This window comes from Staurois parvus, unplaced genomic scaffold, assembly GCF_062004578.1.
Source record: "Staurois parvus isolate SC_StPar_1 unplaced genomic scaffold, SC_StPar_1.0 ptg000059l, whole genome shotgun sequence".
NCBI classification, from domain to species: domain Eukaryota; kingdom Metazoa; phylum Chordata; class Amphibia; order Anura; family Ranidae; genus Staurois; species Staurois parvus.
In genome coordinates this window covers 7,141,780-7,285,958 of record NW_028317855.1, presented here as the reverse complement: position 1 = coordinate 7,285,958, position 144,179 = coordinate 7,141,780, and the positions used below count along the sequence as shown (strand labels likewise).

The 144,179-nt window shown below is 41.5% G+C and overlaps 1 protein-coding gene and 1 pseudogene across 1 annotated transcript; one reads left to right on the top strand and one right to left on the bottom strand.

Annotated features, from left to right (window-relative positions):
* Positions 1-40,989: 40,989 nt before the first annotated feature.
* LOC149469802 (uncharacterized) lies at positions 40,990-46,466 on the bottom strand (annotated as a pseudogene).
* Positions 46,467-46,565: 99 nt separating this feature from the next.
* Positions 46,566-140,638, top strand: LOC149469801 (scavenger receptor cysteine-rich domain-containing protein DMBT1-like). The gene is made up of 20 exons (XM_089668524.1): positions 46,566-46,698; positions 49,590-49,627; positions 52,061-52,118; positions 56,842-56,992; positions 62,828-63,039; positions 70,184-70,498; positions 97,220-97,252; positions 98,991-99,020; positions 99,253-99,282; positions 99,376-99,529; positions 100,642-100,844; positions 118,042-118,062; positions 121,874-121,891; positions 121,979-122,132; positions 125,057-125,271; positions 126,205-126,343; positions 127,491-127,711; positions 129,593-129,768; positions 134,352-134,740; positions 139,309-140,638. Exons 1-20 carry the CDS (start codon positions 46,566-46,568, stop codon positions 139,559-139,561), a joined length of 2,943 nt encoding a protein of 980 aa, XP_089524650.1. The 3' UTR covers positions 139,562-140,638.
* Positions 140,639-144,179: the final 3,541 nt, after the last annotated feature.

Here is a 144,179-nt window from a genome sequence, read left to right as displayed (position 1 = left end):
GCCCATCATTGGTGTCAGTGGAAGGAAAAATGCCCCATAGTTGCTGCAAGTGAAATAAATGGTGCCTCCTTGTTGGTGTAAATGGGAGGAATAGTACCTTGAGTGCCGACTAGAGGCAAGCAAAGAGCCGCATTCGGCCCACAGGCCACAGATTGGAGACCACTGTTCTAGAGCAAGCTTCATCGATGAGGAGTTGGACGTAGCTGCTTAAATACTTAAAATTTATGTTAGTGGTGGTGAGAAGCCATTCTCAGTTAGGAATTATTAGCAAGAGACCAAAGGGCAGGGTTTCATATTCACATTCAATAGCACAACCGTATTAAGCAGGTGGTTGAAAGTAGGTGTCATTTTACAGGAATACATGCCTTAGTGCTTGGACAACATCACTGATTGTGCTCTAATTTTCACTTTGCTCCAAGCAAAATATTATATACAGTATATGTATATATTTTTTTTTTACAAGTGCACACTTGCATTTCAAAGTGCACATTTACTAATCTAGTAACTTTACAGTAAAAAAAGAAGATTGTACATGGTTAGGTCCTTTGAACTGAAAAAAATATTTACAGATCTGTATGATTCTTTTTAGGAACGACCACTGCTACAACAGAACATTCATCTATACAAGGTACCCATACCATATTATATCATATCATATCAAATCAAAATTAAATTTCGTCAGTGTTTATTCTTATGTGTTTTAGAACTCCTTAGTTTTTGGAGTCATTACAGGAGAAGTGCTAATTCCTTCTGCATCAATATGGTCTCTTCTCAGTGTTTTCACAACTAGTTATTCTGCTTGGGGCTGGAGTAGTGTTTTTTCAACTCTGCACCTTTGAGTGGTAACCAGTCACAAAATATAATGGCTCATCCTTGTCTTTGTGCAGGCCAAAATAAGGTTGGGCGGAGTTAACAAAGGATCTTTGTTCATCTCAGACTTTTTATACATTCTTTTATTTAAAGCTTATAATATTTTACAATGCAAGGAAGACATATTTAAGCACATTCAATAAAAACAATAATATATAAATAGAGATGAGCGAATCAAACTTGGCGAAGTGGAATTAGTTTCGAAGATTAGGAAAAATTCGATTCGCTCCGAATCCGAAAATTAGCAGAATTCGGATGCGCGAATCGAAATTTTCCAAAAATGGCGGCGACATGTGTGGCGACGGAGCGGGGATCTCTGGGAAGGCGTGCAGACAAGGCGCGCTGACCCATAATGCATTCATTCATGACATGTGATCGCATTAGCCAATCAGCAGCCAGCCAGCACTGTGTAATTGTCGAGCTATAAATTGCGGCCATCTTAGAATTCTCCATTAGCCTCCGGTCATTCAAGAGAGACAGACCTCTCTGTATTAGGGACAGAGTTAGGGCCAAAGAGACTTTAGGGCCACAGAATCGTTACTTAGGGACACAGAATTGTTACTCAGGGACACAGAATTCTTACTCAGGGACACAGAACTGTTACTCAGGGACACAGAATTGTTACTCAGGGACAGACACAGAATTGTTACTGAGGGACACAGAATTTTTACTGAGAGACACAGAATTGTTACTGAGGGACACAGAACTGTTACTCAAAGACACAGAACTGTTACTCAGGGACACAGAATTGTTACTCAGGGACAGACACAGAATTGTTACTGAGGGACACAGAATTGTTACTCAGGGACAGACACAGAATTGTTACTGAGGGACACAGAATTGTTACTCAGGGACACAGAATTGTTACTCAGGGACACAGAATTTTTACTCAGGGACACAGAACTGTTACTCAGGGACACAGAATTGTTATTCAGGGACACAGAACTGTTACTCAGGGACACAGAATTGTTACTCAGGGACACAGAACTGTTACTCAGGGACACAGAATTGTTACTCAGGGACAGACACAGAATTGTTACTGAGGGACACAGAATTGTTACTGTGGGACACAGAATTGTTACTGAGGGACACAGAATTGTTACTCAGGGACAGACACAGAATTGTTACTGAGGGACACAGATTTGTTACTGAGGGACACAGAAGTGTTACTGAGGGACACAGAATTGTTACTCAGGGACACAGAATTGTTACTCAGGGACACAGAACTGTTACTCAGGGACACAGAATTGTTACTCAGGGACACAGAACTGTTACTCAGGGACACAGAATTGTTACTCAGGGACAGACACAGAATTGTTACTAAGGGACACAGAATTGTTACTGAGGGACACAGAATTGTTACTGAGGGACACAGAATTGTTACTCAGGGACAGACACAGAATTGTTACTGAGGGACACAGAATTGTTACTGAGGGACACAGAATTGTTACTGAGGGACACAGAATTGTTACTCAGGGACACAGAATTGTTACTCAGGGACACAGAATTGTTACTCAGGGACAGACACAGAATTGTTACTGAGGGACACAGAATTGTTACTGAGGGACACAGAATTGTTACTCAGGGACAGACACAGAATTGTTACTGAGGGACACAGAATTGTTACTGAGGGACACAGAATTGTTACTGAGGGACACAGAATTTTTACTCAGGGACACAGAATTGTTACTCAGGGACACAGAATTGTTACTCAGGGACACAGAACTGTTACTCAGGGACACAGAATTGTTACTCATGGACAGACACAGAATTGTTACTGAGGGACACAGAATTGTTACTGAGGGACACAGAATTGTTACTCAGGGACAGACACAGAATTGTTACTGAGGGACACAGAATTGTTACTGAGGGACACAGAATTGTTACTCAGGGACACAGATTTGTTACTCAGGGACACAGAATTGTTACTCAGGGACACAGAACTGTTACTCAGGGACACAGAACTGTTACTCAGGGACACAGAATTGTTACTCAGGGACAGACACAGAATTGTTACTGAAAGAAACAGAATTGTTACTGAGGGACACAGAATTGTTACTGAGAGACACAGAATTGTTACTGAGGGACACAGAATTGTTACTCAGGGACACAGAATTGTTACTCAGGGACACAGAACTGTTACTCAGGGACACAGAATTGTTACTCAGGGACAGACACAGAATTGTTACTGAGGGACACAGAATTGTTACTGAGGGACACAGAATTGTTACTCAGACACCGACACAGAATTGTTACTGAGGGACACAGAATTGTTACTGAGGGACACAGAATTGTTACTCAGGGACACAGAATTGTTACTGAGGGACACAGAATTGTTACTCAGGGACACAGAATTGTTACTCAGGGACACAGAATCGTTACTCAGGGACACAGAACTGTTACTCAGGGACACAGAATTGTTACTCAGGGACAGACACAGAATTGTTACTGAGGGACACAGAATTGTTACTGAGGGACACAAAATTGTTACTGAGGGACACAGAATTGTTACTGAGGGACACAGAATTGTTACTCAGGGACACAGAATTGTTACTCAGAGACACAGAACTGTTACTCAGGGACACAGAATTGTTACTCAGGGACACAGAACTGTTACTCAGGGACACAGAATTGTTACTCAGGGACAGACACAGAATTGTTACTGAGGGACACAGAATTGTTACTCAGGGACACAGAATTGTTACTCAGACACCGACACAGAATTGTTACTGAGGGACACAGAATTGTTACTGAGGGACACAGAATTGTTACTCAGGGACACAGAATTGTTACTGAGGGACACAGAATTGTTACTCAGGGACACAGAATTGTTACTCAGGGACACAGAATTGTTACTCAGGGACACAGAACTATTACTCAGGGACACAGAACTGTTACTCAGGAACACAGAATTGTTACTCAGGGACAGACACAGAATTGTCACTGAGGGACACAGAATTGTTACTGAGGGACACAGAATTGTTACTGAGGGACACAGAATTGTTACTCAGGGACAGACACAGAATAGTTACTCAGGGACAGACACAGAATTGTTACTGAGGGACACAGAATTGTTACTGAGGGACACAGAATTGTTACTCAGGGACAGACACAGAATTGTTACTGAGGGACACAGAATTGTTACTGAGGGACACAGAATTGTTACTCAGGGACACAGAATTGTTACTCAGGGACACAGAATTGTTACTCAGGGACACAGAACTGTTACTCAGGGACACAGAATTGTTACTCAGGGACAGACACAGAATTGTTACTGAGGGACACAGAATTGTTACTGAGGGACACAGAATTGTTACTCAGGGACACAGAACTGTTACTCAGGGACACAGAATTGTTACTCAGGGACACAGAATTGTTACTCAGGGACAGACACAGAATTGTTACTGAGGAACACAGAATTGTTACTGAGGGACACAGAATTGTTACTCAGGGACAGACACAGAATTGTTACTGAGGGACACAGAATTGTTACTGAGGGACACAGAATTGTTACTCAGGGACACAGAATTGTTACTCAGGGACACAGAACTGTTACTCAGGGACACAGAATTGTTACTCAGGGACACAGAACTGTTACTCAGGGACACAGAATTGTTACTCAGGGACAGACACAGAATTGTTACTGAGGGACACAGAATTGTTACTGAGGGACACAGAATTGTTACTCAGGGACAGACACAGAATTGTTACTGAGGGACACAGAATTGTTACTGAGGGACACAGAATTGTTACTGAGGGACACAGAATTGTTACTCAGGGACACAGATTTGTTACTCAGGGACACAGAATTGTTACTCAGGGACACAGAACTGTTACTCAGGGACACAGAACTGTTACTCAGGGACACAGAATTGTTACTCAGGGACAGACACAGAATTGTTACTGAGGGAAACAGAATTGTTACTGAGGGACACAGAATTGTTACTGAGGGACACAGAATTGTTACTGAGGGACACAGAATTGTTACTCAGGGACACAGAATTGTTACTCAGGGACACAGAACTGTTACTCAGGGACACAGAATTGTTACTCAGGGACAGACACAGAATTGTTACTGAGGGACACAGAATTGTTACTGAGGAACACAGAATTGTTACTCAGACACCGACACAGAATTGTTACTGAGGGACACAGAATTGTTACTGAGGGACACAGAATTGTTACTCAGGGACACAGAATTGTTACTCAGGGACACAGAACTATTACTCAGGGACACAGAACTGTTACTCAGGGACACAGAATTGTTACTCAGGGACAGACACAGAATTGTTACTGAGGGACACAGAATTGTTACTGAGGGACACAAAATTGTTACTGAGGGACACAGAATTGTTACTGAGGGACACAGAATTGTTACTCAGGGACACAGAATTGTTACTCAGGGACACAGAACTGTTACTCAGGGACACAGAATTGTTACTCAGGGACACAGAACTGTTACTCAGGGACACAGAATTGTTACTCAGGGACAGACACAGAATTGTTACTGAGGGACACAGAATTGTTACTGAGGGACACAGAATTGTTACTCAGGGACACAGAATTGTTACTCAGACACCGACACAGAATTGTTACTGAGGGACACAAAATTGTTACTGAGGGACACAGAATTGTTACTGAGGGACACAGAATTGTTACTCAGGGACACAGAACTGTTACTCAGGGACACAGAATTGTTACTCAGGGACACAGAACTGTTACTCAGGGACACAGAATTGTTACTCAGGGACAGACACAGAATTGTTACTGAGGGACACAGAATTGTTACTGAGGGACACAGAATTGTTACTCAGGGACACAGAATTGTTACTCAGACACCGACACAGAATTGTTACTGAGGGACACAGAATTGTTACTCAGGGACACAGAATTGTTACTGAGGGACACAGAATTGTTACTCAGGGACACAGAATTGTTACTCAGGGACACAGAATTGTTACTCAGGGAAACAGAACTATTACTCTGGGACACAGAACTGTTACTCAGGGACACAGAATTGTTACTTAGGGACAGACACAGAATTGTTACTGAGGGACACAGAATTGTTACTGAGGGACACAAAATTGTTACTGAGGGACACAGAATTGTTACTCAGGGACAGACACAGAATTGTTACTCAGGGACAGACACAGAATTGTTACTGAGGGACACAGAATTGTTACTGAGGGACACAGAATTGTTACTCAGGGACAGACACAGAATTGTTACTGAGGGACACAGAATTGTTACTCAGGGACACAGAATTGTTACTCAGGGACACAGAATTGTTACTCAGGGACAGACACAGAATTGTTACTCAGGGACAGACACAGAATTGTTACTGAGGGACACAGAATTGTTACTGAGGGACACAGAATTGTTACTGAGGGACACAGAATTGTTACTCAGGGACACAGAACTGTTACTCAGGGACACAGAATTGTTACTCAGGGACACAGAACTGTTACTCAGGGACACAGAATTGTTACTCAGGGACAGACACAGAATTGTTACTGAGGGACACAGAATTGTTACTGAGGGACACAGAATTGTTACTGAGGGACACAGAATTGTTACTCAGGGACAGACACAGAATTGTTACTGAGGGACACAGAATTGTTACTGAGGGACACAGAATTGTTACTCAGGGACAGACACAGAATTGTTACTCAGGGACACAGAATCGTTACTCAGGGACACAGAATCATTGAATTAAAGAGTATGTCAGACAACACGCAGAGGAGTGGCAGAGGAGGCAATGATTCAGGAGCGAGCAGACGTGGCAGCAGAGGAAGGGGTCGAGGCAGCACTAGTTGCAGCCAGAGTCCAGTGCTCCCGGTGTCATCCAGCGGTCGTGTCTCCACCGACAACCCTGCCGTCATCGATTGGTTGGCTCGGTCGTCTTCCTCTTCCCAGGTCACCTCTGACACCTACAGCCAACGGTCGGTGGGTACGTCAGACACAACCGTTAGTTGGCATGGCCCGGGAGCAAGCCCACTGAAATCACGTGTCCTCTACCTGCCCCTGTCCTTTGGTGTTCCCTCACCAAGCGAAGTATCGCATGCTGTGGGCTCAGCCCCACTGTACAGTGAGGAAGAGCTAACAGGGCGGTCAGGAACGGGGGGAGACATCCGCCTCTTCAGCAGCCAGGCGAAGAAGTACTGGCGAGGAGAGTGGCTCGGTAGCCGGTCTAGAGACAGGTCTGTCTCCTGACCCACACACAGCCGAGGGGGCTAGTAGTGAGGCGGAGACCCTAATTGATGATGATGAGGCTGATCGCACTTGGCAGCCTCGTCGTCATCAGGCTATTGCTTCTGCATCATCAGGAGAAGAGGGTGCCAGCTTGGCAGCGAGCAAAACAGTCGGTGGGTTGCCCAGGAGGCAGCAGGGTCGCAGCAGTGTCAGTGGAGGCAAACGGCCACGGAGTAGAGCACCAGCTCCACTGCAGCCTACCACCACGGCCAGTAGTGGTGCCGGTGTGCACGGAGGAAATAGCAGTCAGCCAGTGAGGAGTAGCGGGGGCAAAGTTTCCTACTCGGTGGTGTGGCAATATTTCGTCAAGCCGCCCGAGGAAGTAAACGTAGCCGTATGTCAACTATGTGGCCAGAAAGTCAAGCGTGGCCAGGGGGCCCATGTCTCCATCGCCACACTCTGCCATGTGCCACTTTCAGGTCTCCTCACACTGCTGGTGGGTTCCATTTTGTCATAGGGTGCTGGCAGATTACGGGCCTCCCATTGCTGCTGCCAGGCCCGTAATCTGCCATGGGCCCCCGTACCGACTCCTCATGCTGCTGCCAGGTCCAGAGTGTGTCATGGGTCCCTGTACGGCCTCCCATTGCTGCTGTCTCCATCGCCACACTCTGCCATGTGCCACTTTCAGGTCTCCTCACACTGCTGGTGGGTTCCATTTTGTAATAGGGTGCTGGCAGATTACGGGCCTCCCATTGCTGCTGCCAGGCCCGTAATCTGCCATGGGCCCCTGTACCGCCTCCTCATGCTGCTGCCAGGTCCAGAGTGTGTCATGGGTCCCTGTACGGCCTCCCATTGCTGCTGTCTCCATCGCCACACTCTGCCATGTGCCACTTTCAGGTCTCCTCACACTGCTGGTGGGTTCCATTTTGTCATAGGGTGCTGGCAGATTATGGGCCTCCCATTGCTGCTGCCAGGCCCGTAATCTGTCATGGGCCCCTGTACCGCCTCCTCATGCTGCTGCCAGGCCCGTAATCTGTCATGGGTCCCTGTACGGCCTCCCATTGCTGCTGTCTCCATCGCCACACTCTGCAATGTGCCACTTTCAGGTCTCCTCACACTGCTGGTGGGTTCCATTTTGTCATAGGGCGCTGGCAGATTACGGGCCTCCCATTGCTGCTGCCAGGCCCGTAATCTGCCATGGGCCCCCGTACCGACTCCTCATGCTGCTGCCAGGTCCAGAGTGTCTCATGGGTCCCTGTACGGCCTCCCATTGCTGCTGTCTCCATCGCCACACTCTGCCATGTGCCACTTTCAGGTCTCCTCACACTGCTGGTGGGTTCCATTTTGTCATAGGGTGCTGGCAGATTACGGGCCTCCCATTGCTGCTGCCAGGCCCGTAATCTGCCATGGGCCCCTGTACCGCCTCCTCATGCTGCTGCCAGTTCCAGAGTGTGGCATGGGTCCCTCTACAGCCTCCCATTGCTGCTGTCTCCATCGCCACACTCTGCCATGTGCCACTTTCAGGTCTCCTCACACTGCTGGTGGGTTCCATTTTGTCATAGGGTGCTGGCAGATTACGGGCCTCCCATTACTGCTGCCAGGCCCGTAATCTGTCATGGGCCCCTGTACCGCCTCCTCATGCTTGCTGCCAGGCCCGTAATCTGTCATGGGTCCCTGTACGGCCTCCCATTGCTGCTGTCTCCATCGCCACACTCTGCCATGTGCCACTTTCAGGTCTCCTCACACTGCTGGTGGGTTCCATTTTGTCATAGGGTGCTGGCAGATTATGGGCCTCCCATTGCTGCTGCCAGGCCCGTAATCTGCCATGGGCCCCCGTACCGCCTCCTCATGCTGCTGCCAGGTCCAGAGTGTCTCATGGGTCCCTGTACGGCCTCCCATTGCTGCTGTCTCCATCGCCACACTCTGCCATGTGCCACTTTCAGGTCTCCTCACACTGCTGGTGGGTTCCATTTTGTCATAGGGTGCTGGCAGATTATGGGCCTCCCATTGCTGCTGCCAGGCCCGTAATCTGTCATGGGCCCCTGTACCGCCTGCTCATGCTGCTGCCAGGCCCGTAATCTGTCATGGGTCCCTGTACGGCCTCCCATTGCTGCTGTCTCCATCGCCACACTCTGCCATGTGCCACTTTCAGGTCTCCTCACACTGCTGGTGGGTTCCATTTTGTCATAGGGTGCTGGCAGATTACGGGCCTCCCATTGCTGCTGCCAGGCCCGTAATCTGCCATGGGCCCCCGTACCGACTCCTCATGCTGCTGCCAGGTCCAGAGTGTCTCATGGGTCCCTGTACGGCCTCCCATTGCTGCTGTCTCCATCGCCACACTCTGCCATGTGCCACTTTCAGGTCTCCTCACACTGCTGGTGGGTTCCATTTTGTCATAGGGTGCTGGCAGATTATGGGCCTCCCATTGCTGCTGCCAGGCCCGTAATCTGCCATGGGCCCCTGTACCGCCTTCTCATGCTGCTGCCAGGTCCAGAGTGTGTCATGGGTCCCTGTACGGCCTCCCATTGCTGCTGTCTCCTTCGCCACACTCTGCCATGTGCCACTTTCAGGTCTCCTCACACTGCTGGTGGGTTCCATTTTGTCATAGGGTGCTGGCAGATTACGGGCCTCCCATTGCTGCTGCCAGGCCCGTAATCTGCCATGGGCCCCCGTACCGACTCCTCATGCTGCTGCCAGGTCCACAGTGTCTCATGGGTCCCTGTACGGCCTCCCATTGCTGCTGTCTCCATCGCCACACTCTGCCATGTGCCACTTTCAGGTCTCCTCACACTGCTGGTGGGTTCCATTTTGTCATAGGGTGCTGGCAGATTACGGGCCTCCCATTGCTGCTGCCAGGCCCGTAATCTGCCATGGGCCCCTGTACCGCCTCCTCATGCTGCTGCCAGGCCCGTAATCTGTCATGGGTCCCTGTACGGCCTCCCATTGCTGCTGTCTCCATCGCCACACTCTGCAATGTGCCACTTTCAGGTCTCCTCACACTGCTGGTGGGTTCCATTTTGTCATAGGGCGCTGGCAGATTACGGGCCTCCCATTGCTGCTGCCAGGCCCGTAATCTGTCATGGGCCCCTGTACCGCCTCCTCATGCTGCTGCCAGGCCCGTAATCTGTCATGGGTCCCTGTACGGCCTCCCATTGCTGCTGTCTCCATCGCCACACTCTGCCATGTGCCACTTTCAGGTCTCCTCACACTGCTGGTGGGTTCCATTTTGTCATAGGGTGCTGGCAGATTATGGGCCTCCCATTGCTGCTGCCAGGCCCGTAATCTGCCATGGGCCCCCGTACCGCCTCCTCATGCTGCTGCCAGGTCCAGAGTGTCTCATGGGTCCCTGTACGGCCTCCCATTGCTGCTGTCTCCATCGCCACACTCTGCCATGTGCCACTTTCAGGTCTCCTCACACTGCTGCTGGGTTCCATTTTGTCATAGGGTGCTGGCAGATTACGGGCCTCCCATTGCTGCTGCCAGGCCCGTAATCTGCCATGGGCCCCTGTACCGCCTCCTCATGCTGCTGCCAGGCCCGTAATCTGTCATGGGTCCCTGTACGGCCTCCCATTGCTGCTGTCTCCATCGCCACACTCTGCAATGTGCCACTTTCAGGTCTCCTCACACTGCTGGTGGGTTCCATTTTGTCATAGGGTGCTGGCAGATTACGGGCCTCCCATTGCTGCTGCCAGGCCCGTAATCTGTCATGGGCCCCTGTACCGCCTCCTCATGCTGCTGCCAGGCCCGTAATCTGTCATGGGTCCCTGTACGGCCTCCCATTGCTGCTGTCTCCATCGCCACACTCTGCCATGTGCCACTTTCAGGTCTCCTCACACTGCTGGTGGGTTCCATTTTGTCATAGGGTGCTGGCAGATTACGGGCCTCCCATTGCTGCTGCCAGGCCCGTAATCTGCCATGGGCCCCTGTACCGCCTCCTCATGCTGCTGCCAGGTCCAGAGTGTGTCATGGGTCCCTGTACGGCCTCCCATTGCTGCTGTCTCCATCGCCACACTCTGCCATGTGCCACTTTCAGGTCTCCTCACACTGCTGGTGGGTTCCATTTTGTCATAGGGTGCTGGCAGATTACGGGCCTCCCATTGCTGCTGCCAGGCCCGTAATCTGCCATGGGCCCCCGTACCGACTCCTCATGCTGCTGCCAGGTCCAGAGTGCCTCATGGGTCCCTGTATGGCCTCCCATTGCTGCTGTCTCCATCGCCACACTCTGCAATGTGCCACTTTCAGGTCTCCTCACACTGCTGGTGGGTTCCATTTTGTCATAGGGTGCTGGCAGATTACGGGCCTCCCATTGCTGCTGCCAGGCCCGTAATCTGCCATGGGCCCCCGTACCGCCTCCTCATGCTGCTGCCAGGTCCAGAGTGTCTCATGGGTCCCTGTACGGCCTCCCATTGCTGCTGTCTCCATCGCCACACTCTGCCATGTGCCACTTTCAGGTCTCCACACACTGCTGGTGGGTTCCATTTTGTCATAGGGTGCTGTATGGCCTCCCATTGCTGCTGCCTCCACCGCCACACTGTGGCTCCACACTCTGGTTTTGGCCCCGTGACTGCCCAAATGAGTGAAATGTGCGGTGATTCTAAGATCGACGGCACTCATCTGCATGTCATACTGACTGACAGTATTATTTCTCTTCCCCAGCAGACTCCAAGGGCATTTTAATTAAAGGTACAGTGTTCTGCACTAATATAAAGGCTCTCTGAAGCCTAGAAACATCCTTTTTTATAAGTTAAATTCGCAGCGAATATATTCGACTCGAATCGAATTTATTCCTCGAATTCGCCGAATCAGCCGAATCGAATTTTTGAATACTTCGCTCATCTCTATATATAAATAATAAACACTATAAACACAATTCATTTAAAATGGGGTAAAAATCTTTGCCAAGTAATTATAGACATGTTAGTTTAACTTCTGTAGTTGGGAAGATACTGGAGAGTTTAATAAAAAACCACATGAGTAGTTCTTGCTGGAAAAAAATATTTTAAGCAACAGACAGCATGGATTCAGTAAAGACAGAATTTATCAAACAAATATTATTTCTTTTTATGAGGAGGCGTCAAAACCTTGGACAGAGGGGTGGCGGTGGATGAGTTATACTTGGATTTTGCAAAAGCGTTTGACACAGTTCCCCACACACGACTAATGTGTAAGATAAAGTCTACATGCTTGGAAAAATCGTATTCAGAGAGTAGTGGTTAATGATTCATACTCTGAATGGTCTAGGGTTGTCAGTGGTGTACAAGGTTCAGTGTTGGGACCCTTTTATTTTTTTAATATAGTTATAAACGATATAGGGTCTGGGATTAAAAATCCCATTTCAGTCTTTTCAGATAACACCAAGCTGTGCAGTGGAATAACGTCTTTACAGGATGTCTCCAACTTAAAAACTGACCTGAATGCACTGTTTAATTGGACAACTATGTGGCAAATGAGGTTTATTGTTGATAAATGTAACTTTAGGCACTTGGGTGCTAAGAATATGCATGCATCATACATACTAGGGGGAGTAAAACTGGGGCAATCAATGGTGGAGAAGGATCTGGGAGTTCTGGTAGATTGCAAGGTTAATAATGGCATGCAATGCAAAGCTGCGGTTTCTAAACTGAGCAAAATCCTCTCTCGTATGAAAAGTGGTTTAGACTCCAGAGAGAGAGATATCATTTTACCACTGCACAAATCATTAGTAAATCCTCATCTGAAATATGCAGTTCAGTTTTGGGCACCAATTCACAAAAAGAACATTGGGGAACTGGAGAAAGCACAGAGAAGGCCAACCAAACTGATAAGAGGCATGGAGGAGCTCAGCTATGAGGAAAGATTAGAGGAACTGAATTGATTCTCTCTTGAGAAGAGGAGATTAAGGGGAGATGTGAAAATGTGGAATAGACTCCCTCAAGAGTTGGTTCTGGCCAGCTCAGTGGATTGCTTTAAAAAAGACCTGGATTCTTTCTTCGATACACAGAATATAACAGGTTACTATTTATAGGTAAAGTTGATCCAGGGAATATCCGATTGCCTCTCGGGTGATCAGGAAGGAATATTTTCCCCTGCAGCAGCAAATTAGGTCATGCTTTGATGGGTTCTTGGCCTTCCTCTGGATCAACTGGGGGTGTAGGATTATAACTTTTTTTTTTATGGTTGAAATGGATGGACTGTTGTCTTTTTTCAGCCAGACTAACTATGTAACTATGAGTAAGAAAGAAAAAAAGAAATATCCTAATTTATCTGTGTCATGAAAATAAGCATCACTAGCATCCCTTTTTTATATTAAAAAATATATATATTTGTGTTCTATTACTGCTGTATTTAGTAGCAGGAACTGTAAACTGAATTTAAAGTGGTTCTAAACCCTTAAGGTTCTTTAACCTTTAGGTCCTTTACACTACAAAAAATATTTATAGATCTTTATATTTCCTTTTAGGAAGGACTATGGCTACAACAGAACATCCATCTGTACAAGGTACACATATCATATCATATCATATCAAAATTACATTTTATCAGTGTTTATTCTTATATGTTTATGAATCAGAAAGAATTAATTAGTTTTTGGAGTCATTACAGGAGAAATGCTAATTCCTTCTGAATAAAAATGGTCTCTTCTCAGTGTTTTCACAACTAGTTATTCTGCTTGGGGCCAGAGTAGTGTTTTTTCAGCTCTGCACTTTTGAGTGGTAACCAGTCACAAAATATAATGGCCCATCCTTGTCTTTGTGCAGGTCAAAATATGGTTGAGCAGTGTTAAAAAAGGATCTCTGTTCATCTCAGACTTTTTATAAATTCTTTTATTTAAAGCTTATAACATTTTACAACGCAAGGAAGAGATATACACTATATTGCCAAACGTTTTGGGACACCCTTCCAAATCATTGGATTCAGGTGTTCAAATCACCTCCATGGCCACAGGTGTAAAACAATCAAGCCCCTAGGCATGCAGACTGCTTCTACAAACATTTGTGAAAGAATGGGTCGCTCTCAGGAGCTCAGTGAATTCAAGGTTGCCATCTGTGCAATAAGTCCATCCATTAAATTTCCTTGCTACTAAATATTCCACAGTTAACTGTTAGTGGTATTATAACAAAGTGGAAGTAACTGGGAACAACAACAACTCAGCCACCAAGTGGTAGGCCACTTGACAGAGCAGAGTCAATAGGTAAAGACCTCCAAACTTTGTGTGGCCTTCAGATTAGCAGAACAACAGTGTGTAGAGAGCTTCATGGAATAAGTTTCCATGGCCGAGCAGCTACATCCAAGCCTTGCATCACCAAATGCAATGCAAAGTGTTGGATGCAGTGGTGTAAAGCACGCCACCACTGGACTCTAGAGCAGTGGAGATGTGTTCTCTGGAGTGAAGAATCACGCTTCTCTGTCTGGCAATCCAATGGATGTGTCTGGGTTTGGTGGTTGCCAGGAAAACAGTACTTGTGCCATAATGTTTGGTGGAAGGGTGATTATGGTGTGGGGTTGTTATTCAGGGGTTGGGCTTGGCACCTTAGTTCCAGTGAAAAGAAAACTCTTAAGGCATCAGCATACCAAGACATTTTGGATAATTTCACTTTGTGGGAACAGTTTGAAAATGGCTCCTTCCTGTTCCACCATGAGTGCGCGCCAGTGCACAAAGCAAGATCCATAAAGACATGGATTAGCGAGTTTGGGGTGGAAGAACTTGACTGGCCTGTACAGAGTTCTGACCTCAACCCGAAAGAATGCCTTTGGGATGAATTAGAGCGTAGACTGTGAACCAGGCCTTCTTGTCTGACATTAGAGCCTGACCTCACAAATGCAATTCTGGAAGATGGTCAAACTTTCTCTTAGACACACTCCTAAACCTTGTAGACAGCCTTCCCAGAAGAGTTGAAGCTGTTATAGCTGCAAAGGGTGGGCCAACTCAATATTGAAACCTACGGACTAAGACTGGGATGCCATTAAAGTTCATGTGCGTGTAAAGGCAGGCATCCCAATACTTTTGACAATATAGTGTATGAGCATGTTCAATAAAAACAAGAACATATGAATAATTGAGTAAGAAAAAAAAAGAAATATCCTAATTTATCTGTGCCATGAAAATGAGCATCACTAGCATCCCTTTTCTTTAACCATAAAGAGAAGCTTCAGTCTCCCCTCAAAAAATTAAAAGTCAGCAGCAACAAATACTGTCCAGTAGTCCAGCGCTGTACTCACCTGAGCCAGTTCTTCACTGGACTTCAGAGCATTTTATGTCATGTTAACTAAGGGGAACCTGTTCTGACTCTCTGTCTCATGCCTGGAACAATGCAGTCAGTCTGAGCAGGTTTCCCGTAGTCATATTAACTAAGGGTAACCTGTTCTAAAGACTTGTGGCTTCATAGCTGGCTCTCACTCTCACGGCTCTCATGTGTGAACCATGCTGTGGTTTATGAATGGTAAAGCAGACTTCTGGGACCTGTGATGTGCCCCAGAAGGCTGTGGGTAAAGGGGGATCTGGGTGAAGTGGGAACTGGTCCCTGTCAAAACCAGTCACCCGTCCCCCCCCCCCAAAAAAAAACAAAAACAAACTAAGAGCCAAATGTTAAAGAAGATTGAGGAGCAGGCAAATAAGGTTAAGTTAAATTAAAGCTGATCTCTGAGTTTTATGTGACTTTAAATACTTTGTTTTGACCAAGCTGGTTCAAACAAACGTTTTCCTTCACTAAAGGCTGCACTGGCTCTAAGCACTGTATGAACCATATGTAGCTTTAGCTACATACAGTACTCAATGCTGAGTTCCATCTGTGAGACAGAGACTCTCTGTCTCATGCCTGGAACAATGCAGTCAGTCTGAGCAGGGCTCAGCCATTCATAGAAAGCTTTGTATTTTGTGAATGAATACAAAGCTTCCTCCGATTGGAGTTGAAGAACATGATGTCATCAGCCTGCTTCTCCACCACAGCCAATCAGAGGAAGCTTTGTATTCATTCACAGAATACAAAGCTGCCTATGACTGGCTGAGCGTCACCCAGACCTACTCCGCATTGTTCTGGGTGTGAAAGGAAGTCTCTATCTCACAGCTGGAACCCAGCACTGTGTATTGTATGTAGATATATACAGTACATGCAGTGCTTAGAGCCAGTGCAACACTTTGTGAGGAAAATAGTTCATTTGGACCAGCTTGGTCCAAACAAACTATTTAAAGTCACAGAAAACCTGGAGTTCAGCAGTAAAAACCTTTTGTGCTACTGGAACCCACCTCCACCCCCTTTATACTTATGTGAGTCCAATCTCAATCCAGTGCTGTGCACGAGAGCAGTGTCTCTCTGCTCTCTTCCTCCTCATAGGGCAGTTTGATTGCAGTGGGAGCCATTGGCAATCTAATTTTGTGAAGAGGGAGTGGGGGGCAGAGCTGAGCCATGTTGTCAGTGTCCATAGAACCAGACACAGGGGGCTTAGGATCAAGGCCACATGGGTGCCCCCTAGAAATCAGCTTTCTAGGGGGCCATTACCCAAAGAGAAGGAGCCAGGAGCACCAGCAGAAGAGGATCAAGGCTGCTCTGTGCAAAACCTTTGCACACAGCAGGTGAGTATTATGCCTATTTTTGTATTAAAAAAAAAACACTAAAGCTTTACAATCACTTTAAACCATGTCTCTCTTATTTGTTTATTTAAGACTCAACTTTCCCTCATTTTTCGGGACTTTCCCTCTCTTGAAAGCTTTGCATCATTAGTAAACACTGGGATTGATTATAATCTCTATATCCTTTATGAACACATTAAAAAAATTGGCCCAAGAAAAGAACCCTAAAGCTCACCACTCATAGCTCTACACCCTTCAGAAAATATACCATTAATCACCACTAGTGATGAGACAAACAGCTCTGTGTTCAGTTTGACAGGGGTTCTGCAAATTTCTAAAAAGTTCTGATGCTGAACCCAAACCCTATTGAAATCAATGGGAGCCAAATCTTTCAAATTATAACTGCCCATTTTCTGGGCCAATAGACAAGAGGATGTCAAAAAATAGCATGGGGGGAGAACATGTACCAATGCAAAAATCCATTTAGCCAGGTGCAGTGGTTTTGTTTTTTTTAGCACTGGCACAAAGGGAACATTTTAAAATTTCCGGCGAATTACTTTTACAGCTGACATTGCCAGCTTCTTTTTTTTAAGGAAGCTGGCATTTGCAGGCAAATTATACTGCAAATATTGTGTCCACCCAAAATACATACCAGACCCTTTGGGGCTGAGTTACTAAGAATAAGGTGAAGCAACAGATGTTAGACAGCAAATTACACCTAACTGAAGCAATTAAGACCTTGCCGTGGTGAGCGGAAAAGTGACTTCAAAAAGGTAAAGGACTTTTAGTAAATGTCGAACTAGTATAGTCATGGTTAAATAAGAGGCAATGCTAAACTTGGACCCTAGAGGGCAAAGGAGCACAGGATTAAGCCAAGATCACTTTTATAGTGTGTTTGTGTGTGTAAAAAGAAACAATTGGCAGGTGTGATTTGTTGTTTGTCTTCTTTTGATGCTAATCCTATTATTAATTCTCTTTCCTGTTTTGTAGTGTATTTTACATGTTCTGCAAACAAATGCATGTTTTAATGAATGTTACCATTTTGAATGCATACTATTTTCTAATCTGAAATATATACTGTATCCAATAATGACAGTTGTCCTCCAATTTTGAAGCCTTTGCAGCTGTTCCTTCTGGGGCCTTTCAAGTATAGATGGTATCCACCCTTTCCTTATTCCTTCCCGTGTTACCCCCCCACTCCCATAATTTTGATTTATTATTTTCTTTCTCCTTTAACTGATTCCTGTCTGCCCTATAGCAGTAATACTGCTAGAGAGCAGCAAGGGTGCGCAAAATCATGAATATATATACGTGATTTGTGCTCCCACTGTGATCACAAGCCAGGGGGCACACATGCGCACCCGCTGACCCGCAAATGCCATGATTCGGTCCCCAAGGGATCAATCATCAGATTTAGGACAGTGATGTTCAGCCTAAATCGATGACCGATCCCTGGCCTATCAGGGATCTTACTGTACCTGTGTTTACACTTACACAGGTACAGGAAATTATGATATTTTCTCTCTCTGGGCACATTCCATCCCAGAGAGAGAAGAAAGAAGACACGGTGAGTAAAATCAGCACACTCTTACAGTTAAAACACTCCCCCCCCCCAGTTAACCCCTTCACTGCCCTGTCACCAGTGTCATTAGTACAGTGTACAGATTTATTTACTGATTACTGTATTAGTGTCACCGGCAATTTCAGATAGCATTAGCATCAGTTAGCGTCAGTTAGCATCCCTCCCAGATAGGGTCAGATTGCCCGTCATTACACCAAGTCCTTACATTTAACCCCTTGATTGCCAGGAACACACTCACATACACAATAAACCTCCATTGCTAGTATAGTGTCTGAACAGATCAATATATTTGATCAGCTCTGCACTATACCAGCGTTCACATTAGTATAGTGTCGCCAAAAATGCAGCATAAGTGGAATCAGCCCCGACACCTGCCAGCACCTGCATTTAGCCCCTATGCTTACCCCCCTCTCCCCCAGCAAGTGCAGTGTCAGCAGATCACTGTCACTTGGTACATTGCAAACAAAACTACAGTGTTCGCAGAATCAGGCCTAATCTTTCTTAGCACTTGCAGGTACATTTTTTTGCAGCAGTTCAAGCAGTCCCTGACAGCCAGGTGCTCTTTTTTCGTGAGTTGCACTAGATACCTATAAATTTAGTGGCGAAAATGTCCAACGAAAGATACTCTAGTGAAGAGGCCTACAGTATTCTGAGCATGTTAGGTGAGAGTGAAGGGGAAGCCTCACTGACAGAATCTGCCTCAGAATACAAACCTGTAGACAGCAGCGGCACCCTGACAGATAGCGCAGACAATAGCGCAGACAATGGAGAAGAGGTCCCTGCTATTGTCAGGTGTACCTGACCCCATTCCCTGGTTGCTGAGATTTTACAATTGCATGATGATTCTCATATGCAGCAGAGTGCCAGTACTAGTGCCGCTCTACCTTTTGGTGAACTGGCGAGCACCAGCAGCCTAGTACATCCTGGTCTTTTACATAACAGCACTGCAGTATCACTTGGTGACCTGGCAGTCCCATAACTGCAGTACAAGCTGGTTCAGTGGCTAGCACAAGTAGTGTCCCTCAGCCACCAAAAATTCGAACACAGGCCCATAGACCTCTAGTGTCCTTCCTGCTATGCTTGCAAATCCTGATTGGCAGCCCACAAATTCGGAAGCACCCGTACTTTCCCCATTCACTGTCCAACAATTCAGGTGGAAACAGCAAATGTAACTACTCACCTTGATTTTTTGGAGCGGTTTTTCACGGAAGATCTGTATGCATTGATTGTGGATCAAAACAATTTATATGCACAATACTTTTTATCACCGCCAACCTTGCTAGACCATTTGCATGGAAACGTATTACAGTTTCCGACTTTAAAGTTTTTTTGGGCCTAATACTCAACATGGGTATTACTAAAAAAAATTAATTGTGGTTGTATTGGTCCACAGACCCGATGCATCATATGCCCATGTTCTCTGCTGCCATGGCCAGGCATAGATATCAGAATATAATGCGTTTTATGCATTTCAATGATAATACACTCTGTCATCCTCGGGGTGACCCTGAATTTGACTGGCTCCACAAAATCTGATCCCTCATAAATCACCTTAACCAAAAATTTGAAGTCTATACTCCCCAGCAAAACATCTGTGTTGATGAGTCCCTCATTCGTTTTTCTGGCCATCTTGCATCCACATTCTCTCCAGCAAGCATGCCAGTAATTAGGTCAAGATCTGAAAGACCTGTGAGAGGGCAACAGGCTATACATATAAGTTTCAGATTTACAAGGGAAAAGATAGTCACGTGGAGCCCCCCGGATGCCCAGGAAACATGGGGAACAGTGGCAAGATAGTTTGGGACTTGGTGTTATCCTTTTTCCATATGGGGTACCACTTATACATTGACAATTTTTATTCAAACGTGCCACTATTTATACATTTGTAGAATCTTGGAATTGGCACATTTGGCACCGTGCGACCTTATCGCCGGGGCTTCCTCCACTGGCTTGTAAATATCCATCTTAGAAAGGGGGGAATTTCTCGTAGTGAAGTGGAAGGACAAACGGGATGTTTTCATCCTATCTTCCATTCACACAGGCACGAGCATACAAATTGCCACAGCAGCTGGTGTTGTTGAGAAGCCCCTCTGTGTCCACGACTATAACCTTAACATGGGAGGGGTGGACTTCAATGACCAGATGATGAAGCTGTACTTAGTTTCACAAAAAGAAGTGGATCCTTCCTAAAATTCCAGGAAGAGATCATCATGGCCCTTTTGTATCAATAAGGTGCTATGGCCCAAACCCCCAACCCAGTGTCAAGGTCCTACCTTTCCTCAGGGCTTGTGCTGCTCCATGTGCTGGCATCCATCTTAGGTGTCTGCAAAGCATTGTGGGATCCTTTATGCTTTCAGCCCTCTGCGGCTCCTCCCCCAGGAGGTGGCGGCTTATCACATATAAGTCTGCTTTTTGTAGCTGTCCATGGCATTCGTGTCCTGTCTGTTGCACAGCAGCAAGCTCCTGTTTAGTTTCTCATTGCTCTCCTGGATACCGACTCGGCTTTGGCAAGACTCCTTCCTGGCTTCTGACCCCGGCTCTGGCGACCATCCTTCCTGGCTTCTGACCCCGGCTCTGGCGACCATCCTTCCTGGCTTCTGACCCCGGCTCTGGCGATCATCCTTCCTGGCTTCTGACCCCGGCTCTGGCGGCCATCCTTCCTGGCTACTGTCCTATCAAGTCATCTGCTGTTGCTGTTGGACTTGCATAGACTCTGTCTTGTTTTTGTATAATAAACCTACCTTTAATTGCACCTCCTTGTGTGTCTGGCTCCCCGCTCCCTGACACTACACGAATGCCATGAATCCTGACGGTGCAGGTACGCCCTCGCTCCCTATGTTGGTTGCCAGACTTGATCAGCAGGATCTCTTGCTGGATCAGTTCACTCAGGCGTTGCAGACGCTGCTTGCATGCACAGCGCACCTTACTCCTGGTGCTAATAGGCCGGTTGTCACTCCTGTGGTCACTCCCACTGTTGCTCCGGTTGTTGCGCCTACCTCCACATCTGCTGCCGCACCTGCGGTGCCCAGAGGTATGACTGGTTCAGCCCCCCTTCCACAGCGCTTTGGGGGTAAGCAGAGTCAGTGTTGGGGTTTCCTTAACCAAGTGGGCATATATTTTGAATTGATACCCCACGCTTTTCCTACTGAGAGGTCAAAGGTGGGCTTCCTGATCTCGCTGCTCTCAAACAAGGCCTTGGCCTGGGCAAATCCCTTATGGGAGAACGATAACCCCATGATTCACGAGTTTGCCGGTTTTGTTGCCTCCTTCCATACGGTATTTGATGTGCCTGCTCGCTCCGCCTCTGCTGCAAAGCTGCTCATGTCCATGCATCAGGGTTCACAAACCGTTGCCGAGTACGCCATAGAATTTCGTACCCTGGCGGCAGAGGTGGGTTGGAACAATGAAACTCTGGTGGCTGCTTTCTCTCATGGTCTCTCAGATGCATTGAAGGACGAGATTGCAGCCAAACAACTGCCTGTGGAGCTCAAAGCACTCTTTTTCTTCCTAATCCTGATTGACACCAGGCTCAGGGAGAGGCCTTCACTTAAGGAGCATCTGCGGAGGCCTCCTAACCAATTGGCGCCATTTTTTGTCCCACCCATTCCTCCCTCTCCTCCCACACCTCCTGGGGATGGCTTGTCTGGTGGTGAGCCCATGCAGCTGGGGTTTGCTCGCCTTTCCGAGGGGGAGCGGGCCTCTCGGCGTCGGGAGGGTCGCTGCCTGTACTGTGGTCTCGGTGGGCATTTTCGGCAGTCCGGTCCGTCCGGGAAATGCTCGCACCTGAGATCCTGTCGGGGGCAGATCTTGGGTGGAGTTTCCTCGTCCCCGGTGTCCCGCAAAGATAAACCGCGATAGATGGCAGGCCCCTGCAACCGCCGCAGGTTACCCACGAGACCTTGCCGGTTGAAGTAGCTATTGGGGCTGTTCACAGGGAGTTGGCCTGTTTCCAGGTAATTTCTTCCCCGCAGTACTCCGTGGTTTTGGGATATCCCTGGCTTCAGAAGCACAATCCGATCTTTGATTGGCGGTCGGCCGAGATTCTCTCATGGTCTCCACAGTGTGGGGCCGGTTGCATCCATGGACCTGTTAAGGTGTTGTGTGCCTCATCGGACTCTGTGTTGCCCACTGACTATGGGGAGTACCTGGGCGTGTGTGACAAGGTGCGCGCCGGTGCTCTGCCTCCTCATCGTCCATACGATTGTGCCATAACCTTACAACCCGGTGCCACTCCTCCACGTGGCAGGGTGTATCCTCTTTTGGTTGCGGAGAATCAGGCCATGGAGGAGTACGTTGCGGATGCACTTTCCCGGGGGCACATTCGCAAGTCTACTTCTCCAGCAGGAGCTGGCTTTTTCTTCGTGAAAATTGGATTGAAGCCTTGCATTGATTTTAGGGGTCTCAATCGAATCACGATTAAGAATGCTTACCCAATTCCGTTGATTACCGAGTTGTTCGACCGTCTCAAGGGAGCAACAGTCTTTACTAAACTCGACCTTAGGGCTGCGTACAACCTCGTACGGATCAAGGAGGGCGACAAGTGGAAGACTGCGTTCAACACCAGAACCGGCCACTATGAATCCCTGGTTATGCCCTTCGGGTTGTGTAACGTGCCCGCGGTCTTTCAGGAGTTCAATAATGATGTCTTTCATGACTTGTTGCAGCAGTGCGTGGTGGTTTACTTGGACGACATCCTGGTTTACTCTGCATCTATGGAGTCTCATATCCAGGATGTTAAGCGGGTGCTGCAACGGTTACATGAGAACAAGCTTTTCTGTAAGCTCAAGAAGTGTGAATTTCATCGACCCCAGGTTGCCTTTTTGGGCTACATCATTTCCGCTGTGAGATTTTCCATGGACCCTCAGAAGGTTTCGGCGGTTCTGCAGTGGCCTCGTCCCAGTGGTCTTCGGTCCATTCAGCGCCTTTTGGGATTCGCCAACTATTATCAGACGTTTATCAGGAACTTCTCCATGCTGGCCAAGCCTCTCTCAGATCTAACAAAGAAGGGCAGTAATCCCCACGAGTGGTCACCTGAGGCCATCTTAGCCTTCGAAGCTCTGAAATCCGCCTTCGCTTTGGCTCTGATACTGTCTCATCCCAATCCTGGGTTGCCTTTTGTCCACGAGGTTAAAGCATCTGAGACGTGAGTAGGCGCCCTCCTGTCTCAGCGTCGGTCGCCCGATGGACCCCTGCTTCCCTGTGGGTTCTACTCCAGGAAGTTTTCCTCTGCAGAATGCAACTACCAGATTGGAGACAGGGAGTTGTTGGTCATTATTCAGGCTCTCAAGGAATGGAGGCACCTGCTCGAGGGTTCTGCGGTTCCGGTTCTCATTCTCACTGACCACAAGAACCTGACGTATCTCGGAAGCTAAGAGGTTGACGCCCCATCAGGCCAGATGGGCTCTGTTCTTGTCGCGTTTTAACTATGTGGTCTCCTATTTGCCTGGCTCCAAGAATGTCAGGGCTGATGCCTTGTCGCGGCAATACTCTGAGCTGTCCAGGGAGGACTCTGAGCCGACCTCGGTCATACCTCCGGATCAGATCCTGGCTGCCATTCGTACCAGCCTGACTTCTCCCCTTGGGGAGCAGATTTTGGCGGCTCAAACTGATGCTCTCTCTGAGAGACCAGCTGGTAGACGTTTCGTACCTGAGGGATTGCGCACCTGCTTGCTGCGTACCTACCATAACTCCAAGACTGCCGGTCATCCAGGGAGATACCAGTTGTCCTGGGACGTTTCTCGTCTATTCTGGTGGCCATCTCTCCGTTCCGACATCGCCTCATATGTAGCAGCATGTTCTGTTTGTGCCCAGAATAAATCTCCTCAGCATCTTCCATTGGGCCTTCTGCAACCCATTCCCAATGGGGAGCGTCCCTGGTCACACCTGGGCATGGATTTTATTGTAGACCTCCCTGCGTCTTGAGGCCATACGGTCATTCTTATGGTCATTGATTGTTTCTCCAAGATGTGCCATTGTGTTCCGTTCAAGAAATTGCCGACTGCGCAAGAACTGGCTTCGGTTTTCGCCAGGGAGATCTTTCGCTTACATGGGTTATCTAAGGTGATTGTCTCGGACCGTGGGAGCCAGTTTGTGTCCAGGTTCTGGCGCGCCTTCTGCTCCCAGTTGGGTATCAAGCTCTCCTTCTCTTCGGCCTACCACCCGCAGTCCAATGGGGCTGCAGAGCGTTCCAGCCAGGCCCTGGAACAATTCCTTCACTGCTATATCTCAGACCATCAAGACAATTGGGTCAATCTCCTGCGATGGGCAGAATTTGTGAGGAACTCGGCTGTCAACTCCTCCTCCGGGATGTCTCCCTTCATGGCCAACTATGGGTTCCAACCCGCTGTATTGCCTGAGTTGTTCTCGCCACAGGACATTCCGGCTGTGGATAACCATCTTGCTGCCCTGCGTTCGTCATGGGGGCAGATCCAAAAGTCCTTGAAGGACTCAGCTCAGCGCCAAAAGCTCCAGGCTGATCATAGATGGTTGCCTGCTCCTTCATACCAGGTCGGTGATCGGGTGTGGTTGTCCACTCGTAACCTCAATCTTCGGGTGCCCACACCGAAACTGTCTCCCCATTTTGTTGGTCCTTTCCGCATCCTCCGCAGGGTAAACCCGGTTGCCTATGCCCTTGCTCTTCCTCCTGGGATGCGTATCTCCAATGTCTTCCACGTATCCCTGTTAAAGCCTCTGGTCTGTAATCGCTTTACTGCCTCTCCGCCTCGTCCTTGTCCTATCCGGGTTGACGGTCATGAAGAGTATGAGGTAAGCCGCATCCTGGACTCTTGGTTGGTCCGCGGTCAGGTGCAGTTCCTAGTTCATTGGCGTGGTTATGGTCCCGAGGAGCGTTCCTGGGTTCCTTCCGTGGATGTTCATGCTCCTGTCCTCCTTTGCGCTTTTCACGCCAGCTTTTCCTAGAAGCCTTATGTTTAGCTGCCGAGGGGGAGGGGCCCTTGAGGAGGATGTACTGTCAAGGTCCTACCTTTCCTCAGGGCTTGTGCTGCTCCATGTGCTGGCATCCATCTTAGGTGTCTGCAAAGCATTGTGGGATCCTTTATGCTTTCAGCCCTCTGCGGCTCCTCCCCCAGGAGGTGGCGGCTTATCACATATAAGTCTGCTGTTTGTAGCTGTCCATGGCATTCGTGTCCTGTCTGTTGCACAGCAGCAAGCTCCTGTTTAGATTCTCATTGCTCTCCTGGATACCGACTCGGCTTTGGCAAGACTCCTTCCTGGCTTTTGACCCCGACTCTGGCGACCATCCTTCCTGGCTTCTGACCCCCAGCTCTGACGATCATCCTTCCTGGCTTCTGACCCCGGCTCTGGCGACCATCCTTCCTGGCTACTGTCCTATCAAGTCATCTGCTGCTGCTGTTGGACTTGCATAGACTCTGTCTTGTTTTTGTATAATAAACCTACCTTTAATTGCACCTCCTTGTGTGTCTGGCTCATCGCTCCCTGACACCCAGATGCAGTTAGCAGGCTGCATGAGAAACATTTTCCCAATGCCATTCCTGGTACCCCAACCAAAAAAATGTCATGTCTGTAGCAGACATGGAATTAGGCGTGACACCCGCTTTTTTTGTTCCTCCTGTCCTGGCCAACCTGGTCTCTGTCTCAAGCACTGCTTCCATCGCTACCACACACTAGTGGAGTATTAGTATAGGGTACAGCACGGCACAGTACAGGGCACATATTGGCACAGGGTCTTAAAAGATGTTAGGTAGTCAGGAAACTGGCTATTGCATTTTGAGAGATCCTACAATCTTTTTTTTTAACTTGAATTATAACAAAGTAAAAAAAAAAACATAAATAAAGTACAAAAAAAAAATAAAAAAAAAACAAAAATAGTTGTATTTTTGTTGTTGTTGTCGAGTTACTGGTCTACTGTTACAATTTTACTGTTTTATTCTTATTGTTTCATTGTTAGCCATTGCTGTTTTCTTTGCAGGAATGTCATTCAGCTGCAGCACTGCCCTGTTTATTCTGACAGCAACAGGGTCTTGCTCTCAGAATATACATAAGTAAGTGTGTGCAGCTCTGTTGGATGAGATTTTTCATCCGCAGTTAAGATAGAGAATATATGCAGAAGCATGGGGGCCTGGGGTGGCCAGTGGGTGGATGGGCTCTATGCTTCGGCATATATATTTTATAATATTTTTGGCACATATTTCAATGAAAAAGTTGTTTTATTGAGTTACTGTTTTATTGTTACTGTTTTATTGTTAACCATTGCTGTTTTCTTTGCAGGAATTCCATTCAGCTGCAGCTCCAACTTGTGTATTCTGACAGCGACAGGGTCTTGCTTTTAGAATATACATAAGTGTGTAGCGCTGTTGGATGAGATTTTTCATCCAGAGCATATATGCCAAAGCATGGGGGCCTGGGGTGGCCAGTGGGTGGATGGCCCCTATGCTTCGGTATATATTTAAAAAAAAATGTTGGCAGAGATTTCTTCATCCACATCGACCAATGTGAATAAAGGAATCTGGTAGGTTCTTTTTTTTTCATTCAGCCCATGGGATGAATGACAAAAAAAGAGCATTTCATGTGTACCCACCATTAGACGTAGGTGGATGCAGGGCGGTATATTCTAATGGTGAGCATACCACACACTTTTTCTGGCAGAGATTTCTTTTCTTTTTTTCATTCAGCCCACAGGCTGCATACAAAAAAAAGAACATAGCATATATACCCAACAAGGACCAGTGATGTACTGGTACATCACTGGACTTTGTGTGGTTATACCAGGATGATGCCTGCAGCCGCAGGCATCATCCTGGTATAATTTGTTTCAGATGGCGATCGGCTTTCATGTAAAATCAATCCTAGTGGTTAATTAGCTGCAGGATTGCTTTTACAAGCAGCAGGAGAAGATGCCCCCCATCCACTACTGCCTTCCACGGCCTTCTCGGGCAATCCTGTGCCATCAGGGGAACCTGAGAATGCAGCCGCTGTTTCTGCCAATTGACCATAGAGCTGATGGAGACCAGAATGGTGCCAATCATCTCTATAGTCTAAGAAACCGGAAGCTACGAGCATTTCATCACTTTAGTTTTGCAGGATATAAACAGCGCCATTTGTAAATTGAGAAAGCATCTGATCACACCAATCTTGGTGAGATTAAATTATGTAAGGGCAGAGGAGATATCTAGAGTCTAATGGACCCCAGATTTCACAAAAAAGAATACCTGTCAATGCCCAATGCAGTCACAGCGGGTATTTACATTCCCTGTGATAGCATTAAAAGTGAGCAAAAAAAAAGAAAAGGGACAGTGTAAAAATAATTAAAGAAATCAAAATAATAATAAAAACAAAAAGCACCTTCGCCCCCCCGCTACGCACAAGCGCACCTGTGTGCGCAAGCAATGACCCTGTGCCAGTATGTAAATAGCGGTTTCACCAGGCATGTGAGGTATCGCTGCAAACGTCAGATCAAGGGCAGTAATTCTAGCAAAAGACCTCCTCTGTCGATCTAAAATGGTAGCTTGTAAAGGCTTTTAAAATGCCGCCTATGGATATTAAAAATTTATGCAGTTTGTCGCCATTGCACAGGGTGTGCGCAGTTTTAAAGCATGTCATGTTTGGTATCTATTTACTCGACATACCAACATCCCCAAATGACCCCTTTTTGGAAATTAGACACACCAAGGAATTTGATCAGAAGCATGGTGAGTATTTTGTAAATCTCATTTGTTGCCACAAGTTTTTGGAAAATTAAGAAAGAAAACAAAAACATGAGATCTGCAACATACTCACCATGCTTCTTTTTAAATTCCTTGGGGTATCTACTTTCCAAAAAGGGGTCATGGGGGGGGGAGTCGGTGCTATCCTGGCATTCAGGGCCTCCAAAACTGTGATAGGTAGTGAGGAAGTGAAATGAGGAAGTTACACACCTTCAGGCTTTTAAAATGTGCATTGGAGTTTAGGCTCCTGTATGTGACTAGTCTCCCAAACATTCTCACACATGTGGTATCTCCATACTCAATAGAAGTAGCACAGTGTATTTTGGGGTGTAATTCCACATATATTCATGGCATGTGTGAGCAATATATCATTTAACTGACAACTTTGTGTAAAAAAAATTAAAATGTTTTTGCCATTTTCCAAAAACCTGTGTAAAAAAATAAATCTTCCATGGACTCAATTAGCCTCTCAGCAGATAGCTTAGGATGCCTACTGTTTTAAAAGGGGTAATTTGGGGGAGTTTGCACTGTCCTGTATTTTAACATCTCAAGAAATGTGATAGGCAGTCAGAAAGTAAAAGCTGTGTAAATTCCGTTATCTATACCATAGTTTATACTGTGGATGTTATAACTTTCACACAAACTCATTAATATGCAGTTATTGGGGGGGGGGGGGGTTGCCAAAGACATGTAGTAAAATACATCTTGGTCTAAATTTAGGACAAAACTTTAGTTTTTTGGATACTTTTTTATGACAAAAATGAAACAACACCCTTTTTTTTCAAAATTTTCAGTCTTCTTTTGTTTATAGCGCAAAAAATAAAAAGTGCACAGGTGATCAAATAACACCGAAAGAAAGCTCTATTTTTAGTGAAAAAAGGACATAAATTTTGTTTAGGTACAGCATTGCGCAATTGTCAATTAAACTAGTGCAGCGCTATATAGCAAAAACTGGCATAAATTGCAATATCTATACCATAGTTTGTAGACGCTATAACTTTCACACAAAGCAATCAATATACACTTATTGGGATTTTTTTTACCAAAGACATGTATCAGAATACATTTTGGCCTAAATTTATGACTAACTTTGAGTTTACAATATATTTTTTATAGCCGGAAGTAACAAATAATGCTTTTTTCAAAATGTTCGGTCTTTTTTTGTTTATAGTGCAAAAAAACCCCAGAGGTGATCAAATACCACTGAAAGAAAGCTCTATTTGTATGAAAAAAAGGACAAATTTCATTCAGCATTACATGACCCTGCAATTACAAGTTGGAATAGCGCAGTGCAGAACAGCAAAAAAAGGCCTTGTCAGGCGGGGGGGGGGGGGGTAAATCCTCTGGAGGGCAAATGGTTATTTTGTTCTTTTCATTTCTCTCTGGACTTGATATTGTTCATTTATTTACTGTATTCATGGTGTTCTGGATCGTACTGTTATGTCTACTTTTTTTTAAATGTGATTTTTCACATTCAGGTGTTAGATGGTTATGGAGTTAACAGTACCTACCAATGTTTTGCTAGTTTTACTTTGCCTTAATGACCTTTCCTATATCATGACTTTGTGATGATTCCTTTTACGTCATCTTGACCTGATATATATTTCTGCATACTTCATGGCAATTAACATGTACTCTTGCTGTTATACTCTGTACTGTTCGAAAACTGAATAAAACAGTTTAAACATAAACTGACAGTTATAACTCTGTTATATGGCAAAAAAATTTTAATGTCTAATTCAAATTTTCTTATAATGTCTACTCATATATATTAATTCTTGAATTATGGCACTACTATGTACTCTAGATAACTCTATGGTCAGCATCGTGACTAGCATTTCTGCCTATTAGCACTAGGGTTGCTGATAAAACATCCCAACCATGGTACTAAAGGCATGGAGTTTTTATGTTCTGCCTGTGTGGGTTTGCTCCCACCCTTCAAAGACATGATGGTAATTTTTGCTCCTGTCTAAATTGTCCCTAGTTTATGAACGCATGGACTCCTGCTATTTCTGGGTAATGCTGCTATCTCCTCTCCACGCCACTCTTAACTACAACGCATAGACTCCTGCTATTTCTGGGTAATGCTGCTATCTCCTCTCCACTCCACTCATAACTACAACGCATAGACTCCTGTTAATTTCAGAACAAATAGTGTATATATATTTTTGTCTGTTGATTAGTTCTCACCTCTAGCTGCACCCTTTTTTATGACTGTAGCCTGTGTCTGGTGTGTGTTTGAGAAACATCACCCCCTATTCATGTGATCTTTAACGGTTTCTAATTGGGGCGGAGATGAGTGCTCATTTGACCATCTCTCTATAAATTTAGATCAGCTCATGGGGGGTGGTCACAGATCGGGGCGACAGTCACAGATGGGGTGCTGCATTGAAGGAGTGCTAAGATGCAGTTAAACACAGCAGTTTAACTAAAGCAGGATAACTCAAGCAGCAGGAAGATACAACAACAACAAGAAACTCTACTGCATGCTGAACAGACTGCAAGCAAACACCCTGGGAAACATCTCTTACAAGTCTGAGTCCCACTCCGTGTACCTTTTTAATATGTCCCCTCTACTCCTCCTTTTTATATTACTTTCCTGCGTTCCAAAAATCTCACTTCTTTACCCCTCTGCTCCACCCCAAAAATTGTACATCTCACCCTCACTGCTACCATCTCCCAACTACTGCCCTCATTACCTCCTGCCGATACTTCACTCTTCTGCTGACCCAAACACCAGGACTGGAAGGTATTTGCGCTCGTGTACATCCCGCTCCCATGTTACTTTCCTCACCCTTCTTCTTCTCCTAACCTCTGGGGATATCTCCCCAAACCCTGGTCCTCCACTATTTCATCCCCACACCAGGCATCCTCTTTCTTCCGGGAATAGCTGTAATCCCCTCAATTTAATATTGGTCCCTGTGCTCCCAAAAACCACCCTGCCTTTTTCATGTGCGCTCTGGAATGCCCGCTCTGTCTGTAATAAGCTCACCTCTGTCATTGACCTTTTTGTCTCCCGCTCCCTTAACCTACTAGCAATTACAGAAACCTGGCTTCAAGCAGCAGATTCTGCTTCTCTCGCAGCACTTTCCTATGGAGGCCTTCTCTGGACCCACTCACCCAGATCCAGTGGTCGGAAAGGAGGTGGAGTTGGTTTGCTTCTATCCCCACTGAGCACCTTTCAAGTCCTCCCTAACCCTCCCTCTCTATCATTCTCTTCTTTCGAGGCTCACTGCATTCGGCTGTTTTCTCCCATTTCTCTGAGGATTGCAGTGATCTATCGGCCTCCTGGACCCGTGTTCCACTTTCTTGATGATTTCTCCACCTGGCTAGCCTACCTTCTCACCTCTGAACTACCCACTATCATTCTCGGAGATTTTAACATCCCTATGAATGTCAACAACCTGGCTACATCCCAACTCTTCAACCTAACCTCATCTTTTGCATTAGCACAAAGTATACAGTCCTCCACTCACTCTGATGGGAATACATTAGACCTTGTTTTCTCCCGTCTTTGCACCCCCTACAACCTCACAAACACCCCCTTTCCTCTCTCTGATCACAATCTCATCACCTTCACAGTCTCCTCGTCTTCAAACACCCTCCAAGCGGCAACCTTCACAACTTGAACCCTGCTCCTTTCCACTCTGCAACTGACCAACTCTATGACAGAATCTCTCCCCTGTCCTGCCCTCACCTGGCCTCTGCTGTCTATAACAGTTCGCTTTCATCCGCATTAGACTTGCTTGCTCTTCTAACAACACGAAGCATCAGGCCCCGACCGTTACAACCTTGGCAGACCGACGACACCAGAAATCTTAAACGACATTGTTGTGTGCTGGAGCGATTGTGGCGTAAAACCAAATCTCAACAAGCATTCACCCTATATAAATCTACTCTCTTAACATACAAGTCCTCCCTTCATGCTGCCAAACAAGCCTACTTTGTAACTCTTATTAATACCATGTCATCCAGTCCTCGTCGTCTCTTCTCTACTTTTAATTCTCTACTTTCTCCACCTCCATCCCCACCCAGTACCTCACTCACTGCTCACGAGATTACAAATCATTTCAAAAACACGATTGACGCAATTCGTAGGGGCATCGCCACTGCACAGACATCCATCCCACTTAGCATACCTTATACTAAACCTCCCTCAACACTTTCCTCTTTTGACCTTGCCACTACCAAAGAGGTCACTAAGGTTTTCTCAGAAGCCCGTCTCACCACCTGCCCCCTGGATCTTGTCCCTTCACAACTACTACGGTCACCCTCTTCTCCCATCCTATGCTCCCTCACTCACATCTTCAATTTTTCCCTCTCTACTGGTGCCTTCCCCTCCCCTCTAAAGCATGCGCACATCACTCCCATACTTAAAAAGCACTCCCTGGACCCCACCAACCTCAACAAATTAAGACCCATCTCCCTGCTGCCATTTACCTCTAAACTCCTAGAATGCTTAGTCTACAATCTCCTGAGCTCCCACCTCACCGACAACAACCTTCTTGACCCTTTACAGTCTGGCTTTCGCTCACTACACTCCACTGAAACTGCCCTACTAAAACTCACTAATGATCTACTAACTGCTAAAACCAATGGCCACTACTCCGTACTCTTACTACTTCTGCGGCTTTTGATATGGTTGACCATCCCCTCCTCCTCAAAAAACTCCACTCTCTTGGCCTCAGAGACTCTGCTCTCTCCTGGTTCTCCTCCTACCTATCGCAGCGCTCCTTCAGTGTTACCTATAATGCTGCCTCCTCCTCTTCACTACCTCTTTCTGTAGGGGTCCCTCAATGTTCTGTCCTTGGAACCCTTCTCTTCTCCATCTACACCTCCTCCCTTGGTCACTTGATAAACTCCCATGGCTTTAAGTACCATCTCTATGCTGATGACACACAAATCTATCTTTCTTTAGATTGTAAGCTTCTTGAAGGCAGGGCCTGATATGAATGTACAATATATATGTTAAGCGCTGTGTAAATTGACAGCGCTATATAAGCAAATTAACTAATTGTGTGTGTGTTGGGGGCTCACTCTTCTACCCCTCTTTCCTGGCCTGCAGGACTCTGTATGCTCAGATAAGGGTGTGCTAGCAGGGCAGCTGTTAGAAATCACGGGCCCCTTACAGCCTACCTGACAGGGCTCCCCCCCCCCAAAAAATAATAACAATATTTTTACTACAAATACAATAAACTCATTATTAGCTGACACAAACCTAACATGACTTACAAAATTCCTGAAAGAGCTAAGAGATAAAACAGCATTGAGTTAACAAAGTTCTGTTTGTTAATGGGGGGTAATTCCCATAGGTGCTGTGGCCTGTACAGTGTGAATTCAGTGGATTTTTTTTAACCACATCCCGACCGCCCTATAGCAGATATACTGCTACAAGGTGGCATCGGTATGCAAAATCACGTATATATACGTGACTTTGTTTTTCCGGGTAGGGGCATTTACAGCCGTGGCTGTCAATCACTGGCTTCCCCCCAAAATCACTAACATGCCCTTATCTGAGCATACAGTCCTGCAGACCAGGAAAGGGGAAGGGCGTGTTGGTGCAAGAGCGAGACACACACACTTTTGATTAGTGGGGGTGAGCAGCCATTCTCAATAAGGAATTATGAGCAAGAGGCCAAAGAGCCGAGTTATATATTCACATTCAGTGTATATTCACATTCAATAGCACAACAATATTAAGTGGGAATACATGCCTCAGTGCTTGGAAAATATCACTGATCGTGGTCTAATTTTCACTATGCTCCAAGAAAAATGTTTTTTATATATATATATATATATACACTGTATATACAGCATATATAGTATATGTTTTTTTTCTTTGCACATTTACTAATCAGTGACTTTACAGTAAAAAAGAAGATTACATATTGGTTAGGTCCTTTGAACTGCAAAAAATATTTACAGATCTGTATATTTCGTTTTAGGAAGGACTGCTACTACAACAGAACATTCATCTATACAAGGTACCCATATCATATAACATCAAAATTAAATTTTATCAGTGTTTATTCTTATATGTTTATAATGCAACCATGTTTATGACAAAACCAAGCTCTTAGAAAGAGACGGAACGAAGAATTTATCCTAGCAGAAAAAAAAAATTCAGACCAGACAGTATGCAAGCAGGTTAGTTAGGCTGCAATATAAGCGGCAGAGGAAAAGCTTTAGTTTGAAACAAAGGGGTTGATTTACTAAAATTGGAGAGTGCAACATCTGGTGCAGCTTTGCACAGATACCAATCATCCTCCAGGTGTTCTTGTCAAATGTGAACAAGCTGAATTTCGAAGCAGATTGGCTACTGTGCACAACTGCACCTGATTTTGCACAATCCAGTTTTAGTAACTCAACCTCAGAGTGTTTTTGAGAGACAATAACCATAAATATTGTGCAGTGGTTGGACAGTATTTAAACAGCTTGGTAAGGCTAAAATGTAAGAGGGAGAGGTTTTATATTGAAATAAACAATATAGTATATTATATGAGACACAACAGCCACAAATATTGTTCAGCGGCTGGACAATATGCAACCAGATTGGTAAGGCCACAATATAGGAAGGACAGACAGGGAGAGTTTTACCTTGAAATAGAAATTAGAAGGAATTATATGAGAGACAATACCCACAAGCATTATTCAGTGACTGGACAGTATGCAAGCAGCTTGGTAAGGCTGCAATATAAGAGGGAGAGATGTGGCAGGTTTTATCTTGAAATAGAAATTAGAGTGTAATATTTGAGAGACAATAGCCACAAATATTGTGCAGTGGCTGGACAGTATATGTGAGCAGTATTTCTAAAAGTAGGCAACTCACATGTTAATGTAGAATTAAGGCACATCAAAGTATAAGCACTGGTGGGAAGATCAGCTCTGTGTTAGGCATGCAATTGGTCATCGCCACCGCTCAAACACAAATTAGGTAGCCAGCCGGTGAATATCCAGAGTCCATTCCCCGTCTGGTTCCCTAGTTCGTGTTTGAGTTGTGGAGGTGATCAGTGGCGTGCCTAACACAGCTTTAATCTTTTCACCGGTGCTTATACTTTGATGTGTCTTCATTCTCTATTAACATGTGAGTTGCCTACTTTTGGAAAAAAAAAAAACAGTTTTTAGAGTGTCTACACTTAGAGGTGCTTCTCTCTTTCCCTGCTTTGTCTCTGATATCTATTATAAGTTATAGTTTCTAGTGAGTAATTCTTTATTTAGATTCTAACTAGCCTGCCATGGGTAATTATGTGCACACCTTTTGTGTAGCTTAATATAAAAGTGATGTTCTGCATGTGAAAAACACAGCTGAGTGTGAGTGAGTATGACGAGTAATACTCTGACATTGTTGAATGTTATGGCAGGCAATGCTCTGGATTTTCTATATACGGTAGCTTTTTCTTAAGAGATGTTATATTTCACCCCCTCCCACTGGCCATATGCATATATGTGTCAGTGCAGCGGTCTTCCATATATATGCATACAACTGGGGTGTGCTGTTTTGGGTTGGGAGCAGCTATCAATTGCACACCCCCAACACTGTCACTAACAGCTCCCAGTCCTGTTGATGATCATGTTCCAAATCATGTGATTATTTTGACAGTTAATCACAATGATCAAATGACTGGGACACTCATGTAATACCTTTAGTGTTGTCCTGAAAGGGCAGAGGGGGAAGGCTGAAAGAGCTATGTGGACTATGTGGAAGAATGATGCTAAACAAATTTTTCAGAGCAAGCAATATGAGTGACACTGTACAGGTATTGCATAGAATAGAGTAATATATTCCAGACATAAGCCTGTGCTGAAAGATGATCTCAGTAGCAGAGTAGATTCTACTCTATGATAAGAGATCACCTGCTATATCACAATACTCTGTTTTCAAAGTTTTAGGGAAGACCTAGGACAGTGAATGGTTAAAAAAGCTATGTGTAACTTCCTGTGTATCAATGAATTATGCAGTATGGGCTGTGTGACTGTAAGCATATTTAATTAACGCTCAATATTTTTATTTATATATATATTGAATTATGTGGAAGCTGCATTATCACTGACAAGAAATACTTACAAATGTATGAAACTGAGCAAGAACCATCAAGGGCCTATTCACCCTATGTGTAGGGGCTGAGGTCTTCTGCTTTGATCAACTCCAGTCACCATAAGGGAACATAAACAACAATTGTTGACTTGATGTTGCAATGCTGCATTTTCTCATTTAAGTCCCACATCAGGCACTAGCCCGCACACTAAAATGAATGTTGTTAGTATTTGGATAGTTTGAATGTGACCTAAACCCTACATGAAGGCCATTTAATGGCTTAAGGCAGTTCAGCAGGGATGGCCAAATTTTTACCCAGGTATGGGCAGCCTGGATGTAAAGAAGTCGATCTACTGATCGACTTCTGTACAACCAGCATGTTGGGTTTTTCTCTATCAATCAGTGCCATCGTCTATAGCGTCTATAGCTAGCAGCACTGTCTAATGTATTTTGATGTCGGGGAAGTCTCCATGCTGTCAGAATACAATGACTCAGAGAGAAGAATTTCCCCATCTACATGGAGTGTGTGGATGGGGAGAATCGGGTCATTTGTTTTCTTTTGTTCAACCTACTTGTTGAACGAAAAAAAATGCATAATGTGTGGCCTACTTAAAGCACTGTATATCCTAAACAATTTAATTCATTAAATACTTGTATTGTACTTGTTACTTGTAGTCACTTCTTGTGTACATGCATGTACTGCAGCAAGGAATTTCTAGTGGTTCTGTTGACAGTGACAACAGTGAACCAGGACTTTGTATTGTGAGTTGAAACAACCATTTATAGTCCCCATCAAAAGCCCACATGATGAGTGACAACACAAAAGCACAATTGTGATACAGGGACATGGCATTGTCACCCTACAGCAGGAAGCTCCTGAACAAAGACCTTTAGGCAGGATGATCAGGTACCATATGAATGAAAGCTGCAGATAAAAAATATATTTTTTTAGGTGTTTTTCGCTATATTTTCTACAAGAGCTGTTGGGTTGATGTATTTTAGCCACCTGAGTAGCAGTCTGTATATCCCTTTATTACCAGTCCATTTTCAGTGCTTTGATAGTTTGACTTATATTACTTGGTCTTGCAACACTGTACCCAATACATTTTTATAATATCTTTAGACAGAGAGAGCTTTTGTTTGGTGATATTTATTAACCACCTTTATGCTTTAAAATATATAATAAAAAATACAGAAAATTAAAAAAAAACTGTATTGCATCTCTTGAGGTTCAAAAATTGTTTAGTTTTAGGCTTCACACTGTTGTACTGTTGTAATAAACATGCGTTGATGTGAATTTTTCTGTGTGTTTTTCCCTGTGTTGAGTTTTTTGAAACAGAAAATGTGGCACGTGTAATAATAAGTATATTACTACAGTATTGGGAATGCAATAGACATTGGTAACAATCATCCACTGATAGTACCAAATATCAAAATTATGAAACATAAAATAAACATAGGATACAATGGAAAAGCGAGCGCTCTCTAATAAGCAGTTAGAGCACCAAAGGCAGCCAATATAAAACCTTCAAAGAATCGTAATATTTATTATAGGTGCAGTGCTTAAAATATTAATAATGTCCGTAAATACTTAAGTTAAAATTATATGCCAAAAAAGTGACAGTCTGTGCAGGTCAAGGTGCGAATAAGCAGTAGAATCCAGTGATAGTGCTCCAAATCGTGTGGTAAAATTACGCATTCACCAGATGCGTAATGTATATATGCATTAAATGAATCTGTAGAGGTCCCCTTTAGGAGTTGATAAGATCCTAATCCAGGATAATTGTCCCTCTAGGTAAGGTGGTGCTGTTAGGAGCTCACGGGTAGATACAGGATCCAGCTGGCCAGAGATCCCTTTAAGGGATGGACGGGTGTAGATGCCTGCTTTAAGGGACTCCCTTCTCTGGGTACTTAAGGATGGCTAGATCAGATGGGCTCTACAAATAAATTGCTCCGCACTGGAATACAGCTTGCTTAGTGCACCACCTGAGCTCCTGACTTTTCTGGCATATAATTTTAACTTATTTAAGTATTTATGGACATTATTAATATTTTTAGCGCTGCACCTATTTATAAAATAAACATACAAATATACAGTAAGAACATCCACAGATATCAGACTCAAGCGACCATCTGGTCAGGGTCATTACTTGGGTCTAGATAGAGGTAGGAAGAATGAGCCAAGTCAGTGCCATTTCAGGCTCTAAGTAAGCTGTCACAATATTTATGGACCTGACTGTAAATTGCTGTAGGGTTGGGGTTATATGGCCTGCCACCACATGGTACAATGTGAGGTGACAGACATTTTACTGCACTGCAAACCATTTGTCACCACAAGGACACAAAAGAAACAATTGTTTCCTAACCCCCATTCACACTAATGTGATTTCAAGCAATTTGACAGTTCAAAATTTCATGACAAGTCGCACCCTATTTGTGTCTATGGAACTGTTCAAATTGGTGTGACTCCGACTTGCAACAATTTTGAAAAAAATTCCTGCACTATTTTTGGCAATTTCATGCGTGACTTGCATTGACATCTGTACATGAAATCACACAGATTTCGGCAAGCTGCACATGAAATCGCACTGACCAGCTGCTTTGAAATCACGTCAGTTGAAGTCAGGAGCAGACTGACCATTCAGGCACTCGGGCACTGCCCGAGGGCCCGGGGTCAGTAGGGGGCCCCAAGAGATGCCCCTGATACCTTTTTGCATAGGCTTTTTTGAGTGTGGGCGAGGACACAGGGGCCCCATGATCCCCTATTGCCCGGGGGCCCCATGAGTTGTCAGTCCGCCCCTGGTTGAAGTAGCACAATTTCAAAGTCACATTCAGTGTGAACCAGGCCTAGTGTCCCAATTACACTGCAATACAGCCTATGGCTGTGTGGTGATAAGATGCAGACATGCTGTATTTTATCACAGTGCACCATGCCAAGTCACATGGCAATGTACAGCAGCGTAGCACATCATGATGCTGTATATTGTCATGAATGATGTGTACGTTTTGTTCACTTCAAATAGAGTTTGTACAAAATGAAAACATTTTTTAAAAGGGAGACGTGTGATAAGCTGAATTGCACACCACACTGCCCCTTACCGCACCTGGGAAAGGAGAGCTGCCAGAGCAGTAAAGCACTCTGGCAGCTCTCCATACCCATGTGATATCTATAAAGCCTCCTGCTTTGTGGCCCAGCTCCTAAAAGGCCATTGCATAGTACCAGCTATAGAAAACTCAATCAAAACATGCAATGTTACATTAAAGTATAACTAAAGGCAACATTTATATTTTGGTTTTGGACAGTGTGGAGAGGGCTTCTTATTGCTGTCCGTTCCCTCATTATTTGTCCTGTTCACCATTATCATTGAAACTTAACATAAAAGAAAATCTCAAATTTTGGGTTGTCCCTAGAAAAGTAATAGAGAGGAATTCTTCCACTGGAGACACTAGTTCTGATGATCTGGGAGCCCCAATGGATTCCTTTAAATTTCAGGGATTTTCTCTCACTTACTGTTTTGACTATGGGACAGGATGTGAGGGTAAATCTCTCTAATGGGACACAGATGACGAACAAAAAAAAAAAACTGATGAGGATTGTAACCCTCTTTTACTCTATCCAAAATGAAAAAAAAACAGAAAATTGTAACATATTTACCGTAATTTTCTTTTCCTGGTGCCTATCCATGGCAGCATACCGGTGATAAGCTCTGCCTTAGACTCCTCCCTCAGAACCAGGGAATATATAAAATGAAAGGAATAAGGTACCCCCAGCATTCTCTGTAGTATAGAATACAGAGGGCGGGATTGTATGCTGCCATGGATAGGCACCAGGAAAGGAAAATTACGCCAATGTTCTGGTTTCCTGGTGCCTCCAGGGCAGCATACCTGTGATAAATAACTAGCTGAAATGGATAGGATCATGCTAAGAAAAAGTTTTATTCAAAAAGTAGGAGGATTATCATTTTGAACATGCAATGGCCACCCTGATAGCTTGTCTGCCAAACTCCACAGATGAGGGAGCCCCTGGGTCCACTCTGTAGTGCCTCGTAAATGTGTGTTAGGATGACCACGTAGCTGCTCTGCAGATCGTCTCGATGGATACATTTGCCCTAGCTGCCCATGAAGTGGAGACAGACCTGGTCAAATGCAGCCTGATTGAAGCACAGGGTTTCAAACCCCTGGCCCTGTACGCTTTATGAATTAACTATCCATGAACCAATTATTCTTGATGAAGCCTCCTTTTGCTTGTTTTTGCCCCAAGGGATGACAAATAGATTAGACGAATCCCTAAAGGATGCTGTAGCTTGAAGATAAAACTTTAACACACTGGCAATGCCGAGCTCATGGAGGGTACCCGATTCTGAGTCTGAAAAGGTTGGCAGAGCCCATGGTTCTGAAAGTTTGGAAAATGAAGAAACCTTCAGAACGAATCCACAGTGTTCTAAGTTCTACCCTATCTGGGTAGAAAGTAATGTGGTCCTCTTCTGCCCCTAGGGCTTGAAGTTCTGGCACTCTTTTACCAGATGATACTGCTATTAGAAAAAGCCACTTTTAGAGTCAGATTCCACAAAGAAGCTGCTTTGGATGGAGAAAAGGGTTGGCTGGATAAAGCCCCTAGAACTACAGACAGATCCCAGGTGGGAAAACTCTTTTCACGGGTGGACATATCTTAACGCCTTTGAAGAGCTGGACCACAAGCAAATCTTTGGCCCACCTCTTGTTTGTTGCTTCCAAGATTGCTGCCACCTGCATCTTTAATGTGCTCAGGCCTAAAGCTAGGTTAGGGCCTGCCTGGAGGAAGTCCATAAGCTGAGAAGTGGAAGGCAGATCTGGATTGAAGTTCCTGCTAGCTGAAAAGACTTTAAACTTGTCCCAAACCTTATCATACATATTAATTGTAGAGGCTTTCATTAGAGTTGAAATAACCTACGAAGAACATCCTAGGGCCTAGCCATATGTGAAGATTCATTTTGTGTGGATTCGGATGAGTGTGCTCTTTCTGACACAGAAGAAAAGGTATGAGTGGGATTTTTATCAGTGAGCAAACACTGAGAAACACTGCTGTCACTGTTGTGAAGTCTCAAAAGGAACTTCGAGATAAGAGGCCAGGTTGCATGCCCACAGACTCAAGAAGGGCATCTATTGCTTCTGCCTGGGGGTGAGGCAGGCAGGCAAAGAGATCCAGATCGGGAAGACCCCACAGATTCCCGATCCAATTGAATGTCTTGGGATGCAGAGACCATTCGTTGGCATCTACAAATTTTCGGGACAAAAGGTCCGCCTTCCTATTTAGGTGGCCTGGCAGATAGACTGCAGTTAGATCCATTAAATTCCTCTCTGCCCAAAGGATGATGGGTTCCACTTCACTCAATAAGGACCTTCTGTGGGTCCCCCCCAGTCGATGGATCTATGAAACTGCCGCCCTGTTGTCCATTCAGAGAAGGACTGGCTTGCGTCTGATTTTAAAATTCAGGGCTATCATAGCGTGAAAAGCTGCTCGAATTTCCTGAACATTTGAGATAATTCTTATTGGGAGAAAAACCCATCTTCCTTGAACTGACACCTGGTCGTAGTGTGCCCCCCAGCCGATCACACTGGCATCTGTGCTAACTATGGTCCAGGAGAGATACCCCAATGGACGCAATCTTATAAGCATTTCTCTTCTTGTCCACCACCGTAGTGCCCTGTGCATTAGACTTATCAAACGTATGGGCTGGGATAGGTAAAGTTTTTTACACTGTCTTAGAAACTCTAATTGAAAGTATTTCAGGTGCCAGTGGGCCCATGGAACCATTGGGATACATGCTGACAGCACCCTTATCATACTCAGACAGCTTGAGGCTGTTAGGTGGGACTATGTCCTCACTTTCTTCATCTTACGAATGATGGCTGTAATTTTCTGAGGGGGAAGGGACACTGACCCCTTGGAAGTGTTGAACAGGGCGCCTAGATAAATCATTTGCTGTGTTAGGATAAGTTAACTTTTTGTTGATTTATTACCCATCTGAACTCTGATAGTGTGGAAATCAGAACTTCCCTGTGTTCTATTAGTTGGGCTGGATTCTTCGCTAGTAGTAGGACATCGTCCAGGTAGTGATATACCCTGAGCCCAACCTTTTGTAATGGGTCTAGGACTGCGATCAGTACTTTCATGAAGACTCTGGGAGAATTACATAGACTGAAGAGCAAACTCTGGAATTGCAGATGAATCTGGCCGACTGCAAACCTCAGATATTTCTGAAACAGTGGGAGTATGGGTATATGTAAGTACGTGTCTTGAAGGTCCACTGACAGCATCCAGTCCCCAGGTTGAATGGCGTGGATAATAGTCTGCAGTGATTCCATCTTGAAGCTATCCAAGACTATGTAATGGTTTAATTTCTTGAAGTCTATTACGGGTCTCCAACCGCCATTCCATTTGGGTACCAGAAATAGGTCGGAGTAAAAACATGAAAACCTTTCGGATGGAGGAACCAGTTTTACCGCCTGCGCTGCCTGTAGGGAATCCAGAAATTGAAGAAATACCTCTCTCTTCTGAGGAGACTCTGGTATTCTCATGGGGGTGAAGAAGTTGTGAGGTGGCCAGTTTGAGAAAGCCCAGAAGTGTCCGAACTGAACTGTCGAGACCAGCCAGGGATCCTGGCATCTTTGCATCCAAATCTTGGCAAAGTGCCTCAGTCTGGCTCCTACTGGGATCGCCTGGGCTGGCCCGGCATCAAAAGGACTTGGCGGTGTCCTGCAGGTTAGGCAGAGCCTTTTGTTTGTGGGTCCTCAAAAAAGTTAATTGTGTGCTTCTCCAGGCCTTCCTTGAGTCTCTGCCCTGTCTGAACTGCCCGTAATCTTTGCCCCTGAACTGCTGAAATCTTGAAGTAAACCCTCTGGTACGTCTAGGTCTTCTGTCTTGGGGCAACAGGCCTGATTTTACTCCTTTTCCAGCCTCTCTCCAAACAGTGCTTTACCATCAAAGAGGATTTTACACCAATTTGTTTTGACACCATGTCAGCCCCCCACAACTTCAACCATCGCTGCATAATCCCTGAAACAGTCTCTGCAAACTAGCTTACTCGGTAGAGAGGTGGCTTCACATGCCCGGCATTTTTGAGATCTAGCACTTGGAGAATGTGAGGATCGTTGCCTTTTGGCAAAAAATTGTGCCCCAGTCAAATGGTATCTGGATCTGGAAGATCAAGCTTGGCTCAGGCTGCCCTTGTTGGATTCCTCATGGCTCCTGGATGTCCTATTGGACCTCTTCTGGCATACAGGGCTGAAATACATAAATGTACCAGCATAAGTGCACTCTTTTTTTTTTTTTTACTTACCCAGCCAGAGGCCCTTACCTTTGAAGTAGAGAAGGGGTTAGTTTGGGCGGTGAACAGCTCATCTCAAGCAAAGTGCAAAAAGAGCAGCTATAAGACAGGAAGAGGATTTAGATTACTGCATTTCCCCCTCCTTTTTTTGAGGGGAGGGAGAAAAAAAGGAAATGATAAAGGAGGGTGAATAGGAAAAAAGGAAGAGGGGGAGAGGGAGAAAAAAAAAGAGAGGACGAAAAGAAAAGAAAGAGAAAAAAAAGAAGACTTATCGCCGGTGAATACTGGCGATACTTCCAGGAGCTACCAGCAAGGCCGACCTACACCGAAGCCACAGGAGGCCAAACTAAAGCTCCCGGGAATAAATAGTGGAAGAAGTCTCTGATGAAAAGTAATATAAGACATAATGTCTATATCAGATCATGCCCCTGTCACAATGAGACTACAGTTTGGAAGGGAACAGAACAGAATAAATTTGTGGCTTTTAAATGAGTCCATATTACAAAACCCAGAAGCATGGTAAAGTAGGGACTAGATCAGTACTTTGAGTTAAACGAATCTGAGGAAGCACAAAAAGGCTATATTAGGGGTATACCGATCGCAATGGGGCGGAGAAAAAAAAAAAAAGAATGGGGAAAAAGAATTAGGACATTAATGGAAGAACTATACCAGCTGAAACAACTACATATAAAGAAAATAACTATATAATTACAACAACAGATAAAATTAAAAATAGAGGAGTTAAAGGAATCTCTGGAACAAGAAACAAAGAAGATTTTTAATGGGGTTTCAAAGGAAAAATATCAGTGGGGGAATAAACTAGGGAAATATCTGATGAAGTTGAAAGAAAAGAAATTAAGAAATTTTAAAGATAAAATAAAAAATGAAAAAGGTGGCATGGTGCATTCAACCACCAATATCGCTAACACATTCCAGAGCTACTATAGCGGTTTATATGGAGTAGAAGGGAAGAACCAGAAAGACTCTGAGGAGGAGAGGAAAAAAAGGAGGCAGACTTATCTGAGTGAAGCCAGTTTACCTAGATTAGATAAAACTAGACTAGCAGCTTTGGATAACCCAATATTATTAGAAGTCAACTTAGCATTAAAAAGTACAGCTGTAGGGGTTTACTGTAAGATACTATACAAAGTTTAAAGAAAATCTAGTCCCTAAACTGTGTTCATATATGAATGCACTAGGAGAAGAGATAAAGATGAGGGAGGAATCGTTACAGGCACATATCACAATAATACCCAAGGAGGGGAAAGATTGGTCTCAGTGTCCCAGCTATAGACTCATATCTTTGCTGAACACTGATACAAAATTGTATGCGAAGGTACTAGCTACCAGGATGAAAGAGTTGATGTCTAACTGGATACACTTAGACCAAGTGGGATTTATTCCAAGCAGGGAGGGAAAGAAAAATTCCCTCAGCTGCAGTGAAGGCAAACGGTTCATTATCAAAACAAACTTTACAAAATGAGTTCCCCTTTAAATGGAGAGAAAAAGAATTAAAGTACTTGGGAATAAAATTAACATCGCATATAAAAAAATCTGTATCAGGCAAATTATATCCCACTAATAAATGAAATAAAAGATGAACTGAGGAAAATGTCTATGGGAAAGCTGTCTTGAATAGGTCGGATAAACATAGTTAAGATGATCATAGTACCAAAAGTTTTATAAAAATTTAATATGATTCCAATATAACTTTCTGGGTCTTTCTTCAGGGTTCTCAAAAAAATAATACTTAGATATGTGTGGATTAACAGAAAAACAAGAGTCAAGTATAACGTTTTGTGCTGCAATAAAAAAAAGAGGGATTAAATATGTCAGATTTAGGAGGTATAATAATTTGGTGCTATTATCATAAATTGTGGATTGAATAAACAATATAAAGGGGAGAAGTTGGGTAAGAATGGAAAGTGCATTTAGTAAGGCACCATTAGAAAAGTTTATTTGGATACCACAGGAATTTCGCACTTGGGATGAGATTTTTCCCGCCCGGAAATGACAATATTTCAGGGAAATGGATATCTGATAAAAACACACGTTTAGAAGATATTGTAGATAAAGGAGTATTATGTTCATTACACGGGTTGAAGAGTAAAAAGGAAATATTTTCTACACTGGATGAGTGGCGATACTGTCACATAAGACAGTTTGTTGCAAAGCTTCCACAACCACTAAGGAATGAGGATGAAATGTATCCATTTCAGCAACTGTTGAGTATAAATGGAATACAGAAACATAGTACCTCAAGGGTATACAGTATAGAATACTTACTGAGGGATTAACATCCCAAAATGTTAAACATGGGGAGGAGGATGGAAATATATATGAATTTTTACACAGTATGTTATTGGTTTAATATGAACTTGTATAAAGAAAAAAATGTAATAAAGATATAATAAAAAAAAATAGTGGAAGGGGTGGGGTAAATGGAAACAAATTCCTCCCACATCCTAGAAGGAAAAAACTAGAAATTTAAGTAAGGGCAAAAATAGCCTGTTTGCCGGTAGCCAAGATGGCCGCCGTAGCATCGATCCGCACTGCTAGGACCCCACCGGCCAGCTCAGACGTGGTGGGCATCTGCACATGTGCACTGCGCTTGGGAAGATGCCGGGACACTCAGAAAAGCCAGAGATGGGAGTGTGTCGGCTCTATAGGGGAGCAACAAAGGAAAGAAATCAAACCAAGGCAAAACGGAGGGGGGAAAGAAAAGTATCTGGGGAGAAACAGCCAGATCACAGAAATGCAGCAAATAAACAGAGGAACTGATAAGGAGTGGGAGAGTACATGGAAAGTTGTGGAAAAAGGACAGGAATAGCTGCTCTCTCTGTCCTAAGCCCTAGCAAACATCCTGAACCTGTTGGCAGACATAGTGCTTCTAAATAAGCGACAACTGCTGTCCCAAAAGACCCCCAGAAGGGACTCCTTACCTTATTAGTGCCTTTAGCTACCCAAGAGTAGGGACTGCGACTGGGAGAGGCTGAACCCAGGCAGAAGCTGCTCATGGCAGAGGTAAGAATGACTGACTTACATTCACTGACCAAAAAAGTATGAGGAAGGCCGCGTTTGAAGGCCTGGCCTCGATTTTGGGGCCCTCACTGGAGGCCACATCCAAAGCCCTGGCCTCCAGTGATGGGCCGTATTCCAGCGGTGATGATGACCTGGCATCAGAGGCATCCCTGCAGTCTTCCACTCCATCTCTGAGGGATGCTGAGCTCCTGTGCCGCTTCAAGTTCATGATGCATTCGGAATTGTCCTTGCTACTTCCAAGCTGGTTGACCGTTTTTCGCAAAAAATCTAAGAGTTGGACAATCGGACGAACAATCTCAAAGATGAAATGGACGCTGCGGCCGTGGTCATTGAAAGTCATGAACAGGATCTGTGTGACCTCAAGAAAGAATTGGCAGATGCGCTGCTCCAGCTTAAGGCTTTCGAAAACCGTTACCGCCGTGGAAATTTGCGATTAAGAGGTATCCCAGAAACTGTCACAGATCTCACCTCAACCGCTACTGCTCTGTTTCAAGAACTGACACCCGCCATTCCCATTGACCGGCTCAAATTTGACTGCATACACTGTGCATTGGACCCCAGATGACCAGATGGGCCCCCAAGAGACATTATCATCAAATTCACTTACTATCTCACTAAGGAAAGAGGTGGCCAGAAACAACCCAGACCTCAGATTCCAGAGGCATTGCTACCAGCTCTTCGCAGACCTCTCCCAGACCACTCTTCAGAAGCACCGCCAGTTGAGGCCCTTCACTTCGGTCCTGGTGAACCGCAGAATTAAATACACCTGGGGCTTTCCATTCTGCCTCACCTTCAACTATCAGGGCCACAGCCACTCTGTTGCCATGCCAGAGGAGGCCCACTCTCTCCTGAAATCTTTACACCTTCTTCTGCCGGGAGGCGCTACACGGAGCCCATCCCATTCATCTGGATCCTCGGTGATGCCTCTTCCTCTGGGCCACCTCTGGGAGATATTGTCCAACAGGAAGAGGGCCCTCCCTCAGACCCCTCTATGATCCAGTCCATCCTGCTCCTCTCCAAGCTGAAGCTGATCTCGGACTTTCCTGGCGGGACCGTGAGTTTGGCATCAGAAGTGGGCTAAAGTTTTTCATCACCTCAAATTCCAACAAATTGACGTGGTATGTTTGCAGGAAACCAGGTTTTCTCAGTTCTCCGCTCCATGGTATCTTTCGGCCCATTATCCCACTTTTTACACGGCCTCGGCTCCTGAGAAACGCTGAGGTGTATGGATAGCTTTCAAAAGCAATCTCCCCTTTGTCTGTGCTTGGAATATAGCAGACTCCAAGGGCAGGTATTTGCTCCAACAGGGCACCCTCTGGGACCAGGAGGTTACTTTTGTCTCTTACTACACGCCCAATCACTTTCAGCATACATTTTTTTCTCACCTTTGCACCATCGACACTCCAAGGGTCTTCTTCTTCTTTTGGGAGATTCAAATGTTACCTTGGATTCTGCTTTGGATAGGCGCTATGCCCAGGGGGCGGCTCCTTCTCACGACTTAGTGCTAGAAGAACATATGCACTCTCTCTTGCAGACGGCAGGGCTGGTGGACGTCTGGAGGGAACTTCACCCACTGAACGCAACTTTACATTCTATTCCAATCCTCATGACAGTTTTTGTAGAATTGACCATATATTCAAGCATGCTTCCCTTGGTCAGGCGGATATCTATTCCCTCCTCGCCCTGGTCGGACCATGATCCCCTGGTACTCCTCCTTGCCCTCTCTGGGTCGGTACGGCGCCCTTTCACTGGCGCATTAATGGATCTGTATTGACCACTCAGGTTACCTGCCAGCAAATAGAATCTTTCTTACGTACATACTTTACGGAAAACTTGGGATCTGTATCTTCGGAAGTGCCCCTGTGGGAGGCGCATAAAGCCATGGTGCGGGGTCATATTATACAGCTGGTGGTGGCTCAGAAGTGGGAGCGCCGACTTTTGGATCTCCATTCTCTACTGGCCTCTGCGGATGCTCGTCGGAAGTCATTTCCATCCGCGGCCCATAAACGCGCACGGGACCTGGGGGCAGTCATGGATCTAGAGGACTGGAATAGGGCCTGGTTGTTTATAGTTAAATGTTCATATAATAGGACCACGTTGGAGGCAGCATACAAAGTATTGTTTCATTGGTATTGGATTCTGGCTCATTTGGCCCAGGCAAACCCCGCCTGCAGTGATGGATGCTTTCTGGGTTGTGGCCATCGTGGTGATGTATTGCATATCTGGTGGTCACACCCAAGACTGTTTTTGGTCTCGTATGTTTGGCCTCCTTTTCACCTTGTTTCATCTCCCCATATGCCGGGATGCTCGGTACACTTTGATTCATTGTCCCATACTGGGCCTCTTGGCTCACCAGCAGAAGCTGCCTCCTATTTGTTTTTGTCAGCCACTAGAACAATTGCTCAGGCATGGAAGCGCCCGTTTGTCCCTCTTCAGCGGGTGCGTATGACCACTATGATGCTTAATGAACAGATGTTGAGTATCTGTAACAACTCCCAACGGAAATTTTTGAAAATTTGGGAGCCATGGTTGCAATATGCCCTTCCCACGCTCCCCCCGACTAGTCTGGAGTTGTGATGTTGCTTGGTATTGGCGTTCCCGGAACCCTGCTCATGGTCTTGTCATCTTTTTCCTTTTGTACTCCTCCTTCCTTTTCTATTTCTGTTTGTTTTTGGTGTGGCGGTGGATAGCTACCTTTGGTTTGAGTTACTGTCGGTGTTATACCAATATTTTTGTCATTTATGTGCCATTGATAGCCCCTGCGTGGGTGCACCTTTTGCTCTTTTGGTATTGGAGCACTGTTTTCTTTATTTTTTTTATGTGCAATTGATGGCCCCTGCGTGGGCGTCTTGTTGCTCCTGGTTTTTTTAAATGTTTATAAATTACTAAAAGTCATTGAACTACAAAAGGTATGATGAAAAAAAGGAGAATGCTGGGGGAGCCTTAATCCTTTATTTTTATATATTTACTGGTCCTGAGGGAGGAGTCTAAGGCAGAGCTTATCAAAGGTATGCTGCCATGGAGTCACCAGGAAAAAGTTTTGCCTATAGAATTACTTTTATTTTAATTGCCACACATGTTATGTTATAAGAATAGCAAAGAGTATCCCAGTGTTCCCAGTGTCCATTCTATAAATCCTTTAGAAATAGTATAGATCTTTTGCATAACATTATAAATAATCTGGGACCTTAGCACATGTGTGATATATGACAAAATAAGCTTTATTCAAAGTGTAGACATTATTTTGATTTTAATAATAGCATTATTCTTGTATTGCCAAATTGACACTCTTCACTGACTAATAATAATCATACTATGTTCATCCTTTCAGATTCCCAAAATGCCCTTTTATATGGTAGTACAGATAATATTATTTTATTATTTCTTCAGTATGAAAAAAAAACTGTCACAAGTAATGTAGGACTGTGTTTATTGCAGAGCAGAATGAGACAAAGCAGAAATTGTACTTCTTACATTTATGGTGTCATTGCCAGGTATTCTGCAGGTAAAAGATCAGAAATATTTTTTCTTTAAGCAGTTGTTGCCCTTGAGTGCATGAGTTATATCCTAAAAACCTCATACAAATATGTTGGTACCCTTTGATCCTCATTTCAACAGCTGGGTCCCTCTCTGTGTCTCAGGAACCACTGTGTAAATGATGCCTTCAAACAGTGCTTGCCACCAAAGTGTATCATGTTTCACATGACTGTCATATGCCTTTAAGTTTTCTCTGTAATTTGTCTCTGCTCCTCCCTTTTCTTTGGTTTAGTTAATGCTGTATAGATAGCCCACCCTTTTTCCCAGTAAAGCATTGCAGCTTCTAGCCTCATGTCATGAAGCAGATCACATTATGATCTTTTGACCTATCCAATGTTCATTGTTGTAAGATTCTCTCAGTTTATGGAATAAACTTCACAAGATCTACAAGATATCTTCTGGATTGAGTCACTGCCTGTGTCATTCAACTAAGATTAGAGTTATTGCTATCTCCTCACAACTGTAAGTTACAGAGATCACACTTTCAATGCTTAGATTGGAGAGACAGAACAGTGTGTTATGGGCAATTATGGACATGGTGTTAGGGCAGGGCTTAATGTGACATACATTTCACTTATAAATGATGAAAGAGGATTGTGAAGGAAGGTGTTTCAGTGGCTGGCTGTTCACACCACCTGTGGCTCCTTGGGTTTGGGAGATGGTAGGCAGTTTTATGCTAGAATTGCTTTGTGTCTGCAAACGTCCATGTGCATGTACCCTACAGCTGAACTCCAGGGAAAAAGAGATTTACCCTTGGAGGCTTCCTGTCCCCACTCTAGGAGTTAACTACTTGTTTTGCCTAGGGGAATAATATATATGGTGATTTACTGACCTTATTTTGTCACTCCAGCAGATTTCCTCCCCTTCATGTGGCTGGTCTCCTAAAACCTAGTTACAGCTCTCTGATGTCATCACATACAATGCAGGACCAGCAGCTAACCCTTGTTAACAACTAAAAGTTCCTACATGGCAGTCTAAACAAGTCTGTATGAGGTTGGCAACTGTGCTCTGAATCCAAAAGAGTGCAGCACAATTACCACACCATTGCAGGAACCGGCATTAGGTGAACTTCACTGACAGGCTCAATAGGTTTGGGTGAGACTTTGCAGGAGGGCAAAAGAAAAGCTATAAATACAGATGCAGTTATAATTAAGTGCTGCAGTGCATATTTGTAATGGGAGGACATAATTCTACTTAGTGTTATTTAATGAATCTGTGGGGTTCAATGGTTTTTATGCCCACATCCTTCTGCTGTCTTGCTGTTTTGTGCCCATAAAATCTATTAAAGTATAGTACATAGAATAAACCAAAATGACTTGCCAGAAATAGAGAGACATTCCTGTGGTGTAAGAAGTGATGTTACTTCCTCTCTATGACTGGAAACACTGCACTTCTCATATATTCCTGATAGGTCATTTGAGGTCAGCCTGTGAAAGTGACAGTTGCAGCACATGCCTCACATCCCCCTACAAGCCTTTCTATACTTACACAGACATAGCCTGGGCCTGTTGACTTCTACTCCGAGTCTTCCTCTTCCTGCAGACATCAATATGTATTGTAGTGAACAATGTCACACAATCAAGAGATAAGTTCCAAGCTGGGCATAGTGGTTGTATTGTGGTGTGGAACTGTAACTAGTCACTGTAACTAGGAAAAAGGCAAAGAAGTGGGGGATTATAGCCATATCAGGGATCTACAGAACAAATGGGGATCATTACATTTAAATTAGTGGGGCTCTAAGGAATGAATTCATTGTTTCAAGAGTAAATTTGAATGAACCTCTCACAGTTCTTTGTGTGGCTTCACAGGCTCTCTCCATTCCCTGAGAAGGTAATTATAAAAATATGAAGATATCAGCAAAGCTCCCAGTGAAGATGCGAACCAGACAAACTGTGACCTCACCACTGTGCAATCACTGCTCACAAAATCAACTTACTAAAATGATTACTCAGCATGTGGGGAGGTAAAGCATGGTGCAGGCAGAATGCCAATGTTACAAACACTCTGGTGGGAGAGCACTGCTAGAGGAATAACTCACAGTTCAATGTAGTAAGATGTGGCCGAGATGAGGTGCTAACAGCATCTGTCTAAGAGGATAAAGTGTGGCCTGCCCAGTCCGGTCCCAAGACAGAAGCTACTTTCCAGGATAGCAAGTCCCTACCGCTAGTTACTTTCCATAACAAGGAGGGTTTCTCTTCTTACCCTAGCCACACGCAAGAAGTGCGCCAAAACCTATGGGCAGGGACCTAAATAGACCCTGTTGACCCAAGATGGCCAGAAAGGGTCACAATGGTCACAGAGCATCCAACTGGAACGCTGCTCTATTGACCCAGGAAACCACAGAGAATCATTGTTTCCCTTGGATTTCCTCTCCAGGCTGTGGTACCACTCAATTGAGCACCACCTACAGTGGAATATACAGACTGCACCTGCCTAAGTACTTTATGAGGTAAAAATTCACTTATGCTGCAAAAAACAGAACAGGATCAACCAATCACCCTGCTCCATCATCATTTGTAAGTTTCCTGCTTGTCAGGTTTACTGCAGAAAACAGAAAACAGGATTGCACTACCTCGGTAAATAGCTCCATGGCACCGAGACAGTAGTGTACATCCTTAGTATCATAAAAGGGAGACATTCAAGAATGTGTTTGCAATAATGTATAGACTAATTTATTTTAAAAGAAGCTTTAAAAATAAAGTCACAAAAATAAAAATGAAAGCCCATAATTAAAAAATGCACAAGCCATGTAACATAACAAAATACCTCCAGAGCAGGTGAGACATACGCCTGCAGACATAAAAACTCTAGACTCCCAATGCAGTTTGGCCAAAACAGGCATGATCAGCTTCTGGAGGGTTCATGCTATTACACTCAATAAATGCAAATCATTTCACATAAAGCTCCTCCCTTCTCTGTGCTGACTCCATATATCGCTCTTACACTACCCTAGCATGCACAGAACATAGTTGTAAATCAAACAACCTCTTTAACCCTATCATTAATTGTTGAAATACAATGTTCAAGTATTATTTGCAACCACTACTTCAGTACATCAGTGTCAGTGTTCAGTCGAGATATATTTCTTATCCAGTAGATGGCACTGTTTATAAGTTTGCAGCTGTAGCTATGACTATACTCTATGTCTTCTTCCTGAATAAAGTTCCTTTTTCCTGTTTGCAGAGAAGCAGCAGATAAACACATGTGGACTGTGCACTGTCTGTAGAGCTATGAACAGAATCTCTAACATTAATATATCCCCATATAGCATACATTAGACAAATTATTGTCTCATAGACTCTTTAGCATAAAAAAGTATAAGTTATGCATGTTCACTCTCTCCTGCTCTGGAGACTCACTGCTGTGTTACAGCATTTGTGCTTTTTTAAAAAGCATTTTACACGTTTGTAAAGCACTTTTAAATACATTAGTCCATGCATTATTTGCAAACTAGTCTATCTGGTATTTGAACTATCTTTTTCATTTTATGATATCACGAAAATTATCCTTCGATCACAAAACTGGTTGCAGAGAATTCCTATTATTCAAACTATTTTTAAATATCTATATAAACTTTGTTAGTTGCTTGTCTCAAGTCCTGCTTTGCAGCATTGATTGAAGTGACCCTGTCATAAAAAAAAACAAAAAACAAAATCAGAAACAGATATACCTGCAAATTAAGACTGAAGACTTATCTTTCCCATTATTGCTGCTGCCAGTATGCATTGAAGAGAAATGCTCTGCTGAAGTCCATTGGATAATTGTCACTTCCAGGTTTGTTGATCTCCTTGCTTTTCCACAGTGCTTACTGGTACCTCCCATTGACCTCTTATTTTACAAACATTTTCGATTTTTATTTATATGACAGCGTCACTCTGAATGTTAAAATACATACAGTAGGTATACAAAACAATAACTAAAAAAAAAAAAACAACTATGTGTGTGATGCTTGGTTAGAATGCCTTCCAATACTACCTAACCACAAAAGAATATTAGTCACTGCTGTTGAAAAAAAATGTGTTTATGCTGTTAACCAAGGTCACTTTTCTGTAGTAAGTAATTATTGATATTTATTTGTATGGTACATTAGAGCACCTGGCACTTGCTTCTAAAACTTAGTTTTAAAGTTAGTGAGGATTGTTGTCTTTCTTTCCTCTTGAAAGGCTAGCCCAGTGTTTCTCAACCTTTTCCCAGTCAAGGCACCCTTTAAAATTATGCACAATTTTCAAGGCACCCCTAACAGTTTTACACATTGCAGCAGCCTCCACACACTTACAGTAGAGCACCCAACATTAGAAATATTTTATTCTTGCAAAGCAAAATACACTTTTGCACACTGGTACTGATTAGCATTCCAACATTTGTTCTACCTCATTTTCTCTTCACCATACAGCTAACATGGTCCCAGTGCTGATAGAGGGGGGTGGGGGATTCAAACAAGGATACTGTGTAGGTGCTAGAAGTACTCCTTATCAACTGATGACATCAGAAGTTGTTAGGATGCAGGTGGCTGGCCCATATGGTGCCCAAGGCTGCAATGCTGCCTTACGAAAAATTATGGCTTTGTGTAGCAAAAAGGCAGGCTTGATCCCCTCCCTTACCCAGAATGTTTGGGCAATTTCTATGCATTTTATCAAGGCACCCCTGAAGAACCAAGAAGGTACCCTGATTGAAAAAGGCTGGGTTAGCCTATTGGTGACTGCTAAAAATATTGCAGAGGATCAACATGCTCATGATGTCAGTTATGAGGCTATCAGCTTGTATACTGTAGGTACATTTGCTAAAATATTTTTTTGTACAGATCATATAAAAACTACAGAAAAAAATGCAAACTTTCAAAACAGATTAAAGGCAACTAATAATTGTGATTTTATCTGTGAAAAACAGAAAAAATAAATAAAATACATATATTCACCTAATAAATTTCAAAGAAATACAAATAAATTTATACACTCATTAATTATGAAAAAATAATAATAGAAAAATGAAACAAAAACAAAAATAAAAATGTATATAGAGATAAAAAATGAATATTGTATATTATAATGATGGTAAAGATATAATGTGAATAGAAGTTCCAATGAGAAAAAGTCTTAACCAACTTTGTGCAGAGTTCAATGAAATAGTTAATGCGATGTGCTCTCTTCCCAAACAGCCTGCTGATTTATGGGTGTAGTCTGTGTAGAGAAGATACTTTCGTGTTAGCCTAATGACAGGCAGACCTCTCCCTCGTTGGAGCGCTCCTTATTCCTGCTCTCTGTTATTCCTCATTTTACTCATGTAAAAAGAAAAAAATGACATAGTGTCTTATCATAGATAAATTGGGGATGTAGTCCCCCAGATGAAGCTACGAGTCCCTGTGGCGTAACGCGTAGGGGAGGGGCAGAGACGTCACCAGTGATCCGACTACCCACACGGCGAGTATTGCTAAAGAGGCTGGTCATCACCGCTTTTAGCAGCTTTTTATATACAAAGCGTGTTTTATCCTTTCAAATGTGAGTACATATTGGGCACTTAATAAAATCCACAATTTATCTACGATAAGACACTATGTCATTTTTTCTTTTTACATGGCTAAAATGAGGAATAACAGAGAGCAGGAATAAGGAGCGCTCCAAGGAGGGAGAGGTCTGCCTGTCATTAGGCTAACATGGAAGTATCTTCTCTACACAGACTACACCCATAAATCAGCAGGCTGTTTGGGAAGAGAGCACATCACATTAACTATTTCGTTGAACTCTGCACAAAGTTGGTTAAGACTTTTTTTCATGGAAAACATTTTTTCATTGGAACCTCTATTCACATTATATCTTTACCATCATTATAATATACAATTTTCATTTTTTATCTCTATATACATTTTTTTTGTTTTTGTTTCATTTTTCTATTATTATTTTTTCACAATTAATGAGTGTATAAATTAATTTGTATTTCTTTGAAATTAATTAGGTGAATATATTTATTTTATTTATTTTTTCTGTTTTTCACGGATAATATCATAATAATTAGTTTTTTTAGTAATATTAACTTTAGAGATATGCTATCTCATTCATCATAAACTGTTCATGACTATACTGTAGAAAGTACATAGTCACCACCATAAGTAAGTAAGCAACCATTAGTCCTAAATAGAGCACGGTACCTTATACTATATTCAATTTTTTCAATATTAGACTCACATATATGAGGGTGAGCAAGGAAGCCAGTGCCCATATTTACATTTATTAAAACATATAGTCATTTTATACACTATAAATTTGTTTTGTATAAAGATCTAGAACACACACTCCAGTGGCTCACAAGTAATCTTTATAAAATTTGTAGATTAAAGGCAAGCCACTGATGGAGGCAGTCAGTTAGCTCCTGAGACACTGAGTAAAGATACTTCTGGGGACTGATAGTTGCACCAACCTAAAAGAGAACCAATTGACTGAGATTGTCCTATGGTCTACAGCTGTGGGGCCTTAGATATACTAATTGTTCCTTACTACGTCTAGAGAAGCTGCTTTTGATAGAGATTTTTCCCTTGCTGTTGTGGCTGGTTGTTTTGGAGTATCCCATGACCCTGAACCTTTCCCTCCTGGTAAACTTTTTCTGCAATAAATCCTAAAAAAAAAAACGTCCCCTGGACTGAGCTTTAATTGTTGGTGTGCTTGGGTGACTGGTAGCCTTTGTACTGCTTAAAGAGAACCTGTCTTTTTCCAACAGCCCCTTTGGGGGGGAGCACTACAGATCATTTTACTATGTGTCTGTTTCTTAATCTACCTTTTTGATTATATATTTAGAATTACAAATAAGATTTTCAATAGGATATGCAGCAAAAAATCTGCATTATTCTCTTATTCTTAAAAAAAAATCTCTGCCTGCCTTTTAACATTTTGTCTGTAAAATACACAGTCAAATATGTATTTACTGTATCTTACAGCATTTATACCACTATCCCAAGTTTAGACAACATGTATGTACTAATATTGCATGTATTTTCTATTATCTGGAATTGATTAAATACAATGCCTATAATTATGTATTTTTATATATCACAGGACATTACACCAGTTGTGGAGGTCACATCATGCAGTTTTCTGGGGTTATAATCAGCCCAAATTTCCCCAGTGATTATCCACCTAACAGTTTCTGCGTATGGATAATTGAGACATCAAGAGAGTATCGTGTGGAGTTGACGTTTACACATTTACAGTAAGTGCACAGAAGAATGAAAGGAAACCTATACTGAGAAATATGGAGGCTGCTATTGCTAACCTCCTTCTAAAAAAAATGCTAATTTCCTGGCTGTCCCTGCCTTTCACTGACCCAGAACAAGTACACAGATTGAACATATATTGAAGTCAAAACTGAAGTCACATTTAAGGTCAGTGATTATAAAGCATTGAAAGCAGTGGACCAGCATGGCAGCCAGGCAACTAACATTTCCAGAAGGAGAGGTCAGCAATAGCAGTGTACATATTGCTTTCAGTACAGGTGTGATAACTTGATTGACCTTAGATTTACATTACGGAATATGTTTTTTTAATAGATGATTTCTAAGGCGTGGGTGATATTTCCTATTTACTTTTTTTAGTGAATGAGTACTTATACACATGGGGAGAAGGCAGGATATCTGAGGGCCCTTTTGTTAAATAGCAGGCTTACAGATTCCAATAAGTCACCCTCAGAAGACCCCCACATTCCCTAGGCCAGGGATATGGAGATGAGGCACTTGTCCTCACATCCTTTGATAGATGGGGACCAGGCAATTGGAGGGGGTTGCTGGCAAGGCACTTTCCTAATATTGGGGGCACATGGTCTACTATGGTTTAAGACTATGTTAACCCAACATGTCATATTTCTGATATGTGCCTGTTGCACCATATACTTGTGTTAAAATCCTGTAATCTTTGTATTGCTTCCTTCTTGTGAAATCCCTGGTGTTTCTGGTAGTCCCCGGCTTTCCTATTTTAAACTCACCACGCTAGACATGAGCAAACATCCATCCCAGCATGGTCAGTTTTCTTGCTGTGCTGGGAGAAGAGCCCGCTTGTCTTCCAATGATCAGACATGTGCTTACACACCCTCATGCACAGCCATTGTACTGCTGTTTCTCAACCCCCTCCCTAAGCCCTATTTGCAGCTGAAAACAGAAATTATTTAGAATTATTTTTTTTATACAAAGGGCATTCAAGGCAAACCAGGACTTTTGAGTATATATAATAAAAGAACCAAATTTTAAGGAGTGGAAACTGCATTTATTTTTTTGACATACTCCCTTGCTACATTTATACACTTATTCCAACATTTATCTAGAGCGTGGAAAGCTTTGGCATAAAAAGATTTGTCAGTATTCCTGAACCATCCTAGAGCAGCCTGCTTCACTTTATCATTGTGTTCACTGTTCTCACAGAAAGATTAGTCTTTTGTACAATTTCACAACAGGTTATGCGTCGATTATCCAGGATCAGGCATTCCACACACTGATTGTTCACAGGAATGACCGCTGTGGGCTGAGAACTATCACAGCCTGGAGCCTGCCGTCACTGATGGATGTACGACCATCTTTAAAATGTTTACATATGTCTTACTGCAGCTGAGCGTCTCATCACCATACTGTGCTTTAATTATTCTGTAGATAGCCATGGGTTTTACACCTTCGTTCACAAAAAACTTCATCACCACATATTGTTCCATATACACACTAACACTGTTGTCTGCCATCTTGATTAACAGTCTCTGGACTGGCCCACGACATGTGCACCACCTATCAGTAATAGGACACACATGCCACTTACTAATGTGTGTAGTACCGCCATGCTAGCATCCCTTTTTATACCTGTAAAATTAAAAGTCCTGGTTTGATTTCAATGCTCCTCATATGTACACACATGTTTTGCCTTTCATTTCTATTTTAAACTGAATGGGTTGTTTAGCAAGGTAAGGGCTCACATATACTTTAAAGAGGGGGGGTGCATACTTGCTGCTTGGTGAATGCTTGGTAAAAGTCACATTCACTGCTTTACAAGTAGTCGCTGATGACCCATTTACATTTGTGTAGAGCGTTAATTCACCTGTGTTAGTGCTTGTTATGTCATGCATTACTATTCATTGCATTAGGCAGTCCATTGAAATCAATGTGCTTCTGACACATCAAAATGTCCTAAAAATTGGACGTCATAAAATATTGGCTGTGATGCACTATGGTGCATTTCCATATACTGCTCATTTCTGCAGCACATAGATGTAAATCAGTCCTGTCTGTTTAAAAGACAACAGAGTTCCCTCTGTGGTCTTCAACATTCTAATCACCAACTTTGAAGGCCAATTTCTATATATAAATACTTTACAGGAACTTACTCATTAGGCCTCATTCACACAGGTGAACACTTGTGAGAAAGGGCTGTCTTCACCCAAACATGATGCAATGGTCTTCTTTGCAGGTCTGTGCAGGCAACCTGTTCATATCATGGACCTGCACAAACCTCTACGCACATGCTTGAGTGTACATCCATGTGGGTCCAAGACATAGATCAAAACGCAGTCTGTGTCCTCATCTGTGAATCAGACTCATGTGGATGTACACCCCAGGATGCGCATTGAGATCTGGGCAGGCCCATGCAGTCAGTTGCCTGTCCTTGATTTGAACAGGCTGCCTGCATCGAACACCTGTACATCCAGTGTGTGTGAAGACGTGTCCTTCATACAGGTGTGCGTATTGTCACCCCCAAGTGAATGAGACCTTATTGTGTGTTACCACAATGCTTGGCAACACATGTTACATGTGGCAATGCATTGAGGTGAGGTTAATTATGAATAGCACTAAAATGCACGGAGACACATGCATTGCAGTGCACCGCTATGCATGGCAACATGCCATAGTGCGTTGCAGCTAAAAGTTTGTGACATGTTACATTTTTTGGATGTTTTGGTTTGTCAGAAGCTGATAGATGTCAATTTACTGCTTTAATGTAATGCATGTAACACATATTAAGCCATGTGCATTAACACACCACACAAATGTAAATGATACATGACAGTTCCCTAAGATAGCCCACACCCATCATGCACCTGGACCAAGCAAGTGCATGGTAATCAGAGCAGCCTGGGATAGGGTATGTTACTCTTCCCATTCTAATAAAAAAAAAGTGTTTTTATTGCTGTGACCCTGTTGGGGAAATTACCTCCCTGTTCTTGCAAAACTGGCATAAACTGCAAGGACAGAGATTGAGGGGAAAATCTTTCAAACATTGCCACTGACAGCAAAAGGAACCTAACAGACATCTTAATTTTCCTGATTTTTTTCTAAAACTAAAAAAATGCCAGGCTTCTACATACAGAGCTAAGGGGCAGACAATGGGTTTAGTGAAAGGGTTTGTTTTAGGGGATAGTTAAATGTTAATAGTTTTGGTGGGGAACAAGGGCGGACTGACCATTTGAAAACTCGGGCAGTGCCCGAGGGCCCGGGATCAGTAGGGGGCCCAATGAGATGCCCCTGGTACCTTTTTCAAAGGCATTTTTGAGTTTGGGCAAGGACACAGGGGCCCCATGATCCCCTATTGCCCGGGGGCCCCATGAGTTGTCAGTCCGCCCCTGGTGGGAAACTATTGGGTAGTGCTTTAGGGTATGGGATAGATTTGATGCTTGGAATAATATGGGAGTAACTGTTATTTTTTGTTCCTCTGGTGCAAGAAAAAAACACTGCACTAGACTGAACAGCCCTGAACTCTCTTCTCCCAAAGCAGTAGCAGATAACTGAGGCAGCATGAGAGAGTGAAGTGTTAATAATTCATGTAGGAAACTATTAGGTACCGCTTTATGGTAAAAGATAGATTTTACTCTTGAAACACTTTGGGGATAGCTGCTATTTTTAGTTCTTCTGGTGCAAAAAAAAAAAACATTGCACAGTGTTGTTTATTGCAAGTCAATTTTAGCTTTGCAAGTCTTTAGACTTTAGTTAAACCGAGTACACATGGTCTGAATATCATCCAGTTCAGTACGAACCGGATAACATTTGGACCATGAGTACAGCTGTCCTTCCAACAAAAGCCGGTCTAAAGACAGGCTTCTGTCAAAGGGACATGCTGGAAAACCAGCAACTGATTAGTGTGTTCTGGCGTGGAGGGGGGGTGCGGAGCACCCCTGTCAGAATACCAAGGCACAGCAGGAGAGATCGCTGTACTAGCATTGCTAGTTAGTACAGCAACCTCTGTTTTTTTTATTCAGCCCACTTGGCTGTGTACTAAGCTTTAACTAGTTCCTTCCCATACAGGTTAATTGTACACAGTACATATACACATTCCCTGTACCTGGAGGCATTGTTCTAACAGAAAAGCCTTTGTTCTTTGGCCCTTACTACTGTTGTAGCACCCTCCTAGTTAGGTTGCTAGGATGTTAGGTAAATTTGTAGGAGTCTTTGGAATAGGGCACAGCTGCTCATTTAGCCTCCTCAGTATTGCTATACTGCAAGACCCTGGTGACTGTGTACTGTTGGGATTGGTGGGACATCTAGTTCTTCTCCTGAGAGGTATATACCAACTAGTTCCCTATAGTTTTGTGGAAAGACTTTTTGCTAAGTGTGGACTAAATAGTTCCTCTCTTCAGATGTCCATATAGTTAGTTTCCTCTAATCTCTTGTGGGAGGAGCGTCCTCTGAACTGGCGTCAAGTAGTTCCCCTCCTGGGTGGGTACATACCTCTGGCCTTTACTAGTTTCTCACTGGAGGATTATACTCTAAGCTGAGCAGAAGATCTGTTCCTGAAGTTTGCAACATAAAGAAGTGTTTCCTCTTGTTTCTGTTAGTGGCTCTGGAGTAACCAATACTACCCTACACCCCATCCAAGTTATTTAACAAAAAAATCACAAAAAGACATTCCCTAAACTGGTCTGTTACTGCCGTCCGCCTCTGCATTAGTGAGGAAGAACCCTGGTCATCATCATTATCTGTGCTTGGATTGTACAGTGACTGTGCCTCTGATCATCATCAGCAAGCGGCCCTCCCTGTAGTACGCTACACTCTACTCCACTCTGATCCCATTAAACTGGAGAGGAGCCCATGAACTGAACACAGTCCAAGGACAAAAGTATGATTAATTCACTGTTGGATTAACATGAAAGTATCACTTGAAGACTGGTGGAATCAAGCACCTGCAACCTTACGGATGTTGTCAGTTTATCATTTAATAGTGACATGCTGCACTGGATCTATTTGTGGTCTGTATTCTCATTCAGATTATTTGGTAAAAAGTTACTGCATCATGTTTTCCCTGTTTCTACTTTAGCTTTCATTTCGTTTATCATGCAATATTACCTAATCTCATTATTACACATAGGGCTAGATTTACTAAAGGCAAATAGTATAGTAGACTATGCACTGTGCAAGTGCAGTTGCACCCATTTTCTCCAGAGCTTAGTAAATGTGGTAAAGCTCTGCTGGCAGGCAAAAATGCTTTTTTCCTTGTACCTGATTGGACACTTTGCCACATTTACATTTACTGAGGAAAATTAGTGCAACTGCATTTGCAAAGTGCATAGTCTATTTGCCTAAGGCAAACAGCAGTGTCAGCCATTTGCTGACTTCAATATTATCTGCAAGATTTGAAGGTAAGATTTTCAAAGCTCAAAGCAGCTAATTTCCTTATCTATGATTGTAAAATGGTAGGGCCAGAGGCACTTCATGTGCATCATGACCATGGACTGATAGTTGCATTAGTTAACCAGACACTAGTGGGTGGGGAATGCACTACAACAAGCTGTCATTTCAATGGTATCAGATGATGCACAATTATGTGTGCTGCAATAACAAAGGGTATGAGGGTCCTAAAGGACTTGGAAATTTTGGCAAGTGCCCAGTTTACCCCCATGTCAGCTCTGCTGGTAGATGTAAGGTGTGTGGATATTTTCATACTCATTTTTATAGAAATAAATGTTGGATTTTTTTTTTTCAATCAAAATATCTATCCACCAAAGACATTTATTTATCGAGAATATATTCACTTGTGGATCTGTTGGAATGAACTTTCTTTCTATGCTATATTTTGTTGTTAGATTAGAAACATCAACAAACTGTGTCTACGATTGGGTGAAAATATATGATGGACCTCCTCAAAACTCTACACTTTTGGCAATGCTTTGTTATCCTCCAAACATCACTTTATACAGTTACCTCTCATCATCTAATATCATCAGCATTGAATTTAAAAGTGATAGCTCTGTTCAAAGGTCTGGATTCCGTGCTGACTTTTCATCAGTTGTGGCAGGTAAAAGATTAAATATTAAAATTTTGTGGAACACTTAATTATTAATTTACTACATTATGTACCAAGTGTTTTAAGATTTCGATTTACCCTCCATTCATTCCTATGTAGGTGAACCAGTGCACTTGAGTTTTTGTATGTTTAGGTGTAATACTTTAATGGAACCCATTCATTTCAGTAGGCTGCCCTTTGCTTGACAATCACTCTAAAGAAGTGTTGGCTATTTTAATTTTTTTAAATACATTGCACTACAATACATGGCAATACGTTAGCATGCATTGTGGTGAGATTCAGCACATCTTCATTGACTGGTACATTTAAGATGCCATTAAGAATGAATGGCTGCCCAGTGGAACGGAAAAGTCTGGGAACAGGCAGCACCAGCATTACTGGCTGGGGGCATCCCTTTGAAAGCACCCAATCACTTTTATAGGTAAGCTCTTTTCCAGCTTTTAAACTACTTTGCTACCATGATGTTTATAAATGTACCTTGGTAGACAAGTGATTAATGAGATGCAATAGGGAAGCTGCTTCTAAGGAAATGAAGATGTGATTATGTCTGCATGTTTTGAGCTAGAATATATCAGCTTTTAACGTATAAAGCCTTAGGCAATAGGATCTAAAGATTTCTGTTATATTTTGCATGTTATGGATTTTTTTTATCCCATGGGAGAAAGAATAGTAGGGCTGTTAAAATGTTCAGGAGGTTGTCTACTGAATGTTTATTAGAGACAAAGTAGAGAGAAGGCTGTATGTATTCCTTTGATCCTAATGGTCACTTTTGGTGAAGAAAAAAAGAGCTTGTATCCATGCTTGCTTTGGTGGAGGGAGTCCTATATGGGATAATGGCAAATCCATAAAGTCCCAGCTTACTCTAGTAAAAGCTTTCACTGTGCATTTTGATAGAAGAAGCATAGGAATGGCTTTTGTGTGGGTGGAGCTCTGCATAGTTGCATCATTCATCCAAAGTGGTCTGTGAATGAATTAACTACAAGTCCTATCTGACACTGCTTTTAGTTCTTAATGAACTGTGAGGGCACCTGTGAGCGCTCTCACAGTTCATCAACATTTCCTACAGCCTTCAAGCAGAAAACCCACCTGCAAAAAATGTGCATTAATAATTTTGAATTAAAGGTGAACTTATTGTTTAAGCAACATGTCACTTTGGTCCTCATGAAGCAGCTTATAGCTGTGAAATTTATAGCCTTGAGTGTTTTGCAGATATATATTTTTTATCTAAGCTATGATAAGGATACTGTTATTAGCTACAGTCAGGTCCATAAATATTGGAACATCGACACAATTCTAACATTTTTGGCTCTATACACCACCACAATGGATTTGAAATGAAACAAACAAGATGTGCTTTAGCTGCAGACTGTCAGCTTTAATTTGAGGGTATTTACATCCAAATAAGGTGAACGGTGTAGGAATTACAACAGTTTGCATATGTCCCTCCCACTTGTTAGGGACCAAAAGTAATGGGACAGAATAATAATCATAAATCAAACTTTCACTTTTTAATACTTGGCTGCAAATCGTTTGCAGTCAATTACAGCCTGAAGTCTGGAACGCATAGACATCACCAGACGCTGGGTTTCATCCCTGGTGTTGCTCTGCCAGGCCTCTACTGCAACTGTCTTCAGTTCCTGCTTGTTCTTGGGGCATTTTCCCTTCAGTTTTGTCTTCAGCAAGTGAAATGCATGCTCAATCGGATTCAGGTCAGGTGATTGACTTGGCCATTGCATAACATTCCACTTCTTTCCCTTAAAAAACTCTTTGGTTGCTTTTGCAGTATGCTTTGGGTCATTGTCCATCTGCACTGTGAAGCGGCATCCAATGAGTTCTGAAGCATTTGGCTGAATATGAGCTGATAATATTGCCTGAAACACTTCAGAATTCATCCTGCTGCTTTTGTCAGCAGTCACATCATCAATAAATACAAGAGAACCAGTTCCATTGGCAGCCATACATGCCCACGCCATGACACTACCACCACCATGCTTCACTGATGAGGTGGTATGCTTAGGATCATGAGCAGTTCCTTTCCTTCTCCATACTCTTCTCTTCCCATCACTCTGGTACAAGTTGATCTTGGTCTCATCTGTCCGTAGGATGTTGTTCCAGAACTTTGAAGGCTTTTTTAGATGTCGTTTGGCAAACTCTAATCTGGCCTTCCTGTTTTTGAGGCTCACCAATGGTTTACATCTTGTGGTGAACCCTCTGTATTCACTCTGGTGAAGTCTTCTCTTGTTTGTTGACTTTGACACACATACACCTACCTCCTGGAGAGTGTTCTTGATCTGGCCAACTGTTGTGAAGGGTGTTTTCTTCACCAGGGAAAGAATTCTTCAGTCATCCACCACAGTTGTTTTCCGTGGTCTTCCGGGTCTTTTGGTGTTGCTGAGCTCCCTGATGCATTCCTTCTTTTTAAGAATGTTCCAAACAGTTGTTTTGGCCACGCCTAATGTTTTTGCTATCTCTCTGATGGGTTTGTTTTGTTTTTTCAGCCTAATTATGGCTTGCTTCACTGATAGTGACAGCTCTTTGGATCTCATCTTGAGAGTTGACAGCAACAGATTCCAAATGCAAATAGCACACTTGAAATGAACTCTGGACCTTTTATCTGCTCATTGTAATTGGGATAATGAGGGAATAACACACACCTGGCCATGGAAAAGCTGAGAAGCCAATTGTCCCATTACTTTTGGTCCCTTAACAAGTGGGAGGCACATATGCAAACTGTTGTAATTCCTACACCGTTCACCTGATTTGGATGTAAATACCCTCAAATTAAAGCTGACAGTCTGCAGTTAAAGCACATCTTGTTTGTTTCATTTCAAATCCATTGTGGTGGTGTATAGAGCCAAAAATGTTAGAATTGTGTCAATGTCCCAATATTAATGGACCTGACTGTACAGTATGATCAGTCTCATACAGCTCTATAATATGTATTTTACATTGCTTACATGGGTTTTACTCCTCTTATTTAATTGTATATTTTATATTTTCTTGTATGGTGTCTTTTGAATTAATTGTCTTGTTGCTGAAGTCCAACAATTTGTTTGTTGTTCTACATATGGCAGTGTAAGAAAAAAAACTAAATGAAACCCACAGTAATTCAATGTTCTATGGCTATAAAACACAAAAGCTTGCAAGGGGGATGAATCCTTTTTATAAGAACTGCATCTAAGGCCTACAAAGTATTCACGTATGAGCAAAAAAAACGGTGTAACAATGATACAATTTTATAATGGGCAGTTAAATGTTTCTTCTTCATTAAAACCCATATTTTAAAATTCACTGTGGATTTATGTGCTCCAGAGTAGGTCATGTCAATTGCAGTGTTTTATTGCATGATACTAACTACTATATTGATATTTTAAAGCATATTGAAGCTTAGCTTTGTACAGAAGGGTTGGAATCCATATCATTCTTTTATTGGTGTCTGTGAATACACTAGAGTGATTCACCACTTCTATCTTCATAGTTCCATAGTCTATCTAGAAAAAGAATAGATAGAAAACCTCTATATGCACACTTCTATACCACAGATGATACAGAAGAAGTGGCAGTGGATTTTTTTTTCTGGTGACTATTCTCTGTCTCCTTAATGGGTCACAGACCATAAAAAATTATCTAGTGTCAGCTTGTGTTGAACATATGAACTGCTTTAACTGTCAAAGGACTTGTGTTTCTGTTTAGTTACCCTTGTAATTTAGTTATCTTGATGGCGCAGTCAGTTGTGAACAGGTAAACGTGTTGAGAACGGAGTGGTTCATCAGTCTACTGTCCTCTCCTGTAAACAGGTTCACACTTGCGGACTTGCAGTTCTGTGCAAAGCAATGGCTGGCTCAGAGTGTAGACCCTTCTCTTTCACTCTAAATAAGAGACTATAGGGCATATAAAGAAAATATATATAATGTTTCTAAGATGAGCATGTTTCCAGGCAGGCCTCCTATTAGTCATTCTGTGTGCACATTTTCTTTTATACAGTACATTGCTGACAGAAGATAATAGCAATAAGTTCAGCTCTGAGCTGACATACAGGGGTACTTCAGTGCTCAGAGTGGGGTGTGTCTGTGTTGAGAAGCTGGGATAAATGTGGCAACTTCTTGAATAGTGAAGTTCCACTTTAACAGACCCATGATCTCTTGATAAAGAGTATCTTTAAAAAAACAAGTAAAAAAAGTGTAAAAAATAAAACAAAAATAATTAAAAAAATGTAAAAGCACCCCCATCCCCTCGTGCTCACACACAAATGTAAACATGCACGTTGGTCAGACACACACATGTAAATGTTGATTGCACCACAAATGAGGTTTTGTCACAAACCACTAGTGCAATAACTCACATTTAAACTTTAAACTGATAACCAGTAAAGGATTTTAAAGTGTCTCCTATGGCCAATTTTGTCATACAGTAGCTTGCTGCCATTTCAAAGCTGTGCACAATTTTGAATCTTTACTATTTACAAGATGCAACACCATCTTTTATATTTTGTCAAAAAATTGTATTTTATTGTATTTGTGTCCACTAAAATTCAATCAAGTGTATTTTTTCCTGAAAATTGCATTTGATAAATGACTGCACAAATATCATGACATAACAAAATTCCAACAGGCACCATTTTATTCTCCAGGCCTCTTCTTTCAGAAAGTATATAATGTTTGTGGGTTCTGAGCAATTTTCTACCAAAAAAAAAAATGCAGATTTTAACATGTATGTGAACATTTTCAAAATTGCCCTGCTAGACAATTGGTTAATATGTTAATCACATGTTAATGTGTAGTCTTTTTTGGATTTCAACCTTTTTTTTTGTTGTTCAAAATTGTTTTTTTAAGGAACAAGAATTTCTCCCAATGGGAGGAGAACTGTCATCTTACATGTAATTTGGATATACTGTATAGAAATTGCATCAAAGGTAGACATACAGAGTACTGCATGGGACGATCTCTTTTTTTCCCAATAGCACTAGGTGCATAATGATTGTAAGCAATTCATTAACAACAAACCTTTAGCAATCAAAAACAATTTGCTCTGCAAAAACATCTCCACTCTCATAGGAAATTTTTTAGATTCATGACATGCATATTCGCAAATCATCAATGTTGCATTGTAACACAAAAAGAAATGATGGATTCTCATCGAAAGAGGTAGTAAGTTAAGGAGCAAGGAGTATTGGTGGAGAAGAGAAGTTAACAGAACTAGTAAAGAGGGTTCTCCCAGCTCATTAATTATTCAATATGCATCGAATCCCAAGGGTACCAGGTTTTGTAGAACTTGGTCAAATTATTTAGAAGTGTACATGTAAATTTGTCATTAGTCATCATCCAATTCAGCTTTTGTTTTACATAGTCGAATACCACCACCAATTCCAGCATCTTCCAACTGCTATTCTTGCTACCAAAACCATGTATGTGATCAATCTTCTGGTTTTACGGAATATATATATATATATATATATATATATATATATATATATATATATATATGTGTGTCATAAGTTTGATGTAAACTATCTATATGTGTTAACTTAAAAGCCTTGTTTCCTTGTATGTAACTTTTTATACAACATATTTATATACATTCTATATAAGCATTTAGGTTACTGAAAGAACATTCTCTACTCCTTTAGTAAACCAACCCCTATATGTCAATTGACTAACTGAAAGCAAAGCTGTGCATATGTGGCTGATTTTTAACCCCTGGTTGCTGGCGTAACACAAATATGTGGCCCACAGAACTGGGCTTTTTTCCATGCGGCCACATATTTGCATACCTGTCTTTGTGCTGGGAGCATGCCACACGGTGTGTTCCCAGCACAAAAGACCGGGGTGTTGCTGAGAACCCCAGGTCCCGTTCTAACAATCGAGATCCGGAACTCCCAATTTCAGGTCACATGATCACTGTGATAGCCTCTGACTGGCTATCACAGTGATCAGTCACTGTGAAGCCCCCCCCCCCCCTTGTTTTTTTTTCCCTCTCTGAATGGAGGAGAGAAATACATTGTAAAAAAACAACTGTTTGTAAAAAAAAAAGATAAAAATTAAAAGATAAAAGAATAAAATAAAGAAAAAATACCTAGATCAAGGTTTGATCTAGTTCAGTGCCAGGGTTAGTGTTTGAGTCAAGGTCAAAAGTCAGGATTTTTTTTTCTTTTAAATTGGTATCAGTGTCAGTTACTGTCAGTGTGTTTTAGGTGACCAAAAAAAAACAAAGATCGCACTATTGTTTCTGGACTGTACTACATGTACTAATAATATAAACATATATGGTATCACTGCGATTGTCAAGAGCTGGAGAATTTATTTTGGGTTGTTTTTTGGTGGTAGGTCATGGTAGTAACAAGAAACAAACAGCTAAATTTAAAAAAGTGATTTCTTTTTTTTTTTTTTTTTTTTTTTTTACTATTTAAGGCCAGTTTTCCTTTAATAATAGAAAAAAAAATAGGGGATATCCATTACCATTTACCACCAAATGAAAGCCCAATTTGTCCTGGAAAAAAAGCAAGATATAATTCACCTGGATGTACAAAGTAGTTGTGATGATATGTATAGTTTTACTAACACATGTCAACATTGTAAAATTTTACTTAAGTTTTAAGATTTGTTTTACCCTTAGGCGTGAAGGGGTTAAATAGAAAGATTTAGGCCTTTTTACATAGGCAGCCAGAGAAAGAGGAAGGGGAGGGTAAAATACAGCTGCAAGGGGGCTGTTCACATTTTGCACCAAATTTAACATGGAGGTAGCACTGTCTATCAAACTTGGTGATTTAAGTCATTGAAACTGTACAGCAACTGGCAGCCAAACACCTGGCTTGCAGTTGCAGTGCATTAGTCCCACTGTAAAATGCTGTTCAGGGAAAAAAAAACAAAAAAACAAGCTTGACACCTGACAGCAGCTGCATAACAACATTCTGAAAGTGATCCATTGCGGTTTGCTTTTTAAAGCATGGGCTTGTGTGCTTAATTGTCACAAGCCACTAAAATATGTAGGAGAATGCATGTCAAATGTGAAAATCATATAAACATCTTCAATGTACACAGCAATAATCATTAATAATCTGTATGTGTATACTGAAAACACATGATACTATAATATATTGCAGTATATAAGTAAACCTAAAATATCTTGTCTTGTTTAGATATGTACCCTATTCGATTGGTGGGTGGCTTGAACAGATGTGCTGGACGTGTGGAAATATATGATGGAACACAGTGGGGAACAGTATGTGATGACATATGGAACATCAATAATGCTGATGTTGTGTGCCGACAGTTGAAATGTGGGTCTGGTGTTGCAGCTCTAAGTAATGCTCATTTTGGACCGGGTAATGGAAGTATTCTTCTTGATAATGTGGAATGTATTGGAAATGAGCAGTACCTTTACCAATGTAATCATAGTGGATGGGGCTCCCATAACTGTGGACATCAGGAAGACGCAAGTGTCATCTGCTCAGGTATATGATTGTTGCTCTTATAATACCACATATACAGGTTATGGTATGCATAGAAAGATATGCTTTAATTGAAATGATTTAAACAAGTAAAGATACAAATGTAACAGGTTGCACTGTAAAATTAATGCTCCCAATGAACACACTCATAATTCAGTGATTTGATTTCTCCTGGCTATTTCTGTAGGATGAATTCTAACCATGCTTAAATGTGAGATAAATGTAAGTTACATGTGAGACCTACAACACTTTGAAAACAGGAAAAACCTATGTGTCAGGTAATAAAATCCCCAATACAAAACATGATGGCCAAAAATTAACCTCTGACTATGTACAGTATTTCATAAGTCTGTACAAACCAGACATTTATTGAACCTCATAAAGACCATAAATGAGAGAGCAGTGTTTTTTTTTTTTTGTTGCAAGATGTAAAATTAGAAAAACATACAACAAAAAAACGAGTTGTTGAGTCAACACCACTACTAAAGAAAAGAGTGTAACTAAATTTAAAGTGCCAAATATAGGAACCCAAGATATTCTTTTATTTAATAATCCAAATGTCAAAACATGTATACATTATACTATTTAAAATTAAAGGATAAGTTCACCTACATAAAAAAAATAATAACATACAATTTTTTGCAGGTTAAAAAAAAATATTAATGCTCATTTTTTTACCTGCAAAAAGATTTTGTATTACTTATTTTTACCAGGACTCATGCAGACTATCAGCTCAAGTTGTCTGCTAATACAGGAAGGCTGTTACACAATGACAGAAAGCATCAATGAACTAGCTAGAGCACTCAACAGTGCCCTGGTAGTTCATTGAAAACTAAAGACCAACAGTTGCAAAGGCTGTCGGTACTTGCAGCTCTCCCATTCATAGAACTCGTATTGTAATAATATCAAACAGATCACATTGGTGGCGAGACTTATTCTATGCACAATAAAGATTATAAATGAATCATCCAATTGAAATTTTCACATGACAGACCATTAAGGCCATACACATCAGCAATGGGATATAATCAGTGCCTTCTGTATACAGCAGAGGGCATATGTAAATCATCTCATTATATTCTCTTTATGCAGTGGATTTTTGTAATCATGAGCATCCAACTACTTTACATTGGGTCATACTGAGAAGAAGAAGTCCTCAGTACATATGACACCCCACTTCAACATGTAACACAGATGCCTCCAGCATAAAAACCAATAGATGTGTTGGCTTGCATCTGAATAGCATTATTATACCCACATGTGTTGTAATATGCACCAAAAAGTCCCCCCATTCTGGAAATGATCTAAGTCAATCAATGATCCATGTCCCAACTGTGGACAACCACTTAAAGCTGAAATGTGGCCCATTCATGGCATAAAGCAATCAGCATTCATAAACAGTCCCCGCCAGCCATTGAGACTGAGATATGTAAAGTTGAAGGATATACTTATCAGTCCATCAAATCATGGGTCCACAATCATGGTTCTTTATATCTTAATCCATCCGTTGGTAAATGTAAATAGTAAATACAAAAACGAGTAAGCCTGGGAGGAAAAAAATTACTTTGGAAACCAAGTGTAAATCATTGTTAAATTACTTATTCACTATACAACTCAGCCATCCAAAGCTTTTGCCAAAATTACTCAAAATGCATTTATACAAATATATACAAAAAATGATGAATTCTCTTTCTCCATACCCACCTACCCTTGCCTGGTATTACTCATATACTAAAGAGAGTTAAACTCTTCTCCATTCAAACAATACAGTAGACATGTGCGAGTCATTTTGTTACGAATCGAAATTCGGACAAATTTATGTTATTCGGAGATTCAGATGTACCTGAATCACTGAATCACAACAGTAACAAATTTCAACTAATCCAAAATAAATGAAATTGAAACAACAAATTTATTTGTGTTGATTAGTTTCATTTGCAACTTCAGATGGTTTTTTTGAGTTCAGTAATATGTGTCACACTCTGTATTGTTATGATTGGCCAAGCCAAAGTCACAAGCAAATCGCATTGAAGTCACAAGCAAGTGGCAATGCAAAGTCACACTGGAAACATAACGAATTAATCTGAATCTTCTGAAATAACTTCTGAAAATTGATTCATGAATTGATTCACAACAAATATATGGAACAAATCCAAATATATGAAACTAATTCCAAAAACAAATAATTTGAACATAATGAATATGACTAAATTAAATGACTGACCTATCGAATATATCCAAAATCAATTGTCATGCACATCTCTACAATACATACCTAGTTTAAAGTATATAGCAACCCTTACCTTGTTAAACAGCCCATTCTGTTTAAAATAGAAATGAAAGGCAAAATATGTGTGTGTATATGTATATGTGTGTATATATATATATATACATATATATATATATATATATATATATATATATATATATACACACACACACACACACAATATATTGCCAAAATTATTGGGACGCCTGCCTTTACATGCACATGAATTTTATTGGCATCCCAGTCTTAGTCTGCAGGGTTCAATATTGAGATGGTCCACCCTTTGCAGCTATAACAGCTTCAACTCTTCTGGGAAGGATGTCCATAGTGTTTAGGAGTGTGTCTATGGGAATGTTTGACCAGCTAGCTGTCGGATCGGGGGGACCAGGGGCCGGACTAAGTGTCATTTCTGCCCGCTGCCCTGTTCCTCTGCTATTTGCATGAGTCTTGTCTGACAGGTTTTCATGACTTCAAGATAAAATAGGTGACAGGGGAAGGATCTCCAGCACACAGTTGTGATTGACATCCTCAGCTCTGTTCCCTGTGTGCTGTGTGAAGGGGGGAAGGTGTCCCTTCCCTCCTATCAGAGCTCTCCTCACTAAGCTCTACAGTGTGTATTTTCAGCTCCCAACCCTTTGTTTTCTGACAGCTCAGACAAGCTGTATAAATTCTGAAATTTGAACAGCTGTAGAGAAGAGAAGACGGCAGATAAACAGGTATAATTTATGTAGGAGGATTTGTTTCATCTCTGTGTGTCACCTGAGGCAAGTCATTTCACTGGCTATAATTAAGGGTTTAGAACCACATTAACTATGTTAGTCTGTGCTCTTCTCTCTGTCAATAAAAGGAAATCACATGTGGAGACACCTGGAGACAACTATCTAAGGGATCCCCCTTAGTTGGGAGATTTACTCTCTTCTCGCTCTGTCACCTAGACCAGGGGTCTCCAAACTTCCTAAACAAAAAGCCAGGTTATTGTTCTTCAAACTTTAAGGAGGGCTGGACTGTGGCCAGCGGGAGTGAACATTTTCCTGGCATTAGAGGGAGTAAACATTGCAACATTTGGTATTGGGGGAGGAACAGTGCCATATCACGGCTACATCCCATCTCTTCAACCTAACCACATCTTTTGCATTAGCACAATGTATACAGTCCACCACTCACTCTGATGGGAATACATTAGACCTTGTTTTCTCCCGTCTTTGCACTCCCTACAACCTCACAAACACCCCCTTTCCTCTGTCTGATCACAATCTCATCACCTTCACAGTGTGCTCGTCTTCAAATACCTATCCCTCCAAGCGGAAAACAATTACCCGCAGAAACCTTCACAACTTGAACCCTGCTCCTTTCCACTCTGCAACTGACCAACTCTATGACAGAATCTCTCCCCTGTCCTGCCCTCACCTGGCCACTGCTGTCTATAACAGTTCGCTTTCATCCGCATTAGACTCACTTGCTCCTCTAACAACACAAAGCATCAGGCTACGACCGTTACAACCTTGGCAGGCTGATGGCACCAGAAATCTTAAACGACATAGTCGTGCGCTGGAGCGATTGTGGCGTAAAACCAAATCTCAACAAGCATTCACTCTATATAAATCTGCTTTCTTAACATACAATTCCTCCCTTCATGCTGCCAAACAAGCCTACTTTGTCACTCTTATTAATACCTTGTCATCCAGTCCTCGTCGTCTCTTCTCTACTTTCTCCACCTCCACCCCCACCCAGTACCTCACTCACTGCTCACGAGATTGCAAATCATTTCAAAAACAAGATTGACGCAATTCGTAGGGGCATTGCCACAGCACAGACATCCATCCCACTTAGCATACCTTATACTAAACCTCCCTCAACACTTTCCTCTTTTGACCTTGCTACTACCAAAGAGGCCACTAAGGTTTTCTCAGACGCCCGTCTCACTACCTGCCCCCTGGATCCTGTCCCCTCACAACTACTACGGTCACCCTCTTCTTCGATCCTATGCTCCCTCACTCACATCTTCAATCTCTCCCTCTCTACTGGTACCTTCCCCTCTAAAGCATGTGCACATCACTCCCATACTTAAAAAGCCCTCCCTGGACCCCACCAACCTGAACAACTTAAGACCCATCTCCCTGCTGCCATTTACCTCTAAACTCCTAGAACGCTTAGTCTACAATTGCCTGAGCTCCCACCTCACCGACAACAACCTTCTTGACCCTCTACAGTCTGGCTTTCACTCACTCCACTCCACTGAAACTGCCCTACTAAAACTCACTAATGATATACTAACTGCTAAAACCAATGGCCACTACGCCGTACTCTTACTACTTGACCTATCTGCGGCTTTTGAAATGGTTGACCATTCCCTCCTCCTCAAAAAACTCCACTCTCTTGGCCTCAGAGACTCTGCTCTCTTCTGGTTCTCCTACCTATCGCAGCGCTCCTTCAGCGTTACCAATAACGCTGCCTCCTCCTCTTCACTCCCTCTTTCTGTAGGGGTCCCTCAAGGTTCTGTCCTTGGACCCCTTCTCTTCTTCATCTACACCTCCTCCCTTCATCACTTGATAAACTCCCATGGCTTTAAGTACCATCTCTATGCTGATGACACACAAATCTATCTTTCTACCCCTCACCTCACCCCTTCAGTCTCCTCTGGCATCACTAACCTACTAAGTGACATATCAGCATGGATGTCACTCCACTTCCTCAAACTCAATCTTTCCAAAACTGAGCTCTTAGTATTCCCCCCAGCCCATGCCCCCTCCCCTGACTTCTCCATCAAGATCAATAATACAATCATCATTCCCTCCCCTCATGCCAGGGTACTAGGTGTAATCCTAGACTCCCATCTGTCCTTTCAGCCCCAAATCCAATCGCTGTCCAAATCTTGTAGACTTCACCTCTGCAACATCTCAAAGATACGCCCGTTCCTAACCTCAGAAACCACTAAGCAATTTATCCACTCCCTTGTTTTATCTCGCCTTGACTATTGTAACTCCCTCCTCATTGGCCTACCTCATCGCAGGCTATCCCCTCTTCAGTCTATCATGAATGCTGCTGCCAGACTCATCCACCTTACTAACCGTTCTGTATCAGCCACCCCTCTCTGCCAATCCCTCCACTGGCTTCCTATTGCCCAACGGATACAATTCAAAACACTAACAACGTATAAAGCCATTTATAACTCTGCTCCAAATTACATCACCAATCTTGTCTCTAAATATCACCCAAACCGTACTCTCCACTCCTCGCAAGACCTCCTACTCTCTAGCTCCCTTGTCTCCTCCTCCCATGCTCATCCCCAGGACTTCTCCAGAGCTTCCCCAATCCTCTGGAACTCTCTACCCCAATTTATCAGACTATTGCCTACTCTGCTCACTTTTAGGCGATCTCTAAAAACCTATCTCTTCAGGGAAGCCTATCCTGCCCTCAGCTAATACTGGAATCTTCTACTCTTCCAACCTGTCCATCCCCCACAGTTACTACCTTTTGTACCACTAGCCCCTCCCTCCTAGATTGTAAGCTCCAAGGAGCAGGGCCTGCAAATCCCTCTTGTATTGTTGCTGTATTGTCTCCCGTTATATAGCAAAGCGCTGAGCAAACTGTTGGCGCTATATAAATCCTGTATAATAATAATAAAATCATTGGGTGGAATAGTGCCCCATTATTGCTGTCAATGGGAGAAATGGTGCTGTATTGTTGGTGTCAGTTGGCAGAACAGTGTTTTGTATCAATGGGAGGAATAATGCCCCAAGGGCCAGATGAAGGCAAGCAAAGGGCCACATCTGGCCCCAGGGCCGCAGTTTGGAGACCACTGTCCTAGATAAAAAGTGAAGGCAAATCTCCTCAATGGGACACCAATGAGACCATATAAATGTATCTAGTGTCAGTTTTTGTTAAAAATATGAACTGTTTTACCTGTCAAAGGATTTGTGCTCCTTTTCAGTTAGCCTTTAGTCATCTAGATGGCACAGGTTAACGTGTTCACAACTGAGGTGGTCATCACTCTCCTGTAAGTAGGTTCATACTTTTAGACGAACAATTCTGTGCAAAGTAATGGTTGGCTCAGAGTGTTGACTCTTTTCTATCACTCAAAGTGCTGCTATGTAATGGGTTAAGGGGCTATAGGGCATATAAAGAAATATGACTGAGCAGGGCTTTCAGCATGTTTATAGGCAGGATTGTAGACTCTTACAAATTATTCTGCGCTGTTCAATTGCACAATCTCACTCCTGCATTTTCTTTAATATATTGCTGGCAGGAGATAATAGCAAAGTTTTTTTTTTTTTGGTTTTAACCACCTGATCCGCAGAAGGTTTTACTCCCTTCATGACCAGACCATTTTTTTTGCTATTCAGCATGGTGCTACTTTAACTGGCAAATGCACAGTCATGCAACACTTTATGCAAATGAATGTATATAATTTGTTTCACCCAAATAGAGCTTTCTTTTGGTAGTATTTGATCACCACTGGGTTTTTTAGTGGGTATCTTCTGCACATGATAGGTAATAAGCTGAGCACATCTTCACTTACTGTACAAAGGTAATTAAGCATTCCCTGAGTGGACATTCTCTACTCCTTTAGTAAATCAAGGCTGTCCACAAACTAACTGAAGCAAACCATTCCATACTTGCTGGGGGAGAGGGGCTATAAAAACAAAGCAACTGAGCCATGTTTTTCTGCCTCCTGACCATCCATCTAAGTCAGTGGTTCTTAACCTGGGTTCGATCGAACCCCAGGGGTTCGATGAGTCAGTCTCGGTGGTTCGGCGGAGGTGACCCACACCCGACTCATATGATTTGTGATGACATGCCCCGCTTGTCCATCATTGGCTGCAGGTGGTCGCGCAACATCGCTTAGCCCAGTGGTCGGCAAGCCGCGGCTCTTGTGTGCCGGGCGCCCGCTCCCCTCCCTCCTCTCGGGCGGCAGGGACTCAAATGCAATGATTGGCCAGTCTCGCTGCCACTCACATCCTGATAGCCAGTGATTGGCTGTCAGGATGTGTGTAGGCGGGGCAGCGTGACGAACGTGAGAGGAGCTAGGCTCCTCTCACAGTCCGCCCTGAAGACCGGAACGGCGCGGGAATACAGCGAGAGGAACGCGCGGAGCAAAGGTAAGTGAATTGGCACAGGGGGGACTTGGGGACTTAATATGGGGGATGAATTAATATGGGGAATGAATGACTATAGGGGGGATGAATTACTATATGGGGGATGAATTATTATATGGGGGATGAATTACTATATGGGGGATGTATTACTATATGGGGGATGAATTACTATATGGGGGATGAATTACTATATGGGGGATGAATTATTATATGGGGGATGAATTACTATATGGGGGATGTATTACTATATGGGGGATGTATTACTATATGGGGGATGAATTACTATATGGGGGATGAATTACTATATGGGGGATGTATTACTATGGGGGATGAATTACTATATGGGGGATGAATTACTATTGGGGATGAATTACTATATGGGGGATGAATTACTATATGGGGAAGGAATTACTATAGGGGGGATGAATTACTATATGGGGGATGAATTACTATATGGGGGGATGAATTACTATGGGGGATGAATTACTATATGGGGGATGAATTACTATATGGGAAATGAATTACTATGGGGGATGAATTACTATATGGGGGATGAATTACTATATGGGGGATGAATTACTATATGGGGGATGAATTTTCATACCGTTTGTTACAACATATCTTTGCGAGCAATCCTTTTCGAGGATGCTGGACATAAAGACGAAGAAAAGGAACAGACTTTGTTGCGAAAATGACATGAGAGTGGCACTTGCCAAGGTAATGCCGCGCATTTCTGAAATGGCCTCTGAAAGACAACAGCAGAAGTCACACTGATTTGCGGTAAATATTCATTATTTTGTTTTTGTGTGAAAATCATGTTTTAATGGTTTTGTTCTTTGTTCTTAATGGTTTTGTTCATTTTGTGCACCTATGTATAAATATATACCTATGTTTTGAATTTTAAAAATCATATTTTATTTTTCCAATTAAGAAGGGTTCGGTGAATGCGCATATGAAACTGGTGGGGTTCAGTACCTCCAAAAAGGTTAAGAACCACTGATCTAAGTGCTAAAATACAGCTTGGCTCGCAGTTGCAATGCATTAGTCTCACTTTAAATTGCTGAGAAATAAAACATCTGGGTATCCTCTTTAATGCCCGACAGCAGCTGCTTAGCCACACTCTAAAAAGCGATCCACTGTGGAACACTTTTCAAAGCATGGGTTAATGTGAACTAATTGTCACAAGCCACTAAAAATATGTAAGAATCGCATGTCAAATGTGAAAATCATATAAAGATCTTTAATGTACACAGCAATAATTTAAAATACTGTATGTGTTCACTGAAAATATGTGATACATTGCAATAAATGTAAACCTAAAATATCTTGTCTTGTTTAGATATGTACCCTATTCGATTAGTGGGTGGCTTGGACAGATGTGCTGGACGTGTGGAAATATATGATGGAACACAGTGGGGAACAGTATGTGATGACATATGGAACATCAATAATGCTGATGTTGTGTGCCGACAGTTGAAATGTGGGTCTGGTGTTGCAGCTCTAAGCAATGCTCATTTTGGACCGGGTAATGGGAGTATTCTTCTTGATAATGTGCAATGTGTTGGAAGTGAGCAGTACCTTTACCAATGTAATCATAATGGATGGGGCTCCCATAACTGTGGACACTATGAAGACGCAAGTGTCATCTGCTCAGGTATATGATTGTCACACTTATAACACCACATATACAGGTTTTGGTATGCATAGAAAGATATTCTTTAATTTAAATTATTTAAAAATACATAACCTTGGTCTCTCCCAGCTATTTCCATAGAATATACAGTATATTAGCCATGCTTCATAGTTATCTGTAAGATCCACAACACTTTGAAATAAGGAAAACCTGTCTCAGGCAACAAACCCTAACACCAAATGTTGACTAAAACACTAAAACACATGGAAAATGCAAGAGTTTGAACATAGCTAACTGTGAATGATTACTAAGTTCAGATTTGGGTCAAGCATGGGTTCAAGGTGTTCGCGGAAATGGTGAATTATGCTGCCTTTTGCAACCGACTACTGCACCGAGTAATACACATCCTGGCCTTAGAATTTAGATGGGTCATGAATTGGGGATTTTTTTGTGTGCCAGCCTACTCATTATAAAGGGATGAAAGGCAATGTTTCCAGCAGTTGTTTGTGAGTGTGAGTTGGAGTAGATAGGGAAAGCTAGCAATATGTTTATAGGGAGAACTAAGAGGAAATAGAGGGGGAGGAAATGGAACAAAATTCCAGGGGGAAGTTTCCCACCTTCCAAACCCAGAGAATTGCATGTCGGTGGGGTGAGATTGCTGAGGACACTGGTTTCATCAGTGACAAAGAGGACTTTGGGTGCTCTGTATCAGGCAATTTGTAGTAAATGAGCTCTTTCATGGTGAAATGACTTTGCAAGGATCCCTGGATTCAGGCCATAAAAAAAACTATTATTGGGTGACCACCCTTTTGGATTCTTAGTACAAGGGGTGGATCTAATGCTACCATTCCAGAGGAAGCACAAAATGCACCACTTAAAGGAGGTGCTATGAAAGAACCTCTCAGCCACATTGTGTGATAGTGGTTGGATCCTCAGTTGCTGCGGGCAACAAGCAGCACCTTAATCATATGATTGCAGACTATTTGTGGTCCAGGGCTGATGCGGACACTGTTCGAGGTGGGGACCCATGGAATGTTTTTCCAGGCTTCAGCACAGCAGGTGGTTTGTTAAAAAGAGACAAATTCACCTGTTCTCAGACACTACTGACTGGCTCAATTTAAATTGAACAAGTCCTGCTACAGCAATGAGTACACAACGTGTGTAGCTGATGCCACAAACTAATTTATTTATTTTCATCTTTATATATTCATCGAGCTCTCCCCTCCCCCCAACAAAAATTGGTACCTTCCATTATTAACCTGCCACCTCTGCTGGGCTATCAGCTTTTGCCACATCTCCTGGCTAAGGCTGGCCATACATTATACAATTATCTTCCAATTTTCTGCCCAATTTCCTTTAGATTTACCTTCAACTGTGTAGTGCAAGGGCCTGCCTAATTGGATACAACTGAAAGTGTTGTTTAGGTTTGTCCTCCTATTATATGGTTTTTGGTAAATCTAAACCAAAAATCTCCAGATAATCCTTTAATGCAGTGGTTCTCAACCTTTCTAATGCCGCGACCCCTTAATACAGTTCCTCATGTTGTGGTGACCCCCAACCATAAAATTATTTTCGTTGCTACTTCATAACTGTAATTTTGCAGTGGGAGGACTAGTGCCACATCATTGGTGTCAGTGGAAGGAGTAGTGCCCCATCACTGATGTCAGTGGGATGAATAGTGCCCCATCGTTGGTGTCAGTGGGGGGAATAGTGCCCCATCGTTGGTGTCAGTGGGGGGAATAGTGCCCCATCGTTGGTGTCAGTGGGGGGAATAGTGCCCCATCGTTGGTGTCAGTGGGGGGAATAGTGCCCCATCGTTGGTGTCAGTGGGGGGAATAGTGCCCCATCGTTGGTGTCAGTGGGGGGAATAGTGCCCCATCGTTGGTGTCAGTGGGGGGAATAGTGCCCCATCGTTGGTGTCAGTGGGGGGAATAGTGCCCCATCGTTGGTGTCAGTGGGGGGAATAGTGCCCCATCGTTGGTGTCAGTGGGGGGAATAGTGCCCCATCGTTGGTGTCAGTGGGGGGAATAGTGCCCCATCGTTGGTGTCAGTGGGAGGAATAGTGCCCCATCATTGGTGTCAGTGGGAGGAATAGTGCCCCATCGTTGGTGTCAGTGGGAGGAATAGTGCCCCATCATTGATGTCAGTGTGGTGGAGGGGGAAATAGTGCCCCATCTTTGGGGTCAGGAGGGGAATAGTGCCCCATCGTTGGTGTCGGTGGGGGGAGGAATAGTGCCCCATCATTGGTGTCAGTGGGGGGAATAGTGCCCCATCATTGGTGTCAGTGGGGGGGAATAGTGCCCCATCATTGGTGTCAGTGGGGGGAATAGTGCCCCATCATTGGTGTCAGTGGGAGGAATAGTGCCCCATCATTGGTGTCAGTGGGAGGAATAGTGCCCCATCATTGATGTCAGTGTGGTGGAGGGGGAAATAGTGCCCCATCTTTGGGGTCAGGGGGGGGGAATAGTGCCCCATCATTGGTGTTGGTGGGGGGAGGAATAGTGCCCCATTCTTGGTGTCAGTGGGGGGAGGAATAGTGCCCCATCGTTGGTGTCAGTGGGGGGGGAGGAATAGTGCCCCATCGTTGGTGTCAGTGGGGGGGGAGGAATAGTGCCCCATCGTTGGTGTCAGTGGGGGGGAGGAATAGTGCCCCATCGTTGGTGTCAGTGGGGGGGAGGAATAGTGCCCCATCGTTGGTGTCAGTGGGGGGGAGGAATAGTGCCCCATCATTGGTGTCAGTGGGGGGGAGGAATAGTGCCCCATCATTGGTGTCAGTGGGGGGGAGGAATAGTGCCCCATCATTGGTGTCAGTGCGGGGGGGAGGAAATAGTGCCCCATCATTGGTGTCAGTGGGAGAAATAGTGCCCCATTGTTGGTATTAGTGACACAAATGATGGGGCACTATTCCTCCCACTGACACCAATGATACTTACCTTGCTGACCCCTGCTCCAGCCTGGGCTCGCTCTCTCACTTACCTGTCAGCTGTCTTCCTTCTCTGGCCGCTCTCCTCTTCACTTACTCCGGCAGTTCCCTCGATCTTCTTAGATCTGCGCGCTCTGCCGCTCGGCTCCTCCTCTCCAAGCTCCACCTCCTCGCCGGTGATTGGCCGCCTGTGTGCCTCTCCTGAGCTACAGTTCCGGTGGCCAATCAGCCGCGAGGAGGCGGAGTTGTTGAGGGATCCCGGAGGTGTGGCCAGGTGACAGGGCAGCGTGTCATCCCGCCCACACATCGACTGAGTCAGAGGAGCGGTGTCTCGGTTCCTAAGACCATCGGAAATATGTGTTTTCCGATGGTCTTAGGCGACCCCTGGGAAATGGTCGTGCGACCCCCAGGTTGAGAACCGCTGCTTTAATGTATGGCCAGCCTTATTCTGGTGTTCCAGCATTATAGAGGTGCCACAAATGTTCTTCAGCTGGGTCATAAATGTAAAATTTGCTGCAGGGTAAATCTTGCATTGCACCCTAACGTTTTCAGCCTATTCCAATGCTCAGACACTGCAAAAGTGACACACATAATGCTTCCACAGCTGAACCTCTGATGCAAAATTTCTATTGTTTGCTGTAAGGTAAAATGCTACATCTAAAGATTGCAGCTAGGGGCATTTCTAGGGTCCTAATAGACCATGGTCACCTCTAGGCAGAGATTTGGTGGTCATCATGATATCCTACCAGCCCATTTAACTTTTTAATTTGTATGCCTAGAACTGCCTGTGGCTAATCAGGACCCTAGAAACACCCCTGGCTGCAATCTTTAGAGTGCAATGCACTCAGAATGTGGTGCAGCTGTGCATGATAACCAATCAGCTTCTAACATCAGCTTGTTCAATCAAGCATTGACGAAATAAAAACTTGGAAGCTGATTGGTTTCTATGCAAAAGTGAACCAAATTTTGCACTCTCCAGTTTTAGTAAATCAACCCCATTGTGTGTCACTTTTAGAGTTTCAGAGCACCAAAATAGACTGCAGACTTTAAGGTGGAAGACGATAACTGATATATTTTTATTTCATTGGAAATAATACACTTATTTCAGCATAAAACCTTCCTTCTGCACTCCCTATTCTCTTACACTACAGCCTAGCCAAGGTGCTTACATACTGCTGAGCCACTCTAAAATATTTTTTTTTTTGTTACTGCATGTATGTTGTATTTTAAAGGAGGACCCTCTAATTTTATGGTATTTTTTTTTTTTTTTGCATTGGCACATGTCCCCCATGGCATTATATAGCACCCATGTCCTTTTTTTTTTTGACAACCACTTGCCTATTAACCTTTAAAATGGCCAGAATTGATTATCAAGATTCAACCCAAATTTGTTGAAATTCACCAAGGTTCAACCAGTTAAAATGACATTTCCCGACATACAGCAACCTCAGTTCTTCTTTACTGTAACATCCACCCATCGTAAGAAAAGTGTAGATATAATTTTTCCTGAACATTCACCTGACTCCCTCAACCTATGTGCACTAAGTGTTTATGAAGAAAGCTGTGTTTCAATACAAATTCAGCACTTCCCAAGTTATTTTTTTTAAATATACGCAAAAAAAAAAGCAGCCTTTCAACCCTCCCTAAAAAGAAAGGGAAAACCCATGCACCTCCCTCCTCTGATATGCTAACTCTGGATTGATCTTCAGACATAACTGAAACCTAGAAGGTAAATATTAGTTAGAAAAAGAGGAATAAAATCATTTAAAATAGTTGTTTACTTTTATTTAACTGCTTTTTTTAGCCTGCATGCATGCTGAACTGGTTAGGAGCTTGAGGGATACCTAAGAATGAGTTTACCAGGGAGGGGGCAACTACCTACTTGCCACCCAGTCATGCCAAAGAGCCCAGTGCATATTAAACATAGTGTTTTTGGGAATCCCTCCGAAAGTATCCCCAATGCTGAAGGGTAGGGATAAGCTTATAGTCTGCTATGAATTTCCTGGGGGAAGGGGGCTCACACATTTTTTTTGCATGAAACTCAAAAGGTCTGGTATGTATTTTGAGTAGATTCTACACATTTTTTTCCATTCTTGCTGTAGGATGTGCTACAGCAAAAATGACATTTACAAAGAAAAAAAAATGATACAGTTTAAATTACCAGCAACTGACATTCATTGCTTCTTAAAAAACAGTACACAAGCCACTCCAACGAACCCTTAAAATACATAGCAGATACAGATAGCCATTCATACTGTATATAAAAGGAAAAAATAAGAAAGCACCTCCAAGACATGCATTTCTGCATTATTTTTAATTGCTGCATTTATTATGTGATTTTGTTATTTCCAGATCAATGATAGCTAAAGGTCACAGTGTTCATTTAATATACAACAATGTCAAGGTCCATTGCCAGCCAGCACAATAGACAGTATTTTCTGCTAGTGGCTGTACAGTATCAACACAGATCATAAAGGTGACAGTAACAGTCATATGAAATGGAATACAAATCAGGCTTACTTGTCTCAGAGAAGGAAAGGGGACCATTCAACTTTTCAGAGAGATATGATAGACTTTAAACAAACTATTACATACGAAGTCTGATAAATTATTTGTCTCTACAGTGTATTCATAGATATGCTAATTTTCTCAGGAAATGCAGGCTTTCTTTGCAATATTCAGCTAGTGTTCCCCTGGGGTAAAGTAGTTGCAAATGTCAGAATTGCTTATTTTCTTGAAATATGATTATTCCCTCTTCTCCATAGAAAGGGGACAGTCCATTTCTATATAGGCATTATGGTAAAACATTTTAGAGAAGAATGCCACAGCTGGTTTGGAGGTAATTTTGAATTTAGATAGACAATTCTGGCAGAATCGAGACAATATCAGCTTTTGGCTACACACCCCTAAGAGCAGGTCTACTGTAGGAAATTAGGTTATGAGACAGAATGATAGTAAATATTACAGACCTAGCTGACATAGTCGTCATTGTCATTCTAAGTAAAGAGTAAAGAACTATCTTTTTTGCCTAAAATGGTAGCAAACTGTGGCATTAAAAAAATAAAATCCACTGCAAGGCAATGTCATAATGTTCTAGCATGAATCGCATTCTAGCATACTATGAAATGCTTACCTTAGAACGAATCCCTCCAGTGGTGTACTGTCACTGCTCACAGGGCTTCCATCTTTGCCTGGCCTCCCTTCCAGATTTGTGGGCTCCGGCAGCTTGAATGGCCAAGCTGCGATTATGTCAATCCCGTACATGCTTGCGGGAGTCACAAGCCATGGCACAGCACTCTGGAGGAACGCCATGGGTATGCGCGGGTCACATCATCAGAAGCAGAAAGAATATCTCCTAAACAGTGCACGTTTACGAGGTATTCATTTTATCTACAGGTAAGCTTACCTGTAGGTAAAAATCGCAAAGCAAACTTTACTTTAAAACCAGTAGCAATCTGTGGAGTCATCATTCACAAAGTGTATAAAAATCTTAATTATACAGTACAGGACATGCAGCACAGCGTTGGATATTCATAGACCCTGTGTTATAAGCTGCTATCTTCTGGCAACTGGCAGAACTTTGCTGGACATGCCAGCTGCACATACCCTATAAACCTACTCCACTCTGTTAGATCTTTTAGTTTTTGCCATGTCCTTAAGTGATGGACCGCTTCTCCCCTACAGAGAAATCATTCTATGTTTACTAGTTTATTATTTTATTTAAGATTATTCCATCAATTCCTCATTGTCTTCTACTAAAACAATAGTGTATCCTGATTGATACAATATCAGTTAATCCTTGGGAGCCGTAACCAGACCCAACACTATGGGGATGAACTTTGATAATGCTTAGGGCATTGAATCCTGCTTCGGTGCTCACTTCAGCACTGAGTGCAATGGGTGAAGTTAGCAGCAGGGTGATGAACAGGTCCAGGGTTTTGGTCCCTATGGAAACCAGACCCTGAAGATCCCTCCAGGGATATACCCATGATGATGGGTGAAATCATAACCCTAAAAAAGGCATAGTGACATATACAGGTAAGATGGGACCTCCCTGTTCTTGGACCGATATAGTATTATTTTCATTACACTTATTCTTTATCCTGATTAGTATTTGTTTTTTACATTAAAACTATCTTGAAATCAGGAATGTGTTGGAAAAATTAATCACTTACGGAGGGTAAAACTTTTCAAACCTGGCGGCAAAATTCCACCATTCAGAGCTTAGTCTCAGGTGGATGACTAGGTATTACATCACACCATATGTCACACTATTATACCACTTCTGCTTAGAGCTCTTATAAGGTCCCCAGGCATGTCCTCCTGTCCTTTTGCCATAAGGACTTCACTACAGGATGGTTTACACCTGGGCAGCTGTGTACTTCTTCACAGACATGATTACCCCCAGGGCTGGTGCTGCTGCAACCTACCAATACCTCTCTACAGAAGTAGCCATGTCCCTTTACAGAAAGGAGAAGAGCTTTCTCTCCCGGGCCTGAGTTCCTCTCAGTCTGGCCACCTGGATCGGGGCTGTCAGAGCAAAAGCTGTTCTCAGCAGATATGGAGCTGTCCTGAGGTTCTGTACATGTGCAGACTGGGGAAGTGTTGGGGATAAAGGCTAGGAGTTTCTAGAAGGTGTAGAAACACATATTTCAGCAAGCTGTAAATGCCATAGAGTTTGATGGGAATCAGAGCTTGTCCTTGTCCTTCTCTTTCCCAGTTTGACTTCAGGCAGCAGAGCAGAAAGTAGAGGAGTCCAGTGTGCTGAAATGTGGAATGGTGGATCTTGTTTTCCATAGGCTAGTGATGTATGTTCTGAACTAACCAAGAAACTACCATTCCACAGTTTCTGTCAGCATGGTAGCAATGTCAGGTGATTACATTCTCTGCTCTCACTAGCAAACCTGTCATCAGCAACATAATCTCAAGTGGAAGATAGACATTAAAGCAGTATTAAACCCGCAAGCAAACATTTATTATATTGCAGCTTACCAATTCTTAGATGTAATGCCAGCAATAATTTTTTTTTTAGTTTTTCTCTCTTTTATTTTCATCTGGTGATACAGCCAGTAAATCTGTTGTTTTCCAAGATAACAAGCTGCCCTATAGATGTCGCAGATACAGGGTTAAGACAAATCATTTACTACTGATGGGTACTCACAACAGTCAGCTTTTATTTACAGTACTTATGTAAAAGATTTATCCCAAAAGGAAAACTGTTTTTTGTACTGATTATAAAGTGTGAGCTGGAGTTTGGCTTCAATTTGTTACTGTATCTAAATCTGTAGTACATCTACAACTCCCCTCCCCCCAGATTGATGACGTTGCTGTCTGCTCTGGCCCCTGTGCTCCTTCATTCAGAGTGGGGGCTAATACAGGAAGTGTGTTACTGGCCATATCACCAGCTGAAAACAGAGGGGAAACCGCCTAAAAAAAAAAGAAAATTACTTCAGTAACGACATCTAATGATTGGTAAGCTGCAATATTTTCCATGTTTGGTTTTGGATCCCCAGTACATACACACTAACATATTGTAGATATTCTGAACAAACAGTGAAGGAGCTTTAAAATGGACCCTCCCTACCTTAAAAAAAAAAAAACTTTGGATCTTCTGCCCCCTCTTCCACAATTATAAATGTTTTGTTTTTTTTTTTTTACTTCTGACCCTTGAACTCTCATCACTTTCTACTGAACCCTTGCACTGTACTCCCAATAGTCAGCAGAGTGAAAGCCACACCCAATTTTCATGGCACTTTCGTTTCCTCTAGAAGCAGGACCCAACTTATGATTCTGTACAAAGGCCCACTGCTTTTATAAAACGCCCCTGTTCCTGACTCCTGTGCTCTGTACATTATATTTGCTCCTGACTCTTGCACTTTTTAATTTATCCAATCCTAACTTTTGCACTCTCTATGTAGGTATAATGATCCGGTGTGGTTATCAGACATGGTTAAGGTGATTGGTTATGCGTGGAAGTGGGCGCAATTTGGCATGTTCTCCCTGGGTGCTGGACGACCTTGTCCCGGCACTGATTACCCCAATTCTGCATCCTACTCCATAAGTATCAGAAACCAGGTGCAAAAGCTCAGGCAAACATTTGCTCTGCCAACAGCCTGCAAACCATTCAGAGTGACAATGCTTCCCTTATACCAGAGCAGGATTCTATTTTAACATTTTAGCATCCGATTCTAGGTATATCTCAGGTATGCAACAAATGGCCTACCTGACCAAGGAAAACTTTCTGCAACTATTTCATACTTTCTTGGACAACTGATGGCTTTAACCACTTGAGGATTTACCCCCCTTCTTGATCAGGCCATTTTTAGTGATATGGTGCTGTGTTACTTTAACCGCCAATTGCACGGTCATGTAACGCTGCACCCAAATGAAACTCAAGTCCTTTTTTCCACAAATAGAGTTTTCTTTTGGTGGTATTTGATTGCGGTTTTTATATTTTGCCCTATAAACAAAAAAGACCACCAATTGTGAAAAAAACAATATATTTAACTTTTTGCTATAAAACATATCTAGTAAAAATTTGAAAATCTAATTTTGTCATAAATTTAGGCCAAAATGTATTCTGCTATATGTCTTTGCTAAAAAAAAATCCCAATACGTGTAAATTAATTGGTTTACGTGAAAGTTTTAGCGTTTACAAATGGCAGTATATATACTGGAATTTATTTCTTTTTTATATACTAGTAATGGCAGCGATCAGCAACTTATAGCGGGACTTCAACGGGCATTCTGACACTGGGGGGGGGGGGGCTGACTAACTGCCACTGACACTAATACAGTGATCAGTGCTAATAAAAAGCACTGGCACTGTAGTAATGGCACTGGACAGAATGGGCTAGCATCTGGGGTTATCAATGTGCTGTATGCTGTTTTACTATGTGTGATGTGTGTGTTTTACTAGGGAAACATACTGCTTTGCTATGCAGAGCAATACAAAGCAGCATGCTGGTGCTCACAGAGGAGAGATCTGTGGTGTTTACACACAGACCTCTCCCCTTTTCCTGTTCCTCGGCGATCGCCGGGTGCTAGCAAGGAATCTCTGGCCAGGACCCAGTGATCGACAGCTCTACCCGGAAACAGAAATTCATGTATATATACGTGATTTTGCACAGCCCTGCCACCCTGTAGCAGTAGTTCTGCTAAAGGACAGCGGGAAACCGGTTAATACTGTCACTACTGTTCATAGCTCAAAAGTGCCAGGCTCCTCCTCTACCCTCTCCGTCACTACTGGATTTGGAAACTGAAATGCCTGCTCCTATAGATACAGACATGGAGGGCAATGAAGCTGACACAGAGGCTGTGTTAGTCCAGGCCATGAAAGATTTCTCTCCCCAAGGTTTCCCATGCACCTGATGTTATGGCTTCACACAGTATGTTTTCCAACTTAGATATGCTCACTTTTGCTGTGTGCAAAATGCTCTGCATTGTCTTAGTTCTCCACTGTCTTGCCATGCTCTCTTGGGTACTAAGACACCTGCCAAGTTTAAAAAGGCATTCCCCATTTATGGACAAATAGAATGGATAATTTACAATGATTGCGTTAGCCACGAAAAAGATTCTAAATCCTTCGTGAATTATTGCCAAGCTCTATGCAGTGAAAAAAAGTTTGCAAAGAAGTGGACTTTTCTGTTAGTAGACATTGGCATCTCATTCTTAAACAAGCATCTTATGATACCTATAGAAGATGCTCCTTAATTTACAGATACTGCTGACAGAAAATTGGAGAAGCTCTTAATGACTGTCTTTAAAGGATAAGTTCAACTTCAGTAACGTTACGTGTTACATCTGTATTTAGTGTTACTATACAGCACCTGCTCACAGCCCCAATAACCCCCTGTGACAACAGGCAGGGGATCCTCTCCCCACACCTGCTGTGCCAATTTAAAAACAGCATGGTTATGCAGGGCTCCGCCCACATAACCATGTCATTCATTCACACAGATCTTTTTTTAAATTGCAAAAATATGTGCATTTAATTATTTTTTAAAAGGTGAACTTTACTTTAATGTTTGCCTGAGCTTTTGCACCTGCTTTACATTGCAGGCCCAGCTCTGAAACTGGCTGCTTCTGCAGTTTCTGTTTGTCAGCCCACAGCTAACAACTAGGGAACTGAACAACCAACAGGATCCTGTCTACCAGGACCAAACTGTAGTGTAGCACTTATCAACTCTGCCCTCTACCTTACTGTTTTCTTTTGATGACCTTGCCCAAGTCATGACACAAATCTCTCATTCCTATCCATATGCACAGAATCTTAAATGTAAAAGCCTGATCAGTCGAAGCTGCTTATGAACAACGCGTCACTCATTGCCCCTGAAGGTGGCTATCAATTGTCCAAGCCATCATTCAAATAAAAGGGCATACTCAATCCTAAAAGTGTCATAATGTCTGTTACTATGTGCCTTTGTGCCTTTCTCTGCATCACAAACCTGTGGGTTCAACTGGTGGTTTCAAAGGGGAGCAAAATACATGTTTCTGTCAGGGAGCGAGGAGCCAGACACACAAGGAGGTGCGATTATCCCATAAGGGATTTGCCCAGGCCAAGGCCTTGTCCGAGAGCAGCGAGATTAGGAAGCCCATCTTTGACCTCTCAGTAGGAAAAGCGTGGGGTATCAACTCAAAATATATGCCCACTTGGTTAAGAAAACCCCGACACTGACTCGGCTCACCCCCAAAGCGCTATGGAAGGGGGGCTCAACCAGTCATACCTCTGGGCACCGCAGGTGCAGCAGCAGATGCAGAGGTAGGCGCAACAACCGGAGCAGCAGCGGGAGCGACCACAGGAGTGACAACCGGCCTAATTGCACCAGGAGCAAGGTGCGCTGTGCGTGCAAGCAGTGTCTGCAACGCCTGAGTGAACTGATCCAACAAGAGATCCTGCTGATCAAGTCTGGCAACCAACATAGGGAGCGAGGGCGTACCTGCAGCATCAGGATTCATGGCATTCGTGTAGTATCAGGGAGCGAGGAGCCAGACACACAAGGAGGTGCGATTAAAGGTAAGTTTATTTACACAGAAACAAGGCAAAAGTCTATGCAAGTCCGACAGCAACAGCGGATGACTTGGTAGGACAGAAGTTCTCCTTCCGAGGTCGTCTTCCAGGATAATAAAGTCAAGAATCAGCGGGAATCGTAGCCAAAGCCAGGGTCAGAAGCCAGGAAGAATGGTCGCCAGAGCCGGGGTCAGAAGCCAGGAAGAATGGTCACCAGAGCCGGGGTCAGAATCCAGGAAGAATGGTTGCCAGAGCTGGGTTCAGAAGCCAGGAGGAGTCTTAGCCAAAGCTGAGTCGGTATCCAGGAGAGCAAAGAGTTAACTGAACAGGAGCTTGCTGCTGTGCAACAGACAGGACACAAAATCAATGGACAGCTGCAAACAGCAGACTTAAATGTGATAAGCCGCCACCTCCTGGGAGGAGCTGCAGACCTAAGATGGATGCCAGCACATGGAGCAGCACAAGCCCTGAGGAAAGGTAGGACCTTGATAGTTTCATACCGCACCCTCTCAGCATTTTCATCTCTCAAACCAAAAAACTCAAATCTGCTCAAGAATAATCAGTTTTGCAAACTGTCCTGAACCATTTGTTGTCCCTGGGATTGGCCATTCTGGTCCCTAAACAAATAGCTTAATGTTCTAAAGTTTTTTGCATGGAATCCTCAAAGTTAGTTATTGCCTCTAAGAGACAAGGGGGGATACATAGCATTAGTAGACATTCAACATGCTTTTCTACAAATTCCCATTTATTCACCTCATCAGTGCTTCCTGCACTTTGCAGTAGGAAACAAACACTTCCAATTTATCACACTGCCATTTGACCTATACTTTGCACCCAGAGTATTCACAAAGGTACTTGCACCCCTTCTTGCCCTCAGGGTATTCAAATAAAAGGGGACTTAGATGACCTTTTCTGAAGGACTCAGCCCTCTTTCAACAATCTGCAAATGCTCAAATGGTTATTCAGGTACTTCAGGCTTTTGGTTGGTAATCAGCTTTCAAAAGCCTGCCCTCCAACCTTCTACTATAGGATACTTAGACACAACCCAGGCAAAGGAATTACTTCCAGAAAACAAACTCATCTTACATAGTTAAATAGTTTGGCTGAAAAAAGACAAAAATGTATCAAGCTCAAAAAAAAAAAAAAAAGTTTTATTCCTATACTCAGCTGATCCAGAGGAAGGCAAAAAAAACCTAGCAAAGAATGACCCAATTTGCTCCTGCAGGGAGAAAACATTCCTTCCTAATCCCCCGAGAGGCAATCGGATATTACCTGGATCAACTTTACCTATAAATGTTAGTATCCAGTTATATTATTTGTATCTAGGAAAGAATCCAGGCCTTTTTTTAAAGCAATCCACTGAGCTGGCCAGAACGAACTCTTGAGGGAGTCTATTCCACATTTTCACAGCTCTTACGGTGAAGAAACTTTTCTGTATTTGGAGATTAAATACATTTTCCTCCAGACCTAAAGAGTGCCCCTTGTCCTCTGTGATGATCGCAGGGTGAATAACTCTACACCATGTTCACTATATGAACCACTGATGTATTTATACATGTTGATCATATCCCACCTTAATCTCCTCTTCTCAAGAGAGAATAAATTCAGTTCCTCTAATATTTCCTCATAGCTGAGCTCCTCCATGCCTCTTATCAGTTTGGTTGCCCTTCTCTGCACTATATCCAGTTCCCCAGTGTTCTTTTTGTGAATTGGTGCCCAAAACTGAACTGCGTATTCCAGATGAGTTCTTACTAATGATTTTTACAGGGGTAAAATGATATCTCTCTCTGGAGTCTATACCTCTTTTAATACAAGAGAGGATTTTGCTCACTTTAGAAACTGCAGCTTGGCATTTCATGCCATTATTAAGCTTATGATCTACCAGAACTCCCAGATCTTTCTCCACCATTGATTCCCCCAGTTGTACTCTCCCTAGTATGTATGATGCATGCATAGTCTTAACCCCCAAGTGCATAACCTTACATTTATCAACATTAAACCTCATTTGCCACATAGTTGCCCAATTAAACAATGCATTGAGGTCAGTTTGTAAGCTGGAGACATCTTATTAGGACATTACTTCACTGCAAAGCTTGGTGTCATCTGCAAAGACTGAAATTGTAATTATAAAGCCAGACCCTATATCATTTATAAATATATTAAAAAGTAAGGGTCCCAACACTGAACCTTGGTGTACACCACTAACAGCCCTAGACCATTCAAAGTGTGAATTATTAACCACTATTCTCTGAATACAATCTTTTAGTCAGTTTTCTTTCCATTTACACACTGATTTTTCCAAGCCTGTAGACTTTACCTTACACATTATCCATGTGTGGGGAACTGTGTCAAACTCTTTTGCAAAATCCAAGTATACCACATCCACAGCCACCCCTCTGTCCAATGCTTTTCTCACTTCCTCATAAAAAGAAATCAGATTTGTTTGACAACTTCTGTCTTTCATGAATCCATGCTGTCTGTTGCTTAACAGCAGGAACTAATCAATGTGGTCTTTTATTAAACTCTCCAGTATCTTCCAAACTATAAATGTTAAACTAACAGGTCTCTAATTACTTGGTAAAGATTTTTATCCCTTTTTAAATATTGGCACCACATTGGCCTTACGCCAATCCAGTGGTACTATGCCAGTCATTAAAGAGTCCCTAAAAATTAGAAACAATGGCTTTGAAATGACAGAGCTCAATTCTTTAAGGACCTGCGGGTGTATGCCATCCAGTCGAGGTGCTTTATTCACCTTTATTCTGTCTAAATATTTTTGGATCATATCAATTGTGAGCCAATGTGGATCATCTGGGTCTGTGTCAATACCATGCGCATTATGGACAAGAGCTCCCCCATGCTCCTTTGTATACACAGAGCTGAAGAAGGTATTTAATAAATTTGCCTTCTCTTTGTCCCAAGTCACCCATTCTCGGACCTGACCTTTTACTATTAATATATATAAAGAATTTTTGGGGGGTTTGTCCTGCTATCTTTTGCAATCTGTCATTCATTTTCAATTGTTGCGGCTTTGATTTCCTTTTTACATATTCTGTTATATGCTTTGTAATATTTATACGTTTATAGCATTCCTTCATTTTTATATTTAATAAAAGCTCTTTTCTTATTTATAGCTTTTTTAACTTTGGCCATAAGCCACATAGGTTTGATCTTTAGCCTTTTAAACTTGTTGTCCATGGGAATATATTTTGCAGTGTGTTCACATACAGTCTTTTTGAAGAACTCATATTTCTGTGTTGTGTTTATCAATGCCAATATTCCTTCCTAGCCTAAGTCTTTGAGAGCAGCTCTCAACCTTATAAAATTAGCTCTCTTAAAGTTCAGCATTTTTATTTTTCCCATATGTGCTTATTGTTTACAGCTAACAATAAATGAAATCATGTTATGGTCACTGCTACCCAGATGTTCTTCTTTACGGACATTAGTAATAAGCTCTGCATGGTTTAAGATTACCAGGTCCAGCAAAGCATCATTCCTAGTTGGGGCCTCTATGAACTGTACCATACAGTTGTCCTATAGTAGGTTTATACATTTTTGCCCTTTAACTGTTCCTGCAGTGCCATTACTCCAGTCAATTTCCAGGTAGTTAAAATCCCCCATTATTATCACTTCTCCAGCCCTTTTGATCTGTGCAAGGAGTGGAGTCTCCACCTCCTCATTAACACTGGGTGGCCTATAACAAACTCCAATGATTATCTTTATAGTACGCACCCCCATGTGCAGTTCCACCCATAATGCTTTAGTCTCATAACACTCTCCATCAACTAGGTCCTCTTTCACACTCACTCTGAGATCTTACTAGGATTTCCTAATCAGATCTTAAGATCAAAGAAACATCCCTCAGTGAGATTCTCTATGAGAGTTCTGGGCCTCATGGTGTCCTCATTAAAGGCTGTTCCAAATTTCATTCAAGGCTTCTCCAATGTAACATCTTGTTGGTCTGGAAAAAGCATGCTTATTCTCCCATCCTCCTTCTGTTTCTCCCCAAACAAGCAAGGAACTCCCTATCACACAGGAAAACCACTATCCAGTGATCTCTACTATTCACATCCCTGCAGTGGACAACTGAAACCCAGATTACCTCAGTCATCTGTCTGGAAAAAAGGGATTGGGACACTTCATCCCCAAATCTTCAATCTTTTTGGTCAGAACTTCAACTGTGGACATCCTGGCCTCCAGATTCAATAACAAGAAGCCTGAACCAAGGATCCTCTAACATTGGCATTGAATACTCTAGTGAATCCCTGCACTGCATTCCAGTTAAAATACATCTTTCCTACAGTGTGGATTCTACCTCAACCAAAAAATAGATCAAGAAAGGAAATAAGTGATTCTCATTATACTAAACAGGCCCAGAAGAACCTGGTACACAGGTATACTCAAACTTCTAGGAGACAGACAAGACTTTCTGTCTCCCCCTCAGTTCCATTCTTCTTCTCAGTCTTTGGCTTTAATGGTATGGCTATTGAAACCCAGGTCTTGAATGACAGTATTATTTCTAACTCTGTTATTCCCACATTATGCCAAGCCAGAAAAGCCACTTCCAGAAAGATCTACTATTATACCTGAAAATTGTTCTTTGCCTGGTGTGAACAACCGTCACAGAGATTACTCTGTGCCTTGCATTCTGGCCTTCCAACAATTGGAACTTGACCAGAACTTGGCCTTAAGTACTCTTAAAAAACAAGTTTCTGTCTTGTCCATTTTGTTCCCTTGTTAAAACCTTTCATGCTAGGTGTTTCATAGATCAAACCACCCTTACAGCATCCTGTGCTTCCTTGGGATCTTATTTTGGTTCTTTCTGCCTGTAGAAACCAACATTTGCATTCATCAGGGAACTATCTTTGAATGATCTCAGATGCAAGGTGGCCTTTTTACATTTGTCATATATGTCACTGAGGTAGCAGCTCTCTCTCTCTCCTGATTCTTTACAAGGATAAAGTAGTTTTACACTCAAGACCTACTTTCCATCTCAGTGAAAACATTTGCCTTTCCTTCTTTGTACCCTGCTCTAAAGAATCCCAAAGAGATTGCTCTTCATTGTCTGAATGTTGTCAGAGTTATCAGAGTTTATCTGAAAGCCATAGCTTCTGTCAGAAAGGTGGACTTACCGAGTCATACCAACTATTTTTTAGGGCTGCCACCTGGTCATCACTTCATATGTTCTCTAAGTTCTACCAGGTGGACAGTCAAGTCTCTGTGGATTCAGATTTTGACTGCAAGCTTCTTGCAGCAGAACTGAGTTTGGTCCATTGACCCTTGTTGTTGTTGAGCCTGTTGGCACATTTCTGTTTGCCATGTTGCTGCCCACACTTTTCATTCATTGCTTGAGGACATCGTACAGTTTATGGATATCTAGCCTGTATTGTACTGTATTGTATGGATATCTGTGTCCTGTATTGTACATTTAAAATAAAAGGAATTTTGACTGACTTGCAAATTCCAAATCTTGGAGTGCAGTACTGGACACACGCTACCTTCCCCTCTATTTCTGTTATTCTGTATTAGTGGCTAAAAAAAATTAGGTTTCACAGAGTTGGGAGAGGATTATAGGGGTACATCCAGTGAGCATATCCAGCAAAGTTTTGCCAGTGTCCAATCAAGGTAGCACCCTCTATCCCAGGATCTATGATTATACCACCTTTACTTTACTCCAAGATATGGAACTTGCAAGTAAGTCAAAATGCAATTTTTTTCATTTTAGTATCAGCATTATTATTGAATTGCCATATCCATACATTTTACTGACTAATCATATGTTCATTCTTTTAGATTCACAAAATGCCCTTGTTAATGGTTCCACAGGTAATACAATTGCATTTATTTTTTCATGAAACAAATCTGTCAAGAGTAAAGCAGAAATGTGGCCTTTGCAGAGCAGAAGGAGGCAAGGCAGAACTTTTTTTCTGATATTCCTGATGTCATTGCAAAGCATTAAGCAGGAGACAAGTGAGCAGGAGCAAGTGATGTTACACCAAGAAGAGCATAGTGGCATAGGGCATAGTGGCAGTATTTTGGTGCATTACTATAACTGGCCACTGTGACTAGGCATTATTGCTGGGCAGCAGGGGGGGGGGGTCAGAACCTCCACAGGAGCCACCAAATTAATGTGGGTCAATACTTTTAAGCTAGCAAGGCAATACGTTCATTATTTCAAACTTCAATAGTCCATTAAGTTCTCACAGGTCTGTGAGTGGCTCCACAGGTTGTATGTTACCCTGGGGAAGTAATTTTTTTAATGCTGAACTTTGTGTAAAATAAAAAAGCATTCTGTAAATTAATTGAGTTATGTGTTCATATAAATAGTTATTTTGCCGTATTCAGTAAGTACCCAAATATGTTTTGAAATTAGCCCTGTACAATGTTCAGAATAGAAAGGAGGGCAGAACAAGGAGCCAGTCAGGACCTGCTGCATGCACGTAACAGTAAACATACTGACAGGAGAAGAGAGAACAGAGAAAAAAGAGATGATGTAATCTGTGTGGTGCTGCTGCTTCTTCATTTCTAGTCAAAAACCTGAGGCTGTGCTTGGTCAGTGTTTATGTCTAAGCTGTGCTGCTTAAGTAAAAGGTTGAAGATCTGGCTGTGCTTACTGACAGGGGATCACAAAAAACTGGCTGCACAGAATTGCAAGTCATTTTGCCGATAAAACAATTTTCACCTATATATTTAGTTGCTTGCCTCGAAGTACTGCTTCATGGCTATGGTGACACTCTCATTACAAATGCACAGAAATAGCTATACCTGCAAAAAAAGACTGAATACCTATATTTTCTCTGGCTCATGCTGCCACAACACTACATCATTCAAGAGAAAGTCACTTCTGTATTCCACTAGGTAACCAACAATCCTGTAAGTGTCAATTTTGCTTGATTCCCCAAATGCTTGCTGGTACATTATGATGACCTATTTTTGCAGGTATAGTGGTTTTAGACTTATGTGTATGACAAAACAGGGTAATTTTAAAAGTTAAAAGCATACAGCAATTACCAGGAGAATAATTACAATAACTATTTGTATAACATGTAAAAGAACCAAAATGCCTCAAATCCTAAATTACCACATAAGGATTCAATCAATTCTTAAAAAAAAACACTCTGTACTAGATTATTTTTAAAATGAAGCTATTATGTAGTAGTTAGTAAGTAATTGATTTGGTCTTTTCCGCTGTTTTTGACTACTTCATACTTAAAGCTTAACTTTCATGTCAGTGAGGTTTATTTGCTTTCCTTCGTCTTAAAAGGCTAAGGCCATTGATGATCCCTAACAACATTGCAGAGGATAAGTACACTCATGGCCTGTTTTTTGCAAGGTCATTCATTTTATACTGTGGTTTTTTTCTGTTAAAATATTTTTTGTACAAATCATATAAAAATTATACTAAAATGCAAACCTATAAAATAGACTAAAGGCAAGTCACTGACAGAGGAAAGCTTTAAAACATCATGTATCTCTAATATTCCCATCTTAGACATTTTGTTTTATGTTTGTCTTTGTATGAATGTATTTAATGAGATTCATTAAAATATGTATTGTCTTACAGAACACCCAACATACCCAGGTTTGCCAACAGGTATATACAATTATTTGCATGTTTGTCCTATCTGGATTAATTTGTTGTATGTCTATTTCTCAATCTGTCTGTTAATATTCATAATAGGAATTATGAATTATACTTCATATATTTTCTTAACCGATTATGCAGCATAAAATATATTTTTTTTAAGAACACGTTTTATCTCAACCCTTCCATCTAACAATTTGGCAATTACATTTTTTTTATCAAATATGTGTTTAATTTTCAGCTAATACAACATTCCCAAGCTGGACCACACGTATGTAGTAATATTTGCATTTTTTTCTTTCTTTCTTTTATTTGGATTTTATAGAATACAATGCCTCTTGTTATTTTATTTTGTATATAACAGGAAATTACACCAGCTGTGGAGGTCGCATCACACAGTTTTCTGGAGTCATAACCAGCCCAAATTTCCCCAACAATTATCCATCTAATACTTTCTGCATATGGGAAATTGAGACATCAAGAGGGTATCGTGTAGAATTAACTTTTACCCATTTTCAGTAAGTGCATAACAAAAGTAGAGGAAACCTATATTGTAATAAGGTATAATTGATGGCCTTTTTTGAAAATGCTGGTTTTTATTCTATCAGCGGTTTCAAGTATTTACTGAGTTTCTGACCCAGAACAAGCATGTACAATATAAAGAGATTGAAGTAAAAATGCCTAACCTGCTTACATGCTCTAGGCCAGTAATTGAGAAATTATTTAAACAAAGGATCAATGCGCACACAGTTGTGGGGTGGTTGTAGTTCAATTCCATTCACCTGGAGGTATGCTTCCAGCTGCGGCAACAGCATGTGTATACCCCCAGCTGCTGTTTCTGCAGCTAAAGGGGGAGCAGTTGGGGGTGGTAAAAGCAGCTCAATTGCATGGTTTTACCACCCTCCAACCTCACAGGTGAACAGGCCCTTGGTTCACATCTGTGTGACTGTGTGTAGGGCAGCCCATTCATTTCAATGGGCTGCCTTACCCGCAGAAATGCAGGGAAAGTTGTCCCTGACCTTAGTTTTAAAATTGCACCACACCAAAAACACCCCGCATTTGCCAATGTATGGGATACCCCTAAAGAGCAATTTCAATGGGCTGCCTTACCCGCAGAAATGCAGGGAAAGTTGTCCCTGACCTTAGTTTTAAAATTGCACCACACCAAAAACACCCCAGTTTGCCAATGTATGGGGTACCTCTAAAGAGCAGAGCATTTGTCTGCATGTCAGGAATGAGCGTGATTTAGTGTGCATTCTGCGACACACAGTAACATGAACCAAGCCTTGGACAGGGGTGCCTCATGACTGAAAATACTTTTCAAGGGCGCCCTGTCTGGAAAAAGGTTGAGAAACACTACCTTAGAGAATAAAATAGTGGTAGTTCCAATTTTTTATGTCACACGATATCACCGCACTAGAAAACAAAAAATTTCAGTAAAAAAAACACACTAAAGTGAATTTTAGGGCAATCAAATGCAATAAATTACCCAAACAATGTACGGATCTGGTATCAAAAGGGTTAAACTGGACCTTTTTATATTTACAGGATAGCAGTCTTTAGTATTAGCTTGTTCTGTGTCTTCTGTTTATATAGGTCAGCTTTCACTTCTGTTCTGTTTTGTTGTTAGATTAGAAACATCAAATAACTGTATCTACGACTGGGTGAAAGTGTATGATGGACTTCCCCAAAATGCTACACTTTTGGCAACTCTTTGTTATCCTTCAAATTACACTTACTCTTCATCATCTAATGTCATCAGCATTGAATTCAAAAGTGATAGTTCCACTGAAATGTTTGGATTCCGTGTTGCCTTTTCATCAGTTCTGGCAGGTAAGAAATTAAATATTACTAAAATCTTGCAGAACCATTAGCTAACTAAAGGCTTCAAAGTGAAATAAAAACAGCTGTGGTCTTTCCTGGAACTATAGAAAAAATGTTTTTTTGGTGCCCGAAGGTTTAGAAACTTGTAAATATGTAATACAAAAGCATTTTGAAAACTTAAAATGGATCCACTATAAAAATGAATGGAAACATGTACTTTATTTCTTAATCACAGAAGAAACTCTACAAATACAAAATACTCTAGATATAATAATATTTATTTATTTATTTCAGGTACTTATATAGCGCCGTCAATTTACGCAGCGCTTTACATATATAGTGTACATTCACATCAGTCCCTAACCCTCAAGGGGTGTACAATCTAAGGTCCCTAACTTACATTCATACATACACATATTAGGGCCAATTTAGACAGGATCCAATTAACCTACCAGCATGTCTTTGGAGTGTAAGAGGAAACCGGAGTACCCGGAGGAAACCCACGCAGGCACAGGGAGAACATGCAAACTCCAGGCAGGTGGTGCCGTGGCTGGGATTCGAACCAACAAACCTAGTACTGCCAGGCAGAAGTGCTAACCATTTAGCCAATTATTTATTTTTCATGCAAAAATATTCTACCCAGTGCATAATTAATATTTTTTTCCAAATACAATTTTTTGCCCCCGAAGATTTGTGCTATGCTGGTGAAATGAACTTACTACTACAGAGAGTACAAGGCCTATTGGCTCAGTTTTAAAGGTTAAACCTTTCAGGTTTTAACTACTGTGGTTCCATAACAGTCACTGTCCTTCACTTACCAGATAGGAAGTAAAGGCAACTACACAAACAATGGCAACCGTCTCAACCTATAACCAGCCTTAGCAGTAAGGTGCACATGGAAGGGCGATGCACATCACAAACAAAGGATTTCCCAGCAACACTTACCAGCCAGCTTGCAAAACAACCAATCTGGCCCTGTCTAACAGTTTGCGTTAAAAACAGAGGGTTTTGTTTGCACACATTTGAAAATACATGCGTAAGGGTCCTCTGTATACTGTGGAAACTGTTAGACAGGGTCAAATCGGTTGTTGTGCAGGCTGGCTGGTAAGCTTAGCTGGGAAATCCTTTGTTTGTTTGAGATCTGTATTGCCCTTCCATGTGCACCTTACTGCTAAGGCTGGTTATAGGTTGGGATGGTTGCCATTGTTTGTGTTGGCTAATTTCTATGCAGGGATGCACTGGATGCCTTTGCTGTCATTTTTGTATAGCTGGACGTCACATGCGTCCCTGTACCTTTATGGAGGGATGGGCTCCTCCAGGCACACTTGCCCTTAACCTATCCATTTATACATGTGCTCCTACTATAGAGGCTTTCAAAATTTTAGTTAGGTGCGCAGTATACAGAGGTCCCTTGACGGGGGACTGTGGCTTACGCATGTATTTGCAAATGTGTGCAAACAAAACCCTTTTAGACAGGGCCAAATTGGTTGTTTCACAGGCTGGCTGGTAAGTGTTGCTGGAAAATCCTTTGTTTGTTTGCAAAGAAGTACAGGCATGACTACAACATGAACAGAGACAGCAAAAAAAAAATCTGACAGGCATTCTACCCTCTGTGCTGATGTTGAGGAATTCCCACACTTTCTGTTTGGTAAAACACTGTCAGCAGGAAAGGATGTGAAGGGAAATCCATCTATAACAAGGGTTCTAACCCCTTCTTCATTCTATCCCAAAGTAGGAAAAATGGTTTAACTGGATATATATTTACAGAATGTATTTTTGCTTTGAACCAGCAGTTCACAATCCAGGTAATGATTTATGTGGCTCTGTTAACTGAGAACAAAACCTTAATCTTGCTTGTTTTTCTTCTATTCTTTTCCTGTTTTTCTTATTTTTTTTTTCCCTTTTTGCTAACATTTTCTTTATTGACAGCTGTTTACCTGGTTTATTCATGCATAGCTTTACTTAAGAAACATAAATTCCATGTGCCTCGAGAAATGATGACATCTGCCCTTGAGTTTTTTTGATCTTGTAAAATAAATAAAACCATTACAAAGAAAATAATCCCTTGTTTGATCACAAGGATTACAATAAGGGTTCTAACCCAGCCTTTTCCACCGTAGTGCCTAGGCACCCTTGTGTGCCTTCAGGTGTCTTCAGGGAAGCCTTGGCAAATTGCCTAAAAATTGAACAAAAATCACACACAAGCCAGCGGATGGATCAGCCTGCCTTTTAGTGACACAAAGCCACAGGTTTTCATTGTGCACTACTACAACTTTTTAGCCCCCAGTGTTCTAACAACCAATGAGCTCACAATTGATAAGGAGGCCATTTAGCGCATGCACAGCATCCTTGTTTGCCTCTTCCCTGCCCCTCTCAATTAGCAGTGGGGTCACATTATCTGAGTGAGGAAGAAAAACTGCGGGAGAACAGATACATTGGAATACTAGTCAGTACCAGTGTACAAAGGTGTATTTGCTTTGGGAGAATAAATCACCTCCAATATTGGGAGTATTACATGTGTGGTTGTTGCTGTATTTTGTAAAACTGTAAGCTTAGTTATTTACATTTTATGTTTCAATATTTTTATTGAAAGATTTCAGTGTAAAAACAGGGTACAATAATAAAACATGGTACGAAATACAGTTCACGGTTAAGTACATCAATACATTTTGTGTGAAGTAAATTCCCCACCATTTGGCTGGGGATCTTATACAACTGAGTTGCACTGACCTGAGAGGTATGCTTGGTGTGGTGTGAACCGTATAAGGGTGAGGATGTTATATAGAGGGGGTAAGGAACATGGATAAGAGGTAAAGGCGGGGAGGACCAGTAATGGCAAAGAATCTTAGTATTATAAAGTTAGGTTATCAGTCTTTTATGGAGCAGTTTGGATTCTGTATCCATCCATCGAGACCATTGGTGTTTGAACTTGTGGTAGGAAGAATTATTGAGGGCTGTTCTTCTTTCCATATCACATTGGAAGTTAAGATCTGATACAAGTGAAGAAAGGGAGGGAATTTTGGTAGAATTCCATAATTTAGTAAGGTTGGTCTTAGCAGCTGCTAATGTATGGATAATAATAGTGTGAGAGTCCATGGGGAATTTTTTTCGATTCCAATGTGGAGTGCAAGGGCAGGGTTTGGTGTTATTGGGGTGTCAGTTATTATTGAGAGCAATTGGAAAACGCTGTTCCAATAAGATCTGAGGGATTTACATGCCCAAAGTATATGGAGAATTGATCCTGTTTCTCCGCATTGTCTCCAGCAAGTAGATAAGCATTGAAGTTAGTATAAAGAATGTTTAGCTGGGGTTAGGTACCACTGGTGCAAATGTTCATGTATGACTCCCAGTGGGAGCTACATCGGAATGCTTTATGAGTGATGTTAAAGGTCTTTTCCCATGTGTTTGGTAGTATTGATTGTGAGAGAAGTTTCTCCCAGTTGGATAGAGAGGAAGTCTGTAGGGAAAATTGTGAGCTGATTATAAATGCGTAAAAAGTTGAAATCCCTTTTTTCGGGTATTGTGTTTTGTTTAGAAATTGATATGCTGTGGAGGGAATTTTCAAAAGATGCGGGACTCTTACCTTTTGCAGGGAGTGAGCTATTCTCAAGTAGGTGAAATGCTCATTGTCGGGGAGGTTAAATTTCATCTGAAGGGTCGAGAAGGAGTCTAAGTTGTGAGTTGTATAGAGGTCTTGTATAGTATAAGAGATATGCCTCGGTTTTCCTATTGCAGCAGGTGTAGGGAAGGGTTAATGAGATGTAGTATTGAAATTGGAGTATGTATATGTTTGGTTTCTGTCAAGTTAGGGGTTAGGAAGCTTGTAAGGTGGCTTGAACGCATGGGTGTTTGAGTTGAGTTTTGGACTGAGGAGTTTGTGGTAAGAACAGTAAATTATGTGGTGCAAGTTGGGGGTGTGAGAGCGTGGTGGACCATGCTTTTTCTTTGGTTGGGTGCCACTAATAATAGAGTTGGCCCAGTAGAGTTGCATTATAATATGATTTTAAATGTGGGAGACCTGCTCCTCCTCTGGACATTGGGCGTATTAATAGATTTGTGGTACATCTGGGTTTTTTTCACATTCCAGAGGAATTTGGCAAGTATCGCCTGTAATTTGGAAAAAAAAGGTATTAGGGATGGGAATGGGGAGTGTGCGGAATATATAAAGGATTTTGGGTAGTATGTTCATTTTCAGGGTTGCTACTCTTCCCAGTTTCGAAAGTGTTGATGTCCGAAGATTATTAAGTTCACGTGGGATGGATTTGAGCGATAGTTTGTGGTCTGAGGCGTAAAGCTGATCTGTTGTGGTGGTAAGTTTGATTCCTAGGTATGAGATGCTGTGATGTGCCCAAGGGGAATTGTTTGGCTAGTACTTTTTGAATCTTGGTAGATGTGTGGAGATTTAGGATAGAAGATTTGGGTTCATTGAGTTTGTAATATGATACTTCCGAATAACTTTGGAGATGTGCACAAATCGATTGAAGCGATTTGTATGGGTTAGTTATCATTAGTATGATGTCATCTGCAAATAGGCTAGTTTTGTGTTCAGTTTTAAGGTGTGTGATTCCTGTGAAAGTGGGGTCATCTCTGAGTTTTGAAGCTAAGGGTTCGATGAGTAATGTAAAGATTATGGGGGATAGGGGGCAACCTTGTCTAGTACCGTTGGAAATGTGAAAGGTATGTGAGAGTGTGCCGTTTGTTAATACTCTAGCAGATGGGTTGGAGTATAGAGAGAGGATTGCAGAGAGCATCCAATCTGAAATTCCAAATTTTTGGAGTGTTAGTTGCATAAATTGTAACAGTAGTGGTGTGAACCTCCTGCGCTCCCAAGTGTTTCAACTGTATAAAAAACACCAGGAGAAGCTGCTAACATTAAATCATATACCAGTGATTATAATAAATAAATACAATAAAGAATGTAGCGCTACTCCTTAAGGTACATACACACATAAATATATAATAAGTTAATAAGTGATGTGTGATCTCAAAATTACATCAAATTAAATAAAAATAAAAATAAATGTGATAGTGATGTCAATTAATATTAATTGGTGCACATGATTCATTAAATCTACAAATTAAAATCAAATAACTCAAAACATGTGAAAAAACATTTACATATATATATATATATAATTCTGTGAATATAAAATCACACGTGAAACAAAAGATAAGTGAGCGCTTATGTGATACTGTATAATAGGTAGCGGCTGTACACCAGAAAAGGCATCGTATCAAACCTTCAATAACATATATGTGAAAAGGGAGGGAGGTGCAGCGCTATATATCCAGACAAATGATAAATGATTACACAATAATAAATGGTGACTGTAAGTTAGTAATGCCACTGAATGGTGGCTATAAAGTGAAGAGAGTGAAAACAGTCCAATGAAGGGGTGCTCTTAAGATCCAGGGTGATCTTCAGACGTCCAATATACAGGACCATCAGGTGATAAAATATAAAGACTGCGCACTCACCAGATACGCAATCTTTATGCGCATTTGTGTGAAATATCACTAGACCTCCTGTGTCATCATCCTGGTCTGGTCAGATCTGGTCAGCATATCCCTCATGGCCTGGAACCTGGATGGATGCAGCTGTTCTGTAGATTTGGCCGGTTCCCACCAGAACTCAAATAAATAGAAAGGGCCACATAGTGTAATATCCTACCCCCAACCACTGACATCCCAGACTGACTCAGGGTCTGACCAGACCAGATCTGACCAGACCAGGATGATGACACAGGAGGTCTAGTGATATTTCACACAAATGCGCATAAAGATTGCGTATCTGGTGAGTGCGCAGTCTTTATATTTTATCACCTGATGGTCCAGTATATTGGACGTCTGAAGATCACCCTGGATCTTAAGAGCACCCCTTCATTGGACTGTTTTCACTCTCTTCACTTTATAGCCACCATTCAGTGGCATTACTAACTTACAGTCACCATTTATTATTGTGTAATCATTTATCATTTGTCTGGATATATAGCGCTGCACCTCCCTCCCTTTTCACATAAAATCACACGTGCCTCTCGTGTAGTGAAAAAACCACAATATAACAATACATAAAACAGTGCTCTCAAAGTCCAATAAATGCTGATAGTGACCAAAAGAAAACACGTGCTTCCAATGACTACTGTTGGTGACCATAAATTAACAGGAACTCGTGTAGATCTTTGGGTGCATGTGAATATGACAATCCGACCACCATCTGGATAAGCCTCTCACCTCATCACTTCGACCCTTGCGGATCAAAGCGCTTTTGTGGATCCCCCTCACGGATCCTCCAAGATAGCTATCACTCCAAATGTTGCTCCTTGTCGCACCCAAATCTCTCAGAAATTAATATTCCACCAATGGCTCCTCTCCAGGTAAGTTGCAGCATCAATCTCTCAAATGAGACATAAAATAGATCCTCCCATAGTGCAGTATATTTTATTTATGAAGTAGGGACAGATAACAAAAAACTTTCTCACTCACGTGGCAGCCAATTCAAAACCTCATGCTTTCGGATGAGGGCATGTATGTATGGGTGTACTGCTGGGGGTACAGGTGTACCAAGATGGCCGCCACGCCGGAAATACGTCACCACGTCAAACCGACGCGTTGCGTCACAATGTCATGTGCCTTCCTCAGGGCTGTCAATCATAGTGACGATCTCTCCTCATATACCCAACTTAATGAGAGGAAACGCCCTCAAAGGAGGTTATCGCCTCATCATCGATCCTCCTCTATTTTCCGCGGCCGTGGACTATGAAGTCCACAGGGGACTACTATGCAATTAGCCTATGCGATTAACCCAAAAGCATACATATATATGAATCCCACGGAAAACTATATATTACCACACCAGCCCAAATAAATGAAACCCTAATCATATAGAATATCTCTGCCATTATATGGAACCCCATAGATATATAATATTGATCTTTTAATTCATCTTATAAAATCTTATAATACCTTAATTTTATTAAATAATTAAAAACCTCCATTTATTACATAATTTAATTCAATATTAATTCAAAACCTAATCTTAATTCATCTAATGCATTTATTTAACAAACGTTTATTTCCTCTATACAATATATAAACAAAAACATATGAAAAAATCTACAAAAAATTATTTTAAATATATAAAAATACATATATATATATATATATATATATATATATATAAATACATATACATACACATATATTCCTCCTTTCTTCTTCTTCTTTCCTTACCTTTTTAATATTTTAAAATTATATTTTAAAACCTTTTTAAATTAAAATAAAAATATTTTAAATTTAAATTATGAAATTTGGCAAAATGCTTTGATACGCTGTGCTTCGGGAACCCTTTCTTGATATTTTGCACATGTTGAGGACTGCAATATATAGGAAGAACCAAAAGACCCCTCTGGGTCAGGCTCCGGGAACATGTACAAAATATCAAGAAAGGGTTCCCGAAGCACAGCGTATCAAAGCATTTTGCCAAATTTCATAATAAAGACCCCAGTGATTTGAAATTTTGGGGTATTACTAAATATAAGAGGCATTGGCGGGGTAGCCATAAGGTGCGTTCCTTAAGCAAATTAGAATCGAAATGGATTTATAACATGCAAACGTATTTTCCTAAAGGATTGAATATTGAATTTGACTTAAATTGTTTTATCTCGGATTTTTGATTTAATAGGGGTATGGAATTGGTGCAATTTGACCTTCTGGCTTTATGACATGTTGCAATGTACTAATTATTTAATCTATGATATATTTTTATGTATTTTAATATATATTGATTATATGACATATGGTGTAAACTCATGCTTTTGGATAGAGAGGTATTTATGTATATTTGAGTAGGTTCTTTATTGCTGGAGAAGAGGTGGAGCAGACTAGGATATATTTTCTAAATTTTTTTTTTTAAATTTTATAATCTTTATATATTTTACTTTTATTTTTTCTCTTTTATTTTTATTTTCATTTAAATTTAAAATATTTTTATTTTAATTTAAAAAGGTTTTAAAATATAATTTTAAAATATTAAAAAGGGAAGGAAAGAAGAAGAAGAAAGGAGGAATATATGTGTATGTATATGTATGTATGTATGTATATATATATATATATATATATATATATATATATATATATATATATATATATATATGTTATTTTATATATTTAAAATAATTTTTTGTAGATTTTTTCATATGTTTTTGTTTATACAGTTGCAAGAAAAAGTATGTGAACCCCTTGGGATTACGTGGAGTTTTGCATGAATTGGGCATAAAATGTGCTCTGAACATCATCTAAGTCACAACAATAGAAGAACACAGTCTGCTGAACATAATACTACACAAACATTAGATGTTGCCATGGTTTAATTGCACATAACATGTAAACATTCACAGTGCAGGGAGGAAAAAGTATGTGAACCTTTGGACTTAATAACTGGTTGACCCTCTTTTGGCAGCAATAACCTCAACCAAACGTTTCCTGTAGTTGCAGATCAGACCTGCACAACGATCTGGAGTCATTTTGAACCACTCCTCTTCACAAAACTGTTTCAGTGTAGCAATATTCTTGTGTTCTTCTATTGTTGTGACTTAGATGACGTTCAGAGCACATTTTATGCCCAATTCATGGAAAACTCTATGTAATCCCAAGGGGTTCACATACTTTTTCTTGCAACTGTATATTGTATAGAGGAAATAAACGTTTGTTAAATAAATGCATTAGATGAATTAAGATTAGGTTTTGAATTAATATTGAATTAAATTATGTAATAAATGGAGGTTTTTAATTATTTAATAAAATTAAGGTATTATAAGATTTTATAAGATGAATTAAAAGATCAATATTATATATCTATGGGGTTCCATATAATGGCAGAGATATTCTATATGATTAGGGTTTCATTTATTTGGGCTGGTGTGGTAATATATAGTTTTCCGTGTGATTCATATATATGTATGCTTTTGGGTTAATCGCATAGGCTAATTGCATAGTAGTCTCCTGTGGTCTTCATAGTTATGGCCGCGGAAAATAGAGGATGATCGATGATTGACAGCCCTGAGGAAGGCACATGACATTGTGACGCAACGCGTCGGTTTGACGTGGTGACGTATTTCCGGCGTGGCGGCCATCTTGGTACACCTGTACCCCCAGCAGTACACCCATACATACATGCCCTCATCCGAAAGCATGAGGTTTTGAATTGGCTGCCACGTGAGTGAGAAAGTTTTTTGTTATCTGTCCCTACTTCATAAATAAAATATACTGCACTATGGGAGGATCTATTTTATGTCTCATTTGAGAGATTGATGCTGCAACTTACCTGGAGAGGAGCTGTGAGGGACCGCCGAGCGGCACCACTACCACTCCACTGGTCAGGCGTGCCCAGAGCACGGAGTCTAAGCCCCAGGGTACTTGTTCACCAGGGCCCCTGATGGTGGGGATGGACTTGTAGTACCCCGAGACCAGGTCGCCTCTACTGAGCACACCTGTCAGTGGTAGGGGTGTTCGCCAGGGGCTCCAACCAGGGAGAGCCAGATGTGAGGAGGTCGGGTGACCCCGATGGGATGGATGGATGGATGGCTGAGCAAGTGCGTAGTCAGACAGGCCGAGTCGGTAACGTAGAGGAGGGTAGGGTACAAGGGAGCAGGCAGAGAATCGTCGGGTCACACGCCAGGTCAGCAACAGGAGGTCAGATCTAATGAGGGGCATCCAGGGAGAGAGGTCAGGCAAGCAAGGGTCTGGGCAGGAGAAATCAGCAGGTCAAGAAACAATCCGGGTCAATAAACTTACTAGGCACAGGTACAGAATCACAGGAAGCAGGTAAGACCAGAAGGCAACGAAATGACAGCTCAGGGACCTTTAAATATCCCGCCCTGCGCTGCCATTGGTGCCCAGCGGGCGGCCGCGGCTTCTACTGCGCATGCGCGAACTCGAACGCTGCGGCCGGCCCGGACCTAGTGCCCGTGTACAGGGCGGAGCAGTGCGCCTGCGCCGGGACCATCGCGGCAGGGATCGAGGAGATCCCTCACATTGCCCCCCCCTACGGGCAACCTCCGGATGCCCACCCGATCTCTCCACCACGGGTGATCACAAAGAAACCTCCGGACAAGTCTAGGTGCATGGACATTATGGGCTGGTTCCCACGAATTGTCCTCAGGGCCGTAGCCCTTCCACTTGATGAGAAATTGGGTCTGGTCCCCCCTTCGTCGGCACTTCAGCATTGCCTCCACCTCAAATTCTTCTTCCTCTTCAACCGTTACGGCCTCCGGGGGCCTGGATTCCCGTTCCGGGAAGGCATCAGGGACTACTGGTTTCAACAGGGACACGTGGAAGACAGGGTGGATCTTGAGTGTCTCAGGGAGAACAAGTTCATAGGCCACTTCATTGACCATCCGTTTGATGCAAAAAGGGCCTATAAATTTAGGTCCCAACTTTTTTGACGGGCAGAGCATCTTCAAGTTTGACGTAGCCAGCCAAACCTTCTCTCCGTGCTGCAACACCAGGTCCCCTCTTCGCTTCCTATTAAAAGCCCTCTTGTAGTCTTCTTGGGCTTGACGAATGGCTTCCTGTAGTTTTTTATTGTTGGAAGTGAAGAAGGTCAGTGCATCCTGTGTCGCTGGAATCGGGCATTCCGGGACTAAGTCCGGGAGGAAGACAGGATGAAACCCATAGTTGGAGAAGAACGGGGACTGCCCAGTTGCTGAATGGCAAGCGTTGTTGTACGCGAATTCCGCCAAAGGGAGAAGTGGCACCCAGTCGTCCTGAGAGAATGATGTGTAGCATCGCAGGTATTGCTCCAGGGTCTGATTGGTCCTTTCGGTCTGACCATTGGTCTGAGGGTGAAATGCCGAGGAAAGGGACAGCTTGATATCCAGGGCTTTGCACAACGCCCTCCAAAACCGCAAGGTAAACTGCACCCCTCGGTCCGAGACGATGTCTTCGGGAACCCCATGCAGTCTAACGATCTCTCGAATAAAGACTTGCGCCGTCTCGGCTGCTGATGGAGTCTTCCGTAAAGGAATGAAATGGGCCATCTTGGATAAGCGGTCCACGACCACGAGAATTGCTGTGTGGTCCAGTGAAGGTGGAAGCTAGACTATGAAGTCCATAGAGATTTTCTGCCAGGGCCGTTCAGGGATGGGTAATGGACGTAGCAGGCCCCACGCCTTATTTCTTGAAGGCTTGTTCCGCTGGCAGATGGCACAGGAGCCCACGTAATTCTTACAATCCTTGGCCATGTCCGGCCACCAGAAGGAACGTCGGAGAAGTTCCAGGGTCTTGACCGGCCCAAAATGTCCTGCCATTGGGTGGTCATGGCAATGTCCCAAGACTAAGGTTCGGGCATCCTCCGGCACCACAATCCGGTCCTCCCTCCATAGGAGTCCCTCCTTGTTCTGGAGGGGCGCCCCATCGGAGGTAGACATCGCTGTGGACGCTCTCAGAATCTCGGAGCGAAGGTTCGTCTGGAGGGCCAAGAAATTTCCTGCAGGAAGAATAGTGTCGGGTACTGGGATCTCCTTGGTGTCCTCGTACATGTGCGACAACGCGTCAGGCTTCGTGTTTTTCGAGCCGGGCCTGTATGTGATGTGGAACTGGAACCTCGAGAAAAACAATGCCCATCTTGCTTGTCGTGGGCGCAGACGTTTGGCCGTCCTCAGATATTCCAGGTTCTTGTGGTCCGTGAATATCAGGATGGGATGGGAGGCACCTTCCAGCAGGTACCTCCATTCTTCTAATGCGGTTTTGATAGCCAGTAGTTCGCGATCCCCAATGTCGTAGTTCCTCTCCGCAGGGGTAAGTTTCCGTGAGAAGAATGCTACTGGGTGAAGTAATTCCTTGGCGCCCTTCCGCTGGGAAAGGATGGAGCCAACCGCGTTTTCTGACGCATCTACTTCTAAGATGTAGGGCAGGGGGGCGTCGGGATGACCCAGAATGGGTGCCGAGGTAAATAACTTTTTTAGTGCTTCAAAAGCTTCCTGTGCCTCTGGCGTCCATCTGAATCGCGTCCCAAGCTTGGTTAACTGAGTGATGGGGGAGACCAGACCCGAGAAGTTCTTGATGAACTTCTGGTAGAAGTTTGCGAACCCAATAAAACGTTGGACGCTTTTCCTGTCCGTGGGTTCAGGCCAATCTAGGATCGCAGAGACCTTCTGAGGGTCCATTGCGACCCCCGTGGTGGAGATAATCAGACCCAGAAATGTAACGCTAGCCTGTTCAAAGCAGCATTTCTCTGCTTTAGCGTACAACCCGTGCTGCCGCAACCGCCCCAACACCTTTGTTACATGTACCCTGTGCTCCCCCAGGGAGGATGAGAAAATCAAAATGTCGTCTAAGTAGACGATGACAAAGATGTCCAGGAATGTTGATTGGAGCGTGGTCTGACCAGGTTATGGTGCTGATTTTGGATGACGTTACATGTTGTAGGGTCCATTTGTCCGTAACAAAGAAGTCGATTCTGGAGTAGGATAGGTGAGATGGGGAGTAGTAAGTGTAGTCTCTTTCGGTGCTGTGTTGGCATCTCCAGATGTCATAGAGATCGTGATCATGTAAAAAACGATTGACGTTATGCTTGGGGGATCGTTTGTTGGTGGAAGAGTCCAGAAGTGGGTTGCTGATGACGTTAAAGTCTCAGCCGATGAGAAGTCTGCCTTGTTTGTGAAAAGAAATTTCTACAAGTTTGGTAGTGTGGTATTGGCTCGCTTGATGATGCATGTAATATTTTCCATGTTGTTTTGCAGGTTTCAGGTGAACAGTTGGTACGGATGGACAACTGGTGGTGCAGGGGGGGTGGAAGTGTGAGGGGGTAAAAAAGGCTTGCGAAGAATGCAAGTAACATGAGTAGCATGGTGTGCTACTTCAAAACAGGGGGGTGTGAACAAGCATTGACTGTGAAATGGGTCATGCCAAACAGTATCTTGTAACGTGAGTATATTCGGTAAGGGGCTGTTTGCCAGAGAATAGTAGGTTGACGTATAGTGTCCGAGGTGGTATGTTTGGAGTGGATAGAGAGTGTAGTGAGTTAGGTTCACTCTGCCTTCATTTGTTGCATATTGGTCCAGGTGGGTTGGTGGGGTTCCACGGATATTATGTTCCATGTCTTTATTAGGTCGATGCCTGCTTCTAGGTTTTTGATTGTATGTATTCTGCCCTGGTGTTTGACGGTCAGTTTTGTGGGGAAACCCCATTGATAGCCTATTCCGTGGTTTTGTAAGGCTTTGGTGATGTTGACCATCTTTTTACGGTTAAGGAGTGTGGCCTTTGACAAATCCGCGTATAATCTGATATTTGCATGTGATGGTCAGAGCGAAGGGGGGTTTCTGTCTGCCGTAATTTTTTCTTTTATGTGGTAAAAGTGGATGCAAGCCAGAACATCTCTGGGGATTGACGCTGGTAGGAATGCAGGTTTGGGTATTCTGTGTGATCTATGGCGAGCTCCATATTTGAGAGAGATGGGATGAGGAGTTTCATGTATTGTTGGATATATGATAGTTGTGTATCATTGGCGATATTTTCAGGGATGCCTCTGAATTTGATATTGTTGCGTCTTGAGCGATCTTCTAAACCTGCTAGTTTCAGGTTTATTTGCTCGATTTCAGAAGTATGGGCAGCATGTGCGTCAATTAAGTTGTTATGCGCTGTAATTATATCTCCCATTCTCGTTTCAATATGGCGTAATCTGTGTTCTTGTTGCTGATACACATTTGAGATCTGGGATAATGATACTATCATATCGCTATGCAGTGTTTGTCATAGGGATAAGAGCATGTTTTTCATACAAATTTCAGTGATAGGCTGGTCAGATGCAGGGAAAGATTCTATTAAAGATGGTTCTGTATTGTGCTGAGGTGATGGAGGAGTGAGAGGCTGACAGACAGATAAAGAATCTGAATCTAGACGGGGTCTAGATTTGGCTGGGCTGAATTGTGGTGGGGAACAGGGGAGGAGATAACTCACCCAGGTCCCCAGGGTACAGAGGAGAACGTAGCCTGATGTCCAGATGCTGGGATCTGTTGTTCCCCTCATGGCTGCTGTGTCCGTGCACCCGGCGCCATCTTGGATAACTGCTGTGACAGCAGGAAAGAATTGTGTTAATTTCCCTGGCTGTCCAGGGGTTTTGCGGCAGCGAGGCATGGTCAAAGAGGGTTGTACACCCTTTATCTTTGTAGTCCCGTGGTTTATGTCCCTCGGGGCCGGTGTGTACTGTGATGTGTCTGGCGGGTGGATGGAGTGCTGCTCTGATCGCGTCCATCCAGGAGCCGGCCGTGCATGCGCCCCCTAATTTACATTTTGAGGTGCCTTGATATTGTGCAGACTGAAAAAAGGTTGAGAAACACTGTTCTAACCCATGCCCACTCTATAACAAAAATGTTTTGTCTAGAGTTGGACTTTAGAGGTCAATGATTTTGCATCACTGAATAATTACTAGCAGAATTAAAGTGTTATTAAACCCAGGGCCCTACATTCACTAAGTGCAATTATTTTAGTAAATATAAACTGCTAAATACCTTTTCTCATCAGCAGTTAGAGCAGTCTTGTGACTTCTATCAGTGTTCAGCAGAGCACTGGTTAAAGCTTGTCGGAAGAGTTTTCTTTCTGCTCTAGGAGGATGCAAAACCCTTGACCTCTTTCTGGATAGTGCGGATTGGCCTTGTGCTGATCACATGCACTCTCCCAAAAAAAAAAATATCTCTAGCATTACACACTAAACTGAGCATGTGCAGAATGGCTGCAGTTCAGTCTGTCTTATCAGGAGATAAGACGTGGACATTTGAACAAGAGGAGGAGCAGAGAAGTCATGCTCAAACAGCCTTTTTACACACTACAGAGGATTAACCCTTTAGATTCCACAGTGAGTATAACAAGCATGCTTTACTGCATATACAGACTGATTTTACTGTTGTGGGTTTAGTAACACTTTAAGCTTAGAGTAAAGTATGATCTATAACACGTTACTAACTTCACATGTTACCAAGGAAATTTTGTCAGAGTAAAACACATTCCTTAAAGTATAACTAAAGTCAATTTTCTTCTTCAGTTTTGAATAGAGTGGAGAGGGATTATTATACCTATTAGTTTTGGGGGTTTTTTTTTTGCTGTCTCTGCTGCCGTTAGGTAGATTCACCCTCTCTGTTTGTCCTGTTTACCATTATCATTTAAAGTGAAAGTAAAAGAAAATCCCAAATTTTGGGATGCCCCCAAAAAAGTACTAGAGGGGAAATCTTCCATGGGGACACTAGTTCTTGTGATCTGGGGTCCCTCCCAAGGAATTCCCTTAATTTACTATTTATTTATGGGATTTTCTCTCACTTCCTGTTTGGTTTGGGACAGGAAGTGAAGGGAAATCTCCACAATAAGACACAGATGGTGAAAAAAAAACCTGACAGGGGTTATAACCCTCCCTTGCTCAATCCAAAAAAAAAGTTTTGCCTATAGTTCTACTTTAAAATGAACCTTTCAGTCTGGGCTCATTTATACTTTTAAGAGGGGGGGTTTACAGACAGTGAAGAGGTAGTGTTGCCTCCTCTGTGTCTGTTTTAACCTCTAAAACCCCTCATCTGGGGCGTTTGTGGTGCAGTCCCATTATGTTGAAGGGCAGTGCCTGGCAGCCATTGGCGTCCGCTAAACACAGGGGGGATCATTTTTGTTGTTCCATGACGTAAAGCATTGTGGTTCCATCATGTGTACATCCCCAATCCCTAACTTTTTAGCTTAAAGCCTATCATAGATGGGTCGAATTTTGGCTGGTTCAGCAAAAATTACTGAGATTTCATCCATCTATGAGCAGGCTGATTGTACTGAAGTCAGTCTATTGACCCAGTTCAGAACTACCAAGCCTGCTGGATTTTTGCATGCAATTACTGCCGGCAGGTACAGCCACCAGCAGGGCTGCTGATAGAAATCACGAGGCCCCGTACAGCCTGACAGAGCCCCACCCTCCAAAAAAAAAATTAAAGTGATATTTTCATTAACAATACACTAAAATCACTATTAGCAGGCAGCAGGGGGAATCGAATCGTGGACAGGGCAGGTGATCGGTGAGGCGGGGAAGGGGCAATTACAGGAACTGATCATCTCTGTGTCTCTCCCTGCAGCAGCTGAAAGCCGATGGAAGGGAGAGAAGAGGAAGCCTGTTTTTAGCTGCTGCAGGGAGAGAAACACAGGGAATCAGCTATCCCCCCCCCCACATACACACACACACACACACTTCAGCGATCACCCCCTCTCCTGCTCATATCTGATTCCCTACCTGCCTGGGCCCCCCGCTGGCCTGGGCCCTGTACAGGAGGACTGGTGGTACCTCCTTATCAGCGGCCCTGGCCACCAGCAGTAATCATTGTGTTCTGTTGGGAGGGAATGCTCACCGCTGGCAGAAAACAATAGCGTTGCGGGGGGGATTCCCCCATAAACACTGATTGTGTTGATGGGGGGATCAAGCAGTTTTCTTTCCTTCAACCTGTGGTGTAAGGGAAAAAAATGCATAATCTATGGACTGCTTAAGGGAAGGAGGGGGGGTGGTTGTGGGGACAGTAAAAGCACTGCTCAACCATGCACGTTTACCACCCCCCCAGCACCTGCAAGTGTAAACAAAGCATAACTTTACAATTTTGCATGACTATGTTCATATATTTGAATATATTGAATATGTATGAATATGTTCATATGTTGCAATATTCAGCACAAAAAATCATTAAAAAAACATTTTTCATTAAAAACATATTTGAGCTTCAGTCTAAGACATTGTCTAGACTGAGGTAATGGGCAGAATTCACTAACTAGCTTATCGCATGAGTTAAGTCAGTCACATGACCACATATCGCATGTGATACTGAAAATGGCAATAGTGATAGTATGCTGTATTTACCAAAAATAGCAAAAACACTTGGTAAATACCGCATAAAAAGACCCTAAAAAGTCAAAAAGGAAATAATTAAATGCATACGGTAGTGTTCCAGGCATGCGGTATGTACTGTATCTGTTAGTACTGTCATGGGTTAAGGAATGGGTGGCCGCAGAGTCCTTAACAACCTATGAGTCATCAGAAATATATATATATACACACACACCAAAATTAAGCCAACTAACAGAAGAATTGCATTATTATTAAATGGTATTAACTAGATAGATTTCAGATAATTTACTGATTTTAAGTAACATTTTTTTTTCTTATATTCTTTTCTAATATTTTCTTTCCTAATATATGCAGAGTATACAACGCAGATGCCAGGTAATAATATTAACCAGTTGCCACTCGGCTTAGAGCCAGATGGAGGCTGGGCGAACAGCTCATCCTTTTGGGTGGACGCCAAATGCCGTCTTTTCAGGAACGCACATTCCTGCAGGGCCACTCTGTGGCGAGATCTGTCACTGGCTGTGTACTTCGGACATGGCCGATGACATATCTGTGTACCGGCCCCGTTGCCAGTACCATGTGACCTGCTGTGACCAATCACACCAGGTCACATGACAGTTGTATACAATGGATGGCTTCCTTTCATGCCATCCATTGTATACAAGTGTGTCTAGCTGTGAATGGTCACAGTGATCACATGCACAATCTGGGCAAATCACAGCCCAGCTCTGTCATGTGATTAGCCGTGGCCAAATCACAGCTAATCACAAAAAAAAATCGATTTCCTTCAGGTAAATGCTTGCTTATAGCAAAGTAATTGTTATACTACTTTGGTCATAGTGCAATATGAAAAAAAATCTTAAAAAAAGAGAAAAAATGTAATAAAAAATAAGAAAATAACAAAAAAATGAAAACAAATTATCATTTTTTCTCGTACTGTCACCAGTCAGTGTCCCTGATCACCGCCATGCCAGTTATATGATGATGCTGTACTGGTGACAGTATGTACAAAAAAAAATAGTGAAAATCATTTTTTTATTTCTTAATTTTCTGAAAAATTATGACAAAAAATTACAACTTCAAAAAATTCGCCATGCCTGTTATGAAATATGTCGGACTGTCTACTCTGCAACAAGGGGCATTTGGGGGATATCTTTACTGTTCTGACATTCTTGGACCTCAAGAAATTAGATTGGCTGTCAGTACTTCAGGATTGATCAGGATTTTCAGATATATCCCATAGTTTGTGAACTCTATAACTTTCCTACAGACTAAATAACAAATACTAATCTGGGTTATTTTCACCAAAGACATGTAGTAGAATACATCTTGGCCTAAATTTATGAAGAACAATTATTTATTTGCAAACTTTTATAACAGAAACAAAGAAAAACTTGTTGTATTTTTAAAAAAGTTCGGGTTTTTTTTGTTAATTTAGCAAAAAATAAAAACCCCAGTTGTGATTATATACTACCAAAAGAAAGCTCTAGTTGTGTGAAGAAAATGGTAAAATTTTAGTTTGGGTACAATGTTGTATGACTGCGCAATTGTTATTCAAAGTGTGAGAGCGCTGAAACCTGAAAATTGGCCTGGGCAGGAAGGGGGTAAAAGTGCCCTGTGTGGAAGTGGTTAATTTACACGTGTATAAATGAATTTGTAAAATTGAAAATTTTAGATCTTAATACATTCATGCTACATAATTGAAGATACCAAGAGTGCATAGATAAATTTTTCCAGTGCCTGAAACCTGTATATAGTGCAGACCTGCTTAATAAAACATATTCTGTGAATAAAAGGAAAGAAAAGGTAATTGATAAGTCACATGCAGCTACATGCCATTTTACCACAAATGTGCCCATCACAGTACGTAGTATATTGGTGCCATTAAATTCGAACTTATATCCCTATCATAGTAATACAGGTCTATTACCTGCATTTCAGGGCAGCACACCACACAAGTGTAAAAAAATATGTGAGCTGTGATACTTTAGAATAAAATGTTCAGGTGCGTTAATATGACAAAATGAATAGGCTGCCTGCACTGCAAATATGTAAATTTGGCATAAACCTTTTTTCCTCCACAACATGCCATTAATAATGAGCAAATCTGTCTACCTGAATTAAAATTCATGAAAAATTGATTTTGACAGTTTGACAAAGTGAGCTTTTTGTAATCCATTGCGTCTGCATGATCACAGTTAATCTCTGTTGATGTTACTGTTACCTAAAAATGTATTTTTTAAAGTTTACACCACCATCCTGCTGCTTAATTGTTCAGATAACTCTTGCAACAGTTGTGGTCAATGTGCATCTACAAACAGAAAGGTGCATTAGGAAAAAACCTTTGTTGTCCAAAAACGAACATTAGAGCAAGATTACAGTTTGCCATAGAACGTATAGGCAAACACTAGACCCTCTGAAACAATGTGCTGAACACTTATCAATCCATATAACAGTAGATATGTTTGTCGCAAATAGAAAACTATTATTTTGGGAGAAGAACCTAATAACCACTGTGAAACATGGTGGTGTAAATTTTCTTGTTTGTGTTGCTTTTCTGTTTCGGAGCTAGCTCAAAGTCACTGGGGATAATGTATTGAAGGAAAATACACTGTTCACTTTGTGTTTTTTTCAGTATGTGTTTTTATACACACACAGAACAAAAATTATTTTACAACAACCTCAAAGTGTCAATATATAAGTAATTTATGATCTCTCCTTTTGAGAGGGTTTGTAAACAGGCCAGAAAGCATCTTTAACCACTTCCTGACCAGGCCATTTTTTGCCGTTTGGCACTGCGCTTTTTCAACTGGTTATTGCGTGATCATGCAAAGCTGTACCCAAACAAAATGTATGTCCTTTTTTCACACAAATAGAGCTTTCTTTTGGTGGTATTTCATCACCACTGGGTTTTTTTTATTTTTTGTGATATACATTTTGAAAAAAAAAAAACAATATTTTCTACCTTCTGTTATAAAAAATATCAAATAAACTCAAATTTAGTCATAAAGTTAGGCAAAAATGTCTTTGGCAAAAAAAAAAAAAAATCCTATTTTGTGTATATTAATTGGTTTGTGTGAAAGTTATAGCGTCAACTATGGTATGGTACTGGAATTTACACAGCTTTTACTTTCTGACTGCCTATCACATTTCTTGAGCTGCTAAAATTCCAAGGCTGAGCAAAAAAAACCAAAATGACCACTTTTTGGAAAGTAGACACCCCAAGGAATTTGCTAAGAGGCATGTTGAGTCCATGGAAGATTTTATTTTTTGGCACAAATTTATTTAAAAATGAAAAAAAAAATTGTTCACACAAAGTTGTCACTTAAATGATATATTGCTCACACATGCCGTTGCAATATGTGGAATAACACCCCAAAACACATTCTGCTACTTCCACATGTGAGAGATTCTTTGGTAGCCTAGCCACATACAGGCCCCCAAAATCCAAAGATAACTTCAGGCTCCATGCACACTAGCATTTAGTTAAGCTCCTAGAAGCTGTTATTGGCATTTTTCTGCTCCTAGAAGCTAAATAGTGATATCAGCACACAACGTAGGCTGTTTTTGTAGAGTTGTAGAGGCTGCTAAATACTACTAAAAAGCTAATAGCAGCTTTTTTCTAGCTATTGTATGTACTGTAAAAATGCTAATAAAATAATAGTGCTCCTGAATGCTACTAAAAAAACGCTATTACCAGCGGGTTTTTTACCAGTATTTTTTTTGTTTTAAAAAAAACGCTAGTGTGCATGGAGCCTCAGGCTTTCAAAGGGAATATTTCCTTACTACCTATCACAGTTTTGGAGGCAGTGAAACACGAGGATAGTACAAACACACACACACACCCCTATATGACCCCTTTTTGTAAAGTAGACACCCGAAAGAATTTGATAAGATGCATGGTGAGTATTTTGCAGAAGCCATTTTTGCCATAGGGTTTTGAAAAAGAAATACATTTTCATTTGCTTTCATTTTCCAAAAACTTGTAGAAACAAATGAGATCTGCAGAATACTCACCATGCCCCTTAGCAAATACATTGGAGTGCCTGCTTTCACTATTTAGAATATATATTTCCAGTAAGTCAGAAAAAGTTTTCTTTAATATGACTGAATCAAAGTATATCCTGTTTTTTTTAACGTATTGTTTTTACTTTTTCATATATTATGGTTTATCCCAACTCCATAGACCACTGGTTTACAACAGGTGAGTAAGGTGACAACATCTGAGTGTTTAGTGATATGCCAGTCTGTGCAGAAATGTATAAACAGTCACATGCTTTTGTATTTTTAGCGCCAAACTACGCATGTGGAGGGGTTCTAACTAATCCATCAGGAGTATTTTCTAGTCCCTTTTATCCAGGACTTTATCCCAATAATGCATTTTGCATATGGGAAATCAGAGTTTTGCCCGGACACACAGTGGACCTCTCTTTCCTCTACATAGAGTAAGTATTTAAATCAGTCTGAATGATATGAAACCATGATTCTAACTTACAAAAACATCTGTTAAAAAATCTTAGATGAAATACACAGGCGTGTACAGTTGTGAAGTGTATAATTGCTAAAGAAAAAAAATATCCATGGACTTAACTCTTTCATTACCTGAGCTTAGTGTTTTTGTTCTGTTTTTCACGCACATGCTAAATGCACTTTTTTTAGACAAAAATAAGGTTAAAACCCCAATTCATTATATGGTTTCTGAAAGCAGAAGACCCATAAAATAAAAATATGGTAGTTGCATTTTTTATGGTGCATGATATTAGCGCAATGGTTTATCAAATCAATATTTTCAGAAAAAAATTAATTCATGTTAATTTTAGTGCCTTTTATATTATAAAATACAAAATATGTGACAGTTGAATAAATAAATATCAAATATGTCAAGACCAAAAATTGTGTGCACCTTACCTCCAACCCCCCTCCCCCAACACGGCAGCAAACTAGCTTTACAAGGTCATCACTTTAGAGATGGCCATAAATTATTGCCCTAGAAATATTCCTCTTATTCAAGCCTAACATGAGTAACCAGAAAACCCAATTGTCATTTGTGAATGAGAATTATCACTCAAAAATGTAAGATTTTACTTTATATATACATATATAATTCAATGTCAGTCTTAAGCTCACCACACACATTACAGTCTGACTGTCCAATCTCCTACAGATCTCCCAACAACTATGTAGCTCAGTTGCCTGCCTAATTGGATACAATTTGAAAGGATAGTTTAGGTTGGCAGATGTATTACATTGTTTTAGTAAACCTAAAAGAGATTGTACAAAGATTATACCCTAAGATTGTAGTGTGCATGGTGAACTTTACTGTGGAGGCGTTGCAGCTTTTTCTTCCTTGTAGAACTGTGTTCATTCAGAAACACTGTTTACTATAAGCTGCTTGCTCAGACTGTGCTATATCAGCTCTATTGGGTCTTGTGGCAGGAAGTATATAGTGGCAGGGCAGCCAGTGAACAGTATGCAGTGGCAGGGCAGTCAGTGAGTAGTATATAGTTGTAGGGTAGGGCTGTATGTACAGGCAGAACATTCAGTGAGCAATATGCATTGATGGGGTGGTCAGTGAGCAGTGTAAAGTGGCAGAGCAGACAGTTAGCAGTATGTACTGGAAGGGTGGGCAGTGAGCAGTATGTAGTTTTGGGGCAGTAACTGTGCAGTATGCAGTGATAGGGCAGTCAGTGAGCAGTATGCAGTGGTGGAGCAGTCAGTGTGCAGCATGCAGTGATAGGGCAGTCAGTGAGCAGTATGTAGTGGTGGGCCAGTCAATGTGCAGTATGCAGTGATAGGACAGTCAGTGAGCAGTATGTAGTGGTGGGGCAGTCAGTAAGCATTATGTAGCAGGAGGGCAGGCAGTGAGCAATATGCAGTGATAGAGCAATCGCTGAGCAGTATATAGTGGGTGTGCAGACAGTATCGTAGGGCAGGGGCCCTGAAAAGGGATAGATGGTCAGTTTTCCTGCTGGGAAAGTTTCTGCCTATCGGCCACTTATCACCTGGCTGGAGATGCAAGAGTTTCCGGGCTCTGCTGCTCGTCCTCCTGCCCAGTCTTCAGCCGGTGGATTATCCAGAATGAAGCTACAGCTGTAAGAGGAGGGAGGGAGGTGACCACAGCCCTGGCCCTACCTACCACCTCCAGCTGCCAGGGGTAAAAGTTTCTAGGCCCCCTCTTGTTACCAGCTCCAGCCCCCTCCAGGCCCCCCCTGCTGATTTGATGAGGCCCACAGCCTGGTACAGGAAGACTGCCTGTATACTCTGTGTCCAGGCCACCCTACCAAAATTAAAGTGTATTTATATTCAAAACATTTTTTTAGTTTTTCATGGCATTGGAAAAGATTAGAACCTCTTTCAATTTTACTGATGTCCAGGGTTCCATTAGAAGGATTTCCCTTAATTGCTTACTGTGATGGACCACCTGGCACCTCGCTTTGGTGCTTCCATCAGAGAACTGCTTCCTCACTGCTATTATGCAGGATCAAGGTATTATAGCTGGGCATTGCACCCAAGAACTAGATGACACTAACTTAGGTGCAACTGGAACTCTCTATTGAACAGAAATACAGGTTGTTATACACTTCAGAAATAGGGACAGTCCCCACTATAACAATAAACAAATAGTATACATTGTGATAAACACCCCACTCTGATTGGATAATGAGGGAAAGTTGACACAAGACTAATTCCATCATGTAGAAACCTCCAGAAGGACTAGCCAACAGACAGAAACAATAGGTAACTCAATCAACAATGGGACAAAAATGCAACAGTAAATACATCAAACCTTAATAAACAGAGAAGAGCAAGAGACCTCAGCATGAGCTGATTATATTAACATCTGCTTTGAGTCTCTGAGTCTAGGAAAGGGGGGGTTGAAGCAGTCAATGCTGATTTGGGCACAGAGACCCCAAATCTGTATCCTGTTCCTTAAGTTCTCAAAGTCTTTGTGTTTCGGGGAGACATGAACTTGAATCCTAAGTAAAACTACTCCAAAGGTCCCTCAGGCACATACCTCCCAAAGAACAGAACTACCTCAGATGCCAGGGCCCATGATCAGTAGGCAAGAGGCTAGCTTGCAGTCCCCTCCAAAAGCCCCTTTCCTGGTTAGGAATGTATATTGATACTGAAAAATTATTTTGTAAATTATGTATTGTCTATTAATATAAATATGTTATTTTATATGAATTACTATTTAATATACATTAACATTTCTTAATAAAGTATGATAAAATATGCACGATTGATAATTTTGTTGAAAAGTATAGTGTGAGCCTTCTACATTACTTAGAACATTTTAATCTGATTGTAAAAGGTCACTATTTTCTATGATAAATGGAAATTACGCTTTTGTTTATATTTTTCACAGTTTGGAATACACCAGTTCTTGCTCCTATGATTCGGTGACAATATATGATGGCTTGCCATTGAACTCTGCACCACTTGGAAAAATCTGTTCCTCTGTGAACTCCACTTTTAAGTCTTCCTCTAATGTGATGGGTGTTGTTTTCCAAACTGATGGTAGTGTGCAGAAAAGTGGATTCCAAGCATTTTACTCCTCATCTAAAAATACTAGCAAACCAGGTACACTAACATTAGGTCCACAGTTCTACTATTTCATTATAGTTAAATAGTAAATTATATTTTATTGAAGTATTTTAAAGAGCAGGAAGACAAGTGTGAAAATATCCACAAACTCAATCCACCATTCTATTTCTACCCCTCATTCTGAAAATCATCATGCCTCAATGTCACATGGGTGCTATACTGCAGGCCTAGGATCCTGCTAGTTGATGGTTTTAGAAATGTGGCAATGTAAACTGGAGAACAGAATGGGGGTGATAGCTTCAATGTACTGTACAGTAAAACCATCCAATGAACTGTGCACTAGCAAGTTTTATTCAGTCATTGTGGGGACATAGATTGAAAATTCTGTTAAAGGAAATAAACCAGAAGCCTTGATTCACTCTCAAGCTTGGATATATGAATGCTCATTGGATGCAATGTGCTTAATTTTCCCTATCACACACTTTTCAAACACTTATATCCATTGTAAGCAGAATATATCATTTTTACTAAATGTAAATAGTAGTAAAGTAGACTTCAAAGAGGTTTTGTAGAAAGAACGGTCAACAGAAAATACAGATTTTTGCTTAAATTCAACAGCTACAAACAACCATGCAAACATCAGATACTGAATTTATACAGCAGCTCAAAATCGTTTTTAATAAATTGAAACTAAACTTTTGGGGCCCCCAGGAGCTATTACCATATTTTCACATTATGACTCACCTTACAAAGTGCTTCCCTTCAGTGATGTGTTGTCCATGCTCCCCCTCGTCACTCCTTTGCTGATGCCTCCATCTTCTCCTGGGTATTCAGCCATTTTGATTGGCCAGGATAAAATATGAGGTTGTTTAAGAAAATTAGAAAAGTTAAATTTAGCATCTTATTTTACTGCACTGTGTTTACCCAGTTTTATTTAGGTTATTTATTTATTATTCCATGTTCTTTCAGTTAATTGTGGTGGAATCCTAACTTATCCATGGGGAGTAATTGAAAGCCCAGCCTATCCATACTCACAGAGCCCTGCTGACTGTGTTTGGCATATTCAAAGCATAAACAGTGTTATTGAGATCTATTTCAATGATGTTGCGTAAGTTCAAGAAAAAAAAAATAAGAATTTCATTATTATCATTTCATCATAGTGCACTATAATGCTGTCTTAGTCTTAAAAATGTATTTACAACTTTAAAGGCTTTCCACAAAGCTCTAACCACTCACATGTTACATTTTATTAAAAAGAAAAATCTCAATGATATTAGACAGCCTGAAACTCATTTTAGGTGACAGGAGTTTCCTTAAATTGTAACTGCACTGTTGCTGAAAAATAAAGCAATCGTGTTCTTGTAATTTATCTATTGTATATTTCAAGAGTTTTAGCAAATGTAATTTCAGAGTCTTACCTGAAGTCTACTCTATTGAAACTAACACATGAATTCCACCAACTTCCTGCATTCACTTCCTACTTTCCAAGTATCAAGTGGAAAGGTTTACCTGTTAAAAACACACGATCTATCATATAGTTATAGTAAAGAAAATCTGATGGTGACATGAACAATACATTTCATTTTGGGAGAGTTATGCCCCCAGTAAACCGTGTACAAAACACAATTCCTCTGACAAAATGGCTAAAAGGAAGGAATAGATTTGCCAGCATAGCTGGCTGCAGATTGAAAAAGAAATGCAGTAAAATGTAATTTATAGCAGTTATGTGTGCTACGTAGTTAGTCTGGCTGAAAAAAGACAAAAGTTAATCCAGTTCAGCCATTAAAAAAAAAAAAAGTTATAATTCTACACCCACAGTTGATCCGGAGGGAGGCAAAAAAACCCAGCAAAGCATGATCCAATTTGCTCCCGCAGGGGAAAGAAATTCCTTCCTGATCCCCCGAGCTGTGCGCTATATTTTTTTAAATAAAAAGTTAATGGCTTTTACTTTTACACTATTTGGATAGATACCATCAGCATCAACTTTATGTCTTAGGCAAGGGCGGCTCAGAATCAACAAATCTATGCACTGCTCCTCTAGGCTATTTAGTTAATGTGTTCTTGGTGTCCGCTCTTATTTAAACTTAGTCAAAATAACTAGAACTTGATGATCAGAAAAATTATCTATCAATCTGCAAAAAGTGCTGATACAATGCAAAATGAAATTGTATGTATGTCCTTTCTTTAGCATAGGTTGCTATTCCCCGCTATAAGTATCTTTGTATTTACCTTTTATTATCTTTACACTTTCCCAGGCTTGAAAATTCTGCTTACTGTTCATCTGGCTCTGTGTCTGTGTATGATGGGACACCTGCTGGCTCGCCATTGTTGGGAAGGTTTTGTGGAACAGGGACACACAGATTCAGATCCTCATCTAACAGTCTAAGTGTTGTGTTCACCAGCAAAGGAAGCAACAGCAATTATGTCCGTGGTTTTCATGCCAACTACATCTCTATACAACAAAATAATCAGAGTGGTAATAATACAGTGTGTAGTAAACTAATGTTCAAAAGTAAAAAGTTCAGGGATCACCAGGCCATTTTTTGCGATACGTCACTGCTTTACTTTAACTGACAATTGCGCGGTCATGCAGCGCTGCACCCAAATGAAATTTATGTCCTTTTTTCCCACAAATGGAGCTTTCTTTTGGTGGTATTTGATTGCCTGTGTGGTTTTTTATTTTTTGCATTATAAACAAAAAAAGACCAACGGTTTTGAAAAAAAAAACAATATTTTTGACTTTTTGCTATAAAACATATCCAGTAAAAATTAAAAAAAATCAAATTTCGTCATAAATTTAGGCTAAAATGTATTCTACTACATGTCTTTGCTAAAAAAAATCCCAATACTTGTAAATTAATTAGTTTACATGAAAGGTATTGCGTCTACAAATGGCAGTATATATACTGGAATTTTTTGTTTTTATACTAGTAATGGTGGCAATCAGTGTCTTATAGTGGGACTGTGGCAGGCATTCTAACACTGGCATGGGGGGGAACTAACTGCCACTGACATCCCCAGCGACACTAATACAGTGATCAGTGCTAATAAAAAGCACTGACACTGTACTAATGAAAGAAGGGGTTAACATCTGGGGCGATCAAAGGGTTAGCTGTGTGTGTTTTACTGTGTAGGTACGCTGCTTTGTATTGCACTGCTATGCAGAGCAATACAAAGCAGCGTGCTGGAGCTGACAGGGGCGAGATCTGTGTTGTTTACATACAGACCTCTCCACTGTCACTGTTCCTCGGCAATCGCCGGGTGCCAGCTGTGAATCTCTGGGTGATCGACACTTGTAGCTGCCGATGGCAGCATGGGTAGGGCGAGCGCCCCCTACCCAGAAATACAAAATCACATGTATATATACATGATTTGCACAGCCCTGCCGCCCTGTAGCAGTAGTTCTGCTATAGGGTGGTCGGAAAGAGGTTAAATAAGGACTGTATTTTATTTTGAGTGGAGAGGTACCCTGGAAATAATAACTCATCTCAGTGTTATGTTTCTACTGCTAAGTTGACAGTCTTACAAAAAGTCTTTCTCCTACCAATCTCTCTCACGATACCAATGTAAATCCATTAAGGCTAGTTTTAATACCTGACAAGCACATGGTTGCTGCCTGAGAACATAAAGCAGAAGTGCAAGATTTTTTTTATCAGAAAATCAAGAAGTGGCTACAAGGCAGTAAATAAAGTGAAACATTAACCTTACCTTGTGCTCTCCACTCAAAACATATGCATTACTTCTTATATTTCTCAGGACAGGTTCACAAACACTAATACTGTATGTGTAGTTGTGGTCCACTGAGCACTTACATATTTTTAAAATACTCCGATCCATTCCATGTGTGATTTGCTAACTGCTTAGATTCTAAACGCTATTATGAACTTATTTCAACAGATGTAATCCTGGGGGTGCATGTGTCAGTGGCTGAGATCACATACGTTAGTCTGCCCATTTAATTCTTATATAATTTGGGGATTCTAGTTGTAGGATTGTACCATATTCACTGTCCCTGCCCACAGTCCATTACAAGAACAAGCAGGAGCATGTAATTTATCCTGCATTGATTAAAATAGAAAATCATTTCTCTAGTTGCAAACGAAGGTGATCAGGACTGACAACCCCGCATGCACAGGTTTATTCACAGTATTCCATGAAAAAGATTAGAGAGGCTGGCTAACCTTTTATACTGCATCCATACTTGAAGTATAATTTTTGGAATATGATACCCATTTAATACTTTTATTTTTAATCTGCCTGTGTCCTTTTCTTGTTTGTATCTTTTTCTGATTAAGTCTGATTTTGTTTTGGATGCTTAATTTACAATTTTAATTTTCCAACATTGGTCTTTTTTTAGTGATCCTTTATTGTACATCATACCTCATGGAAGCACATGTCTCAGTGCAGTATCTGCAGTCTTTAGGATATTCCACAAATGATATATTTTTGAATGATCCACAATGCCGTCCCTATGGATCTGGAAACTGGCTAATCTTTTCCATTCCATATAATCAGTGTGGCACAGTCAAACAGGTAAGCTAAATTTAACCTGCAGGATCAATCTAATTGACAAATATCTAAGATGAAGACAGTCATTTAAAAGCAAATGCAGAATTTTGCACATAGTTTTAAAGTCAACCAAGAGTCATGACAGAGCAGGGCTGACATTGCTGACCTTCTTCAGAGAATGCTAGTTGTAAGGCTGTAACTGACCTATTATTATATCTATATAATAATAGGCCAGATACAGCCATACATATTGCGCCAACAGTTTGCGCAGCGCTTTACAAACTTAAGGTAGAGATTCCAGTTATAATACAATTTGGTACAAGAGGAATCAGAGGGCCCTGCTCAATAGAGCTTACAATCCATGCATCTATGTGCTTCTGATTCACAACGCTGTAGCAAGCATGCTGCAATTGTATGTAAAAGAAAATCCACAATTACTTATCAATCAATATTGCTATAATCAGAAAGTATTGAAGCTAAGCATGAGCATGTCAGCCTGACACCTAGCTTGTTAGCAATGGTGGTCTATACATATTTCTTATGAGAGGCACCTCTGGAATGTTATCTTAGAAGAGTCTTACCATTGATTTATATAGTAAAGCAGCCCATAGCAATACTAAAAGGTCTGTTTCCTGTTTTTTTTTTTTTACAGTAAAATACATATATTTTGCATTTCTGCATATGTTCACATTGTTGAACAGAATTATTGGAAATGTCTGCCCTTGAATATTCTTCTATTTTTCTTTACATATAAAATAAATGTGAATGACCATAAACTTAAAATGTGCATAAACACATGCTAAAAACAAGCATTTGAAAATGCATGCAATGTAGTGCTAGACAAGTGTTTGTTTTGTTTTTAATCTCTTCCTTCCAAGGAATTTAATCTCAGCTTCCAAGGAATATCATTAACTCAAATAGAAAGGTGTAAAAAACGTGAATGATTTAAAAAAAAAAAAAGAAAGAAAACTAACGTAACAGATATATACAGAAGAGGTAGAACCCTCTGTTCTTAGCTGTATATGGAGGGGAGGATGGAGAAACAGCAGTACACTGATCTTCCCAGTGAATGGTTGTCCAAGCATTGGGGAAGGAGGCTTTCAGCACAAGCCTGATCATTGCATTAACTCCCAGCACAGCTAGAGCACTGACCACACACTGCAATCATGCATAGTGTGGGCAGTTTTTAATAGGAAAGCAGGGGGACTGGCAGGAATACCAGGTATTTCACAAAAAGGAGCCAATAGAAAGAGAACAGGACACTTTTTCAAACAAGTAAATGGTACAGCAGGCACATATCAGAAATATGAAATGTTGGGTTTACATATTCTTTAATCTAGCTATATACAGTTGTGTTCAAAATAATAGCAGTTAGACATGACTAACCTGATCAATCACTGTTTTTGGTAGAAATTATATTTCTATATGGCAAATAATTTACTAGCAGGTGTAGTAGAGTAATAGAAATCCAACAGACCCAACAGTCATGACATGCATGCTGCTGATTCTGTGTAATTGAATCACTAATTGAAAGGGGCATGTTCAAAATAATAGCAGTGTGGAGTTCTATTAGTGAGGTCATTCATTCTTTGAAAAACAGGTGGCAATTATTGCCCTTTTTTAAGGAAGGAAGGCAGCAAATGTTGTACATGCTGGTTACAGTGCATTTGAATCTGAAATTCTGAGGAAAATGGGTCGTTCCAGACATTGTTCAGAAGAACAGCGTACCTTAATTAAAAAGTTCATTGGAGAGGGGAAAACAGATAAATAAGTGCAGAAAATGATAGGCAGCTCAGCTAAAATGATCGCAAATGCTTTAAAATGGCAACCAAAACCAGAAAGACGTGGAAGAAAGTGAAAACTACCATTCGAATGGATAGAAGAATAGCCAAAATGGCAAGGACTCAGCCAACAATCAGCTCCAGGAAGATCAAAGAAGGTCTAAAGTTACCTGTGAGTACTGTTACAATTAGAAGACGCCTATGTGAAGCCAAGCTATCTGCAAGAAGCCCCCGCAAAGTCCCACTGTTGAAAAAAAGACATGTGCTGAAGAGGTTACAATTTGCCAAAGAGCACATTGACTGGCCTAAAGAGAAATGGCGCAACATTTTGTGGACTGATAAAAGTAAGATTGTTCTTTTTGGGTCTAGTGGCCGGAGACAGTTTGTCAGACGACCCCCAAACACTGAATTCAAGCCACAGTACACTGTGAAGACATTAAAGCATGGTTGTGAAAGCATCATGATATGGGGATGTTTCTCATACTACGGTGTTGGGCCTATTTATTGCATACCAGGGATCATGGATCAGATTGAATACATCAGAATACTTGTAGAGGTCATGCTGCCTTATTCTGAAGAGGAAATGCCCTTGAAATGGGTGTTCCAACAAGACAACGACCCCAAACAGACCAATAAACGTGCAACATCTTGGTTCCAGACCAACAAGATTGACGTTATGGAGTGGCCAGCCCAATCCCCGGATCTTAATCCAATAGAAAACTTGTGGAGTGACATCAAAAATGCAGTTTCTTAGGCAAAACCAAGAAATAGAGAAGAACTGTGGAATGTAGTCCAATCATCCTGGGCTGGAATAACTGTTCACAGGTGCCAGAAGTTGGTTGACTCCATGCAACACAGATGTACAGTAGTTCTCAGAAAAAGTGCTTATACAACTAAATATTCATTAAGTGATTCAAAGGAAAGCAAAATCTTCAAACATTTTTCAGTTTATATAGTGAATGTTTGAGTTTGTAAAGAAGAATACAAACACTGCTATTTTTTTGAACAGTCTAATATTCACTTTTCTTCAATTTTTGTAGAGGAACAACACAAATTTGATATATTTTTCTTCATGTTTTGATTTGGAATAGAATGTGTAGTGTTCCCAATGCATTTGTGTGTATGGAAATAAAAGCTATTAGAAGGATTTTGAGGTTTATTCACTTTTTTCAACACACTGCTATTATTTTGAACACAACTGTACATTCCATGTGCATCAATACAAAAGATGTGCAAAGCCTTACAGCCTGCATAGAAAAGCCTGTCCCATGACAGCATGCTGCAGAGTAGGACCCTTACTCTCTTTGACAGGCTGTCTCTGATTTAGAAGGAAAACAAACTGTAAAACAATAAACACCTTTTTGTTTTGAGGCGCCTGGATTATATTTAGCTGATTTAAATTGAAGGTTCAATTAGGTTCTAAATGGTTGATTTACTAAAGGCAAATAGGCTATTCATTTTGCAAGGAATTTTTCACTTAGCTTAGTAAGTGTGGTGAAAATTCACTTTGCAGATTACATCATCAATCTTAACCACTTGCCCTCCAGAGGATTTACCCCCCTTCCTGACCAGGCCATTTTTTGCATTATGGCGCTGCGTTACTTTAACTGGCAATTACGTGGTCATGCAAACGCTGCTACCAAATGAAATTTACGTCCTTTTTTTCCCACAAATAGAGCTTTCTTTTGGTGGTATTTGATTCTCAGTCTTTTTTTGTTTATAGCACAAAAAATAAAAAAACGTACAGACAATTTTGATAAAAAAAAACTATATTTTTGACTTTTTGCCATTATACATGTCCAATAAAAAAATTTTAAAAAATCAAAGTTCATCATAAGTTTAGGGCAAAATGTACTCTGCGACATGTCTTTGCTAAAACAAAATCTCAATACGTATAAATAATTGGTTTATGTGAAAGTTAATGGCGGTATATATACAACATTTTTTTTTTTTGTACTAGTAATGGCAGCGATCAGCGACTTATAGCAGGACTGCAGCAGACATCCTGACACTGGGGGGGGGACGGACTTGGTGTCACTGACTTCCCCAGTGACACCAATACAATGATCAGTGATAATAAAAAGCACTGACACTGTACTAATGGCACTGGGCAGGAAGGGGTTAACATTTGCAGTGATAAAAGGGTTAACTGTGTGCTGTGTGTGCTTTCTACTGTTAGCACTGGCCAGGACCCGGTGATTGACAGCCGAGGCCGCGAATGATGTATATATACGTGATTATGCACACCCCTATCTGCAGTATTTTTACTATAGGGCAGCAATAAAGCAGTTAACTAATGGTTGTGTAACTGTCAAAGGGTCCTAAAGCACACATGCATTATAAACAATATTTCAATCTTGGGGTGATTGTGGAAAGCTAAGTTCTCCACTCATTTTATCCTATTGAGCTCACATCTGACCTCTAAACTGAGTGGAAAATATTCCTCTACTCACCGCACTTTCTTGGAATACAGGATTTTTCATAGAAAATTTTTTTTATCCAATCAGACTCTAAAAAAATGATTTGACTTTTTTCCTGATTCTTACCAAAAAATTTGAATCCAAACATCTATGGAGTAAAATACTGCTCTGTCTACAATATCAGGCTACATTTACTGCATATGTGACACTTAACTATTGGCACTCTCCAGATAGAATTTTGTTTATACAATCTTTATCATAATTTATCAATTCTTTTGTATGATAAAGTGCCTTGTTTACACATATTAACATCATTTTGTGGATTTAAATAATGAATGTTTATTAAAAAATTAAATCATCTACAATGTATAACTGTTTTACAAATTTGCCTGTTCTGTTTCTCCAGGGTGAAAGAGACACAATTAGCTATTCAAATACATTGCATGGTCACCATTCTGGTAAAATTATTGAACGCAGCAGTACACTCAGCTTGAATCTCCGTTGCCAGATGTTCCAAAACACGATGGTGAACATCATGTATCATGCAGATGATGTTGCAAATCAAACATTGACACAATATGGCTTGTACCATCCTTCATTGTACTTCTACCACTCTCCAAACTTTACCTATCCAGTGTATGATTATCCATATTATGTTGAATTAAATCAAAACTTGTATCTCCAGGCTACACTGCATTCATCCGACAACAATCTAACTTTGTTTGTGGACACATGTGTGGCTTCTCCTGATCCCAATGATTTTGTGACTCAGACTTATGATTTAATACGTAATGGGTAATGCTCTTTTATTTTTCTATACAAATTGCATCGTTTGTGTAGGATCTTAACATCGTTAAGTCAACGATCAAATGTTTTTTTCCTTTTTTAAAAACAAAACACTGATTCATTGGCCTTTGAAATAGTAGAATAAGTTGTATAAAGCAATAAATCTTACATTCACGAAACATTCACTGTGAGTGTGTTACATGACAGTGATTGACTAGCCATTAGTGAATGTTTGGTGAAGGAAATGTGTGAATCTGCACTTAATATTAATTCAAGTAAACAAATATTTGCAATATTACTGATATTTTACAGGTTATTGAATTTGATCTATAAAAATGATGCTTAAGGGGAACCAGTCAGGAATGGGTATTTGTAAGAATTTGAATCTTAGCCACTTGAGTATCCAATACTTTTTTCCCCTAAATCCCCTTGAGTCCCAGAGATGTTTTTTTGTTTTGTTTTTGTTTTGTTTTTTTGTTTAGGTGATGTCTAAGTTCTGCACATTATACCTAGCTTTGTAGTAGAGCTTTTATTTAGATGCAAGTCTGGGCACATACATTTTTAATTCTTAGCTTTTCTCTGGGAAAAATTTGTAAAAAAAGAAAAAATGCATATTCCTGTAATTTTTCCTAGCACAGCATTAATGTAATTTGTGCACCAACATATATGTATAACTATATTCAATAATGTGATTAAATTATATAATGTTAGTGTGACTTTTGTGTAATTAGATGTAAAGCTCAAGGTAAACATATACATTTTACTTTAAGAGAGTTTTATTCCCCTTTTAACGCTACACTGCAATGCAAGCAGGACAAAAAAATTGTTTGCATATATTGTTAGGGTAACGTTATGATAGGATTAGGGTGGGTATAAAAAAGCACACTGATGACTAAGAGTTCCTTTTGGGAGTGAAAATATATCCCCCTATACAGCTGTGCAGCAGCAGATACTGAAGCAGTGATTGCAATTTTGTAATGACATGCTTCAGTTTTGGCTCTCATCTCTAATAAAGAGTTTATATATTAACTAGAATAATTTAAGTAGATTTATAAAATGCTCTATGACCAGTAGATAAAGTAAAATAATAATAATATAATGTCAGCCTGTCCAACATTACAAATCTGGACATTTACCTGATGATATAAGCATGTACATACACTAAACATCTACAAATGTTTCTGGCTTTTACCTCCTTCAGCACCAAGTCAGTTTTACCACTGCTTTTAGAGGGTAGATAACCTAAAAATTTTCTTTTAAAAAAAAATAAAATAAAATAAAGCCACAGGTGTAACAAACATCATTGCACAAGCAGCCTATGCAGTACTAATTCCTGATTACTGGCACTGAAATGTTCATTTAAATGTAATCACCAAAAGCCACAAATGATATTAAATCTGTGTTTCTGTGCACCAAATGATTTTGCAAACCCAGATATCACCTTGTAAATGTGGAGTAACATCAGCACTGGGCTGCACATAGCTTGTGCTCAGAGCAGATTTGTGGGAGGGACCCAGCAGGTCCACCCACTTCAGGCTACCTGCAGCAGTAGTGACCGGTCTTCATTATGGAAATCTGCACAGAAAGGAACGGTTTCACACTCGATTATTGCACAGCTCTAGAAAAAATTACACAAGCCACACCAAGATTCAAGTACATATATACAGTTGTGACCAAAATTATTCAACCCCCACTGAAATTGAGTGTTTTGGCCAGTTTGACATTGCTTTTGATCATTCAGTCATCTTGCTTACATTTACATTAAAGAGGCACTTGTAGGTCAGACAAATATAACATAACAGTTATAATGAAATAACCACAAATGTCTTTTCTGTGCTCACAGCATTATCAGTTTTATTCAACCCCCAAGTGACATTCAATCTTAGTACTTAGTACAGCATCCTTTTACAGTTATAACAGCTTTTAAACGTGAAGCATAGCTTGACACAAGTGTCTTGCAGCGATCTACGGGTATCTTCGCCCATTCTTCATGGGCAAAGGCCTCCAGTTCAGTCACATTCTTAGGCTTGCGCACTGCAACTGCTTTCTTTAAGTCCCACCAGAGGTTCTCAATCGGATTTAAGTCTGGTGACTGCGATGGCCACTCCAAAATGTTCCAGCCTTTCCTCTGCAACCATGCTCTAGTGGACTTGGAGGTATGCTTGGGATCATTGTCCTGTTGAAAGGTCCAACGTCTCCCAAGCCTCAGGTGTGTGACGGACTGCATCACGTTTCCATCCAATATCTCCTGGTACTGAAGAGAATTCATGGTACCTTGCACACGCTGAAGCTTCCCTGTACCTGCAGAAGCAAAACAGCCCCAAAGCATGATTGACCCTCCACCATGCTTCACAGTAGGCAAGGTGTTCTTTTCATCATAGGCCTTGTTCTTCCTCCTCCAAACATAGCGTTGATCCATGGGCCCAAACAGTTCTAATTTTGTTTCATCAGTCCACAGAACACTATCCCACAACTTTTGTGGTTTGTCCACATGGCTTTTGGCATACTGCAGTCGACTCTTCTTATTCTTTGGAGACAGCAAGGGGGTACGCCTGGGAGTTCTGGCACGGAGGCCTTCATTACGCAGTGTGCGTCTTATTGTCTGGGCTGAAACTTCTGTACCCACATCTGACAAATCTTTTCTCAGTTCCTCAGCAGTCACACGGGGACTTCTCTCCACTCTACGCTTCAGGTAGCGCACAGCAGTCGAAGTCAGCATCTTCTTTCTGCCACGACCAGGTAGCGTTTCAACAGTGCCCTTTGCCTTGAATTTGCGAATGATGCTTCCTAAGGTGTCTCTTGGTATGTTTAACATCTTTGCAATCTTCTTATAGCCATTGCCCTTCCTGTGAAGAGAAATCACCTCTTCTCTTGTCTTCCTGGACCATTCTCTTGCCTTCACCATGTTTGTAACCACACCAGTAAATGTCTAGAAGGAGCTGAGTATCACAGTCATTTTAAAGCTGCCTAATTGGTGCTTATTATGCTTGATTGCTGCTCGGTGACATCCACAGGTGTTTTCAATACCTGATGGAAAGCACCTGTATGAACCTCTGTTCTTCAGAGTGGTAGTCTTTAAGGGGTTGAATAATTGTGGCAATGAAGAAACCACATAAGAACCATTTACTACTGTATTACATAAACAATTGATGTCATTTTAGTTGCATTTGGGTAGTTACAACGTCCTTGTAGGATTTGATTCTGAATACAATTCCAAATGTACACTATAGTCCCTAAACCCCTTTACAGCATTGGGGGTTGAATAATTTTGGTCACAACTGTATAGGCCTTTTGTATTTAGAAAATATCAGCTTATTCTGGAGTTCAGCTTTAATCTTACTTTACATCTGAATTCATTTTCTGATTCCATTTTGACAGATTTTACAAGATAACCCATTAACTGCAAACAACAATATCTAAAGTGGTTGTAAACCCTTACATATAGCAAGTGAAGTGACTGACCTCAGGTGATACACAGAGATTAACCAAATCCTCCTACATAAGTACCTGTCCATCTATAGCTAACTTTCCCCTACATCCAAAATGCAGAATCAGATCTCTGAAAAGGGCTCTGAAAAGCAGGGGGTGGGGAGCTAAAGTTACATCAGTGGGGAGAGCTCTGAGAGCTGACCCCCACACACACACAGCACATAGGAACAGATTTGAGGCTGTCAATCACAGGCTGCGCCATCCCCCCATCTCACCATTTTTCTCTTGGTGCCAGGAAAATTCTTTAGAAGTGACCTAAGCAGAGGAACGAGACAGTAGACAGAAATGACACTTAGTACTCAGGATTGAGACAAGCACAAACTTTCATGTCAGAGCTTTACAACCACTTTAATTTCACAACTGGAATTACATGGAAGGAAAACATGGCATAGTAAATTTATTTATAGTTGGACTTGGTGTCAGGGATCAGTGAGTTCTGTTCATAAATTAGGTTTGGAATTATGGTTAGGGATAGTGTAACTGTTGCTTTAGGTTACATTTTAATATGTATGTAAAGACCAAACTTTTTTTAAGTTTTGGAAATGTTCACCATTTCTATTAGTCCTGGTGAACATTGTCTCCAGTACAGAAACTGAATATTCAACATTTGCTTTTGATGTGGAAAACTGTTGTACATAATAACAACTGCTAAAAGGAAATCCCCTCATTTGGAAGAGATATTGCTTTTCTTAACGCTCCATATCTGGAACAGAAAATATCCCCAAGGGGACTCAAACAAAAAAGAAACATTACCAATAATAGCTGGGTAGGAGTTAAGTGTTTATTTTAGAGAGTGTTAAATTTAGGGCTCTACATCTGGGCAGACATGGAAGTTATGGATGAATGGATGGATCTCCCATTTAGGTATAATACTTTAGAGACAATTAAGGATGTACTGCAAAGTCAAAAATTTAACTAAAATGTACTTTTATTTTTTGTATTTAGGGAGATTGGTCTGTGGATTCCATTTTGTATTTTCTTTTATTTAATGTAAAAACTAAAAGCATTTTTAAAACCTACTTTTAATAGTTTCTGTAAAAAAAGAGGTCATAAATATTATTACAATTGTGTTTCTTTTATGCTTTCAGATGCATCAAAGATTCCACTTATTTGACCTACCCAACATATTACTCAAATCAGATTCGATTTGGATTCCGTGCTTTTCGGTTTGTACAGAATTTCAACAGAGTCTACTTAGAGTGTAAATTAACTGTTTGCAACAAAAATAGCTATAATTCTCGCTGCTACCAAGGATGTATAAGGAGACGTAAAAGGGATGCATCATCATCTTATGAAAAACTTACTGTTATGGTAGGGCCAATTGAACTAAAAAAAAATTAAACCTTTCAATGTGTGTACTACTAGACACCACTAATTAACATTCAAATATTCTTCTAAATATGTCACACAATTTATTACTCATGGATTTAAATTTGCAATGTTAGGATTTCAATGATAAGGTTAAATTCACGATAAAGGCATTAAAAAATTTTATGCTAAAAAAGATTAGAATTAAAGTGACTTTATATATTGGTAGCCTCAATGGATTGCAATTGTAAGCATTCAGAACATGTACATTTTCTTCACCAAGCATCTAATATGTTTTAAAAGTTTTTTTTTTTTTTTTTAAACAAAGAAAGCCCATATATATATGGTATCTTTATATACTTTAACCTCGGCCATTTTACCTTTATTGATACCTAATAACACAATACACTCAGCCTTTTAAAGCTGAATTCCAGGAATGCTTTGTATATTATAGTTGGTCCAGCTTAGCACAATGTAAGTATGCATAAACCATACCTGTGGGACTTTGATGGAAGTGAAGAATTGCTGTGGAAGTCATTGCTACTACAGGGGATCACGCTTGGCATGGGTGCCATTAAATGAATGCCTTGCATTTTTCTCAGTAAATGCAAAGTGTTCTCCAGTTGGATCAAGTGAAGAGGCAGAGTGGTGATGCCCCTCCCCGTGGTTTCTATGGAGCAGAGCAGTCAGTCAGCATTGGACCTGGAGGACCGTTGCAATCACTGCAGTAGCAGTGACTACTGGTTCGCTTCTGCAGCGATTTCATAGGTATGAATATACACATTTACAACGTTCCAAGCTTGACCAAAGTAGCTCTGCAATACAAACCGTATATGGAATTCAGATTTAAATATTGACAACATGCAACCAGACCGTTAACTTACAATATATGATTGAACTCCACACTAATGTCCTCTTCTTTACATTTTAGTTTTCTAGAGAATTCAAATATGTTAAAACTTGATTCATTTTCATCTTTTTATTGCACGTTAAAAAAATATTAAAAAAAAAAAAGCAAAAACATATGTTGTCTTTTCTTGATGTAATTTTGATGATAACCAGTTTTAAAATTTGAATTTTAAATACATTTATTTTATGAATATATTTCTACATTTTGTCTCTCTTTTTTGTGTGGACCATTAGGACAAATTATTATTGTTCCTTATGTTCAAAGACAGGCTGTGGTATTAAAGAATGTAAATATTTTTGTATTTGTTGTACGTCTTCATAGAAGAATTATAAATAACTGATCTGCATGTATATATACTGACATGCCACAGTATAATTATAAAAGTGCAATATTTATTACACTTTTGCTGTAAACAGTCCTTTAGGTCCAGTTAAGTGACTGTGCACAGGATTCATGAAGTTTTGAATGTACTACATGAAAACTCACAAAAAATGATGTCAGACAGGTGAACACATTTCCTCAGTCTTCATTTTCCTTTCTATTGATCACTATTAAGTTTATGTTACATCACATCTGAAATGAAGAGTCAGCAGATTAGCTGATTTACAGGATTTTCATTCTAGAGGGTCAAAGGGAGAAAGGGAAGAGGGTCTGAGCTGTTTGAGCATTATATATATTTACACTGAATGGATATAGATTGTGATACAGCAGCACTATAACACCCCTCCAAGAACATAAAGCCAAAAGCATTGGGATTTACTGTATATGGGTCATCATAAGTAATCTCAGGCCCAGCATCTATGTTCTGGTTGCAAATACTGACATTGAATGATTCCTGAACAAAGATGATGCTGGACTTTAGAAGAGATGACGTTGAACATAATGGGGCTGAACTGGATGGACTGTTGTCTTTATTCAGCCCTAACAACTATGTACAAAAGGCAAATAGACTGTTCAATTTGCAAGGGAAGTTGGACATTGCTAGGTAATTTTCTCCAGAGCTTACTGAAAGGGAAGTGACATCAGATGCACATGGGAACCGGAAGTGGAGTAGTGGCCATTTTGGAAAGTGGCAAGAAGCATACCAAACATCTTGCACGGTCTCTGGACAGTAGAGAGGTTTGGAATACCAAATTCTAAGGCGATTTTAAAGGCTGTGACAATGTGAGCACATTAATAAAGTTATTTTTATGGTGTTTTTGGCAATATTATACCATCTTATTCCTCATATATTGGCATCTTGGTGGAGCCTGGTGTGAGGAGGTGCATGGAATATTTATGCTGATGGATCCAGGTGATATCTGGTGAGTGTGGTAGCCTTGAGGATCTCTCCAGGAGGGCTGTTTTAGTGTCGCAGTATATCTGGATGGCAATGAGGCGAGATTGATATTGAGTTTTGGTAAGGGTATTCACTCCTTACTTGAATTAGAAGTGCACACTGGTTTTTGCTTGTTTTTGTGGCACTTTTGAGTGGTTCACGAACACGTTTTTACACTTATTTTCACTGAAAAGGGCTCACGTCTGTGTTACACGGCTGAGTGAATTCACACATTGTTTTGTAGAATTATGTATTAAAAGATAATGCACTATGTATGATCTTTTTCTTTTTTGAGGTGACACTGGTCGTGGAAGCCATTGGGAGGCTCTGACATTTGGACACTTTTGTGGAAAGCACCTTTATTATACTTGAGGGACATTTGTGTGGTTTATTAATTTTTTGGACTTCAATAATTTTGGACTTTGATTTTTTATTATATTTACATTTATTTTTCATATGGTGGGGGGTTATTTATTTATTTTTGGCATATTTATTTATCATTGATATTTGAATCTTCAGGGGTGAACGTGGAGTATATGCTATAAGGGTACACTATATTATTATATTTATTTACTTTGGAAGTGGTATAACAATATAAAAAATATATCAACAAAAATATCTTTAACCCCTTGGAGCCGACATCTCATGGCCCTTTAAAGGGTTTTGGATGCCAGGAGGGAGGGCAAGGTTTCTGATCATGTGACCGCTATGATTGCCTGTCACATCATTGTAAAGTTCCCGATCGCAAGTAAAGATAGGGAGTTTTCTGTTAGAGCACAGTGTTCGCTCTCAGCACAGGTCTGTTTGCCTTTAGGTACATATACAGTTGTGTTCAAAATAATAGCAGTCAGACATCACTAACCTGATCAATCACTGTTTTTGGTAGAAATTATATTTCTACATGGCAAATAATTTACTAGCAGGTGTAGTAGAGTAATAGAAATCCAACAGACCCAACAGTCATGACATGCATGCTGCTGATTCTGTGTAATTGAATCACTAATTGAAAGAGGCATGTTCAAAATAATAGCAGTGTGGAGTTCTATTAGTGAGGTCATTCATTCTTTAAAAAACAGGTGGCAATTATTGCCCTTATTTAAGGAAGGCAGCAAATGTTGTACATGCTGGTTACAGTGCATTTCTCTCTGAAATTCTGAGGAAAATGGGTCGTTCCAGACATTGTTCAGAAGAACAGCGTACCTTAATTAAAAAGTTGATTGGAGAGGGGAAAACATATAAAGAAGTGCAGAAAATGATAGGCTGCTCAGCTAAAATGATCGCAAATGCTTTAAAATGGCAACCAAAACCTGAAAGACGTGGAAGAAAGTGAAAACTACCATTCGAATGAATAGAAGAATAGCCAAAATGGCAAGGACTCAGCCAACAATCAGCTCCAGGAAGATCAAAGAAGGTCTAAAGTTACCTGTGAGTACTGTTACAATTAGAAGACGCCTATGTGAAGCCAAGCTATCTGCAAGAAGCCCCCGCAAAGTCCCACTGTTGAAAAAAAGACATGCTGAAGAGGTTACAATTTGCCAACGAGCAGATTGACTGGCCTAAAGAGAAATGGCGCAACATTTTGTGGACTGATGAAAGTAAGATTGTTCTTTTTGGGTCTAGTGGCCGGAGACAGTTTGTCAGATGACCCCCAAACACTGAATTCAAGCCACAGTACACTGTGAAGACAGTGAAGCATGGTTGTGCAAGCATCATGATATGGGGATGTTTCTCATACTATGATGTTGGGCCTATTTATCGCATACCAGGGATCATGGATCAGTTTGAATACATCAGAATACTTGTAGAGGTCATGCTGCCTTATTCTGAAGAGGAAATGCCCTTGAAATGGGTGTTCCAACAAGACAACGACCCCAAACACACCAGTAAACGTGCAACATCTTGGCTCCAGACCAACAAGATTGACGTTATGGAGTGGCCAGCCCAATCCCCGGATCTTAATTCAATATAAAACTTGTGGGGTGACATCAAAAATGCAGTTTCTGAGGCAAAACCAAGAAATAGAGAAGAACTGTGGAATGTAGTCCAATCATCCTGGGCTGGAATACCTGTTCACAGGTGCCAGAAGTTGGTTGACTCCCTGCAACACAGATGTACAGCAGTTCTCAGAAACAGTGCTTATACAACTAAATATTCATTAAGTGATTCAAAGGAAAGCAAAATCTTCAAACATTTTTCAGTTTTTATAGTGAATGTTTGAGTTTGTAAAGAAGAATACAAGCACTGCTATTTTTTGACTAATATTCACTTTTCTTCAATTTTTTTAGAGGAACAACACAAATTTGATATATTTTTCTTCATGTTTTGATTTGGAATAGAATGTGTAGTGTTCGCAATGCATTTGTGTGTATGGAAATAAAAGCTATTAGAAGGATTTTGAGCTTTATTCACTTTTTTCAACACAC

What these genes read in the sequence shown, in the direction of transcription:
- LOC149469801 (XM_089668524.1), top strand. Translation starts at nt 46,566, where the DNA reads ATGGACGCTGCGGCCGTGGTCATTGAAAGTCATGAACAGGATCTGTGT. An exon ending in CCTTGTTAATGGTTCCACAG is followed by an intron (nt 97,253 to 98,990) that starts GTAATACAATTG and finishes ATTGTCTTACAG; the next exon opens with AACACCCAACATACCCAGGT. An exon ending in AGTGTGGCACAGTCAAACAG is followed by an intron (nt 129,769 to 134,351) that starts GTAAGCTAAATT and finishes CTGTTTCTCCAG; the next exon opens with GGTGAAAGAGACACAATTAG.